At 54.2% G+C, this 144,179-nt stretch overlaps 1 protein-coding gene across 1 annotated transcript; it reads right to left on the minus strand.

The window, feature by feature from the left end:
- Positions 1-14,530: 14,530 nt before the first annotated feature.
- On the minus strand, positions 14,531-107,846 carry slc2a2 (solute carrier family 2 member 2). The gene is made up of 11 exons (XM_072473660.1): positions 107,622-107,846; positions 58,747-58,842; positions 53,294-53,487; positions 48,486-48,610; positions 47,301-47,416; positions 45,739-45,901; positions 36,273-36,460; positions 29,529-29,633; positions 21,817-21,918; positions 20,981-21,184; positions 14,531-17,413 (listed from the first exon to the last, which is right to left on the minus strand). The coding sequence occupies exons 1-11, from the start codon at positions 107,829-107,831 to the stop codon at positions 17,213-17,215; spliced, it is 1,704 nt and encodes a 567-aa protein (XP_072329761.1). The 5' UTR covers positions 107,832-107,846; the 3' UTR covers positions 14,531-17,212.
- Between the last annotated feature and the right edge of the window lie 36,333 nt (positions 107,847-144,179).

Here is a 144,179-nt window from a genome sequence, read left to right on the forward strand (position 1 = left end):
CGTCTATGGAGAGAGAAACAGAGTTAAAGTTAGGAGTCTAAGACTTTTATTCGGAACTGAAGAGAGGCTCCAGTTTAGTCACCTCCCTTCTACATTGTGAGATTGAATTATATGTTTTTCAGCACAGTTGGGGGAGGAGGTGGCAATGCGTGGTTCATGGAACCTAAATGGACGGTGAAACACTAGTTTTTTCAACCTTCTTGTGCGAGACATCAATGACTGGCTCCAATATCTCAACTTGAGATCAATTGGCCCAACACAGATTAGGCAGCATTCCATTAGTTTGTGCAAAAGACTGGCATGAAGTCCGCCTCTTTTTCACACTCAGCCAAATCATTAAGTTAGTGGCAAACATCACATGCACCCGCCATGCCCAAGGTTTACCAGGAACCACCAAATGAACCTCAAACCTTTGACACGACCACTTAATCAACATGGGAGAAAATTGAGCCAAATCATCAGATTCTTTGCAACGGTAGGTCATTTGCTCATCAGTCTCATTAATCTTTATGGATATAATAATTGATCGCGTTTTATTTGCCCTCAAGTGGTTGAAAGCTTTTGGCTCTTAATAGAAGCAAGTATTAGACAAGTTAGTTAAAAAGTGATAGAAGGCTGAAAGTTCAGGTCTATAAATCGAAAAAAATTCACCTCGTTGAGGGCAAAGTCCATCGCTGGGACCCAGCCAATTGAACATTTCCACATTTTCTACATGGCCAATGTTTCCTGTGAAAAACAATTTCCAAATAAGACAGAGAAGTTCCTCTGAAGATAGAATTGAAGTGAACGGCAATCGGGGGGGATTTGCCTTCAACGAGAATTTTTTTGGGGAATTATGTCAACTTAAACTGAGATTTCTATCACTTTTTAACTAATCGAGCTAATAATTTTAGAGCCAAAAGGATTCACCCCCTTTGGAGGCAAAACATGATCAATTATTATGTCCATAAAGTTTAATGAGGCTCTTGAGTAAGTGATTTACTGCAGCAAAGAATCTAATGTTTTGGCTCCGTGTTGATTCAGTAGAACTGTCAAGAGCATTGAGGTCCCTTTGGTACTCCTGGCAAATTTTGGGCATGGTCGAAGCACTCAATGCCTCATCGAGGAACCCAGCATCAGGAAGTTTTTTTTGGGTGGAGTGGGTGACACTGTAAAGCAATCCCATGCCCACGCATGCAACCCCCCTCCACTCCCATCTAAGGTGGCCCTGACCTACAATCCCCCAACCTGCCCACAGATCCTGTGTTGATTCCTGCTGAAGGCCCCAGTGTCTAACCGCAGTGGCCACCTCTACCATTGATACTACTGGGCAGCACGGTAGCACTGGGTGGCACGGTAGCACAGTGGTTAGCACTGTTGCTTCACAGCGCCAGGGTCACAGGTTCGATTCCCGGCTTGGGTCACTGTCTGTGCAGAGTCTGCACGTTCTCCCCGTGTCTGCGTGGGTTTCCTCCGGGTGCTCCGGTTTCCTCCCACAAGTCCTGAAAGACGTGCTTGTTAGGTGAATTGGACATTCTGAATTCTCCCTCTGTGTACCTGAACAGGCGCCGGAGTGCGGCGACTAGGGGCTTTTCACAATAACTTCATTGCAGTGTTAATGTGAGCCTACTTGTGACAATAATAAAGATTATTATTATACCAGTACAGGAGAACTGCCTGACTCTGAACGGCCATCAGGTCTCAGGGGCAGGATTTCTTCCCTACCGGGGAATGAATCCGACGGAAGACCCGATGCTGTCCAGGTGGGTGCCTGCTGACCTGGTAATTCTGAACTTCCTGTTGAAAGGTGACGTGGGGTTCCCATTGGTTCCCCAACTGACAGGTGGTATTCCTGTCACCACAACTGCCATGATGAGCATAAAGGGAGATGGTTGTTGGAGGCCAATTGTCTCAGCCTCAGGACATCACTGCAGCGTAGATGGTTATGTTTGGGGGTTTACTTTGTGCAAACTTGTCTTCTACTGTTCCCTACGACAGAGGTTACACTTCAAAGTGTTTCAGTGTATGTAAAGTGCTTTGGGAAGTCTTTTGGTCAGGAAAGATGCTATCAAGATGCACGTTCTTCATTTTGGTTTGGATTCTCAGGATAGTGCCCTGGGCCCAAACACCCTCAGCTGCTTCACCAGTGACCTTCCCACCATCACTAGGTCAGAAATGGAATGTTCACACAGTGGTCAGCACCATTCACAATTCCTCAGATACGGAAGCAGTCCTTGCCCACACGCAGCAAGACCTGGGCAATATTCAAGATTGGGCTGATAAGTAACAAGTAACATTCACACTACACATGTGCCAGACATGATCAACCTTCAACTGGATGGAATCTAACCATCTCCCCATGACATTCAGGGCGCCGTCTACCAGCCACATTGTGCCCGACCGGGAGCGCGGCACGGCCGGAAGATGCCAGGTGAGGCCTGCAGCAGGCTTCCCGGCAGCCACGATGCCTTGCGGGATCTACCCAGGTTCTGCAAGGCGGTGTGGCCAGAATCCCGCCCACAATGTGTGGGACCAGGCCAAGTGCACTTATGTCGGTTTTAACCTGACTTCAGCGACTTACCTGCGATCTACCGGCCTCTCCAGGGAGGCCTCAGGTGGGTGCTGATCTGTACTGGTCCCCACAAACGTGTCAGGTTGGCACTGCCAGGTGGTATCTGCAGTGCCGGGTACCACACTGCCCAGAAGGCATGCACCTGGGGGCCTCCAATCCCCTGGGAGACTCCCTCGAGTGCCGTTGCATCTGGCCCCAGGTTCTGGAGACCGAGGTCTCCAAGGCAAAGGGGATTGATCCCAAAACCTTGGTTACCTCAGTGAACTGTATATTGGAGTGAGACTCGCTGTCTCGCTGTAATGTGCCGATTTGCCAGAAGGTGATCCTGCCCACAACGGGCGGGATTGACATTGTGACACCTTGCGAAATCGCATTAGATCTCGCGAGGCGTGGTGAGACGGGGAGATCCCGGAAGGGGGGTCTCCTGTCATTTGTCGGCCATGCTGCTCTGCGGCTACCTGCTTTTCGGGTGCAGCGTGGCCGGTAGACCGCACGCTAAGTGTCGGTGGGGAACTCGCCGGCAGAGGGGGCGGGGAACTCGCCGGCAGAGGGGGCGGGGAACACACCGGCAGAGGGGGCGGGGAACTCGCCGGCAGAGGGGTGGGGAACACGCCGGCAGAGGGGGAGGGGAACACACCGGCAGAGGGGGTGGGGAACACGCCGGCAGAGGGGGAGGGGAACACGCCGGCAGAGGGGGAGGGGAACACGCCGGCAGAGGGGGAGGGGAACACACCGGCAGAGGGGGTGGGGAACACGCCGGCAGAGGGGGAGGGGAACTCGCCGGCAGAGGGGGAGGGGAACACGCCGGCAGAGGGTCGGGGAACCCGCCGGCAGAGGGGGAGGGGAACTCGCCGGCAGAGGGGGCGGGGAACTCACCGGCAGAGGGGGAGGAGAACTCGCCGGCAGAGGGGGAGGGGAACTCACCGGCAGAGGGGGAGGAGAACTCGCCGGCAGAGGGGGCGGGGAACACGCCGGCAGAGGGGGAGGGGAACTCGCCGGCAGAGGGGGAGGAGAACTCGCCGGCAGAGGGGGAGGGGAACTCACCGGCAGAGGGGGAGGGGAACACGTCGGCAGAGGGGGTGGGGAACTCGCCGGCAGAGGGGGAGGGGAACACGTCGGCAGAGGGGGAGGGGAACACGCCGGCAGAGGGGGCGGGGAACTCGCCGGCAGAGGGGGAGGGGAACACGCCGGCAGAGGGGGAGGGGAACTCGCCGGCAGAGGGGGAGGGGAACTCGCCGGCAGAGGGGGCGGGGAACACGCCGGCAGAGGGGGCGGGGAACACGCCGGCAGAGGGGGCGGGGAACACGCTGGCAGAGGGGGCGGGGAACACGCCGGCAGAGGGGGTGGGGAACTCGCCGGCAGAGGGGGCGGGGAACTCGCCGGCAGAGGGGGTGGGGAACTCGCCGGCAGAGGGGGCGGGTAACTCGCCGGCAGAGGGGGCGGGGAACTCGCCGGCAGAGGGGGTGGGGAACTCGCCGGCAGAGGGGAAGGGGAACTCGCCGGCAGAGGGGGCGGGGAACACGCCGGCAGAGGGGGTGGGGAACTCGCCGGCAGAGGGGGCGGGGAACACGCCGGCAGAGGGGGAGGGGAACACGCCGGCAGAGGGGGTGGGGAACTCGCCGGCAGAGGGGGTGGGGAACTCGCCGGCAGAGGGGGAGGGGAACTCGCCGGCAGAGGGGGAGGGGAACTCGCCAGCAGAGGGGGAGGGGAACTCGCCGGCAGAGGGGGAGGGGAACACGCCGGCAGAGGGGGTGGGGAACTCGCCGGCAGAGGGGGAGGGGAACTCGCCGGCAGAGGGGGAGGGGAACTCGCCAGCAGAGGGGGAGGGGAACTCGCCGGCAGAGGGGGAGGGGAACACGTCGGCAGAGGGGCTGGGGAACTCGCCGGAAGAGGGGGAGGGGAACACGCCGGCAGAGGGGGCGGGGAACACGCCGGCAGAGGGGGCGGGGAACTCGCCGGCAGAGGGGGAGGGGAACACGCCGGCAGAGGGGGCGGGGAACTCACCGGCAGAGGGGGCGGGGAACACGCCGGCAGAGGGGGAGGGGAACTCGCCGGCAGAGGGGGAGGGGAACTCGCCGGCAGAGGGGGAGGGGAACACGCCGGCAGAGGGGGCGGGGAACACGCCGGCAGAGGGGGAGGGGAACACGCCGGCAGGGGGGGGGGGGAACACGCCGGCAGAGGGGGAGGGGAACTCGCCGGCAGAGGGGGCGGGGAACACGCCGGCAGAGGGGGCGGGGAACACGCCGGCAGAGGGGGCGGGGAACACGCCGGCAGAGGGGGAGGGGAACACGCCGGCAGAGGGGGAGGGGAACACGCCGGCAGAGGGGGAGGGGAACTCGCCGGAAGAGGGGGCGGGGAACACGCCGGCAGAGGGGGCGGGGAACACGCCGGCAGAGGGGGAGGGGAACTCGCCGGCAGAGGGGGAGGGGAACACGCCGGCAGAGGGGGCGGGGAACACGCCGGCAGAGGGGGCGGGTAACTCGCCGGCAGAGGGGGAGGGGAACACGCCGGCAGAGGGGGCGGGGAACACGCCGGCAGAGGGGGAGGGGAACTCGCCGGCAGAGGGGGTGGGGAACACGCCGGCAGAGGGGGAGGGGAACACGCCGGCAGAGGGGGAGGGGAACTCGCCGGCAGAGGGGGAGGGGAACACGCCGGCAGAGGGGGCGGGGAACACGCCGGCAGAGGGGGCGGGGAACACGCCGGCAGAGGGGGAGGGGAACTCGCCGGCAGAGGGGGCGGGGAACACGCCGGCAGAGGGGGCGGGGAACACGCCGGCAGAGGGGGCGGGGAACACGCTGGCAGAGGGGGTGGGGAACACTCCGGCAGAGGGGGAGGGGAACACGCCGGCAGAGGGGGCGGGGAACACGCCGGCAGAGGGGGCGGGGAACTCGCCGGCAGAGGGGGCGGGGAACACGCCGGCAGAGGGGGCGGGGAACACGCCGGCAGAGGGGGCGGGGAACACTCCGGCAGAGGGGGAGGGGAACACGCCGGCAGAGGGGGCGGGGAACACGCCGGCAGAGGGGGCGGTGAACTCGCCGGCAGAGGGGGCGGTGAACTCGCCGGCAGAGAGGGTGGGGAACTCGCCGGCAGAGGGGGCGGGGAACTCGCCGGCAGAGGGGGTGGGGAACTCGCCGGCAGAGGGGGCGGGGAACTCGCCGGCAGAGGGGGTGGGGAACTCGCCGGCAGAGGGGGTGGGGAACTCGCCGGCAGAGGGGGAGGGGAACTCGCCGGCAGAGGGGGCGGGGAACACGCCGGCAGAGGGGGTGGGGAACTCGCCGGCACAGGGGGCGGGGAACACGCCGGCAGAGGGGGCGGGGAACTCACCGGCAGAGGGGGTGGGGAACTCGCCGGCAGAGGGGGCGGGGAACACGCCGGCAGAGGGGGCGGGGAACTCACCGGCAGAGGGGGAGGGGAACACGCCGGCAGAGGGGGTGGGGAACTCGCCGGCAGAGGGGGTGGGGAACTCGCCGGCAGAGGGGGAGGGGAACTCGCCGGCAGAGGGGGAGGGGAACTCGCCAGCAGAGGGGGAGGGGAACTCGCCGGCAGAGGGGGAGGGGAACACGCCGGCAGAGGGGGTGGGGAACACGCCGGCAGAGGGGGAGGGGAACTCGCCGGCAGAGGGGGAGGGGAACTCGCCAGCAGAGGGGGTGGGGAACTCGCCGGCAGAGGGGAAGGGGAACACGTCGGCAGAGGGGCTGGGGAACTCGCCGGAAGAGGGGAAGGGAACACGCCGGCAGAGGGGGCGGGGAACACGCCGGCAGAGGGGGCGGGGAACACGCCGGCAGAGGGGAGGGGAACTCGCCGGCAGAGGGGGAGGGGAACTCGCCGGCAGAGGGGGAGGGGAACACGCCAGCAGAGGGGGAGGGGAACTCACCGACAGAGGGGGAGGGGAACACGCCAGCAGAGGGGGAGGGGAACACGCCGGCAGAGGGGGAGGGGAACTCGCCGGCAGAGGGGAGGGGAACTCACCGGCAGAGGGGGAGGGGAACACTCGGCAGAGGGGGCGGGGAACACGCCGGCAGAGGGAGGGGAACTCGCCGGCAGAGGGGAGGGGAACTCGCCGGCAGAGGGGGAGGGGAACACGCCGGCAGAGGGGGCGGGGAACACGCCGGCAGAGGGGGCGGGGAACACGCCGGCAGAGGGGGAGGGGAACTCGCCGGCAGAGGGGGAGGGGAACTCGCCGGCAGAGGGGGCGGGGAACTCGCCGGCAGAGGGGGAGGGGAACTCGCCGGCAGAGTGGGCGGGGAACTCACCGGCAGAGGGGGCGGGGAACACGCCGGCAGAGGGGGAGGGGAACTCACCGGCAGAGGGGGAAGGGAACTAACCGGCAGAGGGGGAGGGGAACTCACCGGCAGAGGGGGCGGGGAACACGCCGGCAGAGGGGGAGGGGAACACGCCGGCAGAGGGGGAGGGGAACACGCCGGCAGAGGGGGAGGGGAACTCGCCGGCAGAGGGGGCGGGGAACACGCTGGCAGAGGGGGCGGGGAACACACCGGCAGAGGGGGCGGGGAACACGCTGGCAGAGGGGGCGGGGAACACACCGGCAGAGGGGGAGGGAAACACGCCGGCAGAGGGGGCGGGGAACACACCGGCAGAGGGGGAGGGAAACACGCCGGCAGAGGGGGCGGGGAACACGCCGGCAGAGGGGGAGGGGATCTCACCGGCAGAGGGGGAGGGGATCTCACCGGCAGAGGGGGAGGGGAACATGCCGGCAGAGGGGGAGGGGATCTTACCGGCAGAGGGGGAGGGGAACACGCCGGCAGAGGGGGAGGGGAACACGTCGGCAGAGGGGGAGGGGATCTCACCGGCAGAGGGGGAGGGGAACTCGCTGGCAGAGGGTCGGGGATCTCACCGGCAGAGGGGGCGGGGAACTCGCCGGCAGAGGGGGTGGGGAACTCGCCGGCACAGGGGGCGGGGAACTCGCCGGCAGAGGGGGCGGGGATCTCACCGGCAGAGGGGGCGGGGATCTCACCGGCAGAGGGGGCGGGGAACTCGCCGGCAGAGGGGGCGGGGATCTCACCGGCAGAGGGGGCAGGGATCTCACCGGCAGAGGGGGTGGGGAACTCGCCGGCAGAGGGGGCGGGGATCTCACCGGCAGAGGGTGCGGGGATCTCACCGGCAGAGGGGGTGGGGAACACGCCGGCAGAGGGGGAGGGGAACTCGCCGTCAGAGGGGGCGGGGATCTCACCGGCAGAGGGGGGCGGGGAACACGCCGGCAGAGGGGGAGGGGAACACGGCGGCAGAGGGGGCGGGGATCTCACCGGCAGAGGGGGGCGGGGAACACGCCGGCAGCGAGGGAGGGGAACACGGCGGCAGAGGGGGAGGGGAACTCACCGGCAGAGGGGGAGGGGAACTCGCCGGCAGAGGGGGCGGGGAACTCGCCGGCAGAGGGGGAGGGGAACTCGCCGGCAGAGGGGGCGGGGAACTCGCCGGCAGAGGGGGCAGGGAACTCGCCGGCAGAGGGGGAGGGGAACTCGCCGGCAGAGGGGGCGGGGAACACGCCGGCAGAGGGGGTGGGGAACACACCGGCAGAGGGGGCGGGGAACACGCCGGCAGAGGGGGTGGGGAACACGCCGGCAGAGGGGGCGGGGAACTCACCGGCAGAGGGGGCGGGGAACACACCGGCAGAGGGGGCGGGGAACTCACCGGCAGAGGGGGCGGGGAACACGCCGGCAGAGGGGGCGGGGAACTCGCCGGCAGAGGGGGCGGGGAACTCACCGGCAGAGGGGGCGGGGAACACGCCGGCAGAGGGAGCGGGGAACTCACCGGCAGAGGGGGTGGGGAACACGCCGGCAGAGGGGGCGGGGAACTCACCGGCAGAGGGGGTGGGGAACACGCCGGCAGAGGGGGCGGGGAACACGCCGGCAGAGGGGGTGGGGAACACGCCGGCAGAGGGGGCGGGGAACTCACCGGCAGAGGGGGTGGGGAACTCACCGGCAGAGGGGGAGGGGAACACGCCGGCAGAGGGGGAGGGGAACACGCCGGCAGAGGGGGTGGGGAACTCGCCGGAAGAGGGGGAGGGGAACACGCCGGCAGAGGGGGCGGGGAACACGCCGGCAGAGGGGGCGGGGAACACGCCGGCATAGGGGGAGGGGAACACGCCGGCAGAGGGGGAGGGGAACACGCCGGCAGAGGGGGCGGGGAACACGCTGGCAGAGGGGGAGGGGAACACGCGGCAGAGGGGGCGGGGAACACGCCGGCAGAGGGGGCGGGGAACACGCCGGCAGAGGGGGCGGGGAACTCACCGGCAGAGGGTCCTTTCCTGCGATGGGGGTGGGGGGGCCTCGCCAGTGATTGAGGGGGGGGGTCCATGCCAGCAATTGAGCTGGACGCCATGGGACTTATCTCAGAATAACCCTACAGCATCCAGCTCAATTGCTGGCAAGGACCAACCCCCTCAATCACTGGCGAGGCCCCCCCACCCCCATCGCAGGAAAGGACCCCCACCCAACTGAGTGACAGCCTGCTATGGGTGCACTCCCTTCAGGGCCCCCCATTCAGGCGCTCCATCTTTAGGCCCCGTCCCTTGACACTGCCAACCTGACACTGTTGGCACCGTCAGAATGGCAGGGGCTAGTGCCAGACAATTTTGCAGCCATGTCACTGATCCCCCCCCCCCCCCCCCAAGGGCTACAAATGCCTCTGAGCCCTCTGGCGTGGGCATCACCTCCGTGCGGAGAATGTGACAGTGGCTGTGGGAAGGGCCTTATGGAGGAACCCTTGCATTTCAATGTCTGAGTGGTGCCACCTGTTTGCAAGGTTCCTCCAGGTATCAGACATTGGGAAAGCTCTCAGACAGAAATTACCACACCCTGGGCCAGGGCGTGGCTAATTCCCACTTGACTCAGAGTCGCAACACAAACAAATGAACCTATAATTCTTAGAAAAATACCTAAAGTCTTTGGCCCTTAGTTGTCCAATAATTACACTCAGCAGGTTTGTAAATATGCAGCAAATACAACTGGTTCATTATTATAGAGTTATAGCCAGGAACCCGGGTTCGATTCCGGCTTGGGTCACTGACTGTGCGGAGTCTGCAGGGTCTCCCCGCGTCTGCGTGGGTTTCCTCTCCCAGTCTAAAGATGTGCAGCTTAGGTGGTTTGACCATGCTAAATTGTCCCTTCGGACAGGATTCACCGCAATCGTCGAATTGGCGCGACGCCGGCACCAGGAACGGAGCGATCCACTCCGGCGTCGGGCCAACCGGAAGTCGTGAAATTCTCTGCACTTCCCGGGGCTAGGCTGGCGCTGCGTGATCCCCGCCCCCGCCCCAAAACCAACGCCGGAGAATCCGGCAGCCGGCGTCGGAGCGGCGGGACGGTATTCGCGCCTCCCCCCTGGGGATTCTCCGACCCGGCGGGGGGGGGGGGGCGGGGGGGGGGTCGGATAATCCCGCCCAAAGTGTCCATGGAAGTGAAGCTTGGGTATTGGGGTTATGGGAATAGTGGGGGAAGTGGGTTAAGGGTAAATTGATCATTTGGAAGATTGCTGCAGGCTCAATGGCCGATTGGCCTCCTTCTGCACTGGGATTTAATTTGATTTAAATCTTTATTATGGTCACAAGTAGGCTTACGTTAACACTGCAATGAAGTTACTGTGAAAACCCCCTAGTCGCCACACTCCGGCGCCTGTTCGAGTACACAGAGGGAGAATTCAGAATGTCCAATCCACCTAACAGCACGTCTTTCGGGACTTGTGGGAGGAAACCGGAGCCCCCGGAGGAAACCCACGCAGACACGGGGAGAACGTGCAGACTCCGCACAGACAGTGACCCAAGCCGGGAATCGAACCTGGGACCCTGGAGCTGTGAAGCAACAGTGCTAAGCATTGTGTTGTCATGCTGCCCACCTGTAGGGATTCTATGGTTTTATGATTATCTAATTCCTAATCCCCCACTTTAACTTTCCCCCTCCTTACACACACACACGCAAGACAGACAAACACAGAGGTGAGGAGAGGGGTTAAAATAATAAATAAAAGGAAAATGAGTCTTTGTTTCAGATGGTTGTGTTTAAGCAGACCTTCCTTCACAGTGAGCTTTCAGATCCAGGCCTCTGTTTGTAGCCTGGAATGGATTCACTGTAGACTCCTTCAGGTCTCTGCAGTTTCAGGTATATAGCAACTGACAGCCTTTCTGGAGAGAGAGAGAAGAGCAGATCCTTCCCCTGAGTGTCCAGGCTTCAGACGCTACTTCCCTTAGGTTTCTGGAAATCATCCCACTCAGGCTGGATCCAATCCCCACCTGTTACCGGGCAGAATATGGCCATTTGGCCAATTCATTGGCCACCAGCCAACCAATCAAAACTAGTCCCACCCCATCTCTTGGGGGTCGAAAGTCTGGGTCCTGCTATCCAAAGCTAGCAGCTCCATATGCTATGTTACAACTTCTTGAATTACTCCTGCCCTCTGCAGCTTGACTTAATGATACATGTCCATTAAGCACCCATGGATCGAAAATTATAATGGCAAAAAGAAAGGGGAAATCAGGGAATCAACAGGAAGGACTGTCACACAGAGCACGTGTTCTTTCTAGGAATCACTTCAGAACAGAGGAAACCCCAGCAGAAAGAATATGGCAGGTAAATTATAAAGCATGCTCTTTCTAGGAAGCGCTTCAAAAACAAAGAAAAAAACCTCTCTGAAAAAGTGCAATTAGAAACAAAACCTGGATTGTGAAGAGCTATAAAAAGAAAGCTAATCCCTCCTTTGAGAAAGCATGAAACTGTCATTCACGAGGCAGCACGGGGAATTCCCGATGGCGTGGGGCTTCCCACAATGGGAAACCCCATTGGCCGGCAGGCGAAACTGAGAATCTCGGTTCGGAGGGGAGCCCCGCACCAGAAATCTGGAGTGGTGGGACGGAGAATCCTGCCCTTATCTTTCTTATCGGAAGATGAGGTACAGCTCCTCCAGACACTTTACAGCCTTCTGTAGTCAACATTAAGTTCAACAACAGGGTTGCTGCTGCACTGGCCGAAAGGGAATGGGACACAGAAGAGGTGGCCGGGACGGAGGTCCCCCGGCTGGGGGACCGGAGGGTGAGGGAGACGCGGACACGGGACTGGCCCAGAAAAGGAGATGGCTAGTCGGCGGGGGGTGGGGGGGTGAGAGCCTCTCCAGTCCGGCTGATAACGTGGAACGTGAGGGGCCTGAACGGACCGGTGAAGAGGGCTCGAGTGTTTGCGCACTTGAAGGGACTGAAGGCAGACGTGGCTATGCTCCAAGAGACACACCTGAAGGTGGCGGACCAGGTTAGGTTAAGAAGGGGATGGGTAGGACAGGTATTTCACTCGGGACTGGACGCGAAAAACAGAGGGGTGGCAATTCTGGTGGGAAAACATGTGTCATTTGGGGCCAAGACTATCGTAGCGGACAATGGAGGGAGATACGTGATGGTGAGCGGTAGGTTGCAGGGGACGTGGGTGGTGTTGGTAAATGTATACGCCCCGAACTGGGATGATGCTGGATTCATGAAGCGTATGTTGGGGCGCATCCCGGACCTGGAGGTAGGAGGACTGATAATGGGAGGGGACTTTAATACAGTGCTGGATCCAGCACTAGATCGCTCCAGATCAAGGACGGGAAAGAGGCCGGCGGCGGCCAGGGTGCTCAGGGGGTTTATGGACCAGATGGGGGGAGTGGACCCCTGGAGGTTTGCAAGACCGCAGGCCGGGGAACTTTCTTTCTTCTCCCACGTGCACAAGGCATACTCCCGGATAGACTTCTTTGTGCTGGGCAGGGCGCTCATCCCGAGGGTGGAGGGGACGGAGTATTCGGCCATAGCCGTTTGGGACCATGCCCCACACTGGGTGGAAGTGGGGCTGGGAGAGGAGAGGGACCAACGCCCGCTGTGGCGGTTGGATGTGGGACTGCTGGCAGATGAGGTGGTGTGTGGGAAGGTAAGGGGGTGTATTGAAAGGTACCTGGAGGCCAACGACAATGGGGAGGTGCGAGTGGGGGTGGTATGGGAGGCGTTGAAGGCGGTGATCAGGGGAGAGCTAATCTCCACCAGGGCTCATAGGGAGAAGACAGAGGGTGTGGAAAGGGAGAGGTTAGTGGGGGAGATTTTGCGAGTGGACAGGAGATACGCAGAGGCCCCGGAGGAAAGATTACTTGGGGAAAGGCGACGGCTCCAGACGGAGTTTGACCTGTTGACCACGGGGAAGGCGGAGGCACAGTGGAGGGAGGCGTAGGGGGCGACCTACGAGTACGGGGAAAAGGCCAGTCGGATGCTGGCACACCAGCTCCGTAAGAGGGTGGCAGAGAGGGAAATGGGGGGAGTCAAAGATGGTGGGGGAGCTATGGTCCAGAGTGCAACGGAAATAAATAAGGTATTTAAGGCCTTCTACGAAGAGCTGTACAGATCCCAGCCCCCAGGGGGAGAAGAGGGGATGGGAAGATTCCTGGACCAACTGCGGTTCCCGAGGGTGGAGGACCAAGAGGCGGCTGGTTTGGGGGCACCAATCGGGTTGGAGGAGCTGAGTAAGGGTTTGGGGAGCATGCAGGCGGGGAAGGTCCCGGGGCCGGACGGGTTCCCGGTGGAGTTCTACAGAAAGTATGCGGACCTGTTGGCCCCGCTACTAGTGAGGACCTTTAACAAGGGAAGAGAGGAGGGGACTCTGCCCCCGACAATGTCGGAGGCGACAATTTCCTTGATTCTGAAGCGAGACAAGGACCCACTGCAATGTGGATCGTACAGGCCAATTTCGCTCCTTAATGTGAACGCTAAGCTATTGGCAAAAGTGCTGGCCACGACAATTGAGGACTGTGTCCCGGGGGTGATACATGAGGACCAGGCGGGATTTGTAAAGGGCAGGCAATTAAATACGAATGTGCAGCGGCTCTTAAACGAGAGATTGCTTGAGGTGACGGAGGAGCGGGGGATAACATGGAGGGTGGGGGAAACTGGCACGAATGGGAGAGAGCCAGTGTATAAAGCTATGTAAATATATCATCTTACCATGTATATACCTTGCTCAGGGCAATTTTCTGTTATTTTGTTACGTGGGGGGGGGGTTTATTGTTTGTAAGGGGAAAACATTTGTTTTGTTGAAAAACTTTAATAAATATATATTTTTTAAAAACATTAAGTTCAACAACTTCAGGCCATGAACCCCACTCTCAATTTTGAATTTGTTTCCCACAAGTGCCAGTCTGTATCTAGTTCTCGTTCTAGTGCTTTCAGACAGTGTTGACTGCTTTTTCTTCCATGAGTGCATTCTGCTACCTTCCTTTCAGACGGTGCTGACCTTTATCCTGCTATTAATACCTGCTCTGTACCAAAGCTTTCTCTTTAGTACGGTAGTACAGTGGGTAGCACTGTTGCTTCACAGCTCCAGGGTCCCAGGTTCGATTCCCGGCTTGGGTCACTGTCTGCGTGGAGTCTGCACGTTCTCCCCGGGTCTGCGTGGGTTTTCACCGGGTGCTCCGGTTTCCTACCGCAAGTCTCTAAAGACGTGCTGTTAAGTAATTTGGACATTCTGAATTCTCACTCCGTGTACCCGAACAGGCACCGGAATGTGGCGACTAAGGGCTTTTCACAGTAACTTCATTGCAGTGTTAATGTAAGCCTACTTGTGACAATAAAGATTATTATTAGAATACTATCATTGCTACTCCCTTTGTCTTGTAATCCATGATATTTTTGTCATTGAATCTCTCCAGCCATCCAATCAATCCCTGCCTTTCTTCATCTGCCTCTCCCCCTTTCCCATCGCATTTCTGCCTCTGACCAGTTGACGCACTAACTTTGTTCCTCTCCACAGATGCTGTCAGACCTGCTGGGCATAACCAGCATTTTCAATTTTTATTTCTTACTCTTTTGTATTTTGCTTTTAATTTGGGCCCTTGAACTGATCTTGATGACTGATTAAAATGCTTCCAAGAAGGTTGTCACTGAGCAGGATCAAATGTAACAAGTATTGAAATATCATGTATGTTTCAATCTTTACAGATTCTAGCTGACAAAACACACAGAGATTTAAAAAAACGTGATTTAATGATAATGTTAACAATTTCATTTTTAAAAATTGTGCAGAGATCAGTTGATGGGATTTAAGTCCATCCTTGCATGATCCAAATCTCTGCTCAGCGGATGACATTGATTGAGAGGCAGGTAGTGACCAATATGTTCCTCTGTGGATTGGTTTCTATGAATTGTTTGTTTGCATTAATATTGGATCCCAGAATTCTCCGTCCATTGTGATTCAATTTTTTCGCGGTCAGCGCACCTCCGCCCATGGCTTTTTCGGCACCGTGGGGCGGCTTCAATGGGAAATTCCATTGACAAGTGACGGGAAGACAGAATCCCGCTGCCAGCGCGTGGCGCGCCGCCGGGAAACACACAGCTGGGGAACGGAGAATCCCTAATTCCACAATGCTGCTACCTGGTCACAAGGGCCAAGGAACCGGGAGCTAACTCTTCAAACACCCACCTTGCCACTCGTTACCTAACCCAATTCCACGCCACGTTCCCTACCAGTGTAGCTCTTGGGACTAGACATGAGGGCGTTGCCCAAATTAACCCTAAACCTCCCAAGATGGCTTTCAGAGTCAAAGAATTGGATGTGAGCAGTGACTGATAATTAACACAACCGTCATCAACCAAAGTATCAATCAATGCCTCTTTCATTGCTTCCATGCAACCTGGAATTCCAGGGAGTCACTGGAGGGAAAATCCAATCAAATCCCCAATTTACCATTTGCAGTGTTTCCGCTGTCAGGCAAAAAACCATTGCAAGAAAGTTTATTTAATTCAGAAATATCGCAAGAGTGATTCCCCACCATTGCCCTCCACCAGAAACGTGCTGTATTCCATTCCCTCCCTTTCAAACCACAACAGCAGCAGCTGAATAATCTCAGGCGGTTGGGGGGGGGCAACCAATAACATTGAAATATTCTCACAGACAGCAAACCAGGAAGTTTAATGCACTGATACTTACGCTTTAAAAATATGATATTAAAATATGTTAAAATATTATATTGAAAACTATGGAATTTTTATCATAATGGAAACAAATTATCTTACACAAATATGAAACTAGTTTTCCTGGTTGTCCGGCAGTAGTTGTGACTGGCAATGCAGTTAAAAACTCATTCACAAGTGTAATTTTCTTTGTAGGTTCGTAACATCACGATTACAGCTTAAAAAGTGCAGCTTTCATCAATTCAGTGATTTCTAAAGGTGCCCATCTGCTGAGTTCAGTACGTCCTGTGGAGGAGCAGAGAATCACCGAAAGCAAACTTCGAGAATTCCACCTTTAAATCCTGCGCATGAGCGAATGGTGCATGTTTGTGCCAGATCCATGGGTTAATGACACCATTAAAAAAACAAAATTGCTGCTAATGTGAATCATGGATTTTAGAACAATACTGTTGGGTAGATAATGTTGACTTTGAAATTATGGGGTAATAGTGCACAGAAGGGCATGAAATTCAATTTGGGTGACGGGGAGGGGCAAACACGATTCGGATGGGAGTGAAATCTGTGCCTCTTATACACGACGCCACCATTAGCCATTGCATGTAAATGAATGAAAAAATAAATCAGGTATATTGTGTAACAGATACTAATGCCCATTTTTACACTCCCCTTCCCCAAAAGATGATGTCCATCCCAAAACCATCGACAGCGCATCTGAAATGATTCTTTTATTCCAGCAGTGATCCATTCAACTTAAAGGGGTTAATTTCTCCTTTTCGTTCAATGGGATAATTAACTTGATTCAAACAAGTTAAATATTCATTCACTAATTCCGCACAGAGTAATTTCTTGGCTGTAGCTCATAAGCACCATTGATATTACCTCCTCACTTCCTGAATGTTTGGCAGTAATGAATCGGTAACTGACTGGATTATTGGCGACTCGCTCAGGACGGATTGTTTTCTCCCACCTTCTACACTGCCTTTAAGTGAAAGTGTTCAAAGAATACAGAAAAAAAAGAAGAGGTTGATGATGTTCCTCCAAAACAATTCACAGCAATGAGCAGAAGATTATTCTTAGATCCCTGGAGACCCCAGAGCAATCAAGGAAGATTGGCAAAATATGCTCAGTCTTCCATCTCCGCGAATGTAGGATGGGACAAAAAAGGTAATCCAGACCACATTGGGATCCTGATTACACTGGGATCCAGCCCACACTGGGATCTAGCCCACACTGGGATCCAGCCCACACTGGGATCCAGCCCACACTGGGATCTAGCCCACACTGGGATCCAGCCCACACTGGGATCCAGCCCACACCAGGATCCAGCCCACACCAGGATCCAGTCCATACTGGGATCGAGCCCTCACTGGGATCAAGCTCACACCAGGATCCAGTCCATACTGGGATCCAGCCCACACCAGGATCCAGTCCATACTGGGATCCAGCCCACGCCAGGATCCAGTCCATACTGGGATCTAGCCCACTTTGGGAAATCTCTTTTACAGAATGCTTTCACTTGGCTATTCTTCAAACAATACCAGCATGCATTGCAGATGGTACTAGTTCCGCCCCCCCCATAAGTGAGGAACGCGGGAAAGCGGTTTTCCAACAATGCATGTCCCCTTATAGGTAGGTCATTACACACGAGTCCAGTTCCAGTCTTAGTTTGAATACTTTCACCCCAATATGCAAAGCAGCAGGGCTCAGCATCACCTCTTTCCCCCTCATCCACCCAGTTACGCCTCTGTGGTACCCAAATATTCAAGTTCAGTAGCAGAGGCTTTCAGGGGTTGTGATGAGGACTTCTTGCATCGGAATCCTTGCACGATCTGTTCGAACGTCTTGCCTTTTGTCTCGGGCACCTTGAAGTACGTGAACAAGGTGAATCCAAAGAGCAGCAAGGCAAAAATGATAAAGACGTAAGGGCCACACAATTCCTGTAGAATGAATGTGCAGAGAATGTCTTAAAATGAGGGAGTGGCCAATCACTTCAATAGTATCAAGTCAAACACGATTCCAATTTTGTACTTCTGTCGCAGACATCATAGGAGTTTCCAGCGCAGCCATTTAGCTTATGTCTATCCCAGCTCTTTGCTGGAGCGATCTACTATTAATCCCTCTGCCCCGCCCTCTCCCCATAGCACTGCAACAATCCCAAGCCATTGTCCCAAAACCCTTCTCACCCCATTGCCCCGTATGTTAATGATTAACGATCTGGAAGAAGGAACTGAAGGCCCTGTTGCCAAGTTTGCAGATGATGCAAAGATATGTAGAGGGACAGGTAGTATTGAGGAAGAGGGGGGGGAGCTGCAGAAGGACTTGGACAGGCTGGGAGAGTGGGCAAAGAAATGGGAGATGGTATAGAATGTGGAAAACTATGAGGTTATGCGCTTTGGAAGGAGGAATGGAGGCATAGGCTATTTTCGAAATGGGGAAATGCTTAGGAAATCAGAAGCACAAAGGGACTTGGGAGTCCTTGTTCATGATTCCCTTTAGGTTAATGTGCAGGTTCAGTCAGCAGTTAGGAAGCATTCATGCCGAGAGGGCTAGAAAACAAGACCAGGGATGTACTTGAGGCTATATAAGGCTCTGGTCAGACCACATTTGGAGTATTATGAACAGTTTTAGGTCCCGTATCTAAGGAAGGATGTGCTGGCCTTGGAAAGGGTCCAGAGGGGGTTCACAAGAATGATCCCTGGAATGAAGAGCTTGTCGTATGAGGAATGGTTGAGGACTCTGATGTGTTGGGTAGGCTGGGTCGAGGTGAACTGCAATTGATGCAGAGTAGCGAGAGGCAGACCTCCAACACTTGATAAAATGCAACACGATTTTATTCAACATCCAAACTATTCTACATGTTCAACTGTGGGTTGACACTGTGCTGACTTGACTGGAGACCTGACACTAGCCTAACCAGACTTACTAACTACCACATGGTGTTTGCACTGGCCAGCTCACTAACTCTGACTGTCTCAGAGGCTGGGTCCCGTGATAGCGGGAAAACTGGTGCCCTCTGGCTTTATAGTGGTCGTGTCCTGTCTGGTGATTGGCTGCTCTGTTCTGTGTGCTTACTGGTCATCCTGTGTGTCAATCACTGCCTGTCTGCATTCCATTGGATACATAGATGTATATTATGACAGATTCTGGGTCTGTACTCGCTGGAGTTTAAAAGGATGAGGGGGGATCTTACTGAAGCTTACAAGATACTGCATGGCCTGGATAAAGTAGACATGGAGAGGATGTTTCCACTTGTAGGAATAACTAGAAGCAGAGGACACAATCTCAGACTAAAGGGACGATCCTTTAAAACTGAGATGAGGAGGAATTTCTTCAGCCAGAGGGTGGTGAATCTGTGGAACTCTTTGCCGCAGAAGGCTGTGGAGGCCAAATCACTGGGTGTCTTTAAGACAGAGTTAGATAGGTTCCTGATTAATAAGAGGATCAGGGGTTATGGGGAGGAGTCAGGAGAATGGGGATGAGAAAAATATCAGCCATGATTGAATGGCGGAGCAGACTCGATGGGCCGAGTGGCCTAATTCTGCTCCTATCTCTTATGATCTTATGGTCTTAAATTCCTCTGTTTCAAATATCAATCCAATTTTTCTTTAAAAGATGCAATAGTTTCTGCTTCAACCGCCCGCTGTGGCACCTGAAGAGGAATATTTTCAGGGCCACAGGGAAAGGACAGGGAAATGGGGTGAGCGGAGAGCTGGTTCAGGTTTGACGGGGCGCAAGGCCTTCTTCAATGCTGAACCATTCCATGACTCTAAAGTTTTCCATGCTCCAGAAACCCTCTGTGTAACAAAATGTCTTCACCCCACCTCACGCTGCGATAGAGAATTTAAAGTTGATGACCCCCTCGCCGCTGAGGCTTTCACACGAAGATGTTTTTTTTAAACCCTTTACAACCTGTGACAATCCTTCACCACTCTCAAAGGTCCGCTTACTTCCCCTGCCAACCCTCTGCTCCAGATGAAATAATCCTCCAGTCGTAAGTCTTTTGACATTGCTAGTTTTTGATCAGTGGATCATTCCGGTGCTTCTATGTTCGAGTTTTTAATTGGGTTTCAATTGATTTGTGGTGATGGAGAGTCTAGAGCCGGGGATTGGGATGGTTCCATCGCAGCCGATCACACCCATTTTCTCACGCGTCAGAATATCCTGCTCGATCGAGCTAGGATAGACCCATATTGTCCCTGTCCAATATGGACCAAAGTGATACGCTGGAATTCCCACATTTGGGATGAGTGATGTCTGCTGAAGGCCTCACAGACTCTTAGGGCATAATTTCCACTTAATTTTTCAAGCGGGTAGAATTCGATGTACGAAAGGGTGTGTTTCCTTTCCACCGAAGTGAGTGGAGAGTAAAACGCAATCTGATTGTGTCACACTCTAGCCCAGGAGATAGATTCAAATTGTGTCCTCACTAATCTCAGTCTTGGCAATTCTGGCCACTGTGGTTCTTGATTTTCACCCTGACCCCATCACCCTTATCCTCACCAATCTCCTCTGGCTCCTTGATTTGCAAATTCTCATCTGTCTTTTCCAATCCCGTCTCTCTCCTCCCGGCCTCTGTAACCTCCCCGAGTCCCATATCCCGCTCAGATAGCTTTGCTTCTCCAGTCCTGGCCTCTTGCCCATCCCTGATTCTAACGTCTTCAGCCACCTGGACCCTAAACTCTGAAGTTCCCTCTGTAAGCGTCTCTGCTTCTCCATGTCCTTTACGATGCTCCTTAAAGCTACCTCTCTGACTAAGGTTTGTGCATCTGATCTAATATCTCCTTAAGTTGCTCATTTCAAATTATGGTGGCACATTGGTCAGCACCGCTGCCTCACAGCGCCAGAGACCCGGGTGGCACGGTGACACAGTGGTCAGCACTGCTGCCTCACAGCGCCAGGGACCCGGACGGCACGGTGGCACAGTGGTTAGCACTGCTGCCTCACAGCGCCAGGGTTCCGGGTTCAATTCCGGCCTTGAGTGACTGTCTGTGCGGAGTCTGCACGTTCTCCCCGTGTCTGCGTGGGTTTCCTCCGGGTGCTCCGGTTTCCTCCCACAGTCCAAAAGGTGTGCAGGTTAGGTGGATTGGACATTCTGAATTGCCCCTTGGCATCCAGCGATGCGCAGGTTAGATTATGGGGATAAGGGATGGCGGGCAGAACATTGGATCTGGGTCGAATGCTCTTTCAGAGGGTCGGTGCAGACTCGATGGGCCGAATGGCCTCCTTCTGCACTGTAGTGATTCTATGATTCTAGTTCTAGAAACAGTCCTATGAAGCACTTTGCGACATTTCTGCTATGTTTAAAGTGTTAGATAAATGAAAGTTGTGTTTTAGTTTGGAAGTGCCAGATTTTATTGTGCCCTTCAGTGTGTCTAAAAAGCCGGCTGTGCGTAAGTGATGATTGGAGAACCCACCCTGGTGGACAAAGGGACCTTAAGGTGCCAGTCTGGATTATTGTTTAGAGGATGACATTTGATAAAATAGCGGATTATAAATCTTCTTACCGCGATGTAAGGGAAGCACATTCCCACGATGAAGTTGCAGGTCCAGTTGCAGAAACCTGCAATGGTTATAGCAGCCGGTCGTGCTCCCTGACTGAATAATTCAGCTACGATGAACCAGGGGATTGGGCCCGGTCCGATCTCAAAGAAGGCTACGAAGAAAAATATGGCCGACATGCTCAGGTAGCTCATCCAGGTGAATGAATGCTGAGGAAAGGGAGGAAAGACGCCGATTATTCAGGAGGTAATAAATGGTTCTTCAAAATGAATCAAATCAGAACTGAGAGGTTGAAGCTAACTGGGCCGTCCGAACAGATTGAGCTCTTTTTTCTGAAAAAGTAGAAGGCTGAGGACCGATGATATCAAGATGCATGCCCGACATGAGGCTGCACGGTAGCACAGTGGTTAGCACTGGGGCTTCACGGCGCCCGGGACCCAGGTTCGATTCCCGGCTTGGGCCACTGTCTGTGCGGAGTCTGCGCGTTCTCCCCGTGTCTGCGTGGGTTTCCTCCGGGCGCTCCGGTTTCCTCCCACAAGTCTCGAAAGACGAGCTTGTTAGGTAAATTGGACATTCTGAATTCTCCCTCTGTGTACCCGAACAGGTGCCGGAATGTGGCGACTAGGGGCTTTTCACAGTAACGTCATTGCAGTGTTAATGTAAGCCTACTTGTGACACTAATAAAGATGATTATTATCTCCTTACGCGATTTTAGAAGCTTCAAGCCGGGCACGTACTAAAATTTTATACGTAAAATCCTGGCCAATGTTTTTGGCTGCCCGGGGTTGGGAAGTTTCTGTCTCATGTCACCAGATCTCTTCTGTGCTCCAATCCCACTCACCTGGAAAACCAGCCCGACCGTCATCACAACTGCACAGCAGCACATCCCTGCCAGACCCGTGATGTACAGGGACCGACGGCCAGCATGTTCTACCAGGAAGACCTAAAGAGACACACATGTTAGAGGAAGGAGAATACATCCAGTCTACAAGCCCCCAGAAATGTAGCTGCTTCCCACACGCCACACCTCCAGCTACGTCTTGGCTGGTGAATGTGGATTCCCATTGTCTACCTTGTCCATATAGCTTGCAGTTTTCCTTTTCCTTCTTTTTCTCTTTTTCAGTCACCTCCTCCCACTCAATCTATTGGTTCAAGCTGAGGGGTGTCTCCAGATAGACCAACATCTGGGGCGTCATTCTCCGACCTCCCGCCGGGTTGGAGAATCGCCGGGGGCTGGTGTGAATCCCGCCCCCGCTGGTTGCCGAAGTCTCCGGTACCGGATATTCGGCGGGGGCGGGAATCGGGCCGCACCGGTTGGCGGGCCCCCCCGCTCGATTCTCCGGCCCGGATGGGCCGAAGTCCCGCCGATAAATTGCCTGTCCCGCCGGCGTGGATTGAACCACCTTTTGAACGGCGGGACAAAGCAGCGTGGGTGGGCTCCGGGGTCCTGGGGGGGGCGCGGGGCGATCTGACCCCGGGGGGTGCCCCCGCGGTGGCCTGGCCCGCGATTGGGGCCCACCGATCTGTGGGTGGGCCTGTGCCGTGGGGGCACTCTTTCCCTTCCGCCTCTGCCACGGTCTCCACCATGGCGGAGGTGGAAGAGACTCCCTCCACTGCGCATGCGTGGGAAACTGTCAGCGGCCGCTGACGCTCCCGCGCATGCGCCGCCCGGGGATGTCATTTCCGCGCCAGCTGGCGGGGCAACAAAGGCCGTTTCCACCAGCTGGCGGGGCGGAAATTCCTCCGGCATCGGCCTTGCCCCTCAATGTTGGGGCACGGCCCCCAAAGATGCGGAGCATTCCGCACCTTTGGGGCGGCACGATGCCCGTCTGATTGGCGCCGTTTTGGGCGCCAGTCGGCGGACATCGCGCCGTTTCAGGAGAATTTTGATAACTGTAAGGAACATGGAAACAGCCGGAGCCCATTCGGCCCCTCTGATGCACGATCAATTGCACAAAGACTAAAGTTGGGTACAACTGTGGCTTTAATACAGTCAGATGCGTGGCCTCCTGCGGCAGCTGGCGAAATGGCAGGGCACTGGACGACATGCCTATTTATACTGTTCTCCGTGGGTGGAGCCAGCCGGCAGGAGCTACCTGCGAACCTGTAGTGCAGGTCCTCCCTTACATCTCCTATTACAGTGGTTCACCACATTCACCCCCTGTTAAAAATGAGTCCGGCGGGGGTGACGTGAAACTATATACAATTAGTGCAATTAAGTACAGTGGTAGGGGAAGAAAAGTCCATGTTGACAGTCCGGAGTCCGTCAAAGGTTCAGCCAGTCGGTGCTTTGGTGCTTCGTTGGGAGCGGCGTAACGGTGGCGGCGAAGTCGGTGCTGGCGGTGGTGGAGGTGGCACCGATGGCGGTGGTGGCGGTGCTGATGCTGGCCAGTCATCGGGGAACTCCGGGAGCGTGCCGAAGTCCTCTTCGTCCTCTTGTGCGGAAAAGGGGAGCGGGGGTGGTCTGGTGGGGTCAATATTGGCGGCGCGGTGGGAGGTGGGGGGGGGAGGGGGGCGCATTTATGGGTGTGTGTGTTGGGGTGGAACCTGACGGTGCCAGGTCCCTGAGTGAGACAGTATCTTTGCGGCTGTCGGGGAACTCAACGTAGGCATATTGAGGGTTGGCGTGGAGCAGGTGAACGCTGTCCACCAAGGGGTCCACCTTGTGGAGTCGGACGTGCCCACGGAGAAGGACCGGTCCTGGAGCAGCGAGCCAAGTCCGGAGCGACACCCCGGATGTGAACTTCCTGGGGAAGGCAAAAACACGTTCATGGGGTGTGGTATTAGTGGCGGTGCACAATAGTGACCGGATGGAGTGCAGAGCGTCAGGGAGGACCTCCTGCCAGTGAGAGGCTGGGAGGTTCCTGGACCGTAGGGCCAGCTGGACGGCCCTCCAAACCGTCCCATTCTCCCGATCTACTTGCCCGTTTCCCCGGGGGTTGTAGCTGGTCGTCCTGCTGGAGGCTATACCCCCGCTGAGCAGGAACTGACGCAGCTCATCGCTCAGGGGCTGTTTAGCACAGGGCTAAATCGCTGGCTTTGAATGCAGACCAAGGCAGGCCAGCAGCACGGTTTAATTCCCGTAACAGCCTCCCCGAACAGGCGCCGGAATGTGGCGACTAGGGGCTTTTCACAGTAACTTCATTGAAGCCTACTTGTGACAATAAGCGATTTTCATTTCATTTCATGAATGAGGATCCCCTGTCACTGTGGATGTAGGCGGGGAGACTGAACAGAGCGAAGGTGGTGCTGAGGGCCTTGATGATGGTGGCAGACGTCATATCGGGGCATGAGACGGCGAAGGGGAATCTGGAGTACTCATCGACCACACTGAGAATGTACGTGTTACGGTCGGTGGAGGGGAGGGGCCCTTTGAAATCCACGCTGAGGCGTTCAAAGGGGCGGGAAGCCTTCACCAGGTGCACACGGTCCGGCCGGTAGAAGTGCGGCTTGCACTCCGCACAGACCTGGCAGTCCCTGGCCTTACTTCCTCGATGGAGTAGGGCAGATTGCGAGCTTTGACCAGATGGTACAATCGAGTGACCCCTGGGTGACAAAGGCTGTCATGTAGGGCCCGGAGTTGGTCCACTTGTGCGCTGGCACATTTACCTCGGGAGAGGGCGTCTGGGGCTCGTTGAGTTTACTGGGGCGATACAAGATCTCGTAATTATAGGTGGTGAGCTTGATTCTCCACCGCAAGATTTTATCAAATTTGATCTTGCCCCGCTGTGTGTTATTGAACATGAAGGCTACCGACCGTTGGTCCGTAAGGAGAGTGAATCTCTTACCGGCCAGGTAATGCCTCCAATGCCGCACAGCTTCAACGATAGCTTGGGCTTCCTTTTCGACGGATGAGTGTCGAATTTCTGAGGCATGAAGGGTGCGGGAAAAGAATGCCACGGGTCTGCCTGCCTGGTTTAGAGTGGCGGCAAGGGCGACGTCTGAAGCGTCGCTTTCTACTTGTAAAGGCAGTGACTCGTCCACTGCGCGCATCCCGGCCTTGGCGATGTCTGCGCTGATGCGGGCGAAAGCGTGTTGTGCCTCGGCCGGGAGGGGAAATTGGGTGGATTGAATGAGTGGGCGGGCCTTGTCCGCATAGTTTGGGACACATTGAGCGTAGTAGGCAAAGGACCCCAGGCAGCGTTTGAGGACCTTGGGGCAGAGGAAATTCCATGAGGGGGCGTGTGCGGTCGGGGTCGGGCCCGAGAAGTCCGTTTTGGACTACATAGCCGAGAATGGCTAACCGTGGGCGGAGCCAGCCGGCAGGAGCTACCGGCGAACCTGTAGTGCAGGTCCTACCTTACATCTCCTATTACAGTGGTTCACCACACCCTCAAACTCTGCTGTTCAATTATCCTGCCTAATCTATTCCTCAACTCCACTTATCTGCCTTTGCTCCATATCTCTGGGTAGCCAACAAAAATCCATCGATCTCGGTCTTAAAATCTCCAATTTTCTCTCCACAGCCGCAGCCATTTTGGGTGGAAGTTCCTGAATGCCATACTCTATGTGTGAGGAGCTACTTCCTGGTTTCACTGCTGCACATTCTTCATTTCCCGATTGGAAGAAAAGGTTTCTCCATCTACCCTTTAGGATCCTTTAACCCTTGACACGCGAGTCCAGTTGGTTGATGTCAGCAAGCTTTTTAATCTCTTTATCTGTTCTTTGTATCTATTCTTTTGTGGCATGTCAGTGTTGCTGATAATTCCAGCAGTTATTATTCTTTAATAATTGTTCTTGAGAGGTTGCCGGTGAGCTGCCTCCTTGAACCACTGCAGAAGCATCACAGCGGAACCAGCTGTTGGGTCACATTTTGCAGAAGGGCTCACCCTGTACCAAACAGGAATAAGGCTGATGTTCCCTTTTCAGGTATCAGGGCTAATGATAATATTATTTCCATTTTAGATCTGTTGGACTGATGTTGTTGTAGGAATGCATGCTCTTTTTCTCCCTTCCTAATGCTTCAAACTATTGCTGACTGATTGTAAAAGACTGTTTGTTCAATTCAGCATTGACAAAGTGTTCCGATCTTAAACACTAAGTGATCAGAATAAACAAGCAATCAGAAATCATTAACCCTGGGAGCTAAAAACCGAATTGCAAAATACCGCTGATGCTGCAAATTTGAAATGAATTGAGAAAATGCTGAGTAATGTTCAGAATATTGGCAGCATCGACAGAGAGGGGAGGGAGGTGGGGTAAATATTTCAGCTCAAACTGGCTGCTGACCTCATCCGATGTCCATTTTCTAAAAGGGGCCTTTGATCAGTGTTCACTGCAAACAATCTTGGCCGATTGTTTCCCTCAGGGTCACTGAGATTAGCTGTGGATAATCAACATTGCTCAGACCAGTCATCTCAACAGTGACAAACAACGAAACCTTGGACGTTCCTGACCTGTGCTGGCTCTCACAGAGCGTTTTGATGGTGTTTGTAGCATTAAGATATTGGCCCAATGAGGAGTGTGCACGTTTAATAAACTGGAATCCAAACAAACGATAGTTGAACTTATGGAAACTTCTAACTTTTCCAGAGGGTTTGCTAGGGTATCTACAAAGAGCCGCTTTCCCCAGGCTGGAATATCGAGAGCCCGCGTGGGGGTGGTCACAGCTTTAGGATACTGGGTCAGCCATTTCTGACTAAGTTGAGGAGAAATTTCTTCACGTGAGGGTTGAAAATTTGTGACAATTTTCCACCCCAGGCTCAATCGATGAGAAAGCCAGACTGACGGCCCAGTGGAGGCTGAGGGGCGACCTGACAGAGGTCTACAAAATTATGAGGGGCATAGACAGAGTGGATAGTCAGAGGCTTTTCCCCAGGGTAGAGGGGTCAATTACTAGGGGGCATAGGTTTAAGGTTTACAAAGAACAAAGAACAAAGAAATGTACAGCACAGGAACAGGCCCTTCGGCCCTCCAAGCCCGCGCCGACCATACTGCCCGACTAAACTACAATCTTCTACACTTCCTGGGTCCGTATCCTTCTATTCCCATCCTGTTCATATATTTGTCAAGATGCCCCTTAAATGTCCCTATCGTCCCTGCCTCCACTACCTCCTCCGGTAGTGAGTTCCAGGCACCCACTACCCTCTGCGTAAAAAACTTGCCTCGTACATCTACTCTAAACTTTGCCCCTCTCACCTTAAACCTATGCCCCCTAGTAATTGACCCCTCTACCCTGGGGAAAAGCCTCTGACTATCCACTCTGTCTATGCCCCTCATAATTTTGTATACCTCTATCAGGTCGCCCCTCAACCTCCTTCGTTCCAGTGAGAACAAACCGAGTTTATTCAATCGCTCCTCATAGCTTATGCCCTCCATACCAGGCAACATTCTGGTAAATCTCTTCTGCACCCTCTCTAAAGCCTCCACATCCTTCTGGTAGTGTGGCGACCAGAATTGAACACTATACTCCAAGTGTGGCCTAACTAAGGTTCTATACAGCTGCAACATGACTTGCCAATTCTTATACTCAATGCCCCGGCCAATGAAGGCAAGCATGCCGTATGCCTTCTTGACTACCTTCTCCACCTGTGTAGCCCCTTTCAGTGATCTGTGGACCTGTACTCCTAGATCTCTTTGACTTTCAATACTCTTGAGGGTTCTACCATTCACCGTATATTCCCTACCTGCATTAGCCCTTCCAAAATGCATTACCTCACATTTGTCCAGGTTAAACTCCATCTGCCATCTCTCCGCCCAAGTCTCCAGACAATCTAAATCCTGCTGTATCCTCAGACAGTCCTCATCGCTATCCGCAATTCCACCAACCTTTGTGTCGTCTGCAAACTTACTAATCAGACCAGTTACATTTTCCTCCAAATCATTTATATATACTACAAAGAGCAAAGGTCCCAGCACTGATCCCTGTGGAACACCACTGGTCACAGCCCTCCAATTAGAAAAGCATCCCTCCATTGCTACCCTCTGCCTTCTATGGCCTAGCCAGTTCTGTATCCACCTTGCCAGTTCACCCCTGATCCCGTGTGACTCCACCTTTTGTACTAGTCTACCATGAGGGACCTTGTCAAAGGCCTTACTGAAGTCCATATAGACAACATCTACTGCCCTACCTGCATCAATCATCTTAGTGACCTCCTCGAAAAACTCTATCAAGTTAGTGAGACACGACCTCCCCTTCACAAAACCGTGCTGCCTCTCACTAATACGTCCATTTGCTTCCAAATGGGAGTAGATCCTGTCTCGAAGAATTCTCTCCAGTAATTTCCCTACCACTGAAGTAAGGCTCACCGGCCTGTAGTTCCCGGGATTATCCCTGCCACCCTTCTTAAACAGAGGAACAACATTGGCTATTCTCCAGTCCTCCGGGACATCCCCTGAAGACAGCGAGGATCCAAAGATTTCTGTCAAGGCCTCAGCAATTTCCTCTCCAGCCTCCTTCAGTATTCTGGGGTAGATCCCATCCGGCCCTGGGGACTTATCTACCTTAATATTTTTTAAGACACCCAACACCTCGTCTTTTTGGATCACAATGTGACCCAGGCTATCTACACCCCCTTCTCCAGACTCAACATCTACCAATTCCTTCTCTTTGGTGAATACTGATGCAAAGTATTCATTTAGTACCTCGCCCATTTCCTCTGGCTCCACACATAGATTCCCTTGCCTATCCTTCAGTGGGCCAACCCTTTCCCTGGCTACCCTCTTGCTTTTTATGTAAGTGTAAAAAGCCTTGGGATTTTCCTTAACCCTATTTGCCAATGACTTTTCATGACCCCTTCTAGCCCTCCTGACTCCCTGCTTAAGTTCCTTCCTACTTTCCTTATATGCCACACAGGCTTCGTCTGTTCCCAGCCTTTTAGCCCTGACAAATGCCTCCTTTTTCTTTTTGACGAGGCCTACAATATCATTCGTCATCCAAGGTTCCCGAAAATTGCCGTATTTGTCTTTCTTCCTCACAGGAACATGCCTGTCCTGTATTCCTATCAACTGACACTTGAAAGCCTCCCACATGTCAGATGTTGATTTGCCCTCAAACATCCGCCCCCAATCTATGCTCTTCAGTTCCCGCCTAATATTGTTATAATTAGCCTTCCCCCAATTTAGCACATTCATCCTCGGACCACTCTTATCCTTTAGAGGAGATGTACGAGGCAAGTTTTTTACACAGAGGGTAGTGGGTGGAAGTGTAGAAGATTGTAGTTTAGTCGGGCAGCATGGTCGGAACAGGCTTGGAAGGCCGAAGGGCCTGTTCCTGTGCTGTACTTTTCTTTGTTCTTTGAAGTACCATGGGGGTGCTGCACTGTCAGAGGTGCTGTCCATCAGGTGCAATATGAAACTGAAGCCCTGGCCTATTTCAAAGAATAGGGGAGTCCTCCAATATTAATCCCTCAATCAAAATCACTAAATATGGTTTATTTGGTTATCACATTGCTGTTGGTGGACGTTTTCTGCGCACAAATTGCCTGTCACGTTTCCGCCATTAAAACGATGACTGCTCTTCACAAGTACCTCACTAACCGTGAAGTCTTTGACTGTAATAAGAGGCTCGAGAAATCTCTCTTTTATTCATAGAGAAAGATTCTGACTACTTACGGAGATCATAGTGAAGATAATGTTGACCACTCCAACGCCGATCGTGGCATAGACCGGTTGCGTTAGCCTAGCCTGTTTAAAAATAGCTGTGGAATAGTAGAATATCTAAAAGAAAAAGGAGAGAGAATGCTCATAATTGTGTAATGACAGCTGAGACTGGAGCAAACTACGGGTTTGGAAAGAGCAAGAACATCTGGCAGGAGCCCCACGAGTTGAGGTTACAATCCCACCTCCTCTTCAATTAAGATCAAAAAAGAACTTCCCTTCTCTTGGAGTGGCTGACTCGGACAATGAAGTGGGAGAAGAGTCACGCGGTCATACAGCACAGAAGACAGTCGTTCAGTCTATCGTGCCTGTACCAGCTCTCGAAAAGGCCTAACCGTTTAGTCCCGCCTCCCTGTCCTTTCCCTGTAGTCCTTGATGCACTAAGCGTCAAGAACCACAAAGACATGTAGACTTTAACCAAGGCTTTAATACACTACATAGGAAGCTTAACCGACACAGACAACCCCAGACAAAATGGGTCAGGTCTCAGAAGCTGGGTCTTATACCTAACTCCCGGGGAAGTGGCCAAGGCGGAGCTCTCCGTGGCCAGGTCAGGTTACATACAGGTGACCGAACCTCTACAGAGCTACAGTACAATACACAGTACAATACACAGGATTACAGGGCCACGTTACACACAACTATTATATAACTATGTACAATGCTAGGGAAGTAGAGTGGTGTATCACCACAGTCCTGCAAACTTTTTAAAAAATAGAATTATAGAATTTGCAGTGCAGAAGGAGGCCATTCGGCCCATCGAGTCTGCACTGGCCCTTGGAAAGAGCACCCCAACCATGCCCACACCTCCACCCTATCCCCGTAACCCAATAACCCCACCAAATCTTTTGACACTAAGGGGAATTTAGCATGGCCAATCCACCTAACCTGCACATCTTTGGACTGTGGGAGGAAACCGGAGCCGTTGTCTACCTCATACGCTGCAGGAAAGGATGTCCCGAAGCGTGGTACATTGGCGAGACCATGCAGACGCTGCGACAACGAATGAACGGACATCGCGCAACAATCACCAGGCAGGAATGTTCCCTTCCAGTCGGGGAACACTTCAGCAGTCAAGGGCATTCAGCCTCTGATCTCCGGGTAAGCGTTCTCCAAGGCGGCCTTCAGGACCCGCGACAACGCAGAATCGCCGAGCAGAAACTTATAGCCAAGTTCCGCACACATGAGTGCGGCCTCAACCGGGACCTGGGATTCATGTCACATTACATTCATCCCCCACCATCTGGCCTGCGAAATCCTACCAACTGTCCTGGCTTGATACAATTCACACCTCTTTAACCTGGGGTTACCCCATCTCTGGATCTGTAAAGATTTAATCACCTGCTAATGCTCGCATTCCTAGCATTGTTTGGCATCTTTGAATTTGTCTATATATGTGTTTCTGGAACAGACCTCTTCATTCACCTGAGGAAGGAGCAGCGCTCCGAAAGCTAGTGACATCGAAACAAACCTGTTGGACTTTAACCTGGTGTTGTAAGACTTCGTATGATAATAAACCAGACAGAGAAGGTGGGTGCAGACAGAGTATGATGGAATGGAGAAGGAGGTGATGAGGTGAGCAGAAATAAAGTGTCATTTCAATAGAAGATATTAACTTTAGGCAATATTACTGTATTCAAAAAATATCCAACACTTGACGGACTTCCATGTCACATTACTGCTTATTTCAATGTCAGTATGGTTCACGATGTGAGTTTCAGCCATGGTTCAGTCTTGCCTTAGGAAAACGGGCCACTCCCGAGATGTGATTCAGAATTCAGCTGATACACCTGGCGCATTACTGAGGACTGAGCATTTAATATGGCAGCTAGTTGCCTTCTTGAACCGCTGCAGTCCGCATGCAGAAACACCTACATTTTCGGGCCTAAGTCAACGTTGGATGGCTCGTCCAGTTTTCATTTGTAGCTGCTTGCTGGGTCATTTCAGAGCAACCCACATTGCTGCCGGCCTGAAGTCACTTATAGGTCAGGCCAAGTAAGCATGACGGGCATTAGTGAACCAATCAGCATTGGTCTCCAGGTCACTATTTTAATTCCAGATTTATTAGAATAAATTCCACCAGCAGTGCCCGGGTGCCAGGTTACCCGTTCTAGAGATCAGGCCCCGGGGGAGTGGGGGTTGAGGGGTGGGTACATGCCCATTAGAGGTGGGGTGAGAGGGTCTTGAGGATGCCGGAGGAGGTAGGTTGGATGAAATGGGGTGGTCCTGCGGCTGTGGCGTGGGCGCAGAGGCAGGTGGGCGGCAGGCGCGGAGCAACACCCGCCAAACGCGCCATTCAGTGGGCATTAACTCACGTCCGCTGAATAGAACCCTGTGATTGAAGAGTCGCTCACAGTCTGTGTGAGGAGCAGGCTTGATGGAACCATTATAATAAAAGCAGCATAGTGCTGGCAATCGTAGAAATCAAATGGTGGAAAACCTCAGCAGGTGTGCCACCATCTGGGAGAGAGAGAAGCAGAGCTAACAATTGGAGCCCAATTTGCCTCCTCTTTGGAACAGCATTGATAACACTAACTCTCATTGAACGCTTGGCCGGGAATCTCCCCTACCCGGCGGGGTGGGGGGTCCTGGCGGGAGGGAGTGGTGTGAACCACTCCGGCGTTGGTCCGCCCCAAAGGTGCGGATTTCTCCGCACATTTAGGGGACAAGCCCTCACCGTGAGGGGCCAGGCCCATGCCGGAGTAGTTGGCGCACCGTCGGCCGGCAGGAAAGGCCTTTGGCGGCACGCCAGTCGGGGCCGAAGGGACTCCACCGGCCGGCGGAAGACCGCGCATGCGCGGGAGAGTCAGCGGCTGCTGACATCATCCCCGCGTATGCGCAGGGGGGGGGGGGGTCACTTCCGCATCGACCATCGCAGAGGCTATGGCCGAGGCGGAAGGGAAAGAGTGCCCCCATGGCACAGGCCCGCCCGCGGATCGGTGGGCCCCGATCGTGGGCCAGGCCACCGGGGGGGGGGGGGGGGGGCACCCCCCGGGGCCAGATCGCCCCGCGCCCCCCCAGGACCCCGGAGCCCGCCCACGCCGCCAGTCCCGCCGGTATGGGAGGTGGTTTGATTCACACCGGCGGGACTGGCATGACAGCAGCGGGACTTTGGCCCATCGGGGGCCGGAGAATCGCTGGGGGGGGGGGGGGGGGTCCCGCCGACCGACGCAGCGCGATTCCCGACCCTGCTGAATTTTCGGTGCCGCAGAATTCGGTGGCCGGCGGGGGCGGGATTCATCCGGCGGGGGAGATTCGGAGAATCCCGCCCCTTGTGAGTTTACATCGAGTCAGCAATAAATTGGTTCAGGTATTCAGGAGAAACTTCTTCACAGAGAGAGTGGTGAGGATGTGGAATTGACAGGCAGTAGTTGAGGTATCACCTCATTCAGGAAGAATCTGTCTAAATGCTGGACGGAGAACAGAAGGGATGAACAGGGGGGCAGGGAGAGCAGAGAGGATGGAGCTTGAATATCAGCCTCGGCCAGCTGAGCTGAATGGACACTATCGCTGCTGTAAATTCTATGTAATACTGGAAGACGGAAGCTTACATAAACCAATGGGGTCAGGGAGGCACACGTTTCTGTGGAATGGCCAATGGCTCAAATGTTAATCGTGCCAGACAGGCATGGCAGCTGTGAGACAGTGTAGTGACCCCAGTACAAGACTGAATTGTGGGCTGTCAGAGGCAATTTCTACACTGCACTGTCGCGCACAGCGACAATCACTGATCCACGCTTCAAATCTACAGGTGGGTTTTGCTGCAAAATCAAGAAAGGTAACACCAGTGTGCGGGCAGAGCTATTGTAGCCATCAACAATCAGGTTGAATCGAGTAGCAATCGTTAACACATTGGGGCACAATGTATCATTTGTCCTTTTCATTACAAAAGCAAGACTAAAGAGCACAGTAATAGAGTATACGTGCACCAGTAATCCAGAGAGATACAGGAGTGTAGAGGTTATATTACTGGGCTAGTAATCCAGAGAGATACAGGAGTGTAGAGGTTTTTTTTTGTCTGTATTCATAGATGGGATGTGGTCTTTACTCTGTATCTAATCCCGTGCTGTCCCTGTCCTGGGAGTGTTTGATGGGGACAGTGTAGAGGGAGCTTTACTCTGTATCTAACCCCGTGCTGTCCCTGTCCTGGGAGTGTTTGATGGGGACAGTGTAGCGGGAGCTTTACTCTGTATCTAACCCCGTGCTGTCCCTGTCCTGGGAGTGTTTGATGGGGACAGTGTAGCGGGAGCTTTACTCTGTATCTAACCCCGTGCTGTACCTGTCCTGGGAGTGTTTGATGGGGACAGTGCAGAGGGAGCTTTACTCTGTATCTAACCCCGTGCTGTATCTGTCCTGGGAGTGTTTGATGGGGACAGTGCAGAGGGAGCTTTACTCTGTATCTAACCCCGTGCTGTATCTGTCCTGAGAGCGTTTGATGGGGACAGTGTAGAGGGAGCTTTACTCTGTATCTAACCCCGTACTGTACCTGTCCTGGGAGTGTTTGATGGGGACAGTGTAGAGGGAGCTTTACTCTGTAACTAACCCCGTGCTGTACCTGTCCTGGGAGTGTTTGATGGGGACAGTGTAGAGGGAGCTTTACTCTGTAACTAACACCGTGCTGTACCTGTCCTGGGAGTGTTTGATGGGGACAGTGTAGAGGGAGCTTTACTCTGTATCTAACCCCGTGCTGTACCTGTCCTGGGAGTGTTTGATGGGGACAGTGTAGAGGGAGCTTTACTCTGTAACTAACCCCGTGCGGTACCTGTCCTGGGAGTGTTTGATGGGGACAGTGTAGAGGGAACTTTACTCTGTATCTAACCCCGTGCTGTACTTGTCCTGGGAGTGTTTGATGGGGACAGTGTAGAGGGAGCTTTACTCTGTAACTAACCCCGTGCTGTACCTGTCCTGGGGGTGTTTGATGGGGACAGTGTAGAGGGAGCTTTACTCTGTATCTAACCCCGTGCTGTACCTGTCCTGGGAGTGTTTGATGGGGACGGTGTAGAGGGAGCTTTACTCTGTATCTAACCCCGTGCTGTACCTGTCCTGGGAGTGTTTGATGGGGACAGTGTAGAGGGAGCTTTACTCTGTATCTAACCCCGTGCTGTACCTGTCCTGGGAGTGTTTGATGGGGACAGTGTAGAGGGAGTTTACTCTGTGTCTAAGCCCGTGCTGTACCTGTCCTGGGAGTGTTTGATGGGGACAGTGTAGAGGGAGCTTTACTCTGTATCCAACCCCGTGCTGTACCTGTCCTGGGAGTGTTTGATGGGGACAGTGTAGAGGGAGCTTTACTCTGTATCTAACCCCGTGCTGTACCTGTCAGTGTTTGATGGGGACAGTGTAGAGGGAGCATTACTCTGTATCTAACCCCGTGCTGTACCTGTCCTGGGAGTGTTTGATGGGGACAGTGTAGAGGGAGCTTTACTCTGTATCTATCCCGGGCAGTACCTGTCCTGGGAGTGTTTGATGGGGACAGTGTAGAGGGCGCTTTACTCTGTATCTAACCCCGTGCTGTGCCTGTCCTGGGAGTGTTCGATGGGGACAGTGTAGAGGGAGCTTTACTCTGTATCTCACCCCGTGCTGTACCTGTCCTGGGAGTGTTTGATGGGGACAGTGTAGAGGGAGCTTTACTCTGTATCTAATCCCGTGTTGTACCTGTCCTGGGAGTGTTTGATGGGGACAGTGTAGAGGGAGCTTTACTCGTTATCGAACCCCGTGCTGTACCTGTCCTGGGAGTGTTTGATGGGGACAGTGTAGAGGGAGCTTTACTCTGTATCTAACCCCGTGCTGTACCTGTCCTGGGAGTGTTTGATGGGGACAGTGCAGAGGGAGCTTTACTCTGTATCTAATCCCGTGCTGTACCTGTCCTGGGAGTGCTTGATGGGGACAGTGTAGAGGGAGCTTTACTCTGTATCTAACCCCGTGCTGTACCTGTCATGGGAGTGTTTGTTGGGGACAGTGTAGAGGGAGCTTTACTGTGTATCTAACCCCGTGCTGTACCTGTCCTGGGAGTGTTTGATGGGGACAGTGTAGAGGGAGCTTTACTCTGTATCTAACCCCGTGCTGTACCTGTCCTGGGAGTGTTTGATGGGGACAGTGTAGAGGGAGCTTTACTCTGTATCTAACCCCGTGCTGTACCTGTCCTGGGAGTGTTTGATGGGGACAGTGTAGAGGGAGCTTTACTCTGTATCTAATCCCGTGCTGTACCTGTCCTGGGAGTGTTTGATGGGGACAGTGTAGAGGGAGCTTTACTCTGTATCTAACCCCGCGCTGTACCTGTCCTGGGAGTGTTTGATGGGGACAGTGTAGAGGGAGCTTTACTCTGTATCTAATCCCGTGCTGTACCTGTCCTGGGAGTGTTTGATGGGGACAGTGTAGAGGGAGCTTTACTCTGTATCTAACCCCGTGCTGTACCTGTCATGGGAGTGTTTGATGGGGACAGTGTAGAGGGAGCTTTACTGTGTATCTAACCCCGTGCTGTACCTGTCCTGGGAGTGTTTGATGGGGACAGTGTAGAGGGAGCTTTACTCTGTATCTAACCCCGTGCTGTACCTGTCCTGGGAGTGTTTGATGGGGACAGTGTAGAGGGAGCTTTACTCTGTATCTAACCCCTGTACTACCCTGCCCTTGGAGCAATATGTTTCAATCTTCAGCTTCAATTTGAGGAGCCGCCAGTCGCCATGGCGATGCTGTGTCACTCACCGCATTGATCCCGGAGAATTGCTGGGACATGTGCATCATCAAGGCAATGATGATGGGCTGTCGGCAGCTGGATTTGCGAAACAACTGCATCACAGTGATCGTCTTCTCTTTCTGGATCTCCTCTTTCTCCTTCTTCATCTCTTCAATCTGTCGGTCAGTGTCAGATGTCCCTCGTAATCGTTCCAAACCTGATGAGAGCCAAATGAATTCATCAGCGAGATCATTACAGAGGGCAGAACAGATCTACAAATCTATATTGGCCAGAAGGGCAGCCCTCTGGTCTTCCTCGGAAATGATCTTGGGATCTTTACATCCAAACTTCTGGGCAGATGGGACGTCTGATTAACATCTCATCCTAAAAATGGCACCTTTGACAGTTCGCGCAGTCTGGGTGTTGACGAGGAGTGTGTCACGCATCTGGAGTGGGACCTGGACCCTTGGCCTTCTCGTTCCGAGGCAAGAGATAACATGACAGGGAGAAGAGTGGGGAAACTCCCCCCTGTGTCCTGAGCCTACCCTCACGTTAAACAGATGTTACCCAATCGTGATGAACTCACTGCTTGGGGCAGCTTGCTCTGTGCAAATTGGATGCTGTGTTTTCCTTCAATATAACCGAGGGACCATGCTTCAAACGTGGTTCAGTGACTGCAACATGATCTGAGAGATGCTGATCTTGCGCAAGGCGCTATTGTAATGCAAGCCCCTCTATATTTTATTTTATGATTCAGGGCTCAAGAAGGTGCCTCAATCAGAACTCAGATTCCATTTTAAAACTGTTTCCCATGTTTTGATGATTTAAGATGCTTCTAAGATGTTAGTCAAGGAACTAAGAAAGGGGGTGGGATTCTCTCATCCCGGGGCCGGGCCGGAGAATCGGCGCGAATCGCGCCACTCTGCCCTGACGCCGGGACGCGATTCTCTGGAGAGTGGAGAATCGGCGCCATTGGCGCCGGTAGGGAGCCGCTCTACTCTCCATTCTCCGCCCGGGATGGGCTGAGCAGCCATACAAAAGAACCCAAGTCCCGTGGGATCTCGACGTGGAAGGGGCCTCTGCTGTGGCCTGGCCGCGATCGGGGCTCACCGATCGGCGGGCCAGCCCCTCGGGCTGGGGGCCTCTTTTGTTCCGCGCCGGCCCCTGTAGCCCTACGCCATGTTGCGTCAAGGCCGGCGCGGAGAAGGGAGACACCGCGCATGCGCGGAAATCACGCCGGTGCCACTGCACATGCGTAGACCCGCGGCGCCCATCTGATGCCGGGATCGGCAGCTGGAGCGGCGTGGGTCGCTGCAGTGCCATGCTGGCCCCCTGTAGGGGTCAGAATTGCTGCTCCTGAGGCCATGGGTGTCATTCTCCGACCCCCCGCCGGGTCGGAGAATGGCCGTTGGCCGCCGTGAATCCCGCCCCTGCCCCCGCCGAAGTCTCCAGTACTGGAGATTGGGCGGGGGCGGGAATCGCGCCGCGCCGGTTGGCGGGACCCCCCTTTCAATTCTCCGGCCTGGATGGGCCGAAGTCCCGCCCAGAAATTGCCTGTCCCGCCGTCGTAAATCAAACCTGGTATTTACCGGCGGGACCAGGCGGCGTGGGCGGGCTCTGGGGTCCTGGGGGGGGGGCGCGGGGCGATCTGACCCCGGGGGGTGCCCCCACGGTGGCCTGGCCCGCGATCGGGGCCCACCGATCCGCGGGCGGGCCTGTGCCGTGGGGGCACTCTTTCCCTTCCGCCTCCGCTACGGCCTCCACCATGGCGTGGGCGGAAGTGACTCTCCCCACTGCGCATGCGCGGGAAACTTTCAGCGGCCGCTGATGCTCCCGCGCATGCGGCGGGAAACTGTCAGCGGCCGCTGACGCTCCAGTGCATGCGCCGCATTTCCACGCCAGCTGGCGGGGCAACAAACGCCATTTCCGCCAGCTGGCGGGGCGGAAATCCCTCCGGCGTCGGCCCCTCAATGTTGGGGCTAGGCCGCCAAAGATGCGGAGCATTCCGCACCTTTGGGCCGGCGCGATGCCCGTCTGATTGGCGCCGTTTTTGGCGCCAGTCGGCGGACATCGCGCCGTTGGGGGAGAATTTCGCCCCATGTTCCCGACGTCGTCAACACTTAGCCTCAGGATCAGAGAATTCCGCCCGGGATTTCTGCAGAGCTGCGGTGCACCCGCCCGTGACTTTGCTGAGGAGCCCAGTGATCCAAACTGTGCCTGTGTTTTGCCTCCTACGAAGTGAGTCGTTAATGAAAAAGGTGCAACTTGCTTCACACAAGGCTAACGTTGCGCTGGCAGTAGTCTATTGTCGGCATCTACGTCAAGAGTGACCCGCCTTGCTTGTTTAAATACAAACGAGGGCTGGTAACGCAGCATCTGGTAAATTAAAACCCAGGTAACGTTGTGTGACATTTGAAAAGTGCTATACACCCAAAAAGTAAAGATCAGTTTTGGCTTAACGATTGCCATTTCCTGCTTGAGTTAGAGAGCTCGGAGTTCCTGATTAACATCGAGAGGAATACTCGGTACGCAGTGAGTGTGGGTCAATCCCACCCCCCTCATTGTACGGGGTCTAGGAGTGCATACTACCCTCCCGCGCTAACGCTCATTGGGAGAAAGATGGTCACGGTCATGGACGAAGTATTCTGTTACCCACCCTCCCATTGCTTCCACCCTCCTCGAAGGGGAGTTGATCAAGGTGGGAAAAGAACCCAGTAAGGGAGTGCTGCGCATTCAGAGTTGCTGCCTCTTGGATGAGCTGTTAAAGCAAGGCCATATTTGAAGAAGAGCAGGAGAGTTCCTCTCAGCACCTTGACGAATATCTGTCCTTCAATCAGCTCTCACAAAGAAACAGATGACCCGCTCATTGCCCGATTGCTGTTCTAGTGAGCTCGCTGTACACACACTGCCCTCTGCATTTGCTACATTCCAATCACTTCATTGATGGCAAAGTGCTCTTGGGCTATCCTGAGTTTACAAAAGATGTCATACAATTACACGTTACATTATCACAAATGCACAGGCGTGTGGGGACAACACAAACATGTAGAGATCCGTCCACACGCACAATAAAGCGAAACCAAACACCAGGTGGAAAACTCATTCGCCCCACCCTCTGCTCTGCCTTTGACAAGCCCTCACGCTGAGCCAATCAGAGCTCAGAGCACGTCAGCGACCAACTACAAACACTGACAGATTATCCTGAATGCACTCACTCAACCCGGATTTTTGTCATCGCCATGGGAACCATTCCCAGGCCGGATAGAAAGTTACAAAATAAAACTCGTTTCTGGACGAATATCCTGTGTTTATAGATTGCCATTAATAAATGTTCAGACGATGCACTGAGCTGTTTCTCGGTGTGTTCAAGGCCTCTGGTCCACTCTCTCTGGCCCCAACTGGTTTGTCCCTCCCCCATCTCTCCTTTCTTTCTCTCGAGGCTGCTGACTCACAATGCCACGATCGTGTGGGAGGCTGCAATGCCCTGTCACCTCACCCAAATACCTATTGTCAGGAAGCTCCGCAGGTTATTCCACCATGTGGGACATCACACCGGAGTCAGATTCTAAATCACCCGCCCTCCCTCATCGCCGCACACACCTAACATTCCTGCACCATTCCTACCCTTCCCAGCTTGACCAAGAGTAGGAACCCTGCCTGAATTGCCATTTCCCTGTTCCTGATCCTGAAGCCAAGTATTTTACCCCCTCCACCCAACATCAACAACATGAAGGCAGTTCATCATAGAATTTACAGTGCAGAAGGAGGCCATTCGGCCCATCGGGTCTGCACCAGCTCTTGGAAAGAGCACCCTACCCAAGGTCAACACCTCTACCCTATCCCCATAACCCAGTAACCCCACCCAACACTAAGGGCAATTTTGGACACTAAGGGCAATTTATCATGGCCAATTCACCTAACCTGCTCTTTCAAAGGGCCAACACTGACATGATGGACCAAATGGTTTCCTTCTGTGCTATACATTTTTACTTTACAAGTCCACACAGATTGAAAAACTAAGCCCATGCTTGTCTTTAATCCACGCACAATGTACATCTGAATTACTGATCCATCACTAGAGGCTCCAAACTATGAATGCCGATTCATGAAAGGAAAGATCAAGGACCAACTTTGACAAGACAACCCGTTGGAACTGGTGGAAAAGCACTTTAGGATGGAGACCAGCGGTTGGCAGGAAACAAGCAGACTCCCGCTCAGAGCCCCCTCCCCCAGCACCCCCCAGGCAACAGCTGCCTTTGGAGGGTCAGCGGAGTTTGGGGGTAATGGGGTAACCTCTGAACGGTTAACCCCTACCATTCTATTCTAAGGATCATTTTGTACTATTAGTAAAACAAAAGTCCGATGCTTGGCTGCACACACATAAATACTTTTGCACAATAATCGGAACTAAATGCCAGATTAAACAGCTGTTGCCCCACCTCCGCCGTGCCTTTGACAAGCTCCTGGCTGAGGCAATCAGCCAGAACTGGGAAAATGACTTGTCAAACATGTTGGTGTGAGTTACAAACATAATTCTTTTACTGTGACGCACAGTGAAAGCCTAACACTAACCCTAAGTCAACCCGGAACCATGTCATCACCAAACCAGATGTTTCAAAGTTACACTCTTTTGTAAAATATTTTGTGTTGGGGATTGATTTGTTAGGTGCTTTTGGGTGAATTGGACATTCTAAATTCTCCCTCCGTGTACTCGAACAGGCGCCAGAATATGTCGACTAGGGGCTTTTCACAGTAACTTCATTGAAGCCTACTTGTGACAATAAGCGATTATTATTATTAAATAGCCAATCTTTAGGTATCTTTCGAGAATACAGAATCATCCTCCATATGGGGCATCACATGAGAAACTGGGGCAAAATTCTCCCGAAACGGCGCGATGTCTGCCGACTGGCGCCCAAAACGGCGCCAATCAGACGGGCATCGCGCCGCCCCAAAGGTGCGGAATGCTCCGCATCTTTGGGGGCCGAGCCCCAACATTGAGGGGCTAGGCCGACGCCGGAGGAATTTCCGCCCCGCCAGCTGGCGGAAACGGCCTTTGTTGCCCCGCCAGCTGGCGCGGAAATGACATCTCCGGGCGGCGCATGCGCGGGAGCGTCAGTGGCTGCTGACAGTTTCCCGCGCATGCGCAGTGGAGGGAGTCTCTTCCGCCTCCGCCATGGTGGAGACCGTGGCGGAGGCGGAAGGGAAAGAGTGCCCCCACGGCACAGGCCCGCCCGCGGATCGGTGGGCCCCGATCGCGGGCCAGGCCACCGTGGGGGCACCCTCCGGGGTCAGATCACACCGCGCCCCCCCCCAGGACCCCGGAGCCCGCCTGCGCCGCCTTGTCCCGCCGGTAAATAGGTGCTTTAATTTACGCCGGCGGGACAGGCAATTTATCGTCGGGACTTCGGCCCATCCAGGCCGGAGAATCGAGCGGGGGGGCCCGCCAATCAGCGCGGCCCGATTCCCGCCCCCGCCGAATATCCGGTGCCGGAGACTTCGTCAACCGGCGGGGGCGGGATTCACGGCAGCCCCCGGCGATTCTCCAACCCGGCGGGGGGTCGGAGAATGACGCCCCAGATTCTAAATCCTTCTCCCCCTCGCCCCTTCCACACCTTCCAGCGCTTTCCAGCAGGTACATGATCAAATACAATGCATTTAGATGAAAATGAAAAATTAAAATCACTTTTTATCACAAGTAGGCTTCAATGAAGTTATTGTGAAAAGCCCCTAGTCGCCACATTCCAGCGCCTGTTCGGGGAGGCTGGTTCGGGAATTGAACCGTGCTGCTGGCCTGCCTTGGTCTGGTTTCAAAGCCAGCTATTTAACCCAGTGTGCTAAATGTCGCCTTTTTCTTCACTGGATATGCAATCCAGAGGCCCGGGTTAATGCTAGCGGGTGGAATTTAATTCAATTAATAAATCAGGAATTTACAAAACTAGTCTGAGTAATGGTGACCATGAAATAGTGGCACTTACTGATCAATAACCCGTTTACTGACACTCAGCTTGGGTTCCTACAGGTCCACCCATCACAGCCTTGGTACAAACATGGACAAAAGAGCTGAACTCCAGTGGTCAGGGGAGACTGGCTGCCCTTGGCATTAGGGCAGCATTTGATCAGGTATGGCATCAAGGAGCCTGGGCAAAACTGGAATCAATGCGGGTCAGTGGGAAAACTGGCCCCTGGTTTGCGTTATATCTGGCAAAAAGGAAGAAGGTTGTGGTTATGGCAGGTCAGTCATCTCAGTCCGAGGACATCCCTGCAGGTGCTCCTCAGCGTTGTGTCCTAGAGCCAATCACCTTCAGCTGCTCCACCAATGACTTTCCCTCCATCATAAGGTCGCTGATGATTGCGTGATGTTCAGCACCATTCATGACTCCTGAGCTTCCGTGTCCAAATGCAGCAAGCCCTGGACAAGATCCATGTTTGGGCTGATAACATTTGCGCCACACAAGTGCCAGGCAATGACCATCTCCAACAAGTAAGGACCTAACCATCTCCCCCTTGACATTCAACGGCATTACCGTCACTGAATCCCCCACTATAAACATCCTGGGGATTACCATTGACCAGCAACTAAACTGGACTAGCCACATTAATACTGTGGCTACCTGAGCAGGTCAGAGGCTCGGAATCCTGCAGCGAGTGACTCACCTCCTGACCCCCAAAGTCTGTCCACCATCTACGAGGCACAAGTCAGGAGTGTGATGGGATACTCTCCACTTTCCGGGATGAGTGCAGCTCCAACAGCACTCAAAAAGCTCAACATCATCCAGGACAAAGTAGCCCCGCTTGACTGGCACCAAATCTACAAACATTGGCCGGGATTCTCGAAAAACGGCGGCTAAGTGTTGTCGCCGGCGTAACCACCGGAGTGTTTCACGCCGGCGTCAACGGTCCTCTTGGCCCAGTGATTCCGTGGCCCACAGGGGGCCAGCACGGCGCCGGAGTGCTCCCGCGGCTCCAGCTGCCGTACGCGGCCCTGCGCTGCTCGCCGCTTCCGCCCCAGCGCCACGCAGCATGGTGCAGCCACATAGCGGGCCAGCGCGGAAGAAGGTAGGCCCCCCCCCGATTGCGGGCCCAGCCGTTGTGGGGAGCCTCCCCCCCCCACCCCCCGGAGACTGATCTCCTGCCCCCACCAGGACAGCCGCCACAGCCGCGACGCCGAGCTCCCGCCGGGTGGAACCATATCAGAACCACGCCAACGGGAGCTCGGCCGGTCGACCGCGGAAAATCGCCAAGGGGGCCTCTTTCAACGGCCCCCGACCAGCGCCGATTCTCTGGTCTTCGGAGAATCGCGTCCCGGCTTCGGACCCGATCACGGGTCTGAGGCCCCATTCTCTGCCCCCGCGCCAAGCGCCATTTCGGCATGGAGGCTCAGAGAGTCTCGGCCATTGACTCCCTCCACAACATTCACTGCCGCTGGGTCAAATTTCCTCCCGAACAGCACAGTGGGTGTACCTACACCACATGGAGTGCAGGAGTGCAAGAAGTCAGCTCACCACCACCTTCTCAAGGGCAATTAGAATCATAGACTGTACAGTGCGGAAGGAGGCCATTTGGCCCATCGAGTCTGCACTGGCCCTTGGAAAGTGCACCCTACCTACGCTCACACCCCACCCTCTCCCCGTAACCCAGCAACCCCACATAACATTTTTAAACACTATAGGGCAATTTAGCACGGCCAATCCACCGAACCCGCAAATCTTTTGGGACTGTGGGAGGAATCCGGAGCACTCGGAGGGAACCCACGCCGACACAGGGAGAACGTGCAGACTCTGCACAGACAGTGACCCAAGTCGGGACTCGAACCCGCGTCCCTGCCGCTGTGTAGCAACAGTGCTAACCACTGTGCTACTGTGTCGCCCAATTAGAGATGAGGAATAAATGCAGCCAAGACAGTGATATCCATAATCCCATGAAATAATTTAAAAATAAAGCACCTCCCACCCATGCCCCTACCAAAGCAATCTCATGATTCAAACACATATCAGAGGTCAGATCATAAACATCAACTGAAATTGTGGGGGTCAAGTGCCCAGCATGGGTGCGATGGGCTGAAAGGCTTTCTTCAGGCATTGGAGATGGCAGATGAGGTTGGTAGACTCATACAAATTGGGAAAAAGAGCAACAAACACCCTCAATACAGTTCCTGCAATAGTGTAATACACACTCAGTACTGCCCCTCTGACAGTGCAGCACTCCCTCAGTACTGACCCTCTGACAGTGCAGCATTCCCCCAGTACTGACCCTCTGACAGTGCTGCACTCCCTCAGTACTGACCCTCTGACAGTGCAGCACTCCCTCAGTACTGATCCTCTGAAGGTGCAGCACCCCCTCAGTACTGACCCTCTGACAGTGCAGCACTCCCTCAGTACTGACCCTCTGACAGTGTGGCACTCCCTCAGTACTGACCCTCTGACAGTGCAGCACTCCCTCAGTACTGACCCTCAGACAGTGTGACACTCCCTCAGTCCTGACCCTCTGACAGTGCAGCACTCCCTCAGTACTGACCCTCTGACAGTGCGGCCCTCCCTCAGTACTGACCCTCTGACAGTGCAGCCCTCCCTCAGTACTGACCCTCTGACAGTGCGGCACTCCCTCAGTACTGACCCTCTGACAGTGCAGCACTCCCTCAGTACTGACCCTCTGACAATGCGGCGCTCCCTCAGTACTGACCCTCTGACAGTGCAGCCCTCCCTCAGTACTGACCCTCTGACAGTGCAGCACTCCCTCAGTACTGACCCTCTGACAGTGCTGCACTCCCTCAGTACTGACCCTCTTACAGTGCAGCACTCCCTCAGCCCTGACCCTCTGACAGTGCGGCACTCCCTCAGTACTGACCCTCTGACAGTGCAGCACTCCCTCAGCCCTGACCCTCTGACAGTGCAGCCCTCCCTCAGTACTGACCCTCTGACAGTGCAGCACTCCCTCAGTACTGACCCTCTGACAGTGCAGCCCTCCCTCAGTACTGACCCTCTGACAGTGCAGCACTCCCTCAGTACTGCCCCTCTGACAGTGCAGCACTCCCTCAGTACTGCCCCTCTGACAGTGCAGCACTCCCTCAGTACTGACCCTCTAACAGTGCGGCGCTCCCTCAGTACTGACCCTCTGACAGTGCTGCACTCCCTCAGTACTGACCCTCTGACAGTGCAGCACTCCCTCAGTACTGACCCTCTGACAGTGCAGCACTCCCTCAGTACTGACCCTCTGACAGTGCTGCACTCCCTCAGTACTGACCCTCTGACAGTGCAGCACTCCCTCAGTACTGATCCTCTGACAGTGCAGCACTCCCTCAGTACTGACCCTCTGACAGTGCAGCACTCTCTCAGTACTGACCCTCTGACAGTGCGGCACTCCCTCAGTACTGACCCTCTGACAGTGCGGCGCTCCCTCAGTACTGACCCTCTGACAGTGCAGCACTCCCTCAGTACTGACCCTCTGACAGTGCGGCCCTCCGTCAGTACTGCCCTGTCCTCGCTGTTCACTCACTCTTCTTCGCAGCTTCTTCTCTCCCGAGTTTTATGTAGAGGTAACGAGGACTCTCAGGGCAGAAGGGCAGCAGGATGGTTTGGAGAATGGCCGGCAGGCCGGACAGGCCCAGAATCACAGGCCACAATCGGTCATTCCCCAGCAGGAAATCCAAACCAAGCACCTAGCAGAGGAAAAAGACAGAGAAGAAAAGAACTGTCATTTCCACAGCACCTTTCGCAATCACAGGGTGTCTGAAAGTGTCTCCCAGACGGTCAATTACTTAAAAAGACCATAAGAATTAAGAGCTGGAAGAGGGCATTCAGCTTCTTGAACCTGCTCCACCCTTCCACAAGATCATGGCTGATTTTCCAGCTCAGCCCCAGCTCACTGTAGTATCCCCGATGTCCCCTAATCTTCATAAATAGACCCAACTCAGTCTTGAACATAGAACATAGAACATAGAACATAGAAAATACAGCACAGAACAGGCCCTTCGGCCCACGATGTTGTGCCGAACCTTTGTCCTAGATTAATCATAGATTATCATTGAATTTACAGTGCAGAAGGAGGCCATTCGGCCCCTTTAGTCTGCACCAGCTCTTGGAAAGAGCACCCTACCCAAACTCAACACCTCCACCCACCACCAAGGGCAATTTGGACATTAAGGGCAATTTATCATTGGCCAATTCACCTAACCCGCACATCTTTGGACTGTGGGAGGAAACCGGAGCACCCGGAGGAAACCCACGCAGACACGGGGAGGACATGCTCAATGACTGATCTGCCCCAGCTCTCTGAGGTGGAGCATTCACAAACCACCGAGTGAAAACTTCTCCCCCTCCCAGCCCTCGATGCTCGACCCATTATTCTGAGTCTGACCCATTTCATTTCCGGTTCTGCTGTCCCAGGATACCCAGGTCTCTGTCGATTCTAGTCTCTCGCCATTCAATGACGTATTCTGCTCTTTGACTGTTCCTCCTAAAGTGGGCAACTTCACACTTCGCCGGACTGGGCCATAACTTCCTCGGAGTGGCGTTCAGCGGTGGAATGCTATCCGGTGCTGACACACTTGCGCGAAAATTCCGAAGAGTCTGCCCCGCCCGACCTTTCGGACTCTGGCTGGCTGAGATTCAGGCTATGCAGTAATGGCCCCGGCTCCAGCATAGAGTGTAAAAGGAATGGAGTGAAGGAGGACGCGCCCCTTTTTATGGTACAAGCTGCCGTAAAGCAGGTGAGTTTAAATGTCCCATTGAAAATAACTAGCCAGGGGGAAGCTTGTGCCTAAGGTCAGCGGATGGGATGGGGTGGTGGGAGGGGGGACACGTTCAGACATGGGCAGCCAGTCGACATCTCGGGTGGATGGTTGATGTTGGGGGTGGTGGGCCTCAGCAGGGCGCTCGGAAATCCAGAGAGCTGGGCATCAGGGAGAAGGGGTTGGACATCAGAGGGGAGGACGAATGTGGTGGGGGGGTGGTTTCCAGCATCTGCCCGTACTTTATTTCTGTAGAAACAATCTTGATGATGCTTGCTGCTCCTGCTCAAATCCCATTGTGGGCACAAGGTTCATTGCCATGCTGTACCTGGCTAAGGAGGATGCCAGTGACGATGGCTAATTGATGCATGGTTCCCAGTGCCCCTCGCAAACTGGTGGGCGAAATCTCCCCGATGTACATGGGCACCAATCCTGTCGATATCCCTAGAAAGGGGTTGAAAGAGAGTTTGGTTGGTTTTCCATGAAGAATTCAAACAATAATTCAAATCCACACGTTAAAGGATCCTTTTCATGAATCTCACGCCAAAGTCGACATCAACGACAGGGTCCAGTGTCAACTCATTGCCATAACTGCAACATCCAAGCCAATTACATCTATAGATTGATAAGCGATGTTTAAGAGAAATTTACTCTTCTTTTTATGAAGCTCTTTCATCCCCATTTCCCAGACCGCACAATGAGGTAAGTTTTCGATCTAATGGTCAGGATATAACCAGGCATTGCAACTCGACCCCTCTGCTACGTGGATTTTATTTCTATTCGGATAGAAAGAACTGAACTCCTGAGGTTTGGGAAAATGGGAAACATCCCAGCTGGAATTCTCTGGCCATAGGGGTTTTCTGTTCCCGCCGGCAGTGGACCCCCACCCGTGGGTTTCCTGACGCTGTGGGGTGAATTCTATGGGATGTCCCGTTGAGAGTGGTGGGACCAGGAAATGGTGCCGCCAGTGAATGGTGCACCATCACACACGGCTAGGGGAGCGGAGATTCCAGCCCCACATTTCTGACTGAAGCAAATTGAATTTGTTTCTGCTATGGATGTGAATTGTTGTAGTTGTGTGCCATGGTTCTGTGAGCCAAGTCACGTGACAGGCTGTCGCATCATGGGCTACTTCGCAGTCTTTTGCCCTAAGTCTGGTACCAGCCTTTGTACTGGGAACATCCATCTCATAAACCTCTGTTGATTATTGCATTGACTTTATGTTGTCAGTACAAAGGTGCAACGCTTGCTGTCCGCTAACCACCGGCCTCTGGGAACCAGAAGATGAGAACATTTCCTCTTCCACCTCCGTCTCACCCTACAGCCTCTTACACAGTTCATGCCCAATCTTTTCACCTTCATAAGTTAAAAATACAAAGCAACGTCACTGGACCCGCAGCAAGTTCTCTTGACACCCAAGTGGAATTGTGTGGAGATTAGAAGGAAACCGTCAAAGGTGGTGCAGAAGCTACTGATCATGGAAGAGAAATTGCCCAAAGTGTTTATACTTTACCACAATAAATGCCAGTGATAGCCCGCCCTGCGATGATGAAGATGTGCGATGGGCCCATTTTGGCCAGTCCCATTAGGAGGGCACCAACGATTGCAAAGATGTTCACAACTAACATGGCCTTCAGCCTGGGGAGAGAAATAAGCGTTAAAGTTATTTCTTTCAATGTAATCCCATTCAAATAGCTCCTTTACAAAGAGAGTATTACACTCCCATTAGGGTGATCAGATTGGGTGCACCTAGCAGGTGGGACTCTCCGCCGGAGTGATTCTCCGTATTGCTGTCGCCCGGGGGTTTCGCGACGGTGTGGGGCGCCCCACACTGGGAAACCCATTGACCGGCTGGCGTAACGGAGAATCCTGCCAGCGGGTCGAGGCAGAAATGTGGCGCGGCGGGCGGAGAAGGGTTTTACATGGACCATGCTTGGCAGAAGGAGGCTGTTTGCTCCATTGTACTTTTGCATTGGGATTGTTTCCGAACCTCCACTCTTTGACAAAACCCTGCAAAGCTTTCCCATTGAATCTGCTCACTGGACATTCAGAAAGCGCATTCCAAGTCAAAACAAGTCAACATACAAAAAAAAACGGTTCAAATTCTCCCTTCCGTTTGCCTTTTTTCTTAAACAGAGTTTTTCAAAAATTTAGTGTACCCAATTCATTTTTTTCCCCAATTAAGCGGTAATTTAGCGTGGCCAATCCACCTAGCCTGCACATCTTTGGGTTGTGGGGGCGAAACCCACGCAGACACGGGGAGAACGTGCAAACTCCACACAGACAGTGACCCAGAGCCGGGATCGAACCTGGGACCCGGCGCCGTGAGTGCTAACCCGCTGCGCCACCGTGCTGCCCCTGCCTATTCTCTTAAACCTGTGTCTCCCTCTAACCCTCTTACCGATGGAAGCAGCACCATCAAAACCCTCATAATTTAATCTTTTAATAAATTTAGAATGCCCAATTCATTTTTCCCAATTAAGGGGCAATTTAGCGCGGCCAATCCACCTACCCTGCACATCTTTGGGTTGTGGGGTCGAAACCCACGCAGACACGGGGAGAATGTGCAAACTCCACACGGACAGTGACCCAGGGCTGGGCTCGAACCTGGGACCTCGGCGCCGTGAGGCCGCAGTGCTAACCACTGCGCCGACGTGCTGCCCCGAATCTTCATAATTTCTAACACCTTTGCTAAATCTTTCTCAGATGGCAACCAAAGGTTAGATAAGACAAGATAATAAGGCAGGTTGAACAGGAACAAGCTGTGAGTTGACACCAACGGCCTGATACTCCTGTCCCCCGGTGTGTATGTCTCGACAGCGCACCATTCACTGGCGATGGCCTCCTCCACTCCTGCCGCCTGCTGATGGGATTTTCCAGGGAGAGGCAAGAATAATCTATGAGGGTCTCAGGGGAAATATGAGGGAGATTTTCAGATAAGTGTTGGCCACCTTGATATCAAACAACAGAGAAAGAGATATGCTGGGAATTTCTCAGGCATCTCCTGATCCTTGATGGATCCTCAGAATTCCTGGCGGGACGGGTGTGCAGGTTTTCCACCCTGCTTGTGCTGAGGTGACAATGGCCGATCAGAAGACTCCCTGAGGAAATTCCCAATGTTAGGGTTCAGTGAGGTGAGAGGAATTGTCTGTTCCATAGCGAGCTTTTCTCCTTCTTATTCTGCCAAGGTTTTTCCGAGGAAGATAAAAGTCTCACAAATGTTGGAATAGTGGGCGGCATCTAACTGCAATAAAAATAGAGTCCCTTCTGGGTGGGGTGAGTGGGGCCGTTCTCGCTGCTGGTAGAGCAGGGAACGACCCCGGTATCTCACGTTATTTTTTGGCGGCACTGCTATGGTGCAGGTTGACAGTACCATGGTGCCCAGGTGGCACCAGCCTTGCCAGGGTGCCACCTTGCCCGGAGTTCAACACCCCGAGGGTCCAATATCCTGGGAGACCCCCCCCCCAAATGGCTTTTCGCCTGGTCCCCGTTTGTGGGCGCCAGTAGTGAATGTCTCCTGGCCGGAGTCTCCTCAGCCAGGACGATAGATGCCGGGTGGCCATTCGATCCGGTTCTTAAACTGACTTGACCATGTCAGTCTGAGTCCCACTAATTGTGGTCAATGCCACGTGAGGTCTGGTTAGATCTCGCCAAGGCGAACGGCGGTCGGGAATCCTGAGGGGAGGTTTTTCCCGGAATCTACCGGCCATATCGCGGCCCGATTCCGGCGGGATGCGCTGATAGAGGGCACCCAGCACTTATCGGACCGGGAGATAGAAGAAATGCTGGAGAAAAAGACTTTTGAAAGAAAGCATTTCTGTAGCACCTTTCACCATAGGTGAAGGGGTAATCCCTGGAGAAGTCAGTGGATTAGTAACCCAGCAGCTCAGGCCAAAGGACATGGGTTCAAACGGCAGCGGGAGGGATTTAGATTCAAGTAATTAATCAAATGAATCTGGATTTTAAAGCAAGTCTCAGTAATGGTGGCCATGAAACTATCATTGATTGAATAAAAACCCATCTGATTCACTAATATCCATAAGGGCAGGAAATCTGCCTTCCTTACCCGTTCTGACCTACAGGTGACTCCGGACCTACACAGTATGGGTATTTTTAACTGCCTCTGAAATGGCCCAGCAAGCACCTCAGTGGGTGTACCTGTCCCACATGGACTACAGTGGTTCAAGAAGATAGCTCAAAGGGCGGCATGTCGCGCAGTGGTTAGCGCTGGGACTACGGCGCTGAGGACCCAGGTTTGAATCCCGGCCCTGGGTCACTGTCCGTGTGGAGTTTGCACATTCTCCCCGTGTCTCCGTGCGTTTCGCCCCCGCAACCCAAATTGCCGCTCAATTGGGAAAAAAATAATAATTTGGTACTCTAAATTTATTTTTAAAAAGGTACCTCAATATTATCTTCTCAAGGGGAGTTAGGGACGGGCACTAAATGCCGTCTTAGCCAGCAACAAACACATCCCAAGAAATAATATTTAAACATTTCAGTGTGCCCCATTGTTCTTCACAGTCAATGGAACCTTGTTAAAGTGGAATCACTGATGGTTTACAGGTGCAACAGGTGATTAAGAAGGCAAATGGAATTTTGTCCTTCATTGCGAGACGGATGGAGTTTAAGACTAGGGAGGTTATGCTGCAATTGTATAAGGTGTTAGTTAGGCCACACCTGGAGTATTGTGTTCAGTTTTGGACTCCTTACCTGAGAAAGTACATACTGGCGCTGGAGGGTGTGCAGAGGAAATTCACTAGGTTAATCCCAGAGCTGAAGGGGTTGGATTACGAGGAGAGGCTGAGTAGACTGGGACTGTACTCGTTGGAATTTAGAAAGATGTGGGGGGATCTTATAGAAACATATAAGATTATGAAGGGAATAGATAGGATAGATACGGGCAGGTTGTTTCCACTGGCGGGTGAAAGCAGAACTAGGGGGCATAGCCTCAAAATAAGGGAGGTAGATTTAGGATTGAGTTTAGGAGGAACTTCTTCACCCAAAGGGTTGAGAATCTATGGAATTCCTTGCCCAGTGAAGCAGTAGAGACTCCTTCATTAAGTGCTTTTAAGATAAAGATAGATAGTTTTTTGAAGAATAAAGGGATTAAGGGTTTGGGCCGGAAAGTGGAGCTGAGTCCACAAAAGATCAGCCATGATCTCATTGAATGGCGGAGCAGGCTCGAGGGGCCAGGTGGCCTACTCCTGCTCCTAGTTCTTATGAATGTCGGAAACAAAACATAAAAGTTGCAAACGCAAACTCCCCACACAGCACAGAAAACAATGGCAGGCAGAATTATGGAGAAGGTCACTCAGCCTATTGTCGCTTGGTCACCTTTTGGAAAGAGCTATCCAATCCATTCCAGTCCCTGCAGTCTTCTTGTAGCTCTGCAAAAGCTTCCTTTACTACACAAGGCTTAGTGATGTCGGTTGAGCATAAACATTGGGCAGCACATCAGGAGACATAATTCTGTGGGATCTCTTCCATTCACCAAGAAGGGCAGAGGGTTTAAGAGGTGACCCATGGCCCAGCATGTCTAACACTGTGGCTTTCCTCATCCAGGAGTGCCGGCCTAGCTTGTGGAAGCAAACCCCTGGAGTGGGGCTTGAACCTACAACCGTCCGACTCACTGGCAAAAGGTGCCGTGAACTGAGCCACAGCTGAAACCCGAATATAATCAACCAAACTTGTTGGGGAGGCTTTAGTAAGAGTGGGCATCAGGCGCTGCCACTCGATACCTAACACTAGTGTTGCCCAATCCTGTGGGAACATTGATTGATCTCCACGCTATCTCGTGTGACACATATTATGCCTTCAAGACCCATATGTACTTTTGTTGTCAGCTGTAATTGATGGCCACGGCACTTTCTTTTCGGGGATGATTGATGTGGTGGAAAAGATTGAAAACAAATGTTTCCAACAGTCCACCTTTCATTCACCTTTCTGTGACCTGGATCACGTTTCTCCTTCTTCTCTGCCAACCTCAGAATCTTCGCAGAGTAACCTAGGCAACGGGTGTCGGATATTTAACCACAGAAGCATCCACCTAAATCCGACCTTTGACCTGCTCACTTTCCAGAAGGAACTATTTCACCTCCCCCCCCACCCCACCTTACTCAGATGTACGAGGGACAATGAGCATCCATTTTGAAGTACACTAAATGGTTTTGAGTGATGCCATCTCTGGGGAGTAGTCATGGGTCATTTCAGAAAGAGGGTCAAAATTATAATTAATTCAGTCTGGTCCTGTTCTGCTCAAAATTGACCTGATTTTGCTTCTCTGCCTTTGTCGGTCAGTCCAATGGTGACTTGATTCCTTACCTGCCCAACTTGTCAGCCAGATATCCAATAAAGAAGGAGGAAAACATTCCTCCGATGCAGAAGATAGAGACGGATAAAGTCCAGTAAACGGTGACGCTGCGATGTTTGGGTGGTTTGGTTGCTTGCGTGAGATTCCCAACCATTGTCTCGTTCTGGGCAATATTGAGGACACGGCCATAATGATTCTCAATAACCTGGAGAGATGACAAAGCCACATCAATATTGCCTTTTCCATTTACATCTCCTCTTTGCTTGTCTCATTACTTTTCTCATCACCGCCTCCCTTTGTTTTGTGCCATCATTTAATCTCTCTTGCCCTTCACCCTATCACACGTCGTTGCTTTTCTCATTCCCCCCCCCCCCCCCCTTCATTTTCTTTGCTCGAAACCTGCACCTCTCTAACTTTACCAGTTCGGACGGGAAGTCGTCAACGTGAATCATTGGGCAGGATTTTCCGCGTAATCCTCCGGGTGTATCGTGGCAGCGGACGCAGCCATTTGGCAGTGGTGGGACCTTGTGATTATCAACGGGGTTTCCCATTGAATGGACTCCTGGCTGCCGTGAAACCCATGTCGAGGGTGCGCTGTCGAGGAGCCGGGCCAGAAGATCCCACTAACGTGAACGACTGAACAGTTCTGGCCATTGCCTCTGCTGCTCTCTCCTCAGATATTTCCTGACCTACTGATGATTCCCAGAATGATCTGTTTATATCTTATCTGAAAGAGCCACAATTACCCTTTCCAGTACAGAGGGCTGGAGTCTCCGTCTCGCCGCGCCAGATTTCTGGTTCAGCACGCCGGTGGGATTCTCCGTTGCACCGGCCGGTCAATGGGGTTTCCCATTGTGGGGAAGCCCCACGCCGTCGGGAACCCCCCCGGGCTGCCGGCAAAACGGAGCATCCCGCCGGCGGAGAATCCAGGCCAGAATTTCCGCAATCATCTTATTTTCTGATCTGAAGGGGATATTTGTGCTATTTCTTTCCGCAAAGCTATTTTGCTGATTTTCTTGATTGTATTTGCATCTTGATTAATGCAAACACTTTCTCAGGTACACCTCCCAAACCCACAACTTCCATTAACCTGGGTCGACAAATGGCATGGAAATACTATCACTCCCAAGCCAAACACGCCATTCCAATTTGGGCATTCTTGTCGATTCCTTCAGTGTCACTCAGTGAACATTCGGGAACTCCCTCGCTAGCAGAACTGTTAGAGATCCCCCCCCCCCACCCCAGGCAACGTCTTTCCACCCCAGCCAACTTCCCACCATCCCACCAAATCTCCTTCCCACCCCACCCAATCTCCCCCTCACCGCACCCAATCTCCCCCTCACCGCACCCAATCTCCCCCCCCCCCCCCCCCCCGCCAACTCGCCCCACTCCACACAGCTCCCTACCCCTCCGCCTACCATGCACAAACTGCAGTGGTTCAGGAAATAGGTCCATCACTGTTTCAGGTCAGCCAGGATGGAGCACAATTGCTGGTCTTACGAGAAAAGCCCACATATCGAACAACCCTGCTGTTTTATTTTGGGTAGAGTGCTCTTCGTGTACCCCAGACATCATTCAAGAAAGAAAGAATTTGTATTTATATCGCGCCTTCCTCCACCTCACCACCTTACAGCCAGTGAATTGTGTTTGGAATGTTGTAATGTAGGAAATGCAGCAGCTAATTTGTGCACAGCAAGATCCCAGAACCAGCATCAGTGACAAAGTATTGTTTCTTCCCTGTGTGGTGTACCTTACACAATCTGAACAAGTGTAAATACCTGTGGAAGAGCGGAGGTGCCACGTGTCAAAGGAAGCTATCTGATTGCTCAATCTAATTCGAGCTACTTTGCTGCGAGCAATTAAACCCAACTCATTACTACTGCCCTTGTGTGAATCAGCTGGTGATTAAAGGAGTTTCTGACAACAATGGAGTGTCTTTCAGTAACTCCCAGTTCCGAGAATTGCAATGGCCATTGGAACAGGTGATATTAAAGGAGGCTGAACAACATATAAACTAATTAAACTTTCCCAAAAAGAAACGGGGAGAACGTGCAGTAGCCCAAGCCGGGAATCGAACCTGGGACCCTGGCGCTGTGAAGAAGCAGTGCTAACCACTGTGCTACCGCGCTGCCCACAGTCACTGATAAGGAATCTAAGAGGTTGACAGAAAGAAATGGAGGAATGATGGGAGTTTCAATCAATGGGCTGGGAATCAAGAAGTTGAGAGTGGCCAGCGGGAGATCGGAGGTTTTAGAGAATGGCCAGTGGATTCGTGAACCTGAGACAGGAGAGAAAGTGAATGTCTAAGCTGGTGAACGGGATGCCAATCAAGCGGGTTAGTTGTTGAGCTTCTTGAGTATTGTTGGAGCTGATCTCATCCAGGCAAGTGGAGAGTATTCCATTACACTCCTGACAAGAGCCTTGTCAATGGTGGACAGCTTTGGGGGGGGGGGGGTCAGGAGGTGAGTTACTCACTGCCGGATTCCTGGCCTCTGACCTGCTCTAGTAGCCACAGTATTTATATGGCTGGGTCCAGTTCAGCTTGTGGTCAATGGTAACCCCAGGATGTTGAAGGTGGGGGATTTAGTGATAGTGATGCCATTGAGTGTCAAGGGGAGATGTTCTGATTCTCTCGTGTTCCTATGTGAGCCTTTGTTAGAATTAATTTAATTTATCTACAAGGGGGAAGAGAATCAAATGTAAAATGATTTCCTGTAAATCAGAAAATAGACAGCTTGTATGCAATTCCTTTTCTCAATAATTATACAACAGATGGGATGGCCACCCACTGATTCATTCCCGAGTGATTTAAAGGCACGAGCAAAGGTCACCGCAAAGGTCACCGCATCCACTTCAGCTCGGAACGGAAACCTCACAAAGAGGAAAGTTTCTTTCATGAAGAAAATCCGGCAGCTGTCCCTCAGCGTTCCCTTGACCTGAGCAGAAAATATCTGACTGTCATGTGAGAGTACCTTTAAGAAATGGGTGTTTGTAAATGGGTGTGTATATAAATATCTGTAGTGACGGTACCTTTAAGAAATTGGTAATTTATTACTGCAGTGATGTCAGAGAGTGGGTGGAGCTGGGCTGTCTGTCAGCTTTTTACTTTTGTTTTAGGCTGATTGCTGCAGGGTGCGTTTTAGTTTCGTTTTCAGTGTTGGAGCTGAAGCCAGACAGTGCAGGTGTACTGTTGATCTCTCTGCCATGAAAAGACTATCTCTTGATCATTTGGTGAATTCAGAATTATAAATGGTTTCAGTAGTGAATGTAAACCTAATGTGCTTCTGTTGAAAGGTGTTTCTTCTGTCTTCTGGATGTCATTTGGGAAGTTATTAAGGATTACTTAGCGTTGTATTCTTTGGGGGTTGTATTTGAATTGATGGTTGCTAAGATGTTCACTGTATGTTTTAAAAAGGTTAACTTGAGTTCATAGAATAAACATTGTTTGTCTTTTAAAAAAATACTTTTCCATTTCTGCTGTCCCACACCTGTAGAGTGGGCCGTGTGCTCCCCATACCACAATCTATTAAAAGTTGTGGGTCAGATGACCTCCATGATACACTTTGGGGTTCTCTAAACCCTGGCCCATAACATGGCTCATAGGCCGGCAGGAATTTCTGGACCAGCCGACAGCCACCCCCATCCCAGGCTTCCCAGCGGTGACGGGTGCCTTCAACGGGATTGTCCCGTTGACAATGGAGCGGCCAGAAGGTCTCGCCTTCTCTGCCGCAAAACCCGCTGTGGGGTGCGTGGAAAATCCCCGCCCATTGATCCAAGAAAGGGTACAGCACAGAAAGAGGCCATTCAGTCCAACCTCCTATGCTGGCTTTCCAAAATAACTATTCAATTCATCCCACTTCTCCCCACCTCTCAAAGGCTTGTGGACCCCTGTAAATCTCTACCCAGAATGTTCTGCTTGCTCAGTCATTGAGTGGAAACAAGTCAGAGATTCGTGGATACTTCAGGAATCAAAGGATATGGAATAATGCGGGAAGTGGAATCAGGTTAAAGATTAACTTGTTAAATGGTGGAGCGGGCTCGAAGGGATTGAAGGACCTACCTCTGATCCAATTCCTTATGCTTTTCTTTCCTGCGTTTCCCCCATAGCCCCTTCAAGCATTTAGCCAATTTGATTAATCAGTGGATGATTCAGCCCTAAACGAGGCTATTGAACCCATTGTGGCTATGATGGTGAAGTCGGCATCCTCACCGTTGTCCTGAGGGAGTGTTGCACTATCAGAGGTGCAGCCTTTCAGTTGAAATATGACAGTGAAAGCTCCCCTCTGCCCTCGCAGCGACTGTGCAAGATTCCACAAGACTGTTCAAAGAGGAACGAGGAAATGCCCCCAGGCTGGCAACAGCCCAACTCTGTAACCCCTGCCAGCCCAACAACCCTCTGAGATCTAAAAGAAGTGAGACTCTGTGGATGCTGGAACTCTGAAATACAAAGTACTGGATGAGCACAACGTGTCTGGCCGCCTCTGTGGAAAGGAACCTTTCGAGTCCGTGTGACGCCTTCCACAGAACCAGGTTGGTGCGCTCCTCCGTTCCGGCCTCTCTTCAACATCCCTCCATTTTAACCCCTCCACCAGCCACTCCCGTGCCTCCAGTTCCCTGTCCTCGAAGCTCTGGAATTCCTTTCCTGAACCTCTTCACAAGCCCAGCTTCATCAAACTCCTCCAGACCTTTCACGGAGCCCAAACATTCTGTCCCCATACCTTCGCTCAGCCTCAAAGGTTTTACGATGTTAACGGCACTTTGTAAATTGCTGTTGTTTGCGTCCTGGTCAATATTTAGCCCTGAATGAAACTCAATTTTTTAAAAAGAGGCAGATTCCCTGGTCATAATCTCATTACTGTTTCTGGGATCTTGCTGTGTATGAATCGGCTGCCAAGATTCCTCCAGTACAAAAGGCCATTTCACTGGCTGTAAAATAGCTCTGGGAGAGTCTGAGGTTGTTTTTTTTTTAAATTTAGAGCACCCAATTCATTTTTGGGGCAATTTGAAATGAAATGAAATGAAAATCGCTTATTGTCACAAGTAGGCTCCAATGAAGTTACTGTGAAAAGCCCCTAGTCGCCACATTCCGGCGCCTGTTCGGGGAGGCTGGTACGGGAATTGAACCGTGCTGCTGGCCTGCCTTGGTCTGCTTTCAAAGCCAGCGATTTGGCCCTGTGCTAAACAGCCCCAATTTAGCGTGGCCAGTCCACCTACCTTGCACACCTTTGGGCTGTGGGGGCGAAACCCACGCAAACACGGGGAGAACGTGCAAACTCCACACGGACAGTGACCCGGGGCCGGGATCGAACCTGGGACCTCGGCGCCGTGAGGCTGCAGTGCTACCAGAGTCTGAGGTTTTGGAGAGTACTACAGGAATGCACGACTCTATTTCTGTAAATAAATCGGCCGAGGCGGACATGGTGAGACCGTCGTTATCTACAGTAGGTTTAAGTGATGATCTTACCTCCTGCGGTGCATTGATAACACCGAGTCCATAACCAAACTGTAAGGAGCCGAGCACTGCTGTGAAAACAGAGAGGACCAGCAACCCTGTCACTTCCTGAATGAAGAATACAGAAGGTCAGAAATTAGGCAGCCCCCTTGCTGATGAGAATCCATCACCGACATTGGTGATCACTAAAAGCCCTCGTACAGGAGGCTGGCGAGGAGAGAGGAGGGGAAAGAGTGAGGAGAGAAATTGGGAAAGGAGGTCAGGAATGAGGGGAGGGATTGGGAGATGGGAAATCTGCGGAGAGATTGGGAAGAGCGGAATTCGAGGAAGGATTGGGAGTGGATGTGAGGCAATCAGTGAGAGGCAGAAGTGGGAGAAAATGGGAAAAGGGCAGGAGATGAAGGGAGTGGAGAAGGGAATAGGGAGGCGATGGGAGGGAAAGGAAAGGGGATGAGGGTGATGAGTGGGTGGTGGGTGAGGTTTTGGCGATAGGAGGCGGTTGGAGAAGGTGGTCTCCAATGGAACTCAGCACGATATCCCAGTCATTGGGAACAGACAGGCAATGTCGCCAGTTAATCCAGGAAATTCTAACACGTGATGCAATGCCAACTCCAAAAACAAGTCCTATTACTTAGGCTGACTCCTTGACATGCTACTGAGAGGGTACTGAGCTCGTTCCCGCTGGGCGTAACTTTTCCAATGACCCAATAAACATTCCTCCCGCTAGCAATACAGGGTTAACTGGTTCTGCCTCCCATGATGGTAATAACAGTGTCAAGGCCCAAGGTGGACACACAAATCTACCATCATACAGGTGACTGACCCAGGAGGCCCAAGAAGGTAAGTAAACAGGGTAGCTCGTATTCCATGAGTCCCATGGAGAGATCGATTAATGTATCTCCGTGGGCCTAGTAAGCGTTATTACAATGAGCATTCATGGAATCTTGCCATGCACTTCATTTCACAATGCAACAACAAACCAAAAAGTTACTGAAAAATGCATGTTGTTGTTTTAGTGTAGCATTGTCAAAGTATTCCATGTGGCTTCTCCAAATAAGGATGAGTCATCGATACTTTTTGATACAGCCTCTGCTGACATAAATCTGGTTAAGCAGGAAGCTAACATTTTTGCGAATGGATTAAATCAACAGTTTGATTACAGGCGGAGTATTAACATTCCCTGTTAGCAGAATCCAGTACTCACTTTAATATTTAAAAAGTGCCACGTTATCAGTCAGGAGCACTGAGGAAGGTTCGCCTGCAGGGCCTCACTCCAACTAACGGTGGGGTGACTGGCACAGCCACGGACCGCAGGAAGTGCCAAGGTGTTGAATTGACAGGACCTCAGGCAACACCTCCTCGCCACTGGGCCAGTGGAAATGATCAGACCTCCCTCAACCATTGCACCCCGGCCCAAGCTGGGCCTGTGGTGACAGCGCAACCCGGCCAAATGCACCCTTCGCACCCCACTGCCCACCAATTATTATTTTTTATAAAAAATTTAATTTAGCTGTTAGCCAGATCTTGGTAGAAAGTTAGAGGAATGGCAGGGAAGGGAGTGCAATGTTCCTCCTGCAGGATGTTTGAGGTGAGGGATGCAGTTAGTGTCCCTGCTGATTTTACCTGCAGGAAGTGCTGCCATCTCCAGCTCCTCCAAGACCGAGTTAGGGAACTGGAGCTGGAGTTGGAAGAACTTCGGATCATTCGGGAGGCAGAAGGGGTCATAGATAGCAGCTTCAGGGAATTAGTTACACCAAAGATTGGAGATAGGTGGGTAACTGTAAGAGGGACTGGGAAAAAGCAGTCAGTGCAGGGATCCCCTGCGGTCGTTCCCCTGAGAAACAAGTATACCGCTTTGGATACTTGTGGGGGGGGGACTTACCAGGGGTAAGCCATGGGGTACGGGCCTCTGGCACGGAGTCTGTCCCTGTTGCTCAGAAGGGAAGGGGGGAGAAGAGCAGAGCATTAGTAATTGGGGACTCTATAGTCAGGGGCACAGATAGGAGATTTTGTGGGAGCGTGAGAGACTCACGTTTGGTATGTTGCCTCCCAAGTGCAAGGGTACGTGATGTCTCGGATCGTGTTTTCCGGGTCCTTAGGGGGAGGGGGAGCAGCCCCAAGTCGTGGTCCACATTGGCACGAACGACATAGGTAGGAAAGGGGACAAGGATGTCAGGCAGGCTTTCAGGGAGCTAGGATGGAAGCTCAGAACTAGAACAAACAGAGTTGTTATCTCTGGGTTGTTGCCCGTGCCACGTGATAGTGAGATGAGGAATAGGGAGAGAGAGCATTTAAACACGTGGCAACAGGGATGGTGCAGGCGGGAGGGATTCAGATTTCTGGATAACTGGGGCTTTTTCTGGGGAAGGTGGGACCTCTACAGACAGGATGGTCTACATCTGAACCTGAGGGGCACAAATATCCTGGGGGGGGAGATTTGTTAGTGCTCTTTGGGGGGGTTTAAACTAATGCAGCAGGTGCATGGGAACCTGGATTGTAGTTTTAGGGTAAGGGAGAATGAGAGTATAGAGGTCAGGAGCACAGATTTGACGTCGCAGGAGGGGGCCAGTGTTCAGGTAGGTGGTTTGAAGTGTGTCTACTTCAATGCCAGGAGTATACGAAACAAGGTAGGGGAACTGGCAGCATGGGTTGGTACCTGGGACTTCGATGTTGTGGCCATTTCGGAGACATGGATAGAGCAGGGACAGGAATGGATGTTGCAGGTTCCGGGGTTTAGGTGTTTTAGTAAGCTCAGAGAGGAGGCAAAAGAGGGGGAGGTGTGGCGCTGCTAGTCAAGAGCAGTATTACGGTGGCGGAGAGGATGCTAGATGGGGACTCTTCTTCCGAGGTAGTATGGGCTGAAGTTAGAAACAGGAAAGGAGAGGTCACCCTGTTGGGAGTTTTTTATAGGCATCCTAATAGTTCTAGGGATGTAGAGGAAAGGATGGCGAAGATGATTCTGGATAAGAGCGAAAGTAACAGGGTAGTTATTATGAGAGACTTTAACTTTCCAAATATTGACTGGAAAAGATATAGTTCGAGTACAATAGATGGGTCGTTTTTTGTACAGTGTGTGCAGGAGGGTTTCCTGAAACAATATGTTGACAGGCCAACAAGAGGCGAGGCCACGTTGGATTTGGTTTTGGGTAATGAACCAGGCCAGGTGTTGGATTTGGAGGTAGGAGAGCACTTTGGGGACAGTGACCACAATTCGGTGACGTTTACGTTAATGATGGAAAGGGATAAGTATACACCGCAGGGCAAGAGTTATAGCTGGGGGAAGGGCAATTATGATGCCAGTAGACGTGACTTGGGGGGGATGAGGTGGAGAAGTAGGCTGCAAGTGTTGGGCACACTGGATAAGTGGGGCTTGTTCAAGGATCAGCTACTGCGTGTTCTTGATAAGTATGTACCGGTCAGGCAGGGAGGAAGGCGTCGAGCGAGGGAACCGAAGTTTCAGTTGGGGCGCTGGATAGTTACAAGGTAGCGAGGAAGGATCTAAAGAGGGAGATAAGACAAGCAAGGAGGGGACATGAGAAGTATTTGGCAGGAAGGATCAAGGAAAACCCAAAAGCTTTCTATAGGTATGTCAGGAATAAGCGAATGACGAGGGAAAGAGTAGGACCAGTCAAGGACAGGGATGGGAAATTGTGTGTGGAGTCTGAAGAGATAGGCGAGATACTAAATGAATATTTTTCGTCAGTATTCACTCAGGAAAAAGATAATGTTGTGGAGGAGAATGCAGAGCCCCAGGCTAATAGAATAGATGGCATTGAGGTACGTAGGGAAGAGGTGTTGGCAATTCTGGACAGGCTGAAAATAGATAAGTCCCCGGGACCTGATGGGATTTATCCTAGGATTCTCTGGGAGGCCAGGGAAGAGATTGCTGGACCTTTGGCTTTGATTTTTATAGTACGAAGTCTTACAACACCAGGTTAAAGTCTAACAGGTTTGTTTCGATGTCACTAGCTTTCGGGGCGCTGCTCCTTCCTCAGGTGAATGAAGAGGTCTGTTCAAGACATTTTTATGTCATCATTGGCTACAGGAATAGTGCCAGAGGACTGGAGGACAGCAAATGTGGTCCCTTTGTTCAAAAAGGGGAGCAGAGACAACCCCGGCAACTATAGACCGGTGAGCCTCACATCTGTAGTGGGTAAAGTCTTGGAGGGGATTATAAGAGACAAGATTTATAATCATCTAGATAGGAATAATATGATCAGGGATAGTCAGCATGGCTTTGTGAAGGGTAGGTCATGCCTCACAAACCTTATTGAGTTCTTTGAGAAGGTGACTGAACAGGTAGATGAGGGTAGAGCAGTTGATGTGGTGTATATGAATTTCAGCAAAGCGTTTGATAAGGTTCCCCACGGTAGGCTATTGCAGAAAATATGGAGGCTGGGGATTGAGGGTGATTTCGAGATGTGGATCAGAAATTGGCTAGCTGAAGGAAGACAGAGGGTGGTGGTTGATGGGAAATGTTCAGAATGGAGTACAGTCACAAGTGGAGTACCACAAGGATCTGTTCTGGGGCCGTTGCTGTTTGTCATTTTTATCAATGACCTAGAGGAAGGCGCAGAAGGGTGGGTGAGTAAATTTGCAGACGATACTAAAGTCGGTGGTGTTGTCGATAGTGTGGAAGGATGTAGCAGGTTACAGAGGGATATAGATAAGCTGCAGAGCTGGGCTGAGAGGTGGCAAATGGAGTTTAATGTAGAGAAGTGTGAGGTGATTCACTTTGGAAGGAATAACAGGAATGCGGAATATTTGGCTAATGGTAAAGTTCTTGAAAGTGTGGATGAGCAGAGGGATCTAGGTGTCCATGTACATAGATCCCTGAAAGTTGCCACCCAGGTTGATAGGGTTGTGAAGAAGGCCTATGGAGTGTTGGCCTTTATTGGTAGAGGGATTGAGTTCCAGAGTCGGGAGGTCATGTTGCAGCTGTACAGAACTCTGGTACGGCCCCATTTGGAGTATTGCGTACAGTTCTGGTCGCCGCATTATAGGAAGGACGTGGAGGCTTTGGAGCGGGTGCAGAGGAGATTTACCAGGATGTTGCCTGGTATGGAGGGAAAATCTTGTGAGGAAAGGCTGATGGACTTGAGGTTGTTTTCGTTGGAGAAAAGAAGGTTAAGAGGAGACTTAATAGAGGCATACAAAATGATCAGGGGGTTGGATAGGGTGGACAGTGAGAGCCTTCTCCCGCGGATGGAAATGGCTGGCACGAGGGGACATAACTTTAAACTGAGGGGTAATAGATATAGGACAGAGGTCAGAGGTAGGTTCTTTACGCAAAGAGTAGTGAGGCCGTGGAATGCCCTACCTGCTACAGTAGTGAACTCGCCAACATTGAGGGCATTTAAAAGTTTATTGGATAAACATATGGATGATAATGGCATCGTGTAGGTTAGATGGCTTTTGTTTCGGTGCAACATCGTGGGCCGAAGGGCCTGTACTGCGCTGTATTGTTCTATGTTCTATGTTCTATTACTGTCCAGCTGGGTAAAGAGCCACAGGAATCTTACAGGATACTGCGAGGCCTGGATAGAGTGGACGTGGAGAGGATGTTTCCACTTGTAGGAAAAACTAGAAGCAGAGGACACAATCTCAGACTAAAGGGACGATCCTTTCAAACAGAGATGAGGAGGAATTTCTTCAGCCAGAGGGTGGTGAATCTGTGGAACACTTTTCTGTGGAGGCCAAATCGCTGAGTGTCTTTAAGACAGAGATTGATAGGTTCTTGATTAAAAGGGGAGCAGAGGTTATGGGGAGAAGGCGGGAGAATGGGGATGAGGAAATATCAGCCATGATTGAATGGCGGAACAGACTCGATGGGCCGAGTGGCCAAATTCTGCTCCTATGTCCTGTGGTCTTATGTTTGGAGACTCAGGACACTTAACAGAAAATTGGATGAGTACTAAAATAAATGAGCAAATTTTAAACCAGGACAATGACACAATGGACAGTTAACAATGATGTCAGAAACATGGAGCAAAGTGAACAAATCCCAGGAAACCGCCACTACCGAACCTGATAAAGATCGCCTCACCTGGACAGATTCGGACATGTTCACTGGGACCCGATCTCCAAACACTGACACTCCGCAAGGACCCCCTGTAAATACTGACACACTCCCCGGAGACCCCCAGTAAATACTGACGCACTCCCCGGAGACCCCCTGTAAATACTGACACACTCCCCGGAGACCCCCTGTAAACACTGACACACTCCGCGGGGACCCTCTGTAAATACTGACACACTCCCCGGGACCCTCTGTAAATACTGACACACTCCCCGGAGACCCCCTGTAAATACTGACACACACCCCCGGGGACCCCCTGTAAATACTGACACACTCCCCGGGGACCCTCTGTAAATACTGACTCACTCCCCGGGGACCCCCTGTAAATACTGACACACTCCCCGGGGACCCCCTGTAAATACTGACGCACTCCCCGGGGACCCCCTGTAAATACTGACACACTCCCCGGGGACCCCCTATAAATACTGACACACTCCCCCGGGGTCTCCCTGTAAATACTGACACACTCCCCGGGGACCCTCTGTAAATACTGACTCACTCCCCGGGACCCCCTGTAAATACTGACACACTCCCCGGGGACCGCCTGTAAATACTGACACACTCCCTGGGATCCTCTGTAAATACTGACACACTCCCCGGGGACCCCCTGTAAATATTGACACACTCCCCGGTGACCCCCTGTAAATACTGACACACTCCCCGGAGACCCCCTGTAAATACTGACACACTCCCCGGAGACCCCCTGTAAATACTGAAACACTCCCCGGGGACCCCCTGTAAACACTGACACACTCCCCGGGGAGCCTCTGTAAATAGTGACACACTCCCCGGGGCCCCCTGTAAATACTGACACACTCCCTGGGACCTCCTGTAAATACTGACACACTCCCCGGGACCCCCTGTAAATACTGACACACTCCCCGGAGACCCCCTGTAAATACTGACACACTCCCCGGGACCCCCTGTAAATACTGACACACTCCCCGGAGACCCCCTGTAAATACTGACACACTCCCCGGGACCCCCTGTAAATACTGACACACTCCCCGGAGACCCACTGTAAATACTGACACATTCCCCGGGGCCCCCTGTAAATACTGACACACTCCCCGGAGACCCCCTGTAAATACTGACACACTCCCCGGGGTCCCCTGTAAATACTGACACACTCCCCGGGAGCTCCTGTAATTACAGACACACTCCCCGGAGACCCCCTGTAAATACTGACGCACTCTACGGGGAACCCCCGTAAATACTGACACATTCCCTGGGGACCCTCTGTAAATACTGAACACTCTCTGGGGACCCCCTGTAAACACTGAGACATTCCCCGGGGACTCCCCTGTAAATACTGACACACACCCCGGGACTCTCTGTCAATACTGACACACTCCCCGGGGACCCCCTGTAAATACTGACACACTCCCCTATGGACCCCCTGTAAATACCGACACACTCTCCGGGGACCCCCTGTAAATACTGTCACACACCCCGGGACTCTCTGTAAATACTGACACACTCCCCGGGGACCCCCTGTAAATACTGACACACTCCCCTATGGACCCCCTGTAAATACCGACACACTCCCCGGGGTCCCCTGTAAATACTGACACACTCGCCGGAGACCCCCTGTAAATACTGACACACTCCCCGGGGACCAATGTAAATACTGACACACTCCCCGGAGACCCCCTGTAAATACTGACACACTCCCCGGAGACCCCCTGTAAATACTGACACACTCCCCGGGGACCCACTGTAAATACTGACACACTCACCGGGGACCCCCTGTAAATACTGACGCACTCTACGGGGAACACCCGTAAATACTGACACATTCCCTGGGGACCCTCTGTAAATACTGAACACTCTCTGGGGACCCCCTGTAAACACTGAGACATTCCCCGGGGACTCCCCTGTAAATACTGACACACACCCCGGGACTCTCTGTAAATACTGACACACTCCCCGGGGACCTCCTGTAAATACTGACACACTCCCCTATGGACCCCCTGTAAATACCGACACACTCTCCGGGGACCCCCTGTAAATACTGACACACTTCCCGGGGACACCCCTGTAAATACTGACACACACCCCGGGACCCCCTGTAAATACTGTCACACTCCCCGGGGACCCCCTGTAAATACTGACACACTCCCCGGGACCCACTGTAAATACTGACACACTCCCCGGGGCAACCTGTAAATACTGACACACTTCCCGGGGACTCCCTGTAAATACTGACACACTTCCCGGGGACCCCCTGTATATACTGACACACTCACCGGGAAACTACTGTAAATACTGTCACACTCCCCGGGCCTCACTGTAAATACTGACACACTCCCCGGGACCCCCAGTAAAAACTGACACACGTCCCGGGAACTCCCCTGTAAATACTGTCACACTCCCCTCGGGACCGCCTGTAAATACTGACACACTCCCTGGGACACCCTGTAAATACTGACACACTCACTGGGGACCCCCTGTAAATACTGACACACTCCCTGGGATCCTCTGTAAATACTGACACACTCCCCGGGGACTCTCTGTAAATACTGACACACTCCCCGGGGACTCCCCTGGAAATACTGACACACTCCCCGGGGACTCTCTGTAAATACTGACACACTCCTCGGGGACTCCCCTGTAAATACTGACACACTCCCCGGGGGCTCTCTGTAAATACTGACACACTACACTGGGACCCTCTGTAAACACTGAGACGTTCCCCGGGGACTCCCCTGCAAATACTGACACACTCCCCGGGACTCTCTGTAAATACTGACACACTCCCCGGGGATCCCCTGTAAATACTGTCACACTCCCCGGGAATCTACTGCAAATACTGACACATTCTCCGGGATCCTCTGTAAAAACTGACACACTCCCCGGGGACTCCCCTGTAAATACTGACACACTACACGGGGACCCTCTGTAAATACTGACACACTACACGGGGACCTTCTGAAAACACTGAGACATTCCCCGGGGACTCCCTGTAAATACTGACGCCCACCCCGGGGACTCCCTGTAAATACTGACACACTCTCCGGGGACACCCCTGTAAATACTGACACACTCCCCGGGGACTCCCTGTAAATACTGACGCACTCCCCGGGGCCCCCCTGTAAATACTGACACACTCCCCGGCGTTCCCCTGTAATAACTGACACACTCCCCGGGGACTCCCATGTAAATACTGATACACTCCCCGGGGACCCCCTGGAAATACTGACACACTCCCCGGGGACTCCCATGTAAATACTGATACACTCCCCGGGGACCCCCTGGAAATACTGACACACTCCCCGGGAATCTACTGTAATTACTGACACATTCCCCGAGAGCCACAGTAAAAACTGACACACTCCCAGGGACCCCCTGTAAATACTGACACACTCCCCGGGATCCTCTGTAAATACTGACACACTCCCCGGGGACCCCCAGTAAATACTGATACACTCCCCGGGGACTCCCTGTAATTAATGACAAACTCCCCGGGAATCTACTGCAAATACTGACACACTCCCCGGGACTCTCTGTAAATACTGACACACTCCCCGGGACCCCCTGTAAATACTGACACACTCCCCGGGGACACCCCTGTAAATACTGACACACACAAAGAACAAAGAACAAAGAACAAAGAAATGTACAGCACAGGAACAGGCCCTTCGGCCCTCCAAGCCCGTGCCGACCATACTGCCCGACTAAACTACAATCTTCTACACTTCCTGGGTCCGTATCCTTCTATTCCCATCCTATTCATATATTTGTCAAGATGCCCCTTAAATGTCCCTATCGTCCCTGCTTCCACTACCTCCTCCGGTAGCGAGTTCCAGGCACCCACTACCCTCTGCGTAAAAAACTTGCCTCGTACATCTACTCTAAACCTTGCCCCTCTCACCTTAAACCTATGCCCCCCAGTAATTGACCCCTCTACCCTGGGGAAAAGCCTCTGACTATCCACTCTGTCTATGCCCCTCATAATTTTGTATACCTCTATCAGGTCGCCCCTCAACCTCCTTCGTTCCAGTGAAAACAAACCGAGTTTATTCAATCGCTCCTCATAGCTTATGCCCTCCATACCAGGCAACATTCTGGTAAATCTCTTCTGCACCCTCTCTAAAGCCTCCACATCCTTCTGGTGGTGTGGCGACCAGAATTGAACACTATACTCCAAGTGTGGCCTAACTAAGGTTCTATACAGCTGCAACATGACTTGCCAATTCTTATACTCAATGCCCCGGCCAATGAAGGCAAGCATGCCGTATGCCTTCTTGACTACCTTCTCCACCTGTGTTGCCCCTTTCAATGACCTGTGGACCTGTACTCCTAGATCTCTTTGACTTTCAATACTCTTGAGGGTTCTACCATTCACTGTATATTCCCTACCTGCATTAGCCCTTCCAAAATGCATTACCTCACATTTGTCCGGATTAAACTCCATCTGCCATCTCTCCGCCCAAGTCTCCAGACAATCTAATTCCTGCTGTATCCTCAGACAGTCCTCATCGCTATCCGCAATTCCACCAACCTTTGTGTCGTCTGCAAACTTACTAATCAGACCAGTTACATTTTCCTCCAAATCATTTATATATACTACAAACAGCAAAGGTCCCAACACTGATCCCTGTGGAACACCACTGGTCACAGCCCTCCAATTAGAAAAGCATCCCTCCATTGCTACCCTCTGCCTTCTATGGCCTAGCCAGTTCTGTATCCACCTTGCCAGTTCACCCCTGATCCCGTGTGACTTCACCTTTTGTACTCGTCTACCATGAGGGACCTTGTCAAAGGCCTTACTGAAGTCCATATAGACAACATCTACTGCCCTACCTGCATCAATCATCTTAGTGACCTCCTCGAAAAATTCTATCAAGTTAGTGAGACACGACCTCCCCTTCACAAAACCGTGCTGCCTCTCACTAATACTGCTGCCTCTCACTAATACACACACCTCGGGGACTCCCCTGTAAAGAGTGATACACTCCCCGGGGACCCCCTGTAAATACTGACACACTCCCCGGGAATCTACTGTAAATACTGACACACTCCCCTGGGACCCCCTGTAAATACTGACACACTCCCCGGGAATCTACTGTAAATACTGACACACTCCCCGGGGACTCCCCTGAAAATACTGACACACTCCCCGGGAATCTACTGTAAATACTGACACACTCCCCGGGCCTCTCTGTAAATATTGACACACTCCCCGGGACCCCCAGTAAAAACGGACACACTTCCCGGGGACTCCCCTGTAAATACTGTCACACTCCCCTGGGGAACCTCTGTAAATACTGACACACTACCCGGGACACCCTGTAAACACTGACACGCTCTCTGGGGACGCCCTGTAAATACTGAGGCACTCCCCGGTGACCCCCTGTAAATACTGACACACTCCCCGGGGGCACCCTGTAAATACTGACACACTCCCCGGTGACCCCCTGTAAATACTGACACACTCACTGGGGACCCCCTGTAAATACTGACACACTCCCCGGGGGCCCCCTGTAAATACTGACACACTCCCCGGGGACCCCCTGTAAATACTGACACACTCACTGGGGACCCCCTGTAAATATTGACACACTCCCCGGTGACCCCCTGTAAATACTGACACACTCCCCGGGGACTCCCCTGTAAATACTGACACACTCCCCGGGGGCCCCCTGTAATTACTGACACACTCCCCGGGGGCCCCCTGTAATTACTGACACTCTCCCCGGTGACCCCCTGTAAATACTGACACACTCCCCGGGGACTCCCTGTAAATACTGACGCACTCCCCGGGGCCCCCCTGTAATTACTGACACACTCCCCGGGGACCCCCTGTAAATACTGACACACTCCCCGGGGACTCCTGTAAATACTGACACACTCCCCGGGGACTCCCTGTAAATACTGACACACTCCCCGGGGACCCCCTGTAAATACTGACGCACTCCCCGGGGACTCCTGTAAATACTGACACACTCTCCGGGGCCCCCTGTAAATACTGACACACTCCCCGGGGACGGCCTGTAAATACTGACACACTCCCCGGGGACTCCCTGTAAATACTGACACACTCCCCAGGACCCCCTGTAAATACTGACGCACTCCCCGGGGACCCCCTGTAAATACTGACACACTCCCCGGGGACCCCCTGTAAATACTGACACACTCCCCGGGGACGGCCTGTAAATACTGTCACACTCCCCCAGGGACCCCCTGTAAATACTGACACACTCCCCGGGGACTCCCCTGTAAACACTGACACACTCCCCGGGGACGGCCTGTAAATACTGTCACACTCCCCCAGGGACCCCCTGTAAATACTGACACACTCCCCTATGGACCCCCTGTAAATACCGACACACTCTCCGGGGACCCCCTGTAAATACTGTCACACACCCCGGGACTCTCTGTAAATACTGACACACTCCCCGGGGACCCCCTGTAAATACTGACGCACTCCCCGGGGACCCCCTGTAAATACTGACACACTCCCCGGGGACCCCCTATAAATACTGACACACTCCCCCGGGGTCTCCCTGTAAATACTGACACACTCCCCGGGGACCCTCTGTAAATACTGACTCACTCCCCGGGACCCCCTGTAAATACTGACACACTCCCCGGGGACCCCCTGTAAATACTGACACACTCCCTGGGATCCTCTGTAAATACTGACACACTCCCCGGGGACCCCCTGTAAATATTGACACACTCCCCGGTGACCCCCTGTAAATACTGACACACTCCCCGGAGACCCCCTGTAAATACTGACACACTCCCCGGAGACCCCCTGTAAATACTGAAACACTCCCCGGGGACCCCCTGTAAACACTGACACACTCCCCGGGGAGCCTCTGTAAATAGTGACACACTCCCCGGGGCCCCCTGTAAATACTGACACACTCCCTGGGACCTCCTGTAAATACTGACACACTCCCCAGAGACCCCCTGTAAATACTGACACACTCCCCGGGACCCCCTGTAAATACTGACACACTCCCCGGAGACCCCCTGTAAATACTGACACACTCCCCGGGACCCCCTGTAAATACTGACACACTCCCCGGAGACCCCCTGTAAATACTGACACACTCCCCGGGACCCCCTGTAAATACTGACACACTCCCCGGAGACCCACTGTAAATACTGACACATTCCCCGGGGCCCCCTGTAAATACTGACACACTCCCCGGAGACCCCCTGTAAATACTGACACACTCCCCGGGGTCCCCTGTAAATACTGACACACTCCCCGGGAGCTCCTGTAATTACAGACACACTCCCCGGAGACCCCCTGTAAATACTGACGCACTCTACGGGGAACCCCCGTAAATACTGACACATTCCCTGGGGACCCTCTGTAAATACTGAACACTCTCTGGGGACCCCCTGTAAACACTGAGACATTCCCCGGGGACTCCCCTGTAAATACTGACACACACCCCGGGACTCTCTGTAAATACTGACACACTCCCCGAGGACTCCCTGTAAATACTGACACACTCCCCGGGGACCCCCTGTAAATACTGACGCACTCCCCGGGGACTCCTGTAAATACTGACACACTCTCCGGGGCCCCCTGTAAATACTGACACACTCCCCGGGGACGGCCTGTAAATACTGACACACTCCCCGGGGACTCCCTGTAAATACTGACACACTCCCCAGGACCCCCTGTAAATACTGACGCACTCCCCGGGGACCCCCTGTAAATACTGACACACTCCCCGGGGACCCCCTGTAAATACTGACACACTCCCCGGGGACGGCCTGTAAATACTGTCACACTCCCCCAGGGACCCCCTGTAAATACTGACACACTCCCCGGGGACTCCCCTGTAAACACTGACACACTCCCCGGGGACGGCCTGTAAATACTGTCACACTCCCCCAGGGACCCCCTGTAAATACTGACACACTCCCCTATGGACCCCCTGTAAATACCGACACACTCTCCGGGGACCCCCTGTAAATACTGTCACACACCCCGGGACTCTCTGTAAATACTGACACACTCCCCGGGGACCCCCTGTAAATACTGACGCACTCCCCGGGGACCCCCTGTAAATACTGACACACTCCCCGGGGACCCCCTATAAATACTGACACACTCCCCCGGGGTCTCCCTGTAAATACTGACACACTCCCCGGGGACCCTCTGTAAATACTGACTCACTCCCCGGGACCCCCTGTAAATACTGACACACTCCCCGGGGACCCCCTGTAAATACTGACACACTCCCTGGGATCCTCTGTAAATACTGACACACTCCCCGGGGACCCCCTGTAAATATTGACACACTCCCCGGTGACCCCCTGTAAATACTGACACACTCCCCGGAGACCCCCTGTAAATACTGACACACTCCCCGGAGACCCCCTGTAAATACTGAAACACTCCCCGGGGACCCCCTGTAAACACTGACACACTCCCCGGGGAGCCTCTGTAAATAGTGACACACTCCCCGGGGCCCCCTGTAAATACTGACACACTCCCTGGGACCTCCTGTAAATACTGACACACTCCCCGGAGACCCCCTGTAAATACTGACACACTCCCCGGGACCCCCTGTAAATACTGACACACTCCCCGGAGACCCCCTGTAAATACTGACACACTCCCCGGGACCCCCTGTAAATACTGACACACTCCCCGGAGACCCCCTGTAAATACTGACACACTCCCCGGGACCCCCTGTAAATACTGACACACTCCCCGGAGACCCACTGTAAATACTGACACATTCCCCGGGGCCCCCTGTAAATACTGACACACTCCCCGGAGACCCCCTGTAAATACTGACACACTCCCCGGGGTCCCCTGTAAATACTGACACACTCCCCGGGAGCTCCTGTAATTACAGACACACTCCCCGGAGACCCCCTGTAAATACTGACGCACTCTACGGGGAACCCCCGTAAATACTGACACATTCCCTGGGGACCCTCTGTAAATACTGAACACTCTCTGGGGACCCCCTGTAAACACTGAGACATTCCCCGGGGACTCCCCTGTAAATACTGACACACACCCCGGGACTCTCTGTAAATACTGACACACTCCCCGGGGACCCCCTGTAAATACTGACACACTCCCCTATGGACCCCCTGTAAATACCGACACACTCTCCGGGGACCCCCTGTAAATACTGTCACACACCCCGGGACTCTCTGTAAATACTGACACACTCCCCGGGGACCCCCTGTAAATACTGACACACTCCCCTATGGACCCCCTGTAAATACCGACACACTCCCCGGGGTCCCCTGTAAATACTGACACACTCGCCGGAGACCCCCTGTAAATACTGACACACTCCCCGGGGACCAATGTAAATACTGACACACTCCCCGGAGACCCCCTGTAAATACTGACACACTCCCCGGAGACCCCCTGTAAATACTGACACACTCCCCGGGGACCCACTGTAAATACTGACACACTCACCGGGGACCCCCTGTAAATACTGACGCACTCTGCGGGGAACCCCCGTAAATACTGACACATTCCCTGGGGACCCTCTGTAAATACTGAACACTCTCTGGGGACCCCCTGTAAACACTGAGACATTCCCCGGGGACTCCCCTGTAAATACTGACACACACCCCGGGACTCTCTGTAAATACTGACACACTCCCCGGGGACCTCCTGTAAATACTGACACACTCCCCTATGGACCCCCTGTAAATACCGACACACTCTCCGGGGACCCCCTGTAAATACTGACACACTTCCCGGGGACACCCCTGTAAATACTGACACACACCCCGGGACCCCCTGTAAATACTGTCACACTCCCCGGGGACCCCCTGTAAATACTGACACACTCCCCGGGACCCACTGTAAATACTGACACACTCCCCGGGGCAACCCGTAAATACTGACACACTTCCCGGGGACTCCCTGTAAATACTGACACACTTCCCGGGGACCCCCTGTATATACTGACACACTCACCGGGAAACTACTGTAAATACTGTCACACTCCCCGGGCCTCACTGTAAATACTGACACACTCCCCGGGACCCCCAGTAAAAACTGACACACGTCCCGGGAACTCCCCTGTAAATACTGTCACACTCCCCTCGGGACCGCCTGTAAATACTGACACACTCCCTGGGACACCCTGTAAATACTGACACACTCACTGGGGACCCCCTGTAAATACTGACACACTCCCTGGGATCCTCTGTAAATACTGACACACTCCCCGGGGACTCTCTGTAAATACTGACACACTCCCCGGGGACTCCCCTGGAAATACTGACACACTCCCCGGGGACTCTCTGTAAATACTGACACACTCCTCGGGGACTCCCCTGTAAATACTGACACACTCCCCGGGGGCTCTCTGTAAATACTGACACACTACACTGGGACCCTCTGTAAACACTGAGACGTTCCCCGGGGACTCCCCTGCAAATACTGACACACTCCCCGGGACTCTCTGTAAATACTGACACACTCCCCGGGGATCCCCTGTAAATACTGTCACACTCCCCGGGAATCTACTGCAAATACTGACACATTCTCCGGGATCCTCTGTAAAAACTGACACACTCCCCGGGGACTCCCCTGTAAATACTGACACACTACACGGGGACCCTCTGTAAATACTGACACACTACACGGGGACCTTCTGAAAACACTGAGACATTCCCCGGGGACTCCCTGTAAATACTGACGCCCACCCCGGGGACTCCCTGTAAATACTGACACACTCTCCGGGGACACCCCTGTAAATACTGACACACTCCCCGGGGACTCCCTGTAAATACTGACGCACTCCCCGGGGCCCCCCTGTAAATACTGACACACTCCCCGGCGTTCCCCTGTAATAACTGACACACTCCCCGGGGACTCCCATGTAAATACTGATACACTCCCCGGGGACCCCCTGGAAATACTGACACACTCCCCGGGGACTCCCATGTAAATACTGATACACTCCCCGGGGACCCCCTGGAAATACTGACACACTCCCCGGGAATCTACTGTAATTACTGACACATTCCCCGAGAGCCACAGTAAAAACTGACACACTCCCAGGGACCCCCTGTAAATACTGACACACTCCCCGGGATCCTCTGTAAATACTGACACACTCCCCGGGGACCCCCAGTAAATACTGATACACTCCCCGGGGACTCCCTGTAATTAATGACAAACTCCCCGGGAATCTACTGCAAATACTGACACACTCCCCGGGACTCTCTGTAAATACTGACTCACTCCCCGGGACCCCCTGTAAATACTGACACACTCCCCGGGGACACCCCTGTAAATACTGACACACACAAAGAACAAAGAACAAAGAACAAAGAACAGTACAGCACAGGAACAGGCCCTTCGGCCCTCCAAGCCCGTGCCGACCATACTGCCCGACTAAACTACAATCTTCTACACTTCCTGGGTCCGTATCCTTCTATTCCCATCCTATTCATATATTTGTCAAGATGCCCCTTAAATGTCCCTATCGTCCCTGCTTCCACTACCTCCTCCGGTAGCGAGTTCCAGGCACCCACTACCCTCTGCGTAAAAAACTTGCCTCGTACATCTACTCTAAACCTTGCCCCTCTCACCTTAAACCTATGCCCCCTAGTAATTGACCCCTCTACACTGGGGAAAAGCCTCTGACTATCCACTCTGTCTATGCCCCTCATAATTTTGTATACCTCTATCAGGTCGCCCCTCAACCTCCTTCGTTCCAGTGAAAACAAACCGAGTTTATTCAATCGCTCCTCATAGCTTATGCCCTCCATACCAGGAAACATTCTGGTAAATCTCTTCTGCACCCTCTCTAAAGCCTCCACATCCTTCTGGTGGTGTGGCGACCAGAATTGAACACTATACTCCAAGTGTGGCCTAACTAAGGTTCTATACAGCTGCAACATGACTTGCCAATTCTTATACTCAATGCCCCGGCCAATGAAGGCAAGCATGCCGTATGCCTTCTTGACTACCTTCTCCACCTGTGTTGCCCCTTTCAATGACCTGTGGACCTGTACTCCTAGATCTCTTTGACTTTCAATACTCTTGAGGGTTCTACCATTCACTGTATATTCCCTACCTGCATTAGCCCTTCCAAAATGCATTACCTCACATTTGTCCGGATTAAACTCCATCTGCCATCTCTCCGCCCAAGTCTCCAGACAATCTAATTCCTGCTGTATCCTCAGACAGTCCTCATCGCTATCCGCAATTCCACCAACCTTTGTGTCGTCTGCAAACTTACTAATCAGACCAGTTACATTTTCCTCCAAATCATTTATATATACTACAAACAGCAAAGGTCCCAACACTGATCCCTGTGGAACACCACTGGTCACAGCCCTCCAATTAGAAAAGCATCCCTCCATTGCTACCCTCTGCCTTCTATGGCCTAGCCAGTTCTGTATCCACCTTGCCAGTTCACCCCTGATCCCGTGTGACTTCACCTTTTGTACTCGTCTACCATGAGGGACCTTGTCAAAGGCCTTACTGAAGTCCATATAGACAACATCTACTGCCCTACCTGCATCAATCATCTTAGTGACCTCCTCGAAAAATTCTATCAAGTTAGTGAGACACGACCTCCCCTTCACAAAACCGTGCTGCCTCTCACTAATACTGCTGCCTCTCACTAATACACACACCTCGGGGACTCCCCTGTAAAGAGTGATACACTCCCCGGGGATCCCCTGTAAATACTGACACACTCCCCGGGAATCTACTGTAAATACTGACACACTCCCCTGGGACCCCCTGTAAATACTGACACACTCCCCGGGAATCTACTGTAAATACTGACACACTCCCCGGGGACTCCCCTGTAAATACTGACACACTCCCCGGGAATCTACTGTAAATACTGACACACTCCCCGGGCCTCTCTGTAAATATTGACACACTCCCCGGGACCCCCAGTAAAAACGGACACACTTCCCGGGGACTCCCCTGTAAATACTGTCACACTCCCCTGGGGAACCCCTGTAAATACTGACACACTACCCGGGACACCCTGTAAACACTGACACGCTCTCTGGGGACGCCCTGTAAATACTGAGGCACTCCCCGGTGACCCCCTGTAAATACTGACACACTCCCCGGGGGCACCCTGTAAATACTGACACACTCCCCGGTGACCCCCTGTAAATACTGACACACTCACTGGGGACCCCCTGTAAATACTGACACACTCCCCGGGGGCCCCCTGTAAATACTGACACACTCCCCGGGGACCCCCTGTAAATACTGACACACTCACTGGGGACCCCCTGTAAATATTGACACACTCCCCGGTGACCCCCTGTAAATACTGACACACTCCCCGGGGACTCCCCTGTAAATACTGACACACTCCCCGGGGGCCCCCTGTAATTACTGACACACTCCCCGGGGGCCCCCTGTGACCCCCTGTAAATACTGACACACTCCCCGGGGACTCCCTGTAAATACTGACGCACTCCCCGGGGCCCCCCTGTAATTACTGACACACTCCCCGGGGACCCCCTGTAAATACTGACACACTCCCCGGGGACTCCTGTAAATACTGACACACTCCCCGGGGACTCCCTGTAAATACTGACACACTCCCCGGGGACCCCCTGTAAATACTGACGCACTCCCCGGGGACTCCTGTAAATACTGACACACTCTCCGGGGCCCCCTGTAAATACTGACACACTCCCCGGGGACGGCCTGTAAATACTGACACACTCCCCGGGGACTCCCTGTAAATACTGACACACTCCCCAGGACCCCCTGTAAATACTGACGCACTCCCCGGGGACCCCCTGTAAATACTGACACACTCCCCGGGGACCCCCTGTAAATACTGACACACTCCCCGGGGACGGCCTGTAAATACTGTCACACTCCCCCAGGGACCCCCTGTAAATACTGACACACTCCCCGGGGACTCCGCTGTAAACACTGACACACTCCCCGGGGACGGCCTGTAAATACTGTCACACTCCCCCAGGGACCCCCTGTAAATACTGACACACTCCCCGGGGACTCCCCTGTAAATACTGTCACACTCCCCCAGGGACCCCCTGTAAATACTGACACACTCCCCGGGGACTCCCTGTAAATACTGACACACTCCCCGGGGACTCCTGTAAATACTGACACACTCCCCGGGGACTCCCTGTAAATACTGACACACTCCCCGGGGACCCCCTGTAAATGCTGACACACTCCCCGGGGACTCCCCTGTAAATACTGACACAGACCCCGGGGACTCCCTGTAAATACTGACACACTCCCCGGGGACCCCCTGTAAATACTGACACACTCCCCGGGACCCCCTGTAAATACTGACACACTCCCCGGGGACTCCCCTGTAAATACTGACACATTCCCCGGAGGCCCCCTGTAAATACTGACACACTCCCCGGGACCCCCTGTAAATACTGACACACTCCCCGGGGACTCCCCTGTAAATACTGACACACTCCCCGGGGACTCCCATGTAAATACTGACACAGACCCCGGGGACTCCCTGTAAATACTGACACACTCCCCGGGGACTCCTGTAAATACTGACACACTCCCCGGGGACTCCCTGTAAATACTGACACACTCCCCGGGGACCCCCTGTAAATACTGACACACTCCCCGGGGACTCCCCTGTAAATACTGACACAGACCCCGGGGACTCCCTGTAAATACTGACACACTCCCCGGGGACCCCCTGTAAATACTGACACACTCCCCGGGACCCCCTGTAAATACTGACACACTCCCCGAGGACTCCCCTGTAAATACTGACACATTCCCCGGAGGCCCCCTGTAAATACTGACACACTCCCCGGGACCCCCTGTAAATACTGACACACTCCCCGGGGACTCCCCTGTAAATACTGACACACTCCCCGGGGACTCCCCTGTAAATACTGACACAGACCCCGGGGACTCCCTGTAAACACTGACACACTCCCCGGGACCCCCTGTAAATACTGACACACTCCCCGGGGACTCCCCTGTAAATACTGACACACTCCCCGGGGACCCCCTGTAAATACTGACACACTCCCCGGGACCCCCTGTAAATACTGACACACTCCCCGGGGACTCCCCTGTGAATACTGACACATTCCCTGGAGGCCCCCTGTAAATACTGACACACTCCACGGGGGCCCCCTGTAAATACTGACACACTCCCCGGGGACTCCCCTGTAAATACTGACGCACTCCCCCAGGGACCCCCTGTAAATACTGACACACTCCCCGGGTCCCCCTGTAAATACTGACGCACTCCCCGGGGACTCCTGTAAATACTGACACACTCCCCGGGGACTCCCCTGTAAATACTGACACACTCCCCGGGGACGGCCTGTAAATACTGACACACTCCCCGGGGACTCCCTGTAAATACTGACACACTCCCCGGGGACCCCCTGTAAATACTGACACACTCCCCGGGACCCCCTGTAAATACTGACACACTCCCGGGGACACTCTGTAAATACTGACACACTCCCGGGGACCCCTTGTAAATACTGACGCACTCCCCGGGGACCCCCTGTAAATACTGACACACTGCCCAGGGACCCCCTGTAAATACTGACACACTCCCCGGGGACCCCCTGTAAATACTGACACACTCCCCGGGGACCCCCTGTAAATACTGACACACTTCCCGGGGGCCCCCTGTAAATACTGACACACTCCCCGGGGACCCCCTGTAAATACTGACACACTGCCCAGGGACCCCCTGTAAATACTGACACACTCCCCGGGGACCCCCTGTAAATACTGACACACTCCCCGGGGACCCCCTGTAAATACTGACACACTTCCCGGGGGCCCCCTGTAAATACTGACACACTCCCCGGGGACCCCCTGTAAATACTGACGCACTCCCCGGGGACTCCCTGTAAATACTGACACACTCCCCGGGGACTCCTGTAAATACTGACACACTTCCCGGGGACTCCCCTGTAAATACTGACACACTCCCCGGGGACTCCCCTGTAAATACTGACACACTCCCCGGGACTCTCTGTAAATACTGACACACTCCCCGGGAACTCCCTGTAAATACTGACACACTCCCCGGGGGCCCCCTGTAAATACTGACACACTCCCCGGGGGACCCCTGTAAATACTGACACGCACCCCGGGGGCCCCCTGTAAATACTGACACACTCCCCGGGGGCCCCCTGTAAATACTGACACACTCCCCGGGGGCCCCCTGTAAATACTGACACACTCCCCGGGGGCCCCCTGTAAATACTGACACACTCCCCGGGGGACCCCTGTAAATACTGACACGCTCCCCGGGGGCCCCCTGTAAATACTGACACACTCCCCGGGGGCCCCCTGTAAATACTGACACGCTCCCCGGGGGCCCCCTGTAAATACTGACACACTCCACGGGGACACCTCTGTAAATACTGACACACTCCCCGGGGACGCCCTGTAAATACTGACACACTCCCCGGGGACCCCTTGTAAATTCTGACACACTCCCCGGGACTCCCTGTAAATACTGACACACTCCCCGGGGACCCCTGTAAATACTGACACACTCCCCGGGGTCTCCCTGTAAATACTGACACACTCCCCGGGACTCCCTGTAAATACTGACACACTCCCCGGGACTCCCTGTAAATACTGACACACTCCCTGGGGACCCCCTGTAAATACTGACACACTCCCCGGGACTCCCTGTAAATACTGACACACTCCACGGGGACCCCCTGTAAATACTGACACACACCCCGGGGTCTCCCCTGTAAATACTGACACACTCCCCGGGGGACCCCCTGTAAATACTGACACACTCCCCCGGGGACCCCCTGTAAATACTGACACACTCCCCGGGACTCTCTGTAAATACTCACACACTCCCCGGGGGACCCTCTGTAAATATTGACACTCTGCCGGGAAATACTGACACACTCCCCGGGACCCTCTGTAAATACTGACACACTGCCCAGGGACCCCCTGTAAATACTGACACACTCCCCGGAGACCCCCTGTAAATACTGACACACTCCCCAGGGACCCCCTGTAAATACTGACACACTCCCCGGGGACCCCCTGTAAATACTGACACACTCCCCGGGGACCCCGTGTAAATACTGACACACTCCCCGGGACTCTCTGTAAATACTGACACAATCCCCGGGAATCTATTGTAAATACTGCCCCATTCCCCGTGTCCTCTGTCAATACTGACACACGACCAGGGACCCTCTGTAAATATTGACGCACCCCGGGGACCCTCTGTAAATACTGACACACTCCCCAGGGACACCCTGTAAATACTGACCCACTGCCCGGGACGCCCTGGAAATACTGACACACTCCCCCGGGACCCCCTGTAAATACTGACACACCCCCCGGTGACCCCCCTGTAAATACTCACACACTCCCCGGGGGACCCTCTGTAAATATTGACACTCTGCCCGGGAAATACTGACACACTCCCCGGGACCCTCTGTGAATACTGACTCACTCCCCGCGGACTGCCTGTAAATACTGACACACTCCCCGGGACCCTCTGTAAATACTGACACACTCCCCGAGGACCACCTGTAAATACTGACACACTCCCCGGGATCCTCAGTAAATACTGACACACTCCCGGGGTCCCCCTGTAAATACTGACACACTCCCGGGGACACTCTGTAAATACTGACACACTCCCGGGGACCCCTTGTAAATACTGACGCACTCCCCGGGGACCCCCTGTAAATACTGACACACTCCCCGGGGACCCCCTGTAAATACTGACCCACTCCCGGGGACACCTTGTAAATACTGACGCACTCCCCGGGGACCCCCTGTAAATACTGACACACTCCCCGGGGACCCCCTGTAAATACTGACGCACTCCCCGGGGACTCCCTGTAAATACTGACACACTCCCCGGGGACTCCTGTAAATACTGACACACTCCCCGGGGACTCCCCTGTAAATACTGACACACTCCCCGGGGACCCCCTGTAAATACTGACACACTCCCCGGGGACCCCCTGTAAATACTGACACACTCCCCGGGGGCCCCCTGTAAATACTGACACACTCCCCGGGGCCCCCCTGTAAATACTGACACACTCCCCGGGGGCCCCCTGTAAATACTGACACACTCCCCGGGGGCCCCCTGTAAATACTGACACACTCCACGTGGGCCCCCTGTAAATACTGACACACTCCCCGGGGCCCCCCTGTAAATACTGACACACTCCCCGGGGGCCCCCTGTAAATACTGACACACTCCACGGGGGCCCCCTGTAAATACTGACACACTCCCCGGGGGCCCCCTGTAAATACTGACACACTCCCCGGGGGCTCCCCTGTAAATACTGACACACTCCCTGGGGACCCCCTGTAAATACTGACACACTCCCCGGGGACCCCCTGTAAATACTGACACACTCCACGGGGACACCTCTGTAAATACTGACACACTCCCCGGGGGCCCCCTGTAAATACTGACACACTCCCCGGGGACCCCCTGTAAATACTGACACACACCCCGGGGACCCCTTGTAAATTCTGACACACTCCCCGGGGGCTCCCCTGTAAATACTGACAAACTCCCCGGGGACCCCCTGTAAATACTGACACACTCTCCGGGGACTCCCTGTAAATCCTGACACACTCCCCGGGGACCCCCTGTAAATACTGACGCACTCCCCGGGACTCTCTGTAATTACTGACACACTCCCCGGGGACCCCCTGTAAATACTGACGCACTCCCCGGGACTCTCTGTAAATACTGACGCACTCCCCGGGACTCTCTGTAAATACTGACACAATCCCCGGGAATCTATTGTAAATACTGCCCCATTCCCCGTGTCCTCTGTCAATACTGACACACGACCAGGGACCCTCTGTAAATATTGACGCACCCCGGGGACCCTCTGTAAATACAGACATACTCCCCAGGGACACCCTGTAAATACAGACACACTCCCCAGGACGCCCTGGAAATACTGACACACTCCCCGGGACGCCCTGGAAATACTGACACGCTCCCCCGGGACCCCCTGTAAATACTGACACGCTCCCCCGGGGACACCCCTGTAAATACTGACACACTCCCCGGGACCCCCTGTAAATACTGACACACTCCCCGGGGACTCCCCTGTAAATACTGACACACTCCCCGGGGACTCCCCTGTAAATACTGACACACTCCCCGGGGACTCCCCTGTAAATACTGACACATTCCCCGGAGGCCCCCTGTAAATACTGACACACTCCCCGGGACCCCCTGTAAATACTGACACACTCCCCGGGGACTCCCCTGTAAATACTGACACACTCCCCGGGGACTCCCCTGTAAATACTGACACAGACCCCGGGGACTCCCTGTAAATACTGACACACACCCCGGGGACCCCTTGTAAATTCTGACACACTCCCCGGGGACTCCCTGTAAATACTGACAAACTCCCCAGGGGCTCCCCTGTAAATACTGACAAACTCCCCGGGGGCTCCCTGTAAATACTGACACACTCCCCGGGACTCTCTGCAAATACTGACACACTCCCCCGGGGACCCCCTGTAAATACTGACACACTCCCCGGGACTCTCTGTAAATACTGACACAATCCCCGGGAATCTATTGTAAATACTGCCCCATTCCCCGTGTCCTCTGTCAATACTGACACACGACCAGGGACCCTCTGTAAATATTGACGCACCCCGGGGACCCTCTGTAAATACTGACCCACTGCCCGGGACGCCCTGGAAATACTGACACACTCCCCCGGGACCCCCTGTAAATACTGACACGCTCCCCCGGGGACACCCCTGTAAATACTGACACACTCCCCGGGACTCTCTGTAAATACTGACACACTCCTCGGGAATCTACTGTAAATACTGACACACTCCCCGTGTCCTCTGTCAATACTGACACATTCCCGAGACCCTCTGTAAATACTGACACACTCCCCGGGGACTCCTTGTAAATACTGACACACTCCCCGGGGACCCCCTGTAAATACTGACACAGTCCCCAGGGGATCCTCTGTAACTACTGACACACTCCCCTAGGACCCCCTGTAAATACTGACACACTCCCCGGGGACCCCCTGTAAATACTGACACACTCCCCCGGGGACCCCCTGCCAATACTGACACACTCCTCGGGGCCCCCTATAAATATTGACATACCCCCCGGGACCCCCTGTAAATACTGACACACTCCCCGAGGACTCCCCTGTAAATACTGACACACTCTCCGGGGACCCCCTGTAAATACTGACACCCCCCCCGGTGACCCCCCTGTAAATACTCACACACTCCCCGGGGGACCCTCTGTAAATATTGACACTCTGCCCGGGAAATACTGACACACTCCCCGGGACCCTCTGTGAATACTGACTCACTCCCCGCGGACTGCCTGTAAATACTGACACACTCCCCGGGACCCTCTGTAAATACTGACGCACTCCCCGGGGGACCCTCTGTAAATATTGACACACTCCCCGAGGACCACCTGTAAATACTGACACACTCCCCGGGATCCTCAGTAAATACTGACACACTCCCGGGGCCCCCCTGTAAATACTGACACACTCCCCGGGGGCCCCCTGTAAATACTGACACACTCCACGGGGGCCCCCTGTAAATACTGACACACTCCCCGGGGGCCCCCTGTAAATACTGACACACTCCCCGGGGGCTCCCCTGTAAATACTGACACACTCCCTGGGGACCCCCTGTAAATACTGACACACTCCCCGGGGACCCCCTGTAAATACTGACACACTCCACGGGGACACCTCTGTAAATACTGACACACTCCCCGGGGGCCCCCTGTAAATACTGACACACTCCCCGGGGACCCCCTGTAAATACTGACACACACCCCGGGGACCCCTTGTAAATTCTGACACACTCCCCGGGGGCTCCCCTGTAAATACTGACAAACTCCCCGGGGACCCCCTGTAAATACTGACACACTCTCCGGGGACTCCCTGTAAATCCTGACACACTCCCCGGGGACCCCCTGTAAATACTGACGCACTCCCCGGGACTCTCTGTAATTACTGACACACTCCCCGGGGACCCCCTGTAAATACTGACGCACTCCCCGGGACTCTCTGTAAATACTGACGCACTCCCCGGGACTCTCTGTAAATACTGACACAATCCCCGGGAATCTATTGTAAATACTGCCCCATTCCCCGTGTCCTCTGTCAATACTGACACACGACCAGGGACCCTCTGTAAATATTGACGCACCCCGGGGACCCTCTGTAAATACAGACATACTCCCCAGGGACACCCTGTAAATACAGACACACTCCCCAGGACGCCCTGGAAATACTGACACACTCCCCGGGACGCCCTGGAAATACTGACACGCTCCCCCGGGACCCCCTGTAAATACTGACACACTCCCCGGGGACTCCCCTGTAAATACTGACACACTCCCCGGGGACTCCCCTGTAAATACTGACACACTCCCCGGGGACTCCCCTGTAAATACTGACACATTCCCCGGAGGCCCCCTGTAAATACTGACACACTCCCCGGGACCCCCTGTAAATACTGACACACTCCCCGGGGACTCCCCTGTAAATACTGACACACTCCCCGGGGACTCCCCTGTAAATACTGACACAGACCCCGGGGACTCCCTGTAAATACTGACACACACCCCGGGGACCCCTTGTAAATTCTGACACACTCCCCGGGGACTCCCTGTAAATACTGACAAACTCCCCAGGGGCTCCCCTGTAAATACTGACAAACTCCCCGGGGGCTCCCCTGTAAATACTGACACACTCCCCGGGACTCTCTGCAAATACTGACACACTCCCCCGGGGACCCCCTGTAAATACTGACACACTCCCCGGGACTCTCTGTAAATACTGACACAATCCCCGGGAATCTATTGTAAATACTGCCCCATTCCCCGTGTCCTCTGTCAATACTGACACACGACCAGGGACCCTCTGTAAATATTGACGCACCCCGGGGACCCTCTGTAAATACTGACCCACTGCCCGGGACGCCCTGGAAATACTGACACACTCCCCCGGGACCCCCTGTAAATACTGACACGCTCCCCCGGGGACACCCCTGTAAATACTGACACACTCCCCGGGACTCTCTGTAAATACTGACACACTCCTCGGGAATCTACTGTAAATACTGACACACTCCCCGTGTCCTCTGTCAATACTGACACATTCCCGAGACCCTCTGTAAATACTGACACACTCCCCGGGGACTCCTTGTAAATACTGACACACTCCCCGGGGACCCCCTGTAAATACTGACACAGTCCCCAGGGGATCCTCTGTAACTACTGACACACTCCCCTGGGACCCCCTGTAAATACTGACACACTCCCCGGGGACCCCCTGTAAATACTGACACACTCCCCCGGGGACCCCCTGCCAATACTGACACACTCCTCGGGGCCCCCTATAAATATTGACATACCCCCCGGGACCCCCTGTAAATACTGACACACTCCCCGAGGACTCCCCTGTAAATACTGACACACTCTCCGGGGACCCCCTGTAAATACTGACACACCCCCCGGTGACCCCCCTGTAAATACTCACACACTCCCCGGGGGACCCTCTGTAAATATTGACACTCTGCCCGGGAAATACTGACACACTCCCCGGGACCCTCTGTGAATACTGACTCACTCCCCGCGGACTGCCTGTAAATACTGACACACTCCCCGGGACCCTCTGTAAATACTGACGCACTCCCCGGGGGACCCTCTGTAAATATTGACACACTCCCCGAGGACCACCTGTAAATACTGACACACTCCCCGGGATCCTCAGTAAATACTGACACACTCCCGGGGTCCCCCTGTAAATACTGACACACTCCCGGGGACACTCTGTAAATACTGACACACTCCCGGGGACCCCTTGTAAATACTGACGCACTCCCCGGGGACCCCCTGTAAATACTGACACACTGCCCAGGCACCCCCTGTAAATACTGACACACTCCCCGGGGACCCCCTGTAAATACTGACACACTCCCCGGGGACCCCCTGTAAATACTGACACACTTCCCGGGGGCCCCCTGTAAATACTGACACACTCCCCGGGGACCCCCTGTAAATACTGACACACTGCCCAGGGACCCCCTGTAAATACTGACACACTCCCCGGGGACCCCCTGTAAATACTGACACACTCCCCGGGGACCCCCTGTAAATACTGACACACTTCCCGGGGGCCCCCTGTAAATACTGACACACTCCCCGGGGACCCCCTGTAAATACTGACGCACTCCCCGGGGACTCCCTGTAAATACTGACACACTCCCCGGGGACTCCTGTAAATACTGACACACTCCCCGGGGACTCCCCTGTAAATACTGACTCACTCCCCGGGGACTCCCCTGTAAATACTGACACACTCCCCGGGACTCTCTGTAAATACTGACACACTCCCCGGGAACTCCCTGTAAATACTGACACACTCCCCGGGGGCCCCCTGTAAATACTGACACACTCCCCGGGGGACCCCTGTAAATACTGACACGCTCCCCGGGGGCCCCCTGTAAATACTGACACACTCCCCGGGGGCCCCCTGTAAATACTGACACACTCCCCGGGGGCCCCCTGTAAATACTGACACACTCCCCGGGGCTCCCTGTAAATACTGACACACTCCCCGGGGGACCCCTGTAAATACTGACACGCTCCCCGGGGGTCCCCTGTAAATACTGACACACTCCCCGGGGGCCCCCTGTAAATACTGACACGCTCCCCGGGGGCCCCCTGTAAATACTGACACACTCCACGGGGACACCTCTGTAAATACTGACACACTCCCCGGGGACCCCCTGTAAATACTGACACACTCCCCGGGGACCCCTTGTAAATTCTGACACACTCCCCGGGACTCCCTGTAAATACTGACACACTCCCCGGGGACCCCTGTAAATACTGACACACTCCCCGGGGTCTCCCTGTAAATACTGACACACTCCCCGGGACTCCCTGTAAATACTGACACACTCCCCGGGACTCCCTGTAAATACTGACACACTCCCTGGGGACCCCCTGTAAATACTGACACACTCCCCGGGACTCCCTGTAAATACTGACACACTTCACGGGGACCCCCTGTAAATACTGACACACACCCCGGGGTCTCCCCTGTAAATACTGACACACTCCCCGGGGGACCCCCTGTAACTACTGACACACTCCCCCGGGGACCCCCTGTAAATACTGACACACTCCCCGGGACTCTCTGTAAATACTCACACACTCCCCGGGGGACCCTCTGTAAATATTGACACTCTGCCGGGAAATACTGACACACTCCCCGGGACCCTCTGTAAATACTGACACACTGCCCAGGGACCCCCTGTAAATACTGACACACTCCCCGGGGACCCCCTGTAAATACTGACACACTCCCCGGGGACCCCCTGTAAATACTGACACACTCCCCGGGACTCTCTGTAAATACTGACACAATCCCCGGTAATCTATTGTAAATACTGCCCCATTCCCCGTGTCCTCTGTCAATACTGACACACGACCAGGGACCCTCTGTAAATATTGACGCACCCCGGGGACACTCTGTAAATACTGACACACTCCCCAGGGACACCCTGTAAATACTGACCCACTGCCCGGGACGCCCTGGAAATACTGACACACTCCCCCGGGACCCCCTGTAAATACTGACACACCCCCCGGTGACCCCCCTGTAAATACTCACACACTCCCCGGGGGACCCTCTGTAAATATTGACACTCTGCCCGGGAAATACTGACACACTCCCCGGGACCCTCTGTGAATACTGACTCACTCCCCGCGGACTGCCTGTAAATACTGACACACTCCCCGGGACCCTCTGTAAATACTGACACACTCCCCGAGGACCACCTGTAAATACTGACACACTCCCCGGGATCCTCAGTAAATACTGACACACTCCCGGGGTCCCCCTGTAAATACTGACACACTCCCGGGGACACTCTGTAAATACTGACACACTCCCGGGGACCCCTTGTAAATACTGACGCACTCCCCGGGGACCCCCTGTAAATACTGACACACTCCCCGGGGACCCCCTGTAAATACTGACACACTCCCGGGGACCCCTTGTAAATACTGACGCACTCCCCGGGGACCCCCTGTAAATACTGACACACTCCCCGGGGACCCCCTGTAAATACTGACGCACTCCCCGGGGACTCCCTGTAAATACTGACACACTCCCCGGGGACTCCTGTAAATACTGACACACTCCCCGGGGACTCCCCTGTAAATACTGACACACTCCCCGGGGACCCCCTGTAAATACTGACACACTCCCCGGGGACCCCCTGTAAATACTGACACACTCCCCGGGGGCCCCCTGTAAATACTGACACACTCCCCGGGGCCCCCCTGTAAATACTGACACACTCCCCGGGGGCCCCCTGTAAATACTGACACACTCCCCGGGGGCCCCCTGTAAATACTGACACACTCCACGTGGGCCCCCTGTAAATACTGACACACTCCCCGGGGCCCCCCTGTAAATACTGACACACTCCCCGGGGGCCCCCTGTAAATACTGACACACTCCACGGGGGCCCCCTGTAAATACTGACACACTCCCCGGGGGCCCCCTGTAAATACTGACACACTCCCCGGGGGCTCCCCTGTAAATACTGACACACTCCCTGGGGACCCCCTGTAAATACTGACACACTCCCCGGGGACCCCCTGTAAATACTGACACACTCCACGGGGACACCTCTGTAAATACTGACACACTCCCCGGGGGCCCCCTGTAAATACTGACACACTCCCCGGGGACCCCCTGTAAATACTGACACACTCCCCGGGGACCCCCTGTAAATACTGACACACTCCCCGGGGACCCCCTGTAAATACTGACACACTCCCCGGGGGCCCCCTGTAAATACTGACACACTCCCCGGGGCCCCCCTGTAAATACTGACACACTCCCCGGGGGCCCCCTGTAAATACTGACACACTCCCCGGGGGCCCCCTGTAAATACTGACACACTCCACGTGGGCCCCCTGTAAATACTGACACACTCCCCGGGGCCCCCCTGTAAATACTGACACACTCCCCGGGGGCCCCCTGTAAATACTGACACACTCCACGGGGGCCCCCTGTAAATACTGACACACTCCCCGGGGGCCCCCTGTAAATACTGACACACTCCCCGGGGGCTCCCCTGTAAATACTGACACACTCCCTGGGGACCCCCTGTAAATACTGACACACTCCCCGGGGACCCCCTGTAAATACTGACACACTCCACGGGGACACCTCTGTAAATACTGACACACTCCCCGGGGGCCCCCTGTAAATACTGACACACTCCCCGGGGACCCCCTGTAAATACTGACACACACCCCGGGGACCCCTTGTAAATTCTGACACACTCCCCGGGGGCTCCCCTGTAAATACTGACAAACTCCCCGGGGACCCCCTGTAAATACTGACACACTCTCCGGGGACTCCCTGTAAATCCTGACACACTCCCCGGGGACCCCCTGTAAATACTGACGCACTCCCCGGGACTCTCTGTAATTACTGACACACTCCCCGGGGACCCCCTGTAAATACTGACGCACTCCCCGGGACTCTCTGTAAATACTGACGCACTCCCCGGGACTCTCTGTAAATACTGACACAATCCCCGGGAATCTATTGTAAATACTGCCCCATTCCCCGTGTCCTCTGTCAATACTGACACACGACCAGGGACCCTCTGTAAATATTGACGCACCCCGGGGACCCTCTGTAAATACAGACATACTCCCCAGGGACACCCTGTAAATACTGACACACTCCCGGGAACCCTCTGTAAATACTGACACACTCTCCGGGGAGCCCCTGTAAATACTGACACACCCCCCGGTGACCCCCCTGTAAATACTCACACACTCCCCGGGGGACCCTCTGTAAATATTAACACTCTGCCCGGGAAATACTGACACACTCCCCGGGACCCTCTGTGAATACTGACTCACTCCCCGTCGACTGCCTGTAAATACTGACACACTCCCCGGGGACCCCCTGTAAATACTGACACACTTCCCGGGGGCCCCCTGTAAATACTGACACACTCCCCGGGGACCCCCTGTAAATACTGACGCACTCCCCGGGGACTCCCTGTAAATACTGACACACTCCCCGGGGACTCCTGTAAATACTGACACACTCCCCGGGGACTCCCCTGTAAATACTGACACACTCCCCGGGGACTCCCCTGTAAATACTGACACACTCCCCGGGACTCTCTGTAAATACTGACACACTCCCCGGGAACTCCCTGTAAATACTGACACACTCCCCGGGGGCCCCCTGTAAATACTGACACACTCCCCGGGGGACCCCTGTAAATACTGACACGCTCCCCGGGGGCCCCCTGTAAATACTGACACACTCCCCGGGGGCCCCCTGTAAATACTGACACACTCCCCGGGGGCCCCCTGTAAATACTGACACACTCCCCGGGGGCCCCCTGTAAATACTGACACACTCCCCGGGGGACCCCTGTAAATACTGACACGCTCCCCGGGGGCCCCCTGTAAATACTGACACACTCCCCGGGGGCCCCCTGTAAATACTGACACGCTCCCCGGCGGCCCCCTGTAAATACTGACACACTCCACGGGGACACCTCTGTAAATACTGACACACTCCCCGGGGACCCCCTGTAAATACTGACACACTCCCCGGGGACCCCTTGTAAATTCTGACACACTCCCCGGGACTCCCTGTAAATACTGACACACTCCCCGGGGACCCCTGTAAATACTGACACACTCCCCGGGGTCTCCCTGTAAATACTGACACACTCCCCGGGACTCCCTGTAAATACTGACACACTCCCCGGGACTCCCTGTAAATACTGACACACTCCCTGGGGACCCCCTGTAAATACTGACACACTCCGCGGGACTCCCTGTAAATACTGACACACTTCACGGGGACCCCCTGTAAATACTGACACACACCCCGGGGTCTCCCCTGTAAATACTGACACACTCCCCGGGGGACCCCCTGTAAATACTGACACACTCCCCCGGGGACCCCCTGTAAATACTGACACACTCCCCGGGACTCTCTGTAAATACTCACACACTCCCCGGGGGACCCTCTGTAAATATTGACACTCTGCCGGGAAATACTGACACACTCCCCGGGACCCTCTGTAAATACTGACACACTGCCCAGGGACCCCCTGTAAATACTGACACACTCCCCGGGGACCCCCTGTAAATACTGACACACTCCCCGGGGACCCCCTGTAAATACTGACACACTCCCCGGGACTCTCTGTAAATACTGACACAATCCCCGGTAATCTATTGTAAATACTGCCCCATTCCCCGTGTCCTCTGTCAATACTGACACACGACCAGGGACCCTCTGTAAATATTGACGCACCCCGGGGACCCTCTGTAAATACTGACACACTCCCCAGGGACACCCTGTAAATACTGACCCACTGCCCGGGACGCCCTGGAAATACTGACACACTCCCCCGGGACCCCCTGTAAATACTGACACACCCCCCGGTGACCCCCCTGTAAATACTCACACACTCCCCGGGGGACCCTCTGTAAATATTGACACTCTGCCCGGGAAATACTGACACACTCCCCGGGACCCTCTGTGAATACTGACTCACTCCCCGCGGACTGCCTGTAAATACTGACACACTCCCCGGGACCCTCTGTAAATACTGACACACTCCCCGAGGACCACCTGTAAATACTGACACACTCCCCGGGATCCTCAGTAAATACTGACACACTCCCGGGGTCCCCCTGTAAATACTGACACACTCCCGGGGACACTCTGTAAATACTGACACACTCCCGGGGACCCCTTGTAAATACTGACGCACTCCCCGGGGACCCCCTGTAAATACTGACACACTCCCCGGGGACCCCCTGTAAATACTGACACACTCCCGGGGACCCCTTGTAAATACTGACGCACTCCCCGGGGACCCCCTGTAAATACTGACACACTCCCCGGGGACCCCCTGTAAATACTGACGCACTCCCCGGGGACTCCCTGTAAATACTGACACACTCCCCGGGGACTCCTGTAAATACTGACACACTCCCCGGGGACTCCCCTGTAAATACTGACACACTCCCCGGGGACCCCCTGTAAATACTGACACACTCCCCGGGGACCCCCTGTAAATACTGACACACTCCCCGGGGGCCCCCTGTAAATACTGACACACTCCCCGGGGCCCCCCTGTAAATACTGACACACTCCCCGGGGGCCCCCTGTAAATACTGACACACTCCCCGGGGGCCCCCTGTAAATACTGACACACTCCACGTGGGCCCCCTGTAAATACTGACACACTCCCCGGGGCCCCCCTGTAAATACTGACACACTCCCCGGGGGCCCCCTGTAAATACTGACACACTCCACGGGGGCCCCCTGTAAATACTGACACACTCCCCGGGGGCCCCCTGTAAATACTGACACACTCCCCGGGGGCTCCCCTGTAAATACTGACACACTCCCTGGGGACCCCCTGTAAATACTGACACACTCCCCGGGGACCCCCTGTAAATACTGACACACTCCACGGGGACACCTCTGTAAATACTGACACACTCCCCGGGGGCCCCCTGTAAATACTGACACACTCCCCGGGGACCCCCTGTAAATACTGACACACACCCCGGGGACCCCTTGTAAATTCTGACACACTCCCCGGGGGCTCCCCTGTAAATACTGACAAACTCCCCGGGGACCCCCTGTAAATACTGACACACTCTCCGGGGACTCCCTGTAAATCCTGACACACTCCCCGGGGACCCCCTGTAAATACTGACGCACTCCCCGGGACTCTCTGTAATTACTGACACACTCCCCGGGGACCCCCTGTAAATACTGACACAATCCCCGGGAATCTATTGTAAATACTGCCCCATTCCCCGTGTCCTCTGTCAATACTGACACACGACCAGGGACCCTCTGTAAATATTGACGCACCCCGGGGACCCTCTGTAAATACAGACATACTCCCCAGGGACACCCTGTAAATACTGACACACTCCCGGGAACCCTCTGTAAATACTGACACACTCTCCGGGGAGCCCCTGTAAATACTGACACACCCCCCGGTGACCCCCCTGTAAATACTCACACACTCCCCGGGGGACCCTCTGTAAATATTGACACTCTGCCCGGGAAATACTGACACACTCCCCGGGACCCTCTGTGAATACTGACTCACTCCCCGTCGACTGCCTGTAAATACTGACACACTCCCCGGGACACTCTGTAAGTACTGGACCTGGTATTGGGGAATGAGCCCGACCAGGTCGTAGAGGTTTCAGTAGGGGAGCATTTCGGGAACAGTGACCACAATTCAGTAAGTTTTAAAGTGCTGGTGGACAAGGATAAGAGTGGTCCGAGGATGAATGTGCTAAATTGGGGGAAGGCTAATTATAACAATATTAGGCGGGAACTGAAGAACATAGATTGGGGGCGGATGTTTGAGGGCAAATCAACATCTGACATGTGGGAGGCTTTCAAGTGTCAGTTGAAAGGAAATCAGGACCGGCATGTTCCTGTGAGGAAGAAGGATAAATACGGCAATTTTTGGGAACCTTGGATAACGAGGGATATTGTAGGCCTCGTCAAAAAGAAAAAGGAGGCATTTGTCAGGGCTAAAAGGCTGGGAACAGACGAAGCCTGTGTGGAATATAAGGAAAGGAGGAAGGAAGGAATCAGGAGGGCTAGAAGGGGTCATGAAAAGTCATTGGCAAATAGGGTTAAGTAAAATCCCAAGGCTTTTTACACGTACATAAAAAGCAAGAGGGTAGCCAGGGAATGGGTTGGCCCACTGAAGGATAGGCAAGGGAATCTATGTGTGGAGCCAGAGGAAATGGGCGAGGTACTAAATGAATACTTTGCATCAGTATTCACCAAAGAGAAGGAATTGGTAGCTGTTGAGTCTGGAGAAGGGTGTGTAGATAGCCTGGGTCACATTGAGATCCAAAAAGACGAGGTGTTGGGCGTCTTGAAAAATATTAAAGTAGATAAGTCCCGAGGGCCTAATGGGATCTACCCCACAATACTGAAGGAGGCTGGAGAGGAAATTGCTGAGGCCTTGGCAGAAATCTTTGGATCCTCACTGTCTTCAGGTGATGTCCTGGAGGACTGGAGAATAGCCAATGTTGCTCCTCTGTTTAAGAAGGGTAGCAAGGATAATCCAGGGAACTACAGGCCGGTGAGCCTTACTTCAGTAGTAGGAAAATTACTGGAGAGAATTCTTTGAGACAGGATCTACTCCCATTTGGAAGCAAATGGACGTATTAGTGAGAGGCAGCACGGTTTTGTGAAGGGGAGGTCGTGTCTCACTAACTTGATAGAGTTTTTCGAGAAGGTCACAAAGATGATTGATGCAGGTAGGGCAGTGGATGTTGTCTATATGGACTTCAGTAAGGCCTTTGACAAGGTCCCTCATGGTAGACTAGTACAAAAGGTGGGATCAGGGGTGAGCTGGCAAGGTGGATACAGAACTGGCTAGGTCATCGAAGGCAGAGAGTAGCAATGGAAGGATGCTTTTCTAATTGGAGGGCTGTGACCAGTGGTGTTCCACAGGGATCAGTGCTGGGACCTTTGCTGTTTGTAGTATATATAAATGATTTGTAGGAAAATGTAACTGGTCTGATTAGTAAGTTTGCAGACGACACAAAGGTTGGTGGAATTGCGGATAGCGATGAGGGATGTCAGAGGATACAGCAGGATTTAGATTGTTTGGAGACTCGGGCGGAGAGATGGCAGATGGAGTTTAATCCAAACAAATGTGAGGTAATGCATTTTGGAAGGTCTAATGCAGGTAGGGAATATACAGTGAATGGTAGAACCCTCAAGAGTATTGAAAGTCAGAGAGATCTAGAAGTACAGGTCTACAGGTCACTGAAAGGGGCAACACAGGTGGAGAAGGTAGTCAAGAAGGCATACGGCATGCTTGCCTTCATTGGCCGGGGCATTGAGTATAAGAATTGGCAAGTCATGTTGCAGCTGTTTCGAACCTTAGTTAGGCCACACTTGGAGTATAGTGTTCAATTCTGGTCGCCACACTACCAGAAGGACGTGGAGGCTTTCGAGAGGGTGCAGAAGAGATTTACCAGAATGTTGCCTGGTATGGAGGGCATTAGCTATGAGGAGCGGTTGAATAAACTCGGTTTATTCTCACTGGAACGACGGAGGTTGAGGGGCGACCTGATAGAGGTCTACAAAATTATGAGGGGCATAGACAGAGTGGATAGTAAGAAGCTTTTCCCCAGGGTTAAGGGGTCAATTACTAGGGGGCATAGGTTTAAGGTGAGAGGGGCAAGGTTTAGAGTAGATGTATGAGGCAAGTTTTTTACACAGAGGGTAGTGGGTGCCTGGAACTCGCTACCGGAGGAGGTGGTGGAAGCAGGGACGATAGTAACATTTAAGGGGCATCTTGACAAATACATGAATAGGATGGGAACAGTGGGATATGGACCCAGGAAGTGTAGAAGATTGTAATTTAGTCGGGCAGCATGGTTGGCACGGGCTTGGATGGCCGAAGGGCCTGTTCCTGTGCTGTACATTTCTTTGTTCTTTGTTCCCCAGGGACTCCCTGTAAATACTGACACACTCCCCGGGGATCCTCTGTGCATACTGACATACTCCCCGGGGGACCCCCTGTAAATACTGACACACTCCCCGGGGATCCTCTGTGCATACTGACACACTCCCCGGGGACTCCCTGTAAATACTGACACACTCCCCGGGGACTCCCTGTAAATACTGACACACTCCCCGGGGGACCCCCTGTAAATACTGACACACTCCCCGGGGACTCCCTGTAAATACTGACACACTCCCCGGGGATCCTCTGTGCATACTGACACACTCCCCGGGGGACCCCCTGTAAATACTGACACACTCCCCGGGGACTCCCTGTAAATACTGACACACTCCCCGGGGACCCTCAGTAAATATTGACAGGGTCCCCGGGAACACCATGTAAATAGACCGTAGGATCATAGAATTTACAGTGCAGAAGGAGGCCATTCGGCCCATCGGGTCTGCACCGGCCCTTGGAAAGAGCACCCTACTTAAGCCCACATCCCCACACTATACCCGTTACCCAGTAACCCCACCTAACCTGTTTTGGACACTAAGGGCAATTTATCATGGCCAATCACCTAACCTGCACATCTTTGGACTGTGGGAGGAAACCGGAGCACCCGGAGGAAACCCACGCAGACACTGGGAGAACATGCAGACTCCGCACAAACAGTGACCCAAGCCAGGAATCGAACCTGCGACCCTGGAGCTGTGAAGCAACTGTGGTAACTACCGTGCTACCGTGCTGCCCAATACTGACACTCTCCCCGGGGACCCTCTGTAAATACCGACACACTGCCCGGGGACCCTCCGTGAATACTAATACACTCCCCCGGACCCTCTGTCAATACCGACACACTCCCCGGGGACCCTCTGTAAATACCGACACACTCCCCGGGGACACTCTGTAAATACTGACACACTCCCCGGGGACCCTCTGTAAATACTGACATACTCGCCGGGGACCCTCTGTAAATACTGACACACTCCCTCGGACACTCTGTAAATACTGACACACTCCCCGGGGACCCCCTGTAAATACTGACACACTCCCCGGGGACACTCCCCGGGGACCCTCTGTAAACACTGATACACTCCCCGGGGACCCTCAGTAAGTACTGACACACTCCCCCGGACCCTCTGTAAATACTGACACACTCCCCGGGGACACTCTGTAAACACTGACACACTCCACGGGGACACTCTGTAAATACTGACACACTCCCCGGGGACCCTCTGCAAATACTGACACACTCTCCGGGGACACCCTGTAAATACTGACAAACTCCTCAGCGTCCCCTGTAATTACTGACACACTCCCCGGGGTCCCCTGTAAATACTGACACACTCCCCGGGTACAACCTGTAATTACTGACACACTCCCCGGACCCTCTGTAAATACTGACACACTCCCCGGGGACCCCCTGTAAATACTGACACACTCTCCGGGGACAGCCTGTAATTACTGACACACTCCCCAGGACCCTCTATAAATACTGACCAACTCCCCAGGGACCCCCTGTAATTACTGACACACTCCCCGGGGACCACCTGTAAATACTGACTCACTCACCGGGACCCCCTGTAATTAATGACACACTCCCCGGGGACACCCTGTAATTACTGACACACTCCCCAGGACCCTCTGTAATTACTGACATACTCCCCGGGGGACCCCCTGTAAATACTGACACACTCCCCGGGGGACCCCCTGTAAATACTGACACACTCCCTGGGGACCCTCTGTAAATACTGACACACTCTCCGGGGAGCCCCTGTAAATACTGGCACACTCCCCGGGACCCTCTGTAAATAATGACACACTCTCCGGGGAGCCCCTGTAAATACTGACACACTCCCTGGGACCCCCTGTAATTACTGACACATTCCCCGGCGACACCCTGTAATTACTGACACACTCCTCAGGAGCCTCTGTCAATACTGACACATTCCCGAGACCCTCTGTAAATACTGACATACTCCCCGGGGGACCCCATGTAAATACTGACACACTCCCCGGGGGACCCCCTGTAAATACTGACACACTCCCTGGGGACCCTCTGTAATACTGACACACTCTCCGGGAACCCTCTGTAAATAATGACACACTCCCCGGGACCCCCTGTAATTACTGACACATTCCCCGGGACCCCATGTAATTACTGACACGCTCCCCGGGGACACCCTGTAATTATTGACACACTCCCCGGGACCATCTGTAAATACTGACACACTCCCCGGGGTCCCCTGTAAATACTGACACACTCCCCGGGACCCTCTGTAAATACTGACACACTCCCCAGGACCCTCTGTAATTACTGACATACTCCCCGGGGGACCCCTTGTAAATACTGACACACTCCCCGGGGGACCCCCTGTAAATACTGACACACTCCCTGGGGACCCTATGTAAATACTGACACACTCTCCGGGGAGCCCCTGTAAATACTGGCACACTCCCCGGGACCCCCTGTAATTACTGACACACTCCACGGGGACACCCTGTAATTACTGACTCACTCACCGGGACCCCCCGCAATTACTGACACACTCCCCGGGGACACCCTGTAATTACTGACACACTCCCCAGGACCCTCTGTAATTACTGACATACTCCCCGAGGGACCCCCTGTAAATACTGACACACTCTCCGGGGAGCCCCTGTAAATACTGACACATTCCCCGGGACCCCATGTAATTACTGACACGCTCTCCGGGGACACCCTGTAATTATTGACACACTCCCCGGGACCATCTGTAAATACTGACACACTCCCCGGGGTCCCCTGTAAATACTGACACACTCCCCGGGAACCCCTGTAAATACTGACACACTCCCCGGGGTCCACTGTAAATACTGACACACTCCCCGGGAACCCCTGTAAATACTGACACACTCCCCGGGGTCCCCTGTAAATACTGACACACTCCCTGGGACCCCCTGTAATTACTGACACATTCCCCGGCGACACCCTGTAATTACTGACACACTCCTCAGGAGCCTCTGTCAATACTGACACATTCCCGAGACCCTCTGTAAATACTGACATACTCCCCGGGGGACCCCATGTAAATACTGACACACTCCCCGGGGGACCCCCTGTAAATACTGACACACTCCCTGGGGACCCTCTGTAATACTGACACACTCTCCGGGAACCCTCTGTAAATAATGACACACTCCCCGGGACCCCCTGTAATTACTGACACATTCCCCGGGACCCCATGTAATTACTGACACGCTCCCCGGGGACACCCTGTAATTATTGACACACTCCCCGGGACCATCTGTAAATACTGACACACTCCCCGGGGTCCCCTGTAAATACTGACACACTCCCCGGGGTCCCCTGTAAATACTGACACACTCCCCGGGAACCCCTGTAAATACTGACACACTCCCCGGGACCCTCTGTAAATACTGACACACTCCCCAGGACCCTCTGTAATTACTGACATACTCCCCGGGGGACCCCTTGTAAATACTGACACACTCCCCGGGGGACCCCCTGTAAATACTGACACACTCCCTGGGGACCCTATGTAAATACTGACACACTCTCCGGGGAGCCCCTGTAAATACTGGCACACTCCCCGGGACCCCCTGTAATTACTGACACACTCCACGGGGACACCCTGTAATTACTGACTCACTCACCGGGACCCCCCGCAATTACTGACACACTCCCCGGGGACACCCTGTAATTACTGACACACTCCCCAGGACCCTCTGTAATTACTGACATACTCCCCGGGGGACCCCCTGTAAATACTGACACACTCTCCGGGGAGCCCCTGTAAATACTGACACATTCCCCGGGACCCCATGTAATTACTGACACGCTCTCCGGGGACACCCTGTAATTATTGACACACTCCCCGGGACCATCTGTAAATACTGACACACTCCCCGGGGTCCCCTGTAAATACTGACACACTCCCCGGGAACCCCTGTAAATACTGACACACTCCCCGGGGTCCACTGTAAATACTGACACACTCCCCGGGAACCCCTGTAAATACTGACACACTCCCCGGGGTCCCCTGTAAATACTGACACACTCCCCGGGAACCCCTGTAAATACTGACACACTCCCCGGGACCCTCTGTAAATACTGACACACTCCCCGGGACCCTCTGTAAATACTGACACTCTCCCCGGGACCCTCTGTAAATACTGACACTCTCCCCGGGACCCTCTGTAAATACTGACACATTCCCCGGGGACTCTCTGTAAATACTGACACACACCCCGGGGACCCCCCCGGAAATACTGACACACTCTCCGGGGACCCTCTGTAAAAATTGACACACTCCCCGGGGACCATCTGTAAAACTGACACACTCCCCGGGGTTAACATATAAATACTGACACACTCCCCGGGACCCCCTGTAAATACTGACACACTCCCCGGGGACACCCTGTAAATACTGACACACTCCCCCGAGACCCTCTGTAAATACTGACACACTCCCCGAGACCCCCTGTAAATACTGACACATTCCCCGGGACCCTCTGTAAATACTGACACATTCCCCGGGGTTAACATAAAAATACTGACACACTCCCCGGGGACCCCCTGTAAATACTGACACACTCCCCGGGACCCTCTGTAATTACTGACACACTCCCCGGGACCCCCTGTAAATACTGACACACTCCCCGGGACCCTCTGTAATTACTGACACACTCCCCGGGACCCACTGTAAATACTGACACACTCCCCGGGGACACCTCTGTAAATACTGACACACTCCCCCGGGACCCTCTGTAAATACAGACACACTCCCCCGGGACCCTTTGTAAATACTGACACACTCCCTGGGGACCCTCTGAAAATACTGACACACTCCCCGGGGACCATCTGTAAATACTGACACACTCCCCGGGTACCATCTGTAAATACTGACACACTCTCCGGGGACCCTTCTGTAAATACTGACACACTCCCCGGGGACCCTCTGTAAATACTGACACACTCCCTGGGGACCCTCTGTAAATACTGACACACTCCCTCGGACACTCTGTAAATACTGACACACTCTCCGGGGACCCTTCTGAAAATAATGACACACTCCCCGGGGACCATCTGTAAATGCTGACAAACTCCCCAGGGACCCCCTGTAAGTACTGACTCACTCCCCGGGAACCCCCTGTAAATACTGACACACTCGCCGGGGACCCTCTGTAATTACTGACACACTCCCCGGGGACCCCCTGTAAATACTGACACACTCCCCGGGGACCCCTTGTAAATACTGACACACTCCTCGGGGACCCCCTGTAATTACTGACACACTCCACAGGATCCTCTGTAAATACTGACACACTCCCCGGGGACCCCCTGTAAATACTGACACACTCTCCGGGGACCCCCTGTAAATACTGACACATTCCCCGGGGACCCCCTGTAATTACTGACACACTCCACAGGACCCTCTGTAAATACTGACACACTCCCCGGGGACCCCCTGTAATTACTGACACACTCCACAGGATCCTCTGTAAATACTGACACACTCCCCGGGGACCCCCTGTAAATACTGACACACTCCCCGGGGACGCCCTGTAAATAATGACACATTCCCCGGGGACCCTCTGTAATTACTGACACACTCCCTGGGGACCCCCTGTAAATACTGACACATTCCCCGGGGACCCTCTGTAAATACTGACACATTCCCCGGGGTCCCCTGTAAATACTGACACACTCCCCGGGGACCCCCTGTAAATACTGACACATTCCCCGGGGACCCCCTGTAAATACTGACACACTCCCCGGGGACCCTCTGTAAATAATGACACACTCCCCGGGGTCCCCTGTAAAAACTGACACACTCCCCGGGGTCCCCTGTAAATACTGACACACTCCCCGGGACCCTCAGTAAATACTGACACACTCCCCGGGGACACCCCTGTAAATACTGACACACTCCCCAGGACCCTCTGTAAATACTGACACACTCCCTGGGGGATCCTGTGTAAATACTGACACACTCCCCGGGGACCCTCAGTAAATACTGACACACTCCCCGGGGGACCCTCTGTAAATACTGACACACTCCCCGGGGACCCCCTGTAAATACTGACACACTCCCCGGGATCCTCAGTAAATATTGACAGACTCCCCGGGAACACCATGTAAATAGACCATAGGTTCATAGAATTTTCAGTGCAGAAGGAGGCCATTCGGCCCATCAGGTCTGCACCGGCCCTTGGAAAGAGCACCCTACTTAAGCCCCACCCCCACACTATACCTGTTACCCAGTAACCCCACCTCACCTGTTTTGGACACTAAGGGCAATTTATCATGGCCAATCACCTAACCTGCACATCTTTGGATTGTGGGAGGAAACCGGAGCATCCGGAGGAAGCCCACGCAGACACGGGAAGAACGTGCAGACTCCGCACAGACAGTGACCCAAGCCGGGAATTGAACCTGGAACGCTGGAGCTGTGACGCAGCTGTGCTAACCACCGTGCTACCGTGCTGCCCAATACTGACACACTCCCCGGGGACCCTCTGTAAATACAGACACACTCCCCGGGACCCCCTGTAAATATTGACACACTCCCCGGGGACCCTCTATATATACTGACACACTCCCCGGGGACACCCTCTAAATACTGACACTCCTCTGGAGAACCCCCTGTAAATACTGACACACTCCCCAGGGAACATCTGTAAATACTGACACACTCCCCGGGGGACCCCTGTAAATACTGACACACTCCCCGGGGACCCCCTGTAAATACTGACACACTCCCCGGGGCCCCCCTGTAAATATTGACACACTCCCCGGGGACCCCCTGTAAATACTGACACACTCCCCGGGGTCCCCTGTAAATACTGACACACTCCCCGGGGCCCCTGTAAATCCTGACACACTCCCCGGGGGACCCCCTGTAAATACTGACGCACTACTCGGGGGACCCCCTGTAAAAACGGACTCACTCCCCGGGGGACCCCCTGTAAATACTGTCTCACTCCCCGGGACCCCCTGTAATTACTGACACACTCCCCGGGGACACCCTGTAATTACTGACACACTTCCCGGGGACCCTCTGTAAATACTGACACACTCCCCGGGGACCCCCTGTAAATACTGACGCATTCCCCGGGACCCCCTGTAATTACTGACACACTCCCCGGCGACTCCCTGTAAATACTGACACACTCCCCGGGGACTCCCCTATAATTACTGACACACTCCCCAGGACCCTCTGTAAATACTGACACACTCCCCGGGGACCCCTGTAAATACTGACACACTCCCCGGGGATCCCCTGTAAATACTGACACACTCCCCGGGACCCTCAGTAAATACTCACACACTCCCCGGGACCCTCAGTAAATACTGACACACTCCCCGGGGACACCCCTGTAAATACTGACACACTCCCCAGGACCCTCTGTAAATACTGACACACTCCCTGGGGGATCCTGTGTAAATACTGACACACTCCCCGGGGACCCTCAGTAAACACTGACACACTCCCCGGGGGACCCTCTGTAAATACTGACACACTCCCCGGGGACTCCCTGTAAATACTGACACACTCCCCGGGATCCTCAGTAAATATTGACAGACTCCCCGAGAACACCATGTAAATAGACCATAGGATCATAGAATTTACAGTGCAGAAGGAGGCCATTCGGCCCATCAGGTCTGCACCGGCCCTTGGAAAGAGCACCCTACTTAAGCCCACATCCCCACACTATACCTGTTACCCAGTAACCCCACCTCACCTGTTTTGGACACTACGGGCAATTTATCATGGCCAATCACCTAACCTGCACATCTTTGGATTGTGGGAGGAAACCGGAGCACCTGGAGGAAACCCACGCAGACACGGGGAGAACGTGCAGACTCCGCACAGACAGTGACCCAAGCCGGGAATTGAACCTGGAACGCTGGAGCTGTGACGCGACTGTGCTAACCACCGTGCTACCGTGCTGCCCAATACTGACACACTCCCTGGGGCCCCTCTGTAAATACAGACACACTCCCCGGGACCCTCTGTAAATACTGGCACACTCCCCGGGGACCCTCTATATATACTGACACACTCCCCGGGGACACCCTCTAAATACTGACACTCCTCTGGAGAACCCCCTGTAAATACTGACACACTCCCCAGGGAACATCTGTAAATACTGACACACTCCCTGAGACTCTCTGTAAACTCTGACACACTCCCCGGGGTCCCCTTTAAATACTGACGCATTCCCCAGGACCCCCTGTAATTACTGACACACTCCCCGGGGACTCCCTGTAAATACTGACACACTCCCCGGGGACCCCCTGTAAATACTGACGCATTCCCCGGGACCCCTGTAATTACCGACACACTCTCCGGGGACTCCCCTGTAATTACTGACACACTCCCCGGGGTCCCCTGTAAATACTGACACACTCCCCGGGGTCCCCTATAAATACTGACACACTCCCCGGGGACCCTCAGTAAATACTGACACACTCCCCAGGGACTCCCCTGTAAATACTGACACATTCCCCGGGGACCATCTGTAATTACTGACACACTCCCCGGGGACCCTCTGTAAATACTGACACACTCCCCGGGGTCCCCTGTAAATACTGACACACTCCCCGGGGTCCCCTGTAAATACTGACACACTCCCCGGGGTCCCCTGTAAATACTGACACACTCCCCGGGACCCTCAGTAAATACTCACACACTCCCCGGGACCCTCAGTAAATACTGACACACTCCCCGGGGACACCCCTGTAAATACTGACACACTCCCCAGGACCCTGTAAATACTGACACACTCCCTGGGGGATCCTGTGTAAATACTGACACAGTCCCCGGGGACTCTCAGTAAATACTGACACACTCCCCGGGGACCCCCTGTAAATACTGACACACTCCCCGGGGGACCCTCTGTAAATACTGACACACTCCCCGGGGACCCCCTGTAAATGCTGACACACTCCCCGGGGACCCTCTATATATACTGACACACTCCCCGGGGACACCCTCTAAATACTGACACTCCTCTGGTGAACCCCCTGTAAATACTGACACACTCCCCAGGGAACATCTGTAAATACTGACACACTCCCTGAGACTCTCTGTAAACTCTGACACACTCCCCGGGGTCCCCTGTAAATACTGACACACTTCCCGGGGACACCCTGTAAATACTGACACACTCCCCGGGAGCCCCCTGTAATTACGGACACACTCCCCGGGGGACCCCCTGTAAATACTGACACACTCCCCGGGGGACCCCCTGTAAATACTGAGACACTCCCTGGGGGCCCCTGTAAATACTGACACACTCCCCGGGGCCCCCTGTAAATACTGACACACTCCCCGGGGACCCCCCTGTGAATACTGACACACTCCCCGGGACCCCCTGCAAATATTGACGCACTCACTGGGGACCCGCTGTAAATACTGACGCACTCACTGGGGACCCCCTGTAAATATGACACACTCCCTCCGGGGACCCGCACAGGGATCCTCTGGAATGGTCAGGAAAAAGTTAATATTTTCTGGGAATTATAAGAATTTGTCGATATTTACAGGTGATGCCCGAGGCAGACTTGCCGAAATCCGCTCGTCACGAAAGGAATCTCCAAGTCTTCCTTGATAAATGTCCAAATGCAGGAAGAATGTCCTTGTTGCGGTGGTGGGACTGGCGCAGGTTCGTAGTCTGGGCTGTCTCCAGGTTAAACCATTGAGAAACTCACAGAGAATTGCTGATTCTCTGTCTCTCCACAAACTTCCTCATTCGGGGCTTTTCCACCCGGTCTGTCTCTGTGTTTTTCCCCTGCACCTCTGCCAGTCACTGTGCTTTGGGTCAGACTGTGTGGGGGAGGGATTGGTGCCCCCCTGGCCAGGCTGAGTGTTGAGGGCAGAGCTGAGGAGGGGGAGTGCTGCACTGTTGGAGGAGTAGCGCCCACCAATTCCAGCTGTGTGGGATCTTTCTCTGCGCAATTTGGCTGCTGTGTTTCCTCCATTGCAACAGCTGAAAGCACTCACATCTCCCTGGGGGTGTTGTGAAGACCCCCTGAGAAGATGTTGAAGCCAGGGAGAGGGGCTTCCAGGCAGACTGACAGCAGCCAGGTCTCTCCTGTCATTCACACCTGCTCAGTTTCACTGGTCAGTTTCACTGGCTCCCCGGTGAAATGTCACAGCACAGGCGGTGGGGAAGGGTCCTGGGACCCCGGGGTGGTCCCTGCTGTGACAGACCCTCTCCCTCCCTCACACACGCTCACACACTCACCTTGTCCCGTCCCCCCTCCGCACTCAGCTTCCCCATCTCCGATGCTGAGGAATCTCGAATGGTGAAGGTGCCAGAGGCTGTCACTGACACCTGGAGCCTCCCTTTTAACAGACGTGCGGCTTCAAAGCTTAAAGGAGCCGACCCCAAACGGATTGGCGCACTCTTATCAAGCCAGAGATATCGATTAACTTGATTTGATCGGATGCTCATACAGGAAAGAATCCACCCCCCTCTCGGGGATGTAGGCGAGATAATGCGGAATGCCTGTTTGTCAGAATGTGTGCGTGGGTGAATTATTGGTGAATCAGTGTGTGTTAGTGAATCACTGAGTGTGTGTTAGTGAATCACTGAGTGTGTGTTAGCGAATCACTGTCTGTGTTTGTGAATCGCTCGGTGTGTGCTAGTGAATCACTGAGTGTGTTAGTGAATCTGAGTGTGTTAGTGAATCACCTTAGTGTGTGTTCGTGAATCACTGAGTGTGTGTTAGTGAATCAGTATGTGTTTGTTAGTGAATTAGTGTGTGTTAGTGAATCACTGAGTGTGTGTTAGTGAATCACAGTGAGTTAGTGAATCAGTGAGTGTGTTAGTGAATTACTGAATGTGTGTTAGTGAATCACAGAGTGTGTGTTAGCGAATCACTGAGTGTGTGTTAGCGAATCACTGTGTGTGTTAGTGAATCATCAGGTGTGTGTTAGTGAATCACTGAGTGTGTGTTAGTGAATCACTGAGTGTGTTAATGATTCAGTGAGTGTGTTAGCGAATCACTGAGTGTGTTAATGAATCACTGGGTGTGTTAGTGAATCACTGAGTGTGTGTTAGTGAATCACTGAGTGCGTGTTAGTGAATCACTGAGTGTGTGTTAGTGAATCTGAGTGTGTTAGTGAATCACATGAATGTGTGTTAGTGAATCACTGAGTGTGTGTTAGTGAATCAGTGTGTGTTTGTTAATTAATTAGTGTGTGTTAGTGAATCACTGTGTGTGTTATTGAATCGTTAGGTGTTTGTTTTGAATCACTCGGTGTGTGTTAGTGAATCATTGAGTATGTGTTGGTGCATCACTGTGTGTTAGTGAATCACTGAGTGTGTGTTAGCGAATCACTGTGTGTGTTAGTGAATCGCCAGATGTGTGTTAGTGAATCACTGAGTGTGTTAGTGAATCACTGAGTGTGCGTTAGTGAATCACTGAGTGTGTGTAGTGAATCAGTGTGCGTTAGTGAATCACTGAATGTGTGTTAGTGAATCACTGAGTGTATGTTAGTGAAACAGTGAGTGTGTTAGTGAATCACTGAGTGTGTTAGTGAATCACTGAGTGTGCATTAGTGAATCACTGAGTGTGTGTTAGTGAATCACTGTGTGTGTTAGTGAATCACTGAGTTTTTTAATGAATCACTGAGTGTGTTAGTGAATCACTGAGCGTGTGTTAGTGAATCAGTGTGTGTTAGTGAATCACTGAATGTGTGTTAGTGAATCACTGAATAAGTGTTAGTGAATCAGTGAGTGTGTTAGTGAATCAGTGCCTGTCAGTGAATCACTGAGTGTGTGTTAGTGAATCACTGAGTGTGTTAATGATTCAGTGAGTGTGTTAGCGAATCACTGAGTGTGTTAATGAATCACTGAGTGTGTTAGTGAATCACTGAGTGTGTGTTAGTGAATCACTGAGTGTGTGTTAGTGAATCACTGAGTATGCGTTAGTGAATCACTGAGAGTGTGTTACTGAATCACTAGCTGTGTGTTAGTGAATCACTAGGTGTGTGTTAGTGAATCACTGAGTGTGTTCATGAATCACAGAATGTGTGTTAGTGAATCAGTGAGTGTGTTAGTGAATCACTGAGTGTGTTAGTGAATCGCTGAGTGTGTTAGTGAATCTGTGTGTGTTAGTGAATCAGTGATGTGTGTTAGTGAATCACTGAGTGCGCATTAGTGAATCACTGAGCATGTTAGTGAATCAGTGAGTGTGTTAGCGAATCACTGAATGTGTTAATGAATCATTGAGTGTGTTAGTGAATCACTGAGTGTGTGTTTGTGAATCAGTGCCTGTTAGTGAATCACTGAGTGTGTTAGTGAATCAGTGCCTGTTAGTGAATCGCTGAGTGTGTGTTAGTGAATCACTGAATGTGTTAGTGAATCAGTGAGTCTGTTAGTGAATCAGAGTGTGTTAATGAATCACTGAGTGTGTGTTAGTGAATCAGTGCCAGTTAGTGAATCACTGAATGTGTGGTAGTGATTCAGTGCCTGTTAGTGAATCACTGAATGTGTGTTAGTGAATCACTGACTGTGTGATAGTGAATCACTGAGTGTGTGTTAGTGAATCAGTGAGCGTGTGTTAGTGAATCACTGTGTGTGTTAGTGAATCAGTGTGGGCATTAGTTTATTGCAGTGTTAGTGAATCAGAGTGTGTGTTAGTGAATCAGTGAGTGTGTGTTAGTGAATCAGTGTGTGTTAGTGAATCAGTGTGTGTGTCATTTTATCGCCGTGTTAGTGAATCAGAGTGTGTGTAAGTGAATCAGTGAGCGTGTGTTTGTGAATCAGAGCGTGTGTTAGTGAATCACTGAGCGTGTGTTAGTGAATGAGTGAGTGTGTGAATGAATCACTGAATGTGTGTTTGTGAATCAATGTGCATGTGTGAATGAATGAGTGTCTTAACGAATCACTGAGTGTGTGTTAGTGAATCACTGATTGTGTGTTAGTGAATCACTGAATGTGTTAGTGAATCAGTGTGTGTGTGATAGTGAATCAGTGTGTGTGTGTGATAGTGAATCAGTGTGTGTGTTAGTGAAGCAGTGTGTGTGTTCGTGAATTACTGAGTGTGTTAGTGTATTAGTGTGTGTGATAGTGAATCAGTGTGTGTGTTAGTGAAGCAGTGTGTGTGTGATAGTGAATCAGTGTGTGTGTTCGTGAATTACTGAGTGTGTGTTAGTGAATCACGGAGCGTGTGTTCATGAATTACTGAATGTGTTAGTGAATCAGTCTGTGAGTGATAGTGAATCAGTGTGTGCGTGATAGTGAATCAGTGTGTGTGTTCATGAATTACTGAGTGTGGATACTGATGGATATGGGACGGTGGATATTGAGGGATATGGGGCAGTGGATACTGTGGGATATGGGGCAGTGGATACTGAGGGATATGGGATGGTGGATATTGAGGGATATGGGGCAGTGGATACTGAGGGATATAGGGCAGTGGATACTGAAGGATATGGAACAGTGGATACTGAGGGAAATGGGACAGTGGATACTGAGGGATTTGGGACAGTGGATACGGAGGGATATGGGGCGGTGGATACAGAGGGAGATGGGATGGTGGATACTGAGGGATGTTATGGTGGATACCGAGGGAAATGGGGTAGTGGATACTGAGGGAAATGGGGCAGTGGATACTGAGGGATATGGGATGGTGGATACTGGGGGAAATGGGTCAGTGGATACTGAGGGATATGGCACAGTGGATACTGAGAGATGTGGGATGGTGGATACTAAGGGATATGGGGCAGTGGATACTGAGGGATATGGGACGGTGGATACTCAGGGATATGGGACAGTGGACAGTGAGGTATATGGGACAGTGGATACTGAGGGATATGGGTCAGTGGACACTGTGGAATATGGGGCAGTGGATACTGAGGGATATGGGGCAGTGGATACTGAGGGATATGGGGCAGTGGATACTGAGGGATATGGGACAGTGGATACTGAGGGATATGGGGCAGTGGATACTGAGAGATATGGCACAGTGGATACTGAGGGATGTGGGATGGTGGATACTGAGGGATATGGGGCAGTGGATACTGAGGGATATGGGACAGTGGATACTGAGGGATATGGGACGGTGGATACTGAGGGAAATGGGACAGTGGATACTGAGGGATATGGGACAGTGGATACTGAGGGAGATGGGATGGTGGATACTGAGGGAAATGGGACAGTGGATACTGAGGGATATGGGACAGTGGATACTGAGGGAGATGGGATGGTGGATACTGAGGGATATGGGACAATGGATACTGAGGGAAATGGAAAGGTGGATACTGGGGGATATGGGGCAGTGGGTACTGAGGGATATGGGACAGTGGATACTGAAGGATATGGGACAGTGGATACTGAGGGATATGGGACAGTGGATACTGAGGGAAATGGGACAGTGGATACTGAGGGATATGGGACAGTGGATACTGAGGGATATGGGACAGTGGATACTGAGGGATATGGGACAGTGGATACTGGGGGAAATGGGACAGTGGATACTGAGGGATATGGGACAGTGGATGCTGAGGGATATGGGACAGTGGATACTGAGGGATATGGGGCAGTGGATACTGAGGGAAATGGGACAGTGGATACTGAGGGATATGGGATGGTGGATACTGAGGGATATGGGGCAGTGGATACTGGGGGATATGGGGCAGTGGATACTGAGGGATATGGGACAGTGGATACTGTGGGATATGGGATGGTGGATACTGAGGGATACGGGACAATGGATACTGAGGGATATGGGACAGTGGATACTGAGGGAGATGGGATGGTGGATACTGAGGGATATGGGACAATGGATACTGAGGGATATGGGATGGTGGATACTGAGGGAAATGGGACAGTGGATACTGAGGGATATGGGACAGTGGATACTGAGGGAGATGGGATGGTGGATACTCACGGATATGGGACAATGGATACTGAGGGAAATGGAATGGTGGATACTGAGGGATATGGGGCAGTGGATACTGAGTGATATGGGACAGTGGCTACTGAGTGATATGGGGCAGTGGATACTGAGGGATATGGGGCAGTGGCTACTGAGGGAAATAGAATGGTGGATACTGAGGTACACTCACTGATACACTCACTGATTCACTAACACACACTCTGATTCGCTAACACTGCGATAAACTGACGCACTCACTGATTCACTAACACACACTTTCCCCTGGAATGGCTTCACACGTTCCAGGGCTTGGCATGGTGGCAGAAGGTGGGGTTGCCCCTTAGCTCCGATACCCCCCTCCCCCCCCCCCCGTAGCAGACTACCCAACTGAGCCTCTCCCCTCAGATTCCCCCCTCCCCCCTCCGAGCACAGCCGCAGCAAGCCCAGCACCCTTGGGCTCATTGCTGATGAGCGAAGATCGTTACTCACCACCTTGGCTTCCCACAGCAGCCCTTTCACAGGTTGACGTTTGTAAATTGGAGTACTAATCGGCGCCTGCGTGACCACTCGCTGGGGAGGCCGCTAGATCACAGGATGGCCTTGGGTATGGGGCGGCTCCCAATAATTGTATGGAAATAGGGGTTAAGTGATTTTTGGTTTCCCGCCACGCCAGGGCGAGATCCCGATTTTGAGTCTGGGAGGGGCCGGTTGCATCGCAAACGGTTTGGCGCCCGGCGTGGTTCTCGTTTTTGGCCTCTCCCGCTATTCACAGGCTCGCCCCCCACCCCCCCCCTCTCTCGCTTGAGCGCATCAAGGCCACTGAATCGCGCCCAAGGTTTACTGAGCCTGGTGGTTAGGAGTTCCGGGCAGCATTTGAATCATCAAGTCTCATGGTGAAGGGTTTCAGTGGCGAATGGACTGAGAAACAACTAACCCTGGAGAGATTGTTGCCGACACTGGCTGCTTGACCAGGTGGTAAATAATTCCCCAGCAACAAATCGCTTCATCCAGAAGTGTCATGGGACAACAAGGTGCTCATACCAGAGTGGGACACACAGCAGGGGAAAAAGTCACACCTTGTTATAAGTGAGCGATATGGCATCAATCCCCATTCTGCTGTCTCTAAATCATTTATTTCTCAAGAATTCAGAACTAATCTCGTCACGAGCTCAGACAAAATGCTTGCAGCTTAACTGATCGAATGAGCACTGAACCTCTTCAACTGTTTGATTGCTCAACAATGGCCTGGAACACAACCCACAGCACAGTCAACAGGGCAGTGAGAACGGGTTGAAATTGGACAAAGTTAATCTCCAAATATGTGGACTGAGCAACATTCAACTATGCTGGATTCAGGCCAGTGCCTATAATCTAGGTTAATAACATTCATACTTTAATATCTTTAACCTACTCCCTCTCTCTGCCAAACATTTTAAAATGAGGACTCCATAAGTTAATAATTGTCTGAGGTTGTGGATAAAGCCTGACTGTCTAAACGCGGCACAAAACCCTGTACGCAGGTTTAAAGAGTTAAATTCTGAGGACTGGTTTGATAAATTTGGTGTGTAATAATAAAAATCTTTATTAGCGTCACAAGTAGGCTGCAATGAAGTTACGCTGAAAATCCCCTAGTCGCCACACTCCGGCGCCTGTTCGGGTGCACTGAGGGCGAATTCAGAATGTCCAATTCACCCAACAAGCACGTCTTCCGGGACTTGTGGGAGGAAACCGGAGCGCCCGGAGGAAACCCACGCAGACACGGGGGGAGAACGTGCAGACTCCGCACCGACAGTGACCCCGGCCGGGAATCGAACCCGGGACCCTGGCGCTGTGAAGCGACAGTGCTGACCACTGTGCTACCGTGCCACCCATAATTATTCTCATGAGTTTCAAAGGTTGAGGGATGGTCTTCAAAATAATAAAGGGCATCGATGGGGGAAGATAGACAGAAACTATCTTCTCTGTTGGGATTGTCCAGGACGAGCGGCTTGACGGAACCAGAAATCGTTTCTTAACACAAAGGGGCATGGAAATCCGCTGAGGCTACTGGCATTCCATTCAAACATTCCAAACAGAGATGGAAGGATTTTCATTGAGTCAGGGAATAGTGAGAAATGGAGTGGGATTCTACGTCCAGCGGCGTTGGATTCGTGATACGCGATTGGGCAGAGAATCGTGTGTGAAGCGTAAATCGTGGCCGGCACGGGCACCTAAAAGGATGCCATGTTCCAGCGCCTCGACAGCAGCGTCAATGCGTTCTACCCCGCAGGTACAGTAAACGCCGTTGCCATATCATTGACGGGCCTGGCCTGGTATTCCCGGGGCCGCCGCGATGCTGCACCTCTGCCGGGAGGAGGAATTACCGACGGCGAGTTTCACTTGTGGTTTAAAAATCGGGAAGCAGGCTCCGTGGGTGCCGAGGGGGTCAGGGGAGGTAGGATGCGGAGAGGTGCGACCGTGGGCTGCCGGTCCTGCCTGGGGCGGAGGGGGGGGGGCGGGGGGGTTGCCTGCCAGGGTCGGGTGTCGCAACGGGGGATGACAGGGCTGATCAGGGGATGGGCCGTGGGGCTGGGGTAACCGAACCGTGACCGGGGTGTCCAGGCCGGATCACCGTTGCCGCGGCCTGCAAGGTAGCCACCTTGCCGCGCACGCCGGTGACCGCCCACCATGGCCCCTGGCGGCGCTCAGTGATGCCGCCCGTATGGGTGTCCTCACCCCACCACACCCGCACTTCACTCCCCCACCCCCGACCCCCCCCCCCCCACACTCCACTGCCTCCCCCCCACCCTGCGCCCCACCAACCCCCCCCCCCCGCCAACCAGGTGCCACCCGCTGGGGGGGTTACCCACCCAAGGGCAAAGCCCACAGTAGCCCCTACAGGAGGGCGGCGGATGGGGCTGCGGAGCGTGCCGCTGTCATGGGAAGGTCATGCCACCAGTACCCCTGCCAGCAGGGACAGGCACCGGGGACAGAGGCCCACGTGGTGCTGGTCACCGACGAGGCCGGGGGTGTGGTGCGGAGGGTAGAATGCCAGGGGTAATGGCTGGTGGTGGGTGTGGGGATGGGGGTGGAGGGGGAATTGCAGGGGCAGGGGCTGCAGTTCAGTACAGGCCACTGGACAGTATGTTGGAGCTGGTTGGGCACTGGGATACACAGCACACTAACATGTCGGCCTTTCACGCGCTGCAGGCAATGGGTCTCTGAATCCAATCGGGAAGGGCGGCTTTCACTCTGCCCGCTGCTGTCCTGGGGATGCCCTGAGGCTGTACGAGCTGGAGCTGCTCGAGGGGGACCCTGCAGCAGCGGAGACTAGCCCAGAGGAACAAGAGGCAGCCAGTGAGGATGGCGGATCGGCCTCCCAACAGGCCGAGGAGGGAACAGGCGCAGCATGAGGCCTCGTGTGTACCGTAGCGAGGACCTGCCGCACCGAACGTATCTGCCGGATCATGGTGCACCTGGCACGCCGGGGGTATGGGGGAGGACACCCGCTGCCGGTGACCGTCAAGGTGACGGTCGCCCTGAACCTTTACACCACGGGGCCCTTCCAATCGCCGAGTGGGGACCTGGCCGGGATCTCACAGACATCGGTGCACAAGTGCATCCGCGGGTAACCGAGGCCCTGTATGCACAGTTGGTTCAATGTATCAAATTCAATGTGGCCCAAAACCACCAGACTGCCTGGGGATTGTCGTCATCGCCAGGATGCCCTGGGTCCAGTGGGTGATCGACGGGATGCATGTCCCCCTACGAGTACCAGCCCATGACGAGCAGGTCTTCACAAACTGAAAGGGGTTCCACTCGATGAACGTACAGCTGTGCATCGTGCGAGTCTGCACCCGGGCAGGGTGCACCACGCCCTCATCCTGGCACACTCAACAATTCCTCATATCTTTCAGGCCACCCCCGGGTGAGGGGTTGGTTCCTGGGTGACAGGGATTATCCGCTGCGGTCTTGGCTGATGACGGCTGTTCAGAGGTCACAGACTGACGCGGAGACCCACTACGATGGCCCTGCCGTGACCAGGGGTGTGGTCAGCGGTGCTTCGACATCCTGAAGATGCGGGTCAGGTGACTGGACCGCTCTGGAGCTGCCCTCCACGATAGCGTTAGGAGAGTCTCCCACCGTGGCAGCCTGCTGCGTCCTCCACAACATCGCACAGCAGAGGGCGACATGCTGGAGGAGGAGGATGATGGGGGGGGGGGGGGGGGGAGGTGGTGAGGTTGGGCAGGACATGGGGCCTGGGCAGGCACAAGAGGCCGCACAACGTGTGTGCCTGAGCCGGCGTGCACAGGACGCCCTAATCGCCCTAGGGGGCCTGGTCGACCACACACTACTGGGATGGGATGAGTGTGTGTGGGGAATGTGTTCGCTGGGAAGAGTGTGTGTGGTCGTTCGTGTGTGTGGGGAGTGTGTGTGGGGAGGTGAGTTGGCTGGGATGAGTGTGTGTGCGGTGTGTGTTGGCTGGGATGAGTGTGAGTGGGGAGTGTGTTCGCTGGGATGAGTGTGTGTGGTCGTTAGTGTGTGTGGGGAGTGTGTGTGGGGAGGTGAGTTGGCTGGGATGAGTGTGTGTGGGGAGTGTGTTGGCTGGGATGAGTGTGTATGGGGAGTGTGTGTGGTTAGTGTGTGTGGGTAGTGTGTGTGGGGAGTGTGTTGGCTGGGATGAGTGTGTGTGGGGAGTGTGTTGGCTGGGATGAGTGTGTGTAGGGAGTGTGTTGTCTGGGATGAGTGTGTGTGTGGAGAGTGTTGGCTGGGATGAGTGTGTGTGGGGAGTGTGTGTGGGGAGTGCGTTGACTGGGATGAGTGTGTGCGGGGAGTGTGTGTGGGGAGTGTGTGTTGGGAGTGTGTGTGGGGAGTGTGTTGGCTGGGATGAGTGTGTGTGGGGAGTGTGTTGGCTGGGATGAGTGTGTGTGGGGAGTGTGTTGCCTGCGAGGAGTGTGTGTGTGGAGAGTGTTGGCTGGGATGAGTGTGTGTGGGGAGTGTGTGTGGAGAGTGTGTTGACTGCGATGAGTGTGTGCGGGGAGTGTGTGTGGGGAGTGTGTGTGAGGGGAGTGTGTGTGGGGAGCATGTGCGGTGAGTGTGTGTGGGGAGTGTGTTGGCTGAGATGAGTGTGTATGGGGAGTGTGTGTGGAGAGTGTGTTGGCTGGGATGAGTGTGTGTGGGGAGTGTGTGTGGGGAGTGTGTGTGTGGGGAGTGTGTTGGCTGGGAAGTCTGTGTGTGGGGAGTGTGTGTGGGGAGTGTGTGTGGGGAGTGTGGGTGGGGAGTGTGTGTGTGGAGTGTGTGTGGGGAGTGTGTGTGGGGAGTGATGTGTGGGGAGTGTGTTAGCTGGAATGAGTGTGTGTGGGGAGTGTGTGTGGGGAGTGTGTGTGGAGTGTGTGCAGGGAGTGTGTGTGGGGAGTATGTTGGTTGGGAAGAGTGTGTGTAGGGAGTGTGTGTGGGGAGTGTGTGTGGGGAGTGTGTGTGGGGAGTGTGTGTGGGGAGTGTGTGCGGGGATTGTGTGTGGGGAGTGTGTGTGGGGAGTGTGTGCGGGAAGTGTGTGCGGGGAGTGTGTTGGTTGGGATGAGTGTGTGTGGGGAGTGTGTGCGGGGAGTGTGTGTGGGGAGTGTGTGTGGGGAGTGTGTTGTCTGGGATGTGTGTGTGTGGGGAGTGTGTTGGCTGGGGTGAGTGTGTGTGGGGAATGTGTGTGGGGCGTGTGTGTGGGGAGTGTATATGGGGAGTGTGTGTGGGGTGTGTGTGCGGGGAGTGTGTGTGGGGAGTGAGTTGGCTGGGATGAGTGTGTGTGGGGTGTGTGTTGGCTGGGATGAGTGTGTGTGGGGATGGGATTTGGCTGGGATGAGTATGTGTGGGATGTGTGTTGGCTGGGATGAGTGTGAGTGGGGAGTGTGTTAGCTGGGATGAGTGTGTGTGGGTGTGTGTTTGGGGAGTGTGTGTGGGGAGTGTGTGTGGGGAGTGCGTGCGGGGAGTGTGTGTGGGGAGTGTGTTGGCTGAGATGAGTGTGTGTGGGGAGTGTGTGTGGGGAGTGTGTTGGCTGGGATGAGTGTGTGTGGGGATTGTGTTGGCTGGGATGAGTGTGTGTGGGGAGTGTGTTGTCTGGGATGAGTGTGTGTGTGGAGAGTGTTGGCTGGGATGAGTGTGTGTGGGGAGTGTGTGTGGGGAGTGTGTTGACTGGGATGAGTGCGTACGGGGAGTGTGTGTGGGGAGTGTGTGTGGGGAGTGTGTGTGTGGGGAGTGTGTGTGGGGAGTGTGTGCGGGGAGTGTGTGTGGGGAGTGTGTTGGCTGAGATGAGTGCGTATGGGGAGTGTGTGTGGGGAGAGTGTTGGCTGGGATGAGTGTGTGTGGGGAGTGTGTTGGCTGGGATGTGTGTGTGTGGGGAGTGTGTGTGGGGAGTGTGTGTGGGGAGTTTGTGTGTGGGGAGTGTGTGTGGGGAGTGTGTGTGGGGAGTGTGTGTGCGGAGTGTGTGTGCGGAGTGATGTGTGGGGAGTGTGTTAGCTGGGATGAGTGTGTGTGGCGAGTGTGTGTGGGGACTGTGTGTGGAGTGTGTGCGGGGAGTGTGTGTGGGGAGTGTGTTGGTTGGGATGAGTGTGTGTGGGGAGTGTGTGTGGGGAGTGTGTGCGGGGAGTGACTGCGGGGAGTGAGTGTGAGGAGTGTGTGTGGGGAGTGTGTGTGGGGAGTGTGTGCGGGGAGTGGGATGAGTGTGTGTGGGGAGTATGTGTGGGGAGTGTGTGTGGGGAGTGTGTGCGGGGAGTGTGTGTGGGGAGTGTGTGTGGGGAGTGTGTTGTCTGGGATGAGTGTGTGTGGGGAGTGTGTTGGCTGGGGTGAGTGTGTGTGGGGAATGTGTGTGGGGCGTGTGTTGGCTGGGATGAGTGTTTGTGTGTGGGGTGTGTGTTGGGAGTGTATGTGGGGAGTGTGTGTGGGGAGTGTGTGCGGGAAGTGTGTGTGGGGAGTGAGTTGGCTGGGATGTGTGTGTGTGGGGAGGGGATTTGGCTGGGATGAGTGTGTGCGGGTGTGTGTGTTGACTGGGATGAGTGTGTGTGGGGAGTGTGTGTGGGGAGTGTGTTGGCTGGGATGAGTGTGTATGGGTGTGTCTGTGGGGAGTGTGTGCGGGGAGTGTGTGTGGGGAGTGTGTTATCTGGGATGAGTGTGTGTGGGGGGAGTTGGCTGGGATGAGTGTGTGTGGGTATGTGTGTGGGGAGTGTGTGCGGGGAGTGTGTGTGGGGAGTGTGTTGACTGGGATGAGTGTGTGTGGGGAGTGTGTGTGGGGAGTGTGTTGACTGGGATCAGTGTGTGTGGGGAGTGTGTGTGGGGAGTGTGTTGACTGGGATGAGTGTGTGTGGGGAGTGTGTGTGGGGAGTGTGTGTGGGGAGTGTGTGTGGGGAGTGTGTTGACTGGGTTGAGTGTGTGTGGGGAGTGTGTGTGGGGAGTGTGTGTGGGGAGTGTGTTGACTGGGATGAGTGTGTGTGGGGAGTGTGTGTGGGGAGTGTGTTGACTGGGATGAGTGTGTGTGGGGAGTGTGTGTGGGGAGTGTGTGTTGGGAGTGTGTGTGTGGGGAGTGTGTGTGGGGAGTGTGTGCAGGGAGTGTGTTTGGTGAGTGTGTTGGTTGGATGAGTGTGTGTTGGGAGTGTGTGTGGGGAATGTGTGTGGGGAGTGTGTGTGGGGAGTGTGTGTGGGGAGTTTGTGTGGGGAGTGTGTGTGGGGATTGTGTGTGGAGTGTGTGCGGGGAGTGTGTGTGGGGAGTGTGTTGGTTGGGATGAGTGTGTGTGGGGAGTGTGTGTGGGGAGTGTGTGTGGGGAGTGTGTGTGGGGAGTGTGTGCGGGGAGTGTGTGTGGGGAGTGTGTGTGGGGAGTGTGTGTGGGGAGTGTGTGTGGGGAGTGTGTGCGGGGAGTGTGTGCGGGGAGTGTGTTGGTTGGGATGAGTGTGTGTGGGGAGTGTGTGTGGGGAGTGTGTGTGAGGAGTGTGTGCGGGGAGTGTGTGTGGGGAGTGTGTGTGGGGACTGTGTTGTCTGGGATGTGTGTGTGTGGGGAGTGTGTTGGCTGGGGTGAGTGTGTGTGGGGAATGTGTGTGGGGCGTGTGTTGGCTGGGATGAGTGTTTGTGTGTGGGGTGTGTGTGTGGGGAGTGTATATGGGGAGTGTGTGTGGGGAGTGTGTGCGGGGAGTGTGCGTGGGGAGTGAGTTGGCTGGGATGAGTGTGTGTGGGGTGTGTGTTGGCTGGGATGAGTGTGTGTGGGGAGGGGATTTGGCTGGGATGAGTATGTGTGGGTATGTGTGTTGGCTGGGATGAGTGTGAGTGGGGAGTGTGTTCGCTGGGATGAGTGTGTGTGGGTCTGTGTTTGGGGAGTGTGTGTGGGGAGTGTGTGTGGGGAGTGTGTGCCGGGAGTGTGTGTGGGGAGTGTGTTGGCTGAGATGAGTGTGTGTGGGGAGTGTGTGTGGGGAGTGCGTTGGCTGGGATGAGTGTGTGTGGGGAGTGTGTTGGCTGGGATGAGTGTGTATGGGGAGTGTGTGTGGTTAGTGTGTGTGGGTAGTGTGTGTGGGGAGGTCAGTTGGCTGGGATGAGTGTGTGTGGGGAGTGTGTTGGCTGGGATGAGTGTGTGTGGGGAGTGTGTTGTCTGGGATGAGTGTGTGTGTGGAGAGTGTTGGCTGGGATGTGTGTGTGTGTGGAGTGTGCATGGGGAGTGTGTTGAGTGGGATGAGTGTGTGCGGGGAGTGTGTGTGGGGAGTGTGTGTGGGGAGTGTGTGTGGGGAGTGTGTTGGCTGGGATGAGTGTGTGTGGGGAGTGTGTTGGCTGGGATGAGTGTGTGTGGGGAGTGTGTTGTCTGCGATGAGTGTGTGTGTGGAGAGTGTTGGCTGGGATGAATGTGTGTGGGGAGTGTGTGTGGGGAGTGTGTTGACTGCGATGAGTGTGTGCGGGGAGTGTGTGTGGGGAGTGTGTGTGTGGGGAGTGTGTGTGGGGAGTGTGTGTGGGGAGTGTGTGCGGGGAGTGTGTGTGGGGAGTCTGTTGGCTGAGATGAGTGTGTATGGGGAGTGTGTGTGGGGAGTGTGTTGGGAGTGTGTGTGTGGGGAGTGTGTTGGCTGGGATGTGTGTGTGTCGGGAGTGTGTGTGGGGAGTGTGTGTGGGGAGTGTGTGTGGGGAATGTGTTGACTGGGATGAGTGTGTGTGGGGAGTGTGTTGGTTGGGATGAGTGTGTGTGGGGAGTGTGTGTGGGGAGTGTGTGTGGGGAGTGTGTTGGTTGGGATGAGTGTGTGGGTGTGTGTGTGGGGAGTGTGTGTGTGGAGTGTGTGTGCTGGGATGAGTGTGTGTGGGTGTGTGTGTGGGGAGTGTGTGTGGGGAGAGTGTGGGGCGAGTGTGTGTGGGGAGTGTGTTGGCTGGGATGAGTGTGTGTGGGGAGTGTGTGCCGGGAGTGTGTGTGGGGAGTGTGTGCGGGGAGTGTGTGCGGGGAGTGTGCGTGGGGAGTGTGTGTGGGGAGTGTGTGTGGGGAGTGTGTGTGGGGAGTGTGTGTGGTGAGTGTGTTTGGGGAGTGTGTGTGGGGAATGTGTGCGTGTGAGGAGTGTGTGCGGGGAGTGTGTGTGGGGAGTGTGTGTGGGGATTGTGTGTGGGGAGTGTGTGTGGGGAGTGTGTTGACTGGGATGAGTGTGTGTGGGGTGTGTGTGTGGGGAGTGTGTTGACTGGGATGAGTGTGTGTGGGGAGTGTGTGTGGGGAGTGTGTTGACTGGGATGAGTGTGTGTGGGGAGTGTGTGTGGGGAGTGTGTTGACTGGGATGAGTGTGTGTGGGGAGTGTGTGCGGGGAGTGTGTGCGGGGAGTGTGTTGGTTGGGATGAGTGTGTGTGGGGAGTGTGTGTGGGGAGTGTATGTGGGGAGTGTGTGTGGGGAGTGTGTGCGGGAAATGTGTGTGGGGAGTGAGTTGGCTGGGATGTGTGTGTGGGGGGTGTGTGTTGGCTGGGATGAGTGTGTGTGGGGAGGGGATTTGGCTGGGATGAGTGTGTGCGGGTGTGTGTGTTGGCTGGGATGAGTGTGAGTGGGGAGTGTGTTCGCTGGGATGAGTGTTTGTGGGTGTGTGTGTGGGGAGTGCGTGTGGGGAGTGCGTGTGGGGAGTGCGTGCGGGGAGTGTGTGCCGGGAGTGTGTGCGGGGAGAGTGTGTGGGGAGTGTGTGCGGGGAGCGTGTTGACTGGGATGAGTGTGTGTGGGGAGTGTGTGTGGGGAGTGTGTTGACTGGGATCAGTGTGTGTGGGGAGTGTGTGTGGGGAGTGTGTGTGGGGAGTATGTTGACTGGGATGAGTGTGTGTGGGGAGTGTGTGTGGGGAGTGTGTGTGGGGAGTGTGTGTGGGGAGTATGTTGACTGGGATGAGTGTGTGTGGGGAGTGTGTGTGGGGATTGTGTTGACTGGGATGAGTGTGTGTGGGGAGTGTGTGTGGGGAGTGTGTTGACTGGGATGAGTGTGTGTGGGGAGTGTGTGTGGGGAGTGTGTGTTGGGAGTGTGTGTGTGGGGAGTGTGTGTGGGGAGTGTGTGCAGGGAGTGTGTTTGGTGAGTGTGTTGGTTGGATGAGTGTGTGTGGGTAGTGTGTGTGGGGAATGTGTGTGGGGAGTGTGTGTGGGGAGTGTGTGTGGGGAGTGTGTGTGGGGAGTGTGTGTGGGGAGTGATGTGTGGGGAGTGTGTTAGCTGGGATGAGTTTGTGTGGGGAGTGTGTGTGGGGAGTGTGTGTGGAGTGTGTGCGGGGAGTGTGTGTGGGGAGTGTGTTGGTTGGGATGTGTGTGGGGAGTGTGTGTGGGGAGTGTGTGTGGGGAGTGTGTGCGGGGAGTGTGTGCGGGGAGTGTGTGTGGGGTGTGTGTGCGGGGAGTGTGTGCGGGGAGTGTGTTGGTTGGGATGAGTGTGTGTGGAGAGTGTGTGTGGGGAGTGTGTGTGGGGCGTGTGTGCGGGGAGTGTGTGTGGGGAGTGTGTCTGGGGAGTGTGTTGTCTGGGATGTGTGTGTGTGGGGAGTGTGTTGGCTGGGGTGAGTGTGTGTGGGGAATGTGTGTGGGGCGTGTGTTGGCTGGGATGAGTGTTTGTGTGTGGGGTGTGTGTGTGGGGAGTGTATATGGGGTGTGTGTGTGGGGAGTGTGTGCGGGGAGTGTGCGTGGGGAGTGAGTTGGCTGGGATGAGTGTGTGTGGGGTGTGTGTTGGCTGGGATGAGTGTGTGTGGGGAGGGGATTTGGCTGGGTGAGTATGTGTGGGTATGTGTGTTGGCTGGGATGAGTGTGAGTGGGGAGTGTGTTCGCTGGGATGAGTGTGTGTGGGTCTGTGTTTGGGGAGTGTGTGTGGGGAGTGTGTGTGGGGTGTGTGTGCCGGGAGTGTGTGTGGGGAGTGTGTTGGCTGAGATGAGTGTGTGTGGGGAGTGTGTGTGGGGAGTGCGTTGGCTGGGATGAGTGTGTGTGGGGAGTGTGTTGGCTGCGATGAGTGTGTATGGGGAGTGTGTGTGGTTAGTGTGTGTGGGTAGTGTGTGTGGGGAGGTCAGTTGGCTGGGATGAGTGTGTGTGGGGAGTGTGTTGGCTGGGATGAGTGTGTGTGGGGAGTGTGTTGTCTGGGATGAGTGTGTGTGTGGAGAGTGTTGGCTGGGATGTGTGTGTGTGTGGAGTGTGTGTGGGGAGTGTGTTGACTGGGATGAGTGTGCGCGGGGAGTGTGTGTGGGGAGTGTGTGTGGGGAGTGTGTGTGGGGAGTGTGTTGGCTGGGATGAGTGTGTGTGGGGAATGTGTTGGCTGGGATGAGTGTGTGTGGGGAGTGTGTTGTCTGCGATGAGTGTGTGTGTGGAGAGTGTTGGCTCGGATGAATGTGTGTGGGGAGTGTGTGTGGGGAGTGTGTTGACTGCGATGAGTGTGTGCGGGGAGTGTGTGTGGGGAGTGTGTGTGTGGGGAGTGTGTGTGGGGAGTGTGTGCGGGGAGTGTGTGTGGGGAGTGTGTTGGCTGAGATGAGTGTGTATGGGGAGTGTGTGTGGGGAGTGTGTTGGCTGGGCTGAGTGTGTGTGGGGAGTGTGTGTGGGGAGTGTGTGTGTGGGGAGTGTGTTGGCTGGGATGTGTGTGTGTCGGGAGTGTGTGTGGAGAGTGTGTGTGGGGAGTGTGTGTGGGGAATGTGTTGACTGGGATGAGTGTGTGTGGGGAGTGTGTTGGTTGGGATGAGTGTGTGTGGGGAGTGTGTCCGGGGAGTGTGTGTGGGGAGTGTGTGTGGGGAGTGTGTTGGTTGGGATGAGTGTGTGGGTGTGTGTGTGGGGAGTGTGTGTGTGGAGTGTGTGTGCTGGGATGAGTGTGTGTGGGTGTGTGTGTGGGGAGTGTGTGTGGGGAGAGTGTGGGGGGAGTGTGTGTGGGGAGTGTGTTGGCTGGGAGGAGTGTGTGTGGGGAGTGTGTGTGGGGAGTGTGTGCGGGGAGTGTGTGCGGGGAGTGTGTGCGGGGAGTGTGCGCGGGGAGTGTGCGTGGGGAGTGTGTGTGGGGAGTGTGTGTGGGGAGTGTGTGTGGGGAGTGTGTGTGGGGAGTGTGTGTGGTGAGTGTGTTTGGGGAGTGTGTGTGGGGAATGTGTGCGTCTGAGGAGTGTGTGCGGGGAGTGTGTGTGGGGAGTGTGTGTGGGGATTGTGTGTGGGGAGTGTGTGTGGGGAGTGTGTTGACTGGGATGAGTGTGTGTGGGGTGTGTGTGTGGGGAGTGTGTTGACTGGGATGAGTGTGTGTGGGGAGTGTGTGTGGGGAGTGTGTTTACTGGGATGAGTGTGTGTGGGGAGTGTGTGTGGGGAGTGTGTTGACTGGGATGAGTGTGTGTGGGGAGTGTGTGCGGGGAGTGTGTGCGGGGAGTGTGTTGGTTGGGATGAGTGTGTGTGGGGAGTGTGTGTGGGGAGTGTGTGTGGGGAGTGTGTGTGGGGAGTGTGTGCGGGAAGTGTGTGTGGGGAGTGAGTTGGCTGGGATGTGTGTGTGTGGGGTGTGTGTTGGCTGGGATGAGTGTGTGTGGGGAGGGGATTTGGCTGGGATGAGTGTGTGCGGGTGTGTGTGTTGACTGGGATGAGTGTGAGTTGGGAGTGTGTTCGCTGGGATGAGTGTTTGTGGGTGTGTGTGTGGGGAGTGCGTGTGGGGAGTGTGTGTGGGGAGTGCGTGCGGGGAGTGTGTGCCGGGAGTGTGTGCGGGGAGTGTGTGTGGGGAGTGTGTGCGGGGAGTGTGTGTGGGGGGTTGAGTTGGCTGGGATGAGTGTGTGTGGGGAGTGTGTGCGGGGAGTGTGTGTGGGGAGTGTATTGATTGGGATGAGTGTGTGCGGGGAGTGTGTGTGGGGAGTGTGTTTGCTGGGATGAGTGTGTGTGGGGAGTGTGTGTGGGGAGTGTTTTGGTTGGCATGAGAGTGTGCGGGGAGTGTGTGTGGGGAGTGTGTTGGTTGGGATGAGCGTGTGCGGGGAGTGATTGCGGGGCGTGTGTGTGGGGAGTGTGTTGACTGCGATGAGTGTGTGTGGGTGTGTGTGGGGGGCGTGTGTTGGCTGGGATTAGTGTGTGTGGGGTGTGTGTGTGGGGGGTTTGTGTGGGGAGTGTGTTGGCTGGGATGAGTGTGTGTGGGGAGTGTGTGTGGGGAGTGTGTTGACTGGGATGACTGTGTGTGGGGAGTGTGTGTGTGGAGTGTGTTGGCTGGGATGAGTGTGTACGGGTGTGTCTGTGGGGAGTGTGTGCGGGGAGTGTGTGTGGGGAGTGTGTTGTCTGGGATGAGTGTGTGTGGGGGGGAGTTGGCTGGGATGAGTGTGTGTGGGTATGTGTGTGGGGAGTGTGTGCGGGGAGTGTGTGTGGGGAGTGAGTTGACTGGGATGAGTGTGTGTGGGGTGTGTGTGCGGGGAGTGTGTGTGGGTGTCTGTGTGGCGAGTGTGTGTGGGGAGTGTGTGTGGGGAGTGTGTGCGTGGAGTGTGTGCGTGGAGTGTGTGCGTGGAGTGTGTGTGGGGAGTGTGTGCGGGGAGTGTGTGTGGGGAGTGTGTGTGGGTGTGTGTGTGGGGTGTTTGTGTGGGGGGTGTGTGTGGGGAGTGTGTGTGGTGAGTGTGTGTGGTGAATGTGTGCGGCAAGTGTGTGTGGGGAGTGTGTGTGGGGAGTGTGTTGGCTGGGATGAGTGTGTGTGGGTGTGTGTGTGGGGAGTGTGTGCGGGGAGGGTGTGTGGGGAATGTGTTGACTGGGATGAGTGTGTGTGGGGAGTGTGTTGGTTGGGATGAGTGTGTGTGGGGAGTGTGTGCGGGGAGTGTGTGTGGGGAGTGTGTGTGGGGAGTGTGTTGGTTGGGATGAGTGTGTGGGTGTGTGTGTGGGGAGTGTGTGTGGGGAGTGTGTTGGCTGGGATGAGTGTGTGTGGGTGTGTGTGTGGGGAGTGTGTGTGGGGAGAGTGTGGGGGGAGTGTGTGTGGGGAGTGTGCTGGCTGGGATGAGTGTGTGTGGGGAGTGTGTGCGGGGAGTGTGTGCGGGGAGTGTGTGTGGGGAGTGTGTGCGGGGAGTGTGCGTGGGGAGTGTGCGTGGGGAGTGTGTGTGGGGAGTGTGTGTGGGGAGTGTTTGTGGGGAGTGTGTGCGGGGAGTGTGTGTGGGGAGTGTGTGTGGGATGTGTTGGTTGGGATGAGTGTGTGGGTGTGTGTGTGGGGAGTGTGTGTGGGGAGTGTGTTGGCTGGGATGAGTGTGTGTGGTGAGTGTGTGTGGGGAGTGTGTGTGGGGAGTGTGTTGGCTGGGATGAGTGTGTGTGGGGAGTGTGTGTGGGGAATGTGTGCGTGTGGGGAGTGTGTGCGGGGAGTGTGTGGGGAGTGTGTGTGGGGAGTGTGTGTGGGGAGTGTGTGTGGGGAGTGTGTTGACTGGGATGAGTGTGTGTGGGGAGTGTGTGTGGGGAGTGTGTTGACAGGGATGAGTGTGTGTGGGGAGTGTGTGTGGGGAGTGTGTGTGGGGAGTGTGTTGACTGGGATGAGTGTGTGTGGGGAGTGTGTGTGGGGAATGTGTTGACTGGGATGAGTGTGTGTGGGGATTGTGTGTGGGGAGTGTGTGTGAGGAGTGTGTGTGGGGAGTGTGTGTGGGGAGTGTGTTGACTGGGATGAGTGTGTGTGGGGAGTGTGTGTGGGGAGTGTGTGGGGGAGTGTGTTGACTGGGATGAGTGTGTGTGGGGAGTGTGTGTGGGGAGTGTGTTGACTGGGATGAGTGTGTGTGGGGAGTGTGTGTGGGGAGTGTGTTGACTGGGATGAGTGTGTGTGGGGAGTGTGTGTGGGGAGTGTGTTGACTGGGATGAGCGTGTGTGGGGAGTGTTTGTGGGGAGTGTCTGTGGGGAGTGTGTGCGGGGAGTGTGTGTGGGGAGTGAGTTGACTGGGATGAGTGTGTGTGGGTTGTGTGTGTGGGGAGTGTGTGTGGGGAGTGTGTGTGGGTGTCTGTGTGGGGAGTGTGTGTGGGGAGTGTGTGTGGGGAGTGTGTGCGTGGAGTGTGTGTGGAGAGTGTATGTGGGGAGTGTGTGCGGGGAGTGTGTGTGGGGAGTGTGTGTGGGTGTGTGTGTGGGGAGTGTGTGTGGGGAGTGTGTGTGGTGAATGTGTGCGGGAAGTGTGTGTGGGGAGTGTGTGTGGGTGTGTGTGTGTGGGGAGTGTGTGTGGGGAGTGTGTTGGCTGGGATGAGTGTGTGTGGGTGTGTGTGTGGGGAGTGTGTGCGGGGAGTGTGTGTGGGGAGTGTATTGATTGGGATGAGTGTGTGCGGGGAGTGTGTGTGGGGAGTGTGTTTGCTGGGATGAGTGTGTGTGGGGACTGTGTGTGGGGAGTGTTTTGGTTGGCATGAGAGTGTGCGGGGAGTGTGTGTGGGGAGTTTGTTGGTTGGGATGAGTGTGTGCGGGGAGTGTGTGCGGGGCGTGTGTGTGGGGAGTGTGTTGACTGGGATGAGTGTGTGTGGGTGTGTGTGGGGGCGTGTGTTGGCTGGGATTAGTGTGTGTGCGGTGTGTGTGTGGGGAGTGTGTGTGGGGAGTGTGTTGGCTGGCATGAGTGTGTGTGGGGAGTGTGTGTGGGGAGTGTGTTGACTGGGATGAGTGTGTGTGGGGAGTGTGTGTGTGGAGTGTGTTGGCTGGGATGAGTGTGTACGGGTGTGTCTGTGGGGAGTGTGAGCGGGGAGTGTGTGTGGGGAGTGTGATGTCTGGGATGAGTGTGTGTGGGGGGGAGTTGTCTGGGATGAGTGTGTGTGGGTATGTGTGTGGGGAGTGTGTGCGGGGAGTGTGTGTGGGGAGTGAGTTGACTGGGATGAGTGTGTGTGGGGTGTGTGTGTGGGGAGTGTGTGTGGGGAGTGTGTGTGGGTGTCTGTGTGGGGAGTGTGTGTGGGGGGTGTGTGTGGGGAGTGTGTGCGTGGAGTGTGTGTGGGGAGTGTGTGTGGGGAGTGTGTGCGGGGAGTGTGTGTGGGGAGTGTGTGTGGGTGTGTGTGTGGGGAGTGTGTGTGGGGAGTGTGTGTGGTGAGTGTGTGCGGGAAGTGTGTGTGGGGAGTGTGTTGGCTGGGATGAGTGTGTGTGGGTGTGTGTGTGGGGAGTGTGTGCGGGGAGTGTGTGTGGGGAATGTGTTGACTGGGATGAGTGTGTGTGGGGAGTGTGTTGGTTGGGATGAGTGTGTGCGGGGAGTGTGTGCGGGGAGTGTGTGTGGGGAGTGTGTGTGGGGAGTGTGTTGGTTGGGATGAGTGTGTGGGTGTGTGTGTGGGGAGTGTGTGTGGGGAGTGTGTTGGCTGGGATGAGTGTGTGTGGGTGTATGTGTGGGGAGTGTGTGTGGGGGGAGTGTGTGTGGGGAGTGTGTTGGCTGGGTTGAGTGTGTGTGGGTAGTGTGTGCGGGGATTGTGTGTGGGGAGTGTGTGCGGGGAGTGTGCGTGGGGAGTGTGCGTGGGGAGTGTGTGAGGGGAGTGTGTGTGGGGAGTGTTTGTGGGGAGGGTGTGTGGGGTGTGTGTGTGTTGAGTGTGTTTGGGGAGTGTGTGTGGGGAATGTGTGCGTGTGGGGAGTGTGTGCGGGGAGTGTGTGGGGAGTGTGTGTGGGGAGTGTGTGTGGGGAGTGTGTGTGGGGAGTGTGTTGACTGGGATAAGTGTGTGTGGGGAGTGTGTGTGGGGAGTGTGTTGACTGGGATGAGTGTGTGTGGGGAGTGTGTGTGGGGAGTGTGTGTGGGGAGTGTGTTGACTGGGATGAGTGTGTGTGGGGAGTGTGTGTGGGGAGTGTGTTGACTGGGATGAGTGTGTGTGGGGAGTGTGTGTGGGGAGTGTGTGTGGGGAGTGTGTTGACTGGGATGAGTGTGTGTGGGGAGTGTGTTGACTGGAATGAGTGTGTGTGGGGAGTGTGTGTGAGGAGTGTGTGTGGGGAGTGTGTGTGGGGAGTGTGTTGAATGGGATGAGTGTGTGTGGGGAGTGTGTGTGGGGAGTGTGTGGGGGAGTGTGTTGACTGGGATGAGTGTGTGTGGGGAGTGTGTGTGGGGAGTGTGTTGACTGGGATGAGTGTGTGTGGGGAGTGTGTGTGGGGAGTGTGTTGACTGGGATGAGTGTGTGTGGGGAGTGTGTGTGGGGAGTGTGTTGACTGGGATGAGTGTGTGTGGGGAGTGTGTGTGGGGAGTGTGTGTGGGGAGTGTGTTGACTGGGATGAGTGTGTGTGGGGAGTGTGTGTGGGGAGTGTGTTGACTGGGATGAGTGTGTGTGGGGAGTGTGTGTGGGGAGTGTGTGTGTGGGGAGTGTGTTCGCTGGGATGTGTGTGTGTGGGGAGTGTGTGTGGGGAGTGTGAGTGGGGAGTGTGTGCAGGGAGTGTGTTTGGGGAGTGCGTTGGTTGGGATGAGTGTTTGTGGGTAGTGTGTGTGGGGAATGTGTGTGGGGAGTGTGTGTGGGGAGTGTGTTGACTGGGATGAGTGTGTGTGGGGAGTGTGTGTGGGGAGTGTGTGTGGGGAGTGTGTTGACTGGGATGAGTGTGTGTGGGGAGTGTGTGTGGGGAGTGTGTGTGGGGAGTGTGTGTGGGGAGTGTGTTGACTGGGATGAGTGTGTGTGGGGAGTGTGTGTGGGGAGTGTGTTGACTGGGATGAGTGTGTGTGGGGAGTGTGTGTGGGGAGTGTGTGTGTGGGGAGTGTGTTCGCTGGGATGTGTGTGTGTGGGGAGTGTGTGTGGGGAGTGTGTGTGGGGAGTGTGTGCAGGGAGTGTGTTTGGGGAGTGTGTTGGTTGGGATGAGTGTTTGTGGGTAGTGTGTGTGGGGAATGTGTGTGGGGAGTGTGTGTGGGTAGTGTGTGTGGGGAGTGTGTACGGGGAGTGTGTGCGGGGAGTGTGTGCGGGGAGTGTGTGCGGGGAGTGTGTGTGGGGTGTGTGTGCGGGGAGTGTGTGCGGGGAGTGTGTTGTTTGGGATGAGTGTGTGTGGGGGGTGTGTGTGGGGAGTGTGTGCGGGGAGTGTGTGCGGGGAGTGTGTCTGGGGAGTGTGTGTGGGGAGTGTGTTGTCTGGAATGTGTGTGTGTGGGGAGTGTGTTGGCTGGGGTGAGTGTGTGTGGGGCGTGTGTTGGCTGGGATGCGTGTTTGTGTGTGGGGAGTGTGTGTGGGGAGTGTGTGCGGGGAGTGTGTGTGGGGAGTGAGTTGGCTGGGATGAGTGTGTGTGGGGTGTGTGTTGGCTGGGATGAGTGTGTGTGGGGAGGGGATTTTGCTGGGATGAGTATGTGTGGGTATGTGTGTTGGCTGGGATGAGTGTGAGTGGGGAGTGTGTTCGCTGGGATGAGTGTGTGTGGGTGTGTGTTTGGGGAGTGTGTGTGGGGAGTGTGTGTGGGGAGTGTGTGCGGGGAGTGTGTGTGGGGAGTGTGTTGGCTGAGATGAGTGAGTGTGGGGAGTGTGTGTGGGGAGTGTGTTGGCTGGGATGAGTGTGTGTGGGGAGTGTGTTGGCTGGGATGAGTGTGTGTGGGGAGTGTGTGTGGTTAGTGTGTGTGGGGAGTGTGTGTGGGGAGGTGAGTTGGCTGGGATGAGTGTGTGTGGGGAGTGTGTTGGCTGGGATGAGTGTGTGTGGGGAGTGTGCTGTCTGGGATGAGTGTGTGTGTGGAGAGTGTTGGCTGGGATGAGTGTGTGCGGGGAGTGTGTGTGGGGAGTGTGTGTGGGGAGTGTGTGTGGGGAGTGTGTTGGCTGGGATGAGTGTGTGTGGGGAGTGTGTTGTCTGGGATGAGTGTGTGTGTGGAGAGTGTTGGCTGGGATGAATGTGTGTGGGGAGTGTGTGTGGGGAGTGTGTTGACTGCGATGAGTGTGTGCTGGGAGTGTGTGTGGGGAGTGTGTGTGTGGGGAGTGTGTGTGGGGAGTGTGTGTGGGGAGTGTGTTAGCTGAGATGAGTGTGTATGGTGAGAGTGTGTGGGGAATGTGTTGGCTGGGATGAGTGTGTGTGGGGAGTGTGTGTGGGGAGTGTGTGTGTGGAGAGTGTGTTGGCTGGGATGTGTGTGTGTGGGGAGTGTGTGTGGGGAGTATGTGTGGGGAGTGTGTGTGTGGGGAGTGTGTGTGTTGAGTGTGTGCGGGGAGTGTGTTTGGGGAGTGTGTGCGGGGAGTGTGTGTGGGGAGTGTGTGTGGGGAGTGTGTGTGGGGAGTGTGTTGACTGGGATGAGTGTGTGTGGGGAGTGTGTGTAGGGAGTGTGTTGACTGGGATGAGTGTGTGTGGGGAGTGTGTGTGGGGAGTGTGTTGACTGTGATGAGTGTGTGTGGGGAGTGTGTGTGTGGAGTGTGTTGACTGGGATGAGTGTGTGTGGGGAGTGAGTGTGGGGAGTGTGTGTGGGGAGTGTGTGTGGGGAGTGTGTGTGGGGAGTGTGTTGACTGGGAAGAGTGTGTGTGGGCAGTGTGTGTGGGGAGTGTGTGTGTGGAGAGTGTTGGCTGTGATGAGTGTGTGTGGGGAGTGTGTGTGGGGAGTGTGTTGACTGGGATGAATGTGTGCGGGGAGTGTGTGGGGGGAGTTTGTGTGGGGAGTGTGTGTGGGGAGTGTGTTGGCTGGGATGAGTGTGTGTGGGGAGTGTGTGTGGGGAGTGTGTTTGGGGAGTGTGTTGACTGGGATGAGTGTGTGTGGGGAGTGTGTTGACTGGGATGAGTGTGTGTGGGGAGTGTGTGTGGGGAGTGTGTGTGTGGGGAGTGTGTTGGCTGGGATGTGTGTGTGTGGGGAGTGTGTGTGGGGAGTGTGTGTGGGGAGTGTGTGTGGGGAGTGTGTGTGTGGGGAGTGTGTGTGGGGAGTGTGTGCAGGGAGTGTGTTTGGGGAGTGTGTTGGTTGGGATGAGCATGTGTGGGTATGTGTGTTGGCTGGGATGAGTGTGAGTGGGGAGTGTGTTCGCTGGGATGAGTGTGTGTGGGTGTGTGTTTGGGGAGTGTGTGTGGGGAGTGTGTGTGGGGAGTGTGTGCGGGGAGTGTGTGTGGGGAGTGTGTTGGCTGAGATGAGTGAGTGTGGGGAGTGTGTGTGGGGAGTGTGTTGGCTGGGATGAGTGTGTGTGGGGAGTGTGTTGGCTGGGATGAGTGTGTGTGGGGAGTGTGTGTGGTTAGTGTGTGTGGGGAGTGTGTGTGGGGAGGTGAGTTGGCTGGGATGAGTGTGTGTGGGGAGTGTGTTGGCTGGGATGAGTGTGTGTGGGGAGTGTGCTGTCTGGGATGAGTGTGTGTGTGGAGTGTGTTGGCTGGGATGAGTGTGTGTGGGGAGTGTGTGTGGGGAGTGTGTTGACTGGGATGAGTGTGTGCGGGGAGTGTGTGTGGGGAGTGTGTGTGGGGAGTGTGTGTGGGGAGTGTGTTGGCTGGGATGAGTGTGTGTGGGGAGTGTGTTGTCTGGGATGAGTGTGTGTGTGGAGAGTGTTGGCTGGGATGAATGTGTGTGGGGAGTGTGTGTGGGGAGTGTGTTGACTGCGATGAGTGTGTGCGGGGAGTGTGTGTGGGGAGTGTGTGTGTGGGGAGTGTGTGTGGGGAGTGTGTGCGGGGAGTGTGTGTGGGGAGTGTGTTAGCTGAGATGAGTGTGTATGGGGAGAGTGTGTGGGGAATGTGTTGGCTGGGATGAGTGTGTGTGGGGAGTGTGTGTGGGGAGTGTGTGTGTGGGGAGTGTGTTGGCTGGGATGTGTGTGTGTGGGGAGTGTGTGTGGGGAGTATGTGTGGGGAGTGTGTGTGTGGGGAGTGTGTGTGTTGAGTGTGTGCGGGGAGTGTGTTTGGGGAGTGTGTGCGGGGAGTGTGTGTGGGGAGTGTGTGTGGGGAGTGTGTGTGGGGAGTGTGTTGACTGGGATGAGTGTGTGTGGGGAGTGTGTGTAGGGAGTGTGTTGACTGGGATGAGTGTGTGTGGGGAGTGTGTGTGGGGAGTGTGTTGACTGTGATGAGTGTGTGTGGGGAGTGTGTGTGGGGAGTGTGTTGACTGGGATGAGTGTGTGTGGGGAGTGAGTGTGGGGAGTGTGTGTGGGGAGTGTGTGTGGGGAGTGTGTGTGGGGAGTGTGTTGACTGGGATGAGTGTGTGTGGGCAGTGTGTGTGGGGAGTGTGTGTGTGGAGAGTGTTGGCTGTGATGAGTGTGTGTGGGGAGTGTGTGTGGGGAGTGTGTTGACTGGGATGAATGTGTGCGGGGAGTGTGTGGGGGGAGTTTGTGTGGGGAGTGTGTGTGGGGAGTGTGTTGGCTGGGATGAGTGTGTGTGGGGAGTGTGTGTGGGGAGTGTGTTTGGGGAGTGTGTTGACTGGGATGAGTGTGTGTGGGGAGTGTGTTGACTGGGATGAGTGTGTGTGGGGAGTGTGTGTGGGGAGTGTGTGTGGGGGGAGTGTGTTGGCTGGGTTGTGTGTGTGTGGGGAGTGTGTGTGGGGAGTGTGTGTGGGGAGTGTGTGTGGGGAGTGTGTGTGTGGGGAGTGTGTGTGGGGAGTGTGTGCAGGGAGTGTGTTTGGGGAGTGTGTTGGTTGGGATGAGTGTGTGTGGGGAGTGTGTGTGGGGAATGTGTGTGGGGAGTGTGTGTGGGGAGTGTGTGTGGGGAGTGTGTGTGGGGAGTGTGTGTGGGGAGTGATGTGTGGGGAGTGTGTTAGCTGGGATGAGTGTGTGCGGGGAGTGTGTGTGGGGAGTGTGTGTGGAGTGTGTGCGGGGAGTGTGTGTGGGGAGTGTGTTGGTTGGGATGAGTGTGTGTGGGGAGTGTGTGTGGGGAGTGTGTTGACTGGGATGAGTGTGTGTGGGGAGTGTGTGTGGGGAGTGTGTGTGGGGAGTGTGTGTGCGGAGTGTGTTGACTGGGATGAGTGTGTGTGGGGAGTGTGTGTGGGGAGTGTGTGTGGGGAGTGTGTGTCGGGAGTGTGTTGACTGGGATGAGTGTGTGTGGGGAGTGTGTGTGGGGAGTGTGTTGACTGGGATGAGTGTGTGAGGGGAGTGTGTGCGGGGAGTGTGTGCGGGGAGTGTGTGTGGGGAGTGTGTTGACTGGGATGAGTGTGTGTGGGGAGTGTGTGCGGGGAGTGTGTGCGGGGAGTGTGTGTGGGGAGTGTGTACGGGGAGTGTGTGTGGGGAGTGTGTGCGGGGAGTGTGTGCGGGGAGTGTGTGTGGGGAGTGTGTTGGGAGTGTGTTGACTGGGATGAGTGTCTGTGGTGAGTGTGTGCGGGGAGTTTGTGCGGGGAGTGTGTGTGGGGAGTGTGTGCGGGGAGTGTGTGCGGGGAGTGTGTGTGGGGAGTGTGTTGGCTGGGATGAGTGTGTGCGGGGAGTGTGTTGACTGGGATGAGTATGTGCGGGGAGTGTGTTGACTGGGATGAGTGTGTGCGGGGAGTGTGTGCGGGGAGTGTGTTGACTGGGATGAGTGTGTGCGGGGAGTGTGTTGGCTGGGATGAGTGTGTGCGGGGAGTGTGTTGACTGCGATGAGTGTGTGCGGGGAGTGTGTGCGGGGAGTGTGCGGGGAGTGTGTTGACTGGGATGAGTGTGTGCGGGGAGTGTGTTGACTGGGATGAGTATGTGTGGGGAGTGTGTGCGGGGAGTGTGTGTGGGGAGTATGATGACTGGGATGAGTATGTGTGGGGAGTGTGTGCGGGGAGTGTGTTGACTGGGATGTGTGTGTGTGGGGAGTGTGTGTGGGGAGTGTGTGTGGGGAGTGTGTGTGGGGAGTGTGTGTCGGGAGTGTGTTGACTGGGATGAGTGTGTGTGGGGAGTGTGTGTGGGGAGTGTGTTGACTGGGATGAGTGTGTGTGGGGAGTGTGTGCGGGGAGTGTGTGCGGGGAGTGTGTGTGGGGAGTGTGTTGACTGGGATGAGTGTGTGTGGGGAGTGTGTGCGGGGAGTGTGTGCGGGGAGTGTGTGTGGGGAGTGTGTACGGGGAGTGTGTGTGGGGAGTGTGTGCGGGGAGTGTGTGCGGGGAGTGTGTGTGGGGAGTGTGTTGGGAGTGTGTTGACTGGGATGAGTGTCTGTGGTGAGTGTGTGCGGGGAGTGTGTGCGGGGAGTGTGTGTGGGGAGTGTGTGCGGGGAGTGTGTGCGGGGAGTGTGTGTGGGGAGTGTGTTGGCTGGGATGAGTGTGTGCGGGGAGTGTGTTGACTGGGATGAGTATGTGCGGGGAGTGTGTTGACTGGGATGAGTGTGTGCGGGGAGTGTGTGCGGGGAGTGTGTTGACTGGGATGAGTGTGTGCGGGGAGTGTGTTGGCTGGGATGAGTGTGTGCGGGGAGTGTGTTGACTGCGATGAGTGTGTGCGGGGAGTGTGTGCGGGGAGTGTGTGCGGGGAGTGTGTTGACTGGGATGAGTGTGTGCGGGGAGTGTGTTGACTGGGATGAGTGTGTGCGGGGAGTGTGTTGACTGGGATGAGTGTGTGCGGGGAGTGTGTTGACTGGGATGAGTATGTGTGGGGAGTGTGTGCGGGGAGTGTGTGTGGGGAGTATGATGACTGGGATGAGTATGTGTGGGGAGTGTGTGCGGGGAGTGTGTTGACTGGGATGAGTATGTGTGGGGAGTGTGTGCGGGGAGTGTGTGTGGGGAGTATGATGACTGGGATGAGTATGTGTGGGGAGTGTGTGCGGGGAGTGTGTGTGGGGAGTGTGATGACTGGGATGAGTGTGTGCGGGGAATGATTTGTTAATACGCAGGTGAAGCTTGTCAGCCTCTCGAGTGTCAATCCTGACTCCGTGAATCGGACACCGTTTGTCTTGGCATCGCCCGTGTTCCACATGGCGCCAGTGTTCGCCCATTGACGCTTCATGATGGACCGACTGGCCTCCGTCTGTTCTGTAAATTCTATTGTTGCTGTTTTGTTCTTTTCTTTACCCAAACCAGTGTGTGTTTAACCCGTATACGGTGGGCAAACAATCACTCAAGTTGTTTCGTACAACTGAGACCTGGTTGAGGGAAGGGCAGGATTGGCAGCTAAACGTTCCAGGATTTAGATGTTTCAGGCGGGATAGAGGGGATGTAAAAGGGGAGGCGGAGTTGCGCTACTGGTTCGGGAGAATATCACAGCTATACTGCGAGAGGACACCTCAGAGGGCAGTGAGGCTATATGGGTAGAGATCAGGAATAAGAAGGGTGCAGTCACAATGTTGGGGGTTTACTACAGGCCTCCCAACAGCCAGCGGGAGATAGAGGAGCAGATAGGTAGACAGATTTTGGAAAAGAGTAAAAACAACAGGGTTGTGATGATGGGAGACTTCAACTTCCCCAATATTGACTGGGACTCACTTAGTGCCAGGGGCTTAGACGGGGCAGAGATTGTAAGGAGCATCCAGAAGGGCTTCTTAAAACAAAATGTAGACAGTCCAACTAGGGAAGGGGCGGTACTGGACCTGGAATTGGGGAATGAGACCGGCCAGGTGGTAGATGTTTTAGTAGGGGAGCATTTCGGGAACAGTGACCACAATTCAGTAAGTTTTAAAGTGCTGGTGGACAAGGATAAGAGTGGTCCGAGGATGAATGTGCTAAATTGGGGGAAGGCTAATTATAACAATATTAGGCGGGAACTGAAGAACATAGATTGGGGGCGGATGTTTGAGGGCAAATCAACATCTGACATGTGGGAGGCTTTCAAGTGTCAGTTGAAAGGAATTCAGGACCGGCATGTTCCTGTGAGGAAGAAGGATAAATACGGCAATTTTCGGGAAACTTGGATAACGAGAGATATTGTAGGCCTCGTCAAAAAGAAAAAGGAGGCATTTGTCAGGGCTAAAAGGCTGGGAACAGACGAAGCCTGTGTGGAATATAAGGAAAGTAGGAAGGAACTTAAGCAAGGAGTCAGGAGGGCTAGAAGGGGTCACGCAAAGTCATTGGCAAATAGGGTTAAGGAAAATCCCAAGGCTTTTTACACGCACATAAAAAGCAAGAGGGTAGCCAGGGAAAGGGTTGGCCCACTGAAGGATTGGCAAGGGAATCTATGTGTGGAGCCAGAGGAAAAGGGCGCGGTATTAAATGAATACTTTGCATCACTATTCACCAAAGAGAAGGAATTGGTAGATGTTGAGTCTGGAGAAGGGTGTGTAGATAGCCTGGGTCACATTGAGATCCAAAAAGACGAGGTGTTGGGTGTCTTAAAAAATATTAAGGTAGATAAGTCCCCAGGGCCTGATGGGATCTACCCCAGAATACTGAAGGAGGCTGGAGAGGAAATTGCTGAGGCCTTGACAGAAATCTTTGGATCCTCACTGTCTTCAGGTGATGTCCCGGAGAACTGGAGAATAGCCAATGTTGTTCCTCTGTTTAAGAAGGGTAGCAAGGATAATCCAGGGAACTGCAGGCCGGTGAGCCTTACTTCAGTGGTAGGGAAATTACTGGAGAGAATTCTTCGAGACAGGATCTACTCCGATTTGGAAGCAAATGGACGTATTAGTGAGAGGCAGCATGGTTTTGTGAAGGGGAGGTCGTGCCTCACTAACTTGATAGAGTTTTTCGAGGAGGTCACTAAGATGATTGATGCAGGTAGGGCAGTGGATGTTGTCTATATGGACTTTAGTAAGGCCTTTGACAATGTCCCTCATGGTAGACTAGTACAAAAGGTGAAGTCACACGGGATCAGGGGTGAGCTGGCAAGGAGGATACAGAACTGGCTAGGTCACAGAAGGCAGAGGGTAGCAATGGAAGGATGCTTTTCTAATTGGAGGGCTGTGACCAGTGGTGTTCCACAGGGATCAGTGCTGGGACGTTTGCTGTTTGTAGTATATATAAATGATTTGGAGGAAAATGTAACTGGTCTGATTAGTAAGTTTGCAGACGACACAAAGGTTGGTGGAATTGCGGATAGCGATGAGGACTGTCGGAGGATACAGCAGGATTTAGATTGTTTGGAGACTTGGGCGGAGAGATGGCAGATGGAGTTTAATCCGGACAAATGTGAGGTAATACATTTTGGAAGGTCTGATGCAGGTAGGGAATATACAGTGAATGGTAGAACCCTCAAGAGTATTGAAAGTCAAAGAGATCTAGGAGTACAGGTCCACAGGTCACTGAAAGGGGCAACACAGGTGGAGAAGGTAGTCAAGAAGGCATACGGCATGCTTGCCTTCATTGGCCGGGGCATTGAGTATAAGAATTGGCAAGTCATGTTGCAGCTGTATAGAACCTTAGTTAGGCCACACTTGGAGTATAGTGTTCAATTCTGGTCGCCACACTACCAGAAGGATGTGGAGGCTTTAGAGAGGGTGCAGAAGGGACTTCCGCTTGCGGTGATGCCTTGCTAGCCGCACATTTCGGCGGCTCCAGCTCCGACGGACCTTCGGGCTCTTTTAAGAGCCCCAACGGGAAATTTTTGGGCGATGCAACCCGGTGTGGGGTGAGTGAGAAGAGAGTCCCCCCCAACGAAGGAGGAAAAAACCGGCGGCGGCGGCTGCAGCGCGAGGAATCGTCGACCAAAGAGACAGAAAGGGAGAAGCACAAGATGGCGGCGGAGAAAGCGCAGGCGACATAGGGGCCCGAGCAGGACGAATTTTTGAGACGGTGCGTGGAGTTGCTAAAGAGGGAGGTGCTGACCCCGATGCTACAGGCAATTGAGGGGCTCAAGGAGACACAAAAGACCCAGGAGACAGAGCTCTGCGTGGTGGAGCAGAAGGTGACGGATATTGAGGACGAGATCCTGGGCCTGGCGGTCAAATCTCAGACGCACGAGGCCTTCATAAAAAGTGTACTGAAAGGATCGAGGCCCTAGAAAACGGAGCGCGAAGGAAGAACCTTCGGATACTGGGTCTCCCTGAGGGTGTGGGAGGAGTGGACTGTGGAGCTTATGCAAGTACGATGCTGAGCTCACTGATGGGTGCTGAGGCCCCTACGGGTCCCTTGGAGGTGGAGTGGGCACATCGGATCCCGGCGAGAAGACCAAAAGCGGGAGAACCACCCAGGGCGATAATCGTGCGATTTCACCGCCTTAAGGATAGAGAAGAGGTCCTGAGATGGGCTAAAAAGGTGCGGAGTAGCAGATGGGAGAATGCAGTGGTACGGGTGTACCAGGATTGGAGTGCGGAGGTGGCGAGAAGGAGGGCGAGTTTTAACCGAGCCAAGGAGGTGTTGCATAAAAAGGTGAAGTTCGGGATGCTGCAGCCGGCAAGACTATAGGTCACGTATCAGGAGAGACACCATTATTTCGAGACGGCGGAGGAAGCATGGACCTTTATTAAAGAGGAGAAATTGGATCGGGACTGAGGGACTGATACTGCAGGAAATGTTATTGTTAATGTTATGGTTGATGTTAATAGACAAGTAAATTGGGAAGGGGGGAGACATTGGGAAATGTGGGCGCCGGTGAGGGGGGAAAGACGGGACATAGATGGAGAATGAGGAAGGGGAGGGGGAGGGGAAAGGGAGCTGCGCCACAAGAGGCGGGTCAGGTAAAGGGATGTTCCCGCGCCAGAAAGAATATGGCGGGAAGACAGGCGCAAGGCGGATGGGAGTTCCCCACACGGGGGGGTCGAGGAGTGAGCAGGAGTAGCCGGGGTCAGTTGAAGTCAGCTGACTTACGGAAGTAATATGGGGGGAGCAATCACGCTAGAAAGAGATCTAGCGGGGTGGGGGGGGGGGGGAGGTGGGGGGGGGGACAACTGGGTTGCTGCTGCGGAAATCCAAAAGGAAATGGATAAAGAGTGGGTGGACGGGGATGGTGTGCGACGATGGGGGAGCGAGTGGGAGCGCGGAGGCGGGATATGGGACTGGCCTAGAGAAGTTAATGGCTAGTCGACACGGGAGGGGGGCAGGTAGCCCCCTAGTGAGGCTGATCACGTGGAACGTGAGAGGCCTGAACGGACCGATAAAAAGGGCCCGAGTGCTCGCGCATTTGAAAGGACTAAGGGCAAACGTGGTTATGCTCCAAGAGACGCACCTAAAGGTGGCGGACCAAGTTAGGTTAAGGAAAGGATGGGTGGGACAGGTGTTCCACTCAGGACTAGACGCAAAGAACAGAGGGGTGGCCATATTGGTGGGGAAACGGGTAGCATTTGAAGCAAAGAACATCGCAGCAGATAGCGGAGGTAGATATGTAATGGTGAGTGGCAGGCTGGAGGGAATGGAGGTCGTGTTGGTTAATGTGTATGCCCCGAACTGGGACGATGCGGGATTTATGAGACGGATGCTGGGGCGTATACCGGACCTGGAGGTAGGAAACTTGATTTTAGGAGGGGACTTTAATACTGTGCTGGACCCGGGGCTAGATAGATCCAGCTCAAAGACCGGAAGAAGGCCGGCAGCGGCCAAGGTGCTTAAGGGGTTTATGGACCAAATGGGGGGAGTGGATCCATGGCGATTTCTTAGACCTAGGGCTAGGGAGTTCTCCTTCTTCTCCCATGTCCATAAAGTGTACTCCCGGATAGATTTTTTTGTTTTGGGAAGGTCGTTGATCTCTAGGGTGGAAGAAGCTGAGTATTCAGCCATAGCGGTTTCGGACCATGCCCCACATTGGGTGAACCTGGAATTAGGAGAGGAAAGGGAGCAGAGAGCACTCTGGCGATTAGATGTGGGATTGATGGCGGATGAGGGAGTGTGTGCAAGAGTGCGGGGGTGTATCGAGAGATACCTGGAGGTCAATGACGACGGCGAGGTCCCTGTGGGAGTGGTATGGGAAGCACTAAAAGCAGTTGTCAGAGGAGAGCTGATCTCCATTGGGGCCCACAAAAGGAAAACAGAGGCCAAGGAAAGGGAAAGATTACTGGGGGAGATTTTAAGGGTGGATAGGGAATTTGCAGAGACCCCGGAGGAGGGACTGTACAGGGAGAGGAGACAACGCCAGACGGAGTTTGACCTTCTGACCACCCGAAAGGCGGAGGAAGGCACAGGGGAGGAGGTATGAATATGGGGAAAAGGCTAGTCGCCTGCTGGCGCATCAATTGCGAAAGAGGACAGCAGCGAGGGAGATAGGAGGAATTAGAGACGAAAAGGGAGACACGGTACGAAGAGCAGGAAAGATAAATGAGGTGTTCAAGACCTTTTATGAGGGACTGTATAGGTCCCAACCTCCAGAGGGAGAGGAGGGGATGCGGCAGTTCCTGGATCAATTGAGGTTCCCGAGGGTGGAGGAGCAGGAGGTGGTGGGCCTGGGGGCACCGATTGGGGTGGACGAGGTTATTAAGGGACTGGGGAGCATGCAAGCAGGGAAGGCTCTGGGACCAGACGGGTTCCCGGTGGAATTTTACAGAAAATATGTGGACTTGTTGGCCCCGTTGATGGTGAGGACGTTCAATGAGGCCAGGGAAGGAGGGACTTTACCTCCGACAATGTCGGAGGCGACGATATCGCTAATTTTGAAGAGGGATAAAGATCCGTTGCAGTGCGGGTCCTATAGACCCATTTCATTATTGAACGTGGACGCCAAATTGCTGGCAAAGGTACTGGCATCGAGGATAGAGGACTGTGTCCCGGGGGTGGTGCACGAAGACCAGACAGGGTTCGTAAAAGGGAGACAACTGAATGTGAACGTGCGACGACTATTAGGGGTGATGATGATGCCCCCAGTGGAGGGGGAGGCAGAGATAGTGGCGGCAATGGATGCAGAGAAGGCATTTGATAGGGTGGAGTGGGAGTATTTATGGGAAGTGTTAAGGAGGTTTGGGTTCGGGAACGGGTTTATTAGCTGGGTCAAACTTCTTTATGGGGCCCCAACGGCAAGTGTAGTTACGGGTCTACAAAGATCGGAGTATTTCCGACTATATAGGGGAACAAGACAGGGATGCCCGCTGTCTCCATTGTTGTTCGCGTTGGCAATTGAACCTCTGGCCATGGCGTTGAGAGACTCCAGGAAATGGAGAGGGGTGATTAGAGGGGGAGAGGAACACCGAGTCTCGCTATACGCAGATGACCTATTGTTATACGTGTCGGACCCAGCGGGGGGGATGATAGAGGTTATGCGAATGTTGAGGGAGTTCGGGGATTTCTCGGGGTATAGGCTAAACATGGGGAAGAGTGAATTATTTGTGATACATCCAGGGGACCAGAGTAGAGAGATAGAAGGCCTGCCTCTAAGGAAAGTGGAAAGAAACTTCCGATACCTGGGGATTCAGATCGCTAGGAGCTGGGGAACTTTGCACAGACTTAATCTGACACGGCTGGTAGAACAAATGGAGGACTTCAAAAGGTGGGACATGCAGCCTCTGTCGCTGGCGGGCAGGGTGCAGGCAATTAAGATGATGGTCCTCCCGAGGTTCTTATTTGTATTTCAATGTCTCCCTATCCTAATCACTAAGACCTTTTTCAATAAAATAGACAGGAGCATCACGAGCTTCGTGTGGGCAGGGAAATTTCCGAGAGTGAGCAGGGGGTTCCTTCAGCGTAGCAGGGACAGAGGAGGATTGGCACTACCGAACTTGGGCGATTACTATTGGGCCGCCAATGTGGCAATGATACGTAAATGGATGATGGAGGGTGAGGGAGCGGCGTGGAAAAGACTGGAGAGAAAGTCCTGTAAAGGGATGAGTTTAGAGGCGCTGGTGACGGCGCCGCTACCGTTCTCACCAAAAAAGTTTACCACGAACCCGGTGGTGGCGGCAACATTGAATATCTGGGGACAGTGGAGGCGACAGAGAGGGGTGTGGGGAGCCCTGCCTGGGTCCCCAATCAGGAACAACCATAGGTTCGCCCCAGGAAGAATGGATGGAGGATTTCAGAGCTGGCACCAGTTGGGAATTAGGAGGGTGGGAGATTTATTTATAGATGGGACTTTTGCGAGCTTGGGAGCATTGGAGGAAAAGTATAAGTTGCCCCGGGGAAACTTCCTGAGATATATGCAGGTGAGGGCGTTTACTAGACAACAGGTGAGGGAATTTCCGCTGCTCCCGACACAGGGGACTCAGGACAGAGTGCTTTCAGGGGTGTGGGTCGGAGAGGGCAAGGTGTCAGAGATATATCGAGAGATGAGGGAAGAGGGGGAGGAGTCGGTGGGCGAACTAAAAGGAAAGTGGGAAGAGGAGCTAGGGGAGGAAAGTATGTGGGCTGATGCCCTAAGCAGGGTAAACTCCTCTTCCTCATGCGCCAGGCTTAGCCTGATTCAATTCAAGGTGGTACATAGAGCACACATAACGGGAGCAAGATTGAGCAGGTTCATTGGAGTGGAGGACAAATGTGGGAGGTGTGGCGGGAGCCCGGCAAACCACGCACATATGTTTTGGGCGTGCCCGGCACTGGAAGGGTATTGGAAGGGAGTGACGGTAGTGATTTCGCGGGTGGTGAAGGCCCGGGTCAAACCAGGCTGGGGGTTAGCTCTATTTGGAGTTGCGGATGAGCCGGGAGTGCAGGAGGCGAAAGAGGCCGACGTTGTGGCCTTTGCGTCCCTAGTAGCCCGGCGCAGGATCCTACTCATGTGGAAGGAGGCGAAACCCCCCGGACTGGAGGCCTGGGTAAATAATATGGCGGGGTTCATTAAACTGGAGCGGATAAAGTTTGCCCTGAGAGGATCGGCTCAAGGGTTCACCAGGCGGTGGCAGCCATTTCTCGACTACCTAGGGGAACGTTAGAGGGAAGACAGATGACCAGCAGCAGCAACCCGGGGGGGGGGGGGGGGGAGGGGGGAGGGGGGGTTTAGTTTATGTCAAACGATTATGGGGTTTAGTTATTTGTGTATTGTTAAAATTTCTTCACTGTTACGTTTACTTT

This window comes from Scyliorhinus torazame, chromosome 14 (genome assembly GCF_047496885.1).
Source record: "Scyliorhinus torazame isolate Kashiwa2021f chromosome 14, sScyTor2.1, whole genome shotgun sequence".
NCBI lineage: Eukaryota > Metazoa > Chordata > Chondrichthyes > Carcharhiniformes > Scyliorhinidae > Scyliorhinus > Scyliorhinus torazame.

Excerpts from the sequence above, each read along its gene's own strand:
- slc2a2 (XM_072473660.1), bottom strand. The coding sequence starts at position 107,831 with ATGAGCATCCGATCAAATCAAGTTAATCGATATCTCTGGCTTGATAAG. Across the intron at positions 53,488-58,746 it reads TTATCAATGCACCGCAGGAG|GTTATTGAGAATCATTATGG; the intron begins GTAAGATCATCA and ends TCATCTCTCCAG. Across the intron at positions 36,461-45,738 it reads AGAAGAAGCTGCGAAGAAGA|GTTTGGAACGATTACGAGGG; the intron begins GTGAGTGAACAG and ends GGCTCTCATCAG.